Here is a 136,210-nt window from a genome sequence, read left to right as displayed (position 1 = left end):
CCTGGGGAAGCTAGACAGTAATATTTCTTTAACTTAATTTGGTCTTATTGAGTATATTTTGCTCTTCCCATACTTTTGGGTTAATTTCTGTCTCTAATAAGGGAAGGCAGAGTATAGGTTGCCCCATATTCGTATAAATGGTTGTTCCCACTTTAGTTATTATGTCCCTCCCCAAAAGAGGAACAAGACTTTCAGGCATGAATAGGAAAGAGTGAGAGAATAGCCAGTCACTCCAATTGCAGATTAAAGGATGAGGGTATTTGGTGACCAACTTTTCAGACACTCCCGGTATAGGTACAGATTTGGGGGATAAAAGACCAGAGTTAGAGTGGAGTACAGACAAGGTTGCTCCAGTGTCCAAAAGAAATTCTGCCTCTGGGTGGCGCCTGGGGCTCAAGGAGTAGGGCGCTGGCTCCACATGCCGAGGGTGGTGGGTTCAAACCCAGCCCCGGCCAAACTGCAACAAAAAAATAGCCGGGCATTGTGGCAGGTGCCTGTAGTCCCAGCTGCTCGGGAGGCTGAGGCAAGAGAATCGCCTAAGCCCAAGAGCTGGAGGTTGCTGTGAGCTGTGACACCGTGGCACTCTACCAAGAGTGACAAAGTGAGTCTCTGTCTCTAAAAAAAGAAAAAGAAAAAAAGACATTCTGCCACCTGGCCTTCCACCATGAGGCAGACCTGGGACTCTTGATAGGTGATGACAAGTTAGAGCAATGAGAAACTGCCCTAGGTGCCCTTAGTCCAGTTTGGTGGCTGATGGGGTCACTGCCCCCAGTGTACTGGTTTTACTGGTCCCCAAAGTAAAGGTTTTCTTTCTTTCCTTTTTTACCAGAAGGCCAGGCTGCCCTTTAGTGGTCACCCTGACATTCTGGACAGGGGGCCCAGCAGCTTGTCCAGCCAGTGGTGCTGCTGGGGGCAATCTTTCTTGAAGTGGCCAGTCTGACCACATTGGAAGCACTTGTTCTTAGCTCCTGTGGCTTCCCTCTGCCCCTGAATGGTGCCCGTTTGTTGGAGTGCCATTAGGTGTCATTGTTTTTTTATCCCTTCTTTCTTTTTTCTCCTCTTGATCTATTATAAAAGACCACTGTGGGTATTTTAAGAAGGTTTTCTAGGTTATGATCGGGGCCTAGAGCTAATTTCTGGAATTTTCTTCTAATACCTGGGGTAGCTTGAATGGCAAATCTATCTTTTAAAATAATTTGGCCCTTTAAAGGCTCAGATGTCAACTGAGTGTGTTTTCTCATTGCCTCCTTAAGCCACTCAAGAAAGGCTGAAGGGCTTTCATTTTGCTTCTGGTAAATAGCAGACAACTTAGAATAATTCATAGGCTTTTTCTTGGATTGAAGTAAACCTTCCAGGATACATGTTAGAAAATGTTTATGCCACTAGTCATCTTGTTTCTCAGGGTCCCATTCAGGATCTTCAAAGGGAACTGCCTATCTTCCCGTGGGGTATCTGTCCTTTTCCTCAGAGGCCATTCTGCTATCAGTATTGAACATGAACCACAAATCACCCCACTTTCTAGCCTCATTTAAGACTTCATTTTTCTCATTCAAAGTTAAAGTTTGATCTAGTAGTAGCGTTACATCTCTCTAAGAGAGGTCAAAGCTTTGTCCTAACCCTTGGAAAACATCTGCATACCTACCTGGGTCATTAGAAATTTTCTTAAAACAACCCTAATTTGTTTGAAATCTGTCAGAGAAAATGGAGTGAATGCTCACTCATTTTCCCTTTCACCACCCAGTCTCTACTAAGGGACACAAAGAAGGGTACAGTTGCTGTCTGGGGGTCCCAGCAGGACCAGAGGAAACTTTTAGCATAGACTCCTTCTTGGGAGTTTCTAAAGACAGGAAGAAAGGTGTGGGAGAAACAGATGGAGGGTTTGAACTAGGTGGTGATGGTGTCTCTCTCAGGAATCCCTGGCCATTCGGGGAAGATACTATGGCCAGGAGAGCTAGATCTATATAACTGGTTTTACACAGTTGGGGTTTGTCACAGAGAAAAAAGAAAGCATACATGCAGGTAATTCAGACCATTTCCCCTCGTTTAACCATAATTTAGAGTACCCTCTGGTGGTTATTGTTCACCATTGGAGAGTCGATACTAAGGCCAGACCTGGGTGCAGGAGAAAACCATACATTCTTTTTTCAGCGTCTGGGGATCAAACATGTCCCAGTGGTTCAGAACACACAGCCCAGGGGGTTTTCCCGCAGCACAGGCTGAAAAATCAGATATCCAGGAGCCATAGTGGTCCCAGCTGATGAAAGTTCTCTTGGCCGGAGAATGTGTTACCTATCTGTGGGAAAGAATAAATGTCCAGTGTTTTAATCAATCCCACCCTCAGTGTTCCTGGGTTTTCAAAGCATCCTCTGACCAACCCAGGAAGCCTTCCAGCTAAACAAAAGGAAGTGTCCTTCCAATGCTTGGGGAAGAATTCCTGAGGAGAGGGCCCTCCCCAGCCCCTGCACTTGTCTGGACATGGCCACAATTACCAGTGTAGTACTTTGTACCCTAGAGGTTCTCGTGTGCTTATTACTTTCAGGCTGCACAGCCTGAGAAATCAGGTATCCGGGATCCTGGGCTCACCAGATGCAAATACAAATTCTGCCCCTTTTTGTGCCTGCCACTGAGAATATATATATATACCTGTCAATCGAAGTAGGGATGAGCCCCACTTTGGAGAAAACGGCTGGAGAAAATTACCTTTTGTAATTTTTACAAGCTTTTTCTAAATTTTCAGTAACAAAGGAAAATAGGCTTTTCATCATGAGCAGGTCTTAAATGCTATGATTTTTAAGAAGTAACTGCCCTTTCCTTCCCCCAAAGTTAGCAAGACAACATTGAACTCATTAACACATCAGGGTCCAGAGACACTTTGAAACTTTTGCATTAGAATTTGTTACAACTAGCTGAAGTCTTAGAGAAACCTGGAATTCTTTTGAACTTTTCCATTTACACCAATAGAGTAGAAAAAATCAAGTACCTAAGATCATTTTCTTTGCCTTCGTTTTTAAAGGTTTTCTTTTTTCCCTTTTTTACCTTGAAAAGATTGAACTATAGCCTAAGGTTTAGACCCATTTTTGCTTTGGGGTTGTCCTGGGCTTCCCTTTGTAGGCTCCCTGTTGCCGTGTAGGGGAGTCATTTTGGCCTTTATTGGGAGCTGACTTCTAGGCCTCTGTTAATATGCTTTTTCTGTCAAATACACAAAAGCCAATTGAATTTAATTTTGCATTGAAAGACAATAAAAAGGACTTTACAACACACCTACAACATCTGAAGCACACTTAGAACATCTGAAAAATACCAGAATGAGCCAATACAAACCTAACTAAATACATAAAGCAATCCTTTACCAACATTCAAACAAAGGGCGCAAACTACCAGGAGAGAGAACAAGAAAGTGGCAGGGGTCTGTGGAGATCAGTAGAAGTTTGGGACCAAAGAAGACAAGACCAGATAGTAAAAGAGTTGGGAGAGCACGTTTTTCAGAAGGCCTTCCAGTGCCGTGGGGTCAGAACCATTGCTGGGGATCCCAGGACCTCTGGGTGCTACTTCTTTGCTTGGCTGTCAACCAGAGAAAAGGAGTGAATAAGGAACAGTTTCAAAAGGCTTCTAACATTCCCTTTAGCTCCTTTTTGGAGCCAAGGAGAATTAGAAAGTTGATTCCCCAGCTGCCTCTCACCCGTGACCTAGAGGTTGGCAGCCAAGGTATTTGCTTTTAGGGGCTGACAGGCATCCAAATTATTAGTCTCCATTTTATGATTACAGAGAAAAGCAGGATAGAGGTAAATGGTCCCATGGCTTACCACAGATCTTCAATCTCAAATGAGCCTCCAAAATATATTGAAGATCTTCAGTAGGTCTTTAGCCTTGGGAATTCGAAGAATGAATCCATGGACCACAGATCAGTGGCAAGACAGGATTTATTTTACAGAAAAGAATGCAGAAAAAGTACCAGAGCTTCTGGCAGAGGGAAAAACCCAAGTCTGAAAAAATTTTCCCTCTGTCCTTTGTCTAGGGATATATATGTAGATATATATATATATGTATCTACCAAATAAATGGATCCTTGGGGCAAGGTTAATGAATGTATTGAGAAATGAATTGATAAAGTACCAGTTCCTAGGAAACTTACATGAAATTGACTCCGCCTGGGAAATGGAGTATTCCTGCTCAGTTGCAGGTACTGAGGGGAGGGAGACAGAGGTCAAGGCAGAAACACTAGGGTGCTCCCAAAGCTGGCAATCTGGAGGTGTTTCCCCAGCACTTGTCTGGCCCTTCCAGCTACTGGAGCCTCCTGCGGCCCCTCTGCCTACCCTCCAACCTGCTGGCTTCTTTGCCTGCCACTGCACCAACACCACTGGGGGTGGAGACACAAAAGGTGAGGCAGGTCCTCACATCAGCTCCTCCGCCCTGCCAAGGTGGCCACCACCTTATATCACTAGCCAGAAGCTGAGGTGGGAGGATCTCTTGAGCTCAAAAGTTTGAGACCAGCTGAATAAAGTGAGACCCCCATCTCTACTAAAAATAGAAAAATCAACCTGGCATTATGGTGACCGCTTGTAGTCTTAGTTACTCAGAAGGCTTAGGCAGGAGAGCCTTCTGAGTAGCTAAGAGGATAAGCTGAGCCCAGGAGCTTGAGTTTACTAGCCCAGGAGCTAGGCTGAGGCCATAGCACTCTAGCCTGGAGCAACAGAGTAAGACTCTGTCTCAAAAACAAAACAAGGCTCTGTGCCTGTAGCTTAAGCGGCTAAGGAGGCAGCCACATACACCAGAGCTGGCAGGTTTGAACCCAGCCCTGGCCCGCCAAACAACAATGACAACCACAACCAAAAAATAGCCGGGCGTTGTGGCAGACGTCTGTAGTCCCAGCTACTTGGGAGGCTGAGGCAAGAGAATCGCTTAAGCCCAGGAGTTGGAGGTTGCTGTGAGCTGTGATGCCAAAGCACTCTACTCAGGGCGACAGCTTGAGGCTCTGTCTCAAAAAAGAAAAAAAAGGGCGGCGCTTGTGGTTCAGTGAGCAGGGCCCCGGCCCCATATGCCAAGGGTGGCGGGTTCAAACCCAGCCCGGCCAAACTGCAACCAAAAAATAGCTGGGCGTTGTGGCGGGTGCCTGTAGTCCCAGCTGCTTGGGAGGCTGAGGCAAGAGAATCGCGTAAGCCCAAGAGTTAGAGGTTGTTGTGAGCCGTGTGACGCCACGACACTCTACCCGAGGGCAGTATAGTGAGACTCTGTCTCTACAAAAAAAAAAAAAAAAAAAAAAGATTCCCTTTCTGCACAAAACATAAGCTGAAAATTTGGTTGTGGTTAATTGCAAAAGTGCTACACCCATGGCTCTTTGCAATTTGACTTTGCAGCTTCTCCATCAAGAAGGGAAGTTACTTCTCCACCGAATGGGTGTGCGCTTGGCACCCACTGTACAGTTGGACTTGTCCTCTCTTGTGGCACTTGGAGCCCTCTCTTCATGTGATTAAGCTGAGGCTAGCCTGCTGAAGCCCGCTGAAGGATGAGAGACAAGTGACCCAATTGTCTAGCCATCATTCTTGCCACCTGTCGATTGCATGAGTGAGACCATCCTGGGTCACTCAGCACTAGGAGATTCCCCAGCCATCTGCAGATGAGCCAAAACCAGAAGAATCACTCAGCTGACCTACAGAATCATGATGTAAATAAATGATTGCTGTTGGCCACTACTTTTGGGGGTGGTTTGTTACATAGCACCAGCTAAGGAGTTCATTAACCAAAAAAGTTCAAAACAGATAACCCCTTTTTTTCTCCTCATTTTGCTCCTCAAGAGGGGCCATATGTCCTTGAAGTCCTTGAAGTCAGTTTGAGTAAACACGGTGAGGTTGCCTGGGGTAGACCGTGATATGCACCCTGCCTCTGCTGAAATGTCATCTGGTCCTGCCTCATCACCATTGAGGAGCTATCTCTCACTCCCCTTAGCCAAGCCCCTCATGGTCTGTCTGTGCTGTGCCATTTCTAGGCCACTTAACTTTGACAGTGAGGTTGGAGAAACCCCTGAGAATTGCTTAGATCCCAGGCTATCCCTCCTCTTTCCACAAGCCAGTGCTCCAGCCCCCAAGTAGGTGGCTCTGCAGGAAGACATGAAGAGTATGAGAGGCTGAGAGAAGGGATGGCAAAAGTAGAGCACAGGGGGCGGCGCCTGTGGCTCAGTGAGTAGGGCGCCGGCCCCATATACCAAGGGTGGCGGGTTCAAACCCGGCTCCGGCCAAACTGCAACAAAAAAATAGCCGGGCGTTGTGGCGGGCGCCTGTAGTCCCAGCTATTTGGGAGGCTGAGGCAAGAGAATCGCTTGAGCCCAGGAGTTGGAGGTTGCTGTGAGCTGTGTGAGGCCACGGCACTCTACCGAGGGCCATAAAGTGAGACTCTGTCTCTACAGAAAAAAAAAAAAAGTCGAGCGTAATTGTCTCTGAGGAATAGGTTGTCCACAGATGGGTGGAAGCGGAGGGAACAGTTGCTTTCCACTATAGTTCAAAAGAATTTGAAAAAAGAAGTGAAACCAGACAACGTCTTGGGGGTGGGGGGCTGATCCTACTTGTGGGACTGTTCAGCCTCAGAAAGCAGTTATCTGAGGATGTCTCCTCACTAGAGAAAGCAGTGTTCCCTCAGTGACTTTAGCGACAAATTCTCTTTTACATCATGAATTTATTTATTCTTTCAATACACTGGTGTTGGAATGTGAAGATAAATCAGACATACATCCATGTGACTATAGCACCTTCCAGTTGAGCAGAGGAGATAAGGCATCTACTTTTTTATTTGTTACAAAAACCTACAGTGAACTCCTAATCTGTACTAGGTTCTATATTAGAGAAATGATATCACCTCTTGCCTCGGGGAACTCAAAATTAGGAGAAGACAAATAAGTAAACCTTTAATTATCGAATCACTGGAATTGGTATAGAGATGTGGAAAGAGTAAAGTGCGGGCCCCCAATAAGGCAGGATAACCAGACTGAGGGTGAGCCTGGTATGGCTACTTGCAAGAGGCCTTGCTTGGTATGAGCCAGGCGTGGTAATACACACCTGTAATCCCAGCTACTGAGGAGGCTTAGGGGGGAGGATTACTTGAGGCCAGGCTTTCAAAACCAACCTGGGTGATATAGTGAGACCCAAAAGATCTCTGGGAGAGGACACAACGTGTGCAAAGGCTTGATTGGGGAAGAAGAGTCTGGGGCTGGAGGCCAGAGAACAGTATGGGAGAGAGACCCCTGAAGGGATCTCCATAAGAAATATGAGGGCTGGGGCGGCGCCTGTGGCTCAAGGAGTAGGGCGCCGGTCCCATATGCTGGAGGTGGCGGGTTCAAACCCAGCCCCGACCAAAAACCACAAAAAAAAAAGAAAGAAAGAAATATGAGGGCTGAATGAAAGCACTTAAGGTAAAGAGCCTACAGATAAGACAGAGATAAATGTCAAAAGTTAGCTGTAGATAAAGCACTACAGGAATTTCTGGAAGGAAAAAACTCCTTCAGTGGCTAGGCATGGTGGCTCAGGCCTGTAATCCCAGCACTTGAGAGGCCACAGCAGGTGGATTGCCTGAGCTCACCAGTTCAAGACCAGCTGGAGCCAGAGTGAGACCTCTCTAAAAATAGCCGGATGTTGTGGCAGACACCTGTAGTCCCAGCTACTTGGGAGGCTGAGGCAAGAGAATCACTTAAGGCCAGGAATTTGAGGTTGCTGTGGGCTACAACGCCACGGCATTCTACAAAGGGTGACGAAGTGAGGCTCTGTCTTAAAAAAAAAAAAACTCCTTCAGCTAGTGCGATTAGTGATTGCTTCATTAAGAAAAAGATATTACAGGCTGGCACAGTGCCTAGCACTCTGGGAGGCTGAGGCAGATGGATTGCCTAAGCTCAGGAGTTTAAGACCAGCCTGAGTTACAGCAAGATCTACTTTCTAAAAATAGCTGAGCGTTCTGGTGGGCGCCTGTATTGCTGGCTACTTGGGAAGCTGAGGCAAGAGGATCACTTGAGCCCAAGAGTTTGAGGTTGCGGTGGGCTGTGATGCCAGGGCACTCTACTGAGAGCTACAAAGTGAGACTCTGGCTCAAAAAAAAAGAGAGAAAAAGAAAAAGGTATTACACCTAGGGTTTGAACTGGGGATGGGTTTGAGCCTATTGTTCCGAAAACAAATTCAGAGAGGACATCCCCAAAACTCTGGATCAGGGAAAGCTGAAGAAACACATAGAGGGAATTTCATCATGTTGAGCAGATAATTAGGGTTAGGTTCCCTAGAGGACAGAACCTGTGGCAAGAATTAAATGCTAATCCTTTCTTGAGGAGGTGCATGACAATGAGAGTGAGAAGAAAGGGAAATGAGGGGGAGAACAATGGGAAGTAATGTGGTTCTGTGCGGGCTACTGCCTTGGGACACCCATGAAGGCACAGAGCAGACTTCTTGCCAGGTGCACTCACTAGACCATGTGGAATGTCTCTGGAGAGGCTACAGAGAAATCTCAACTTCAAACAGTTCAGCAGAGAGAGGAAAGGAGAGGAAATTGCTTTACTGGCTCTCTTCCCTCCTCTTTTCTTCCATTGCACTGTGTTTCTCCACAGGGGAGTTCAGTTCCCTGCCCTTCTGCATTGCACCACCTAGCCTCTTTGGCAGGCACTTGGGAAACATAGTGCTTCATTCCAGTGAGTCCCCAGGTATCTGGAGGAGCCAGAGACCCCAGATAGTTGGCTGGGGTGGCAGATGTGCTGCACACTGAGGCAGCCGGAGGGCTCAGGAGACAGATGACTAGCAAATCAAGTCAGATGTCTGAGACGGCAGAGAGGCTGTGATCAAATTACCACTGAGACTCTCTAACCCAGAAGTTGCAAATTTGAATCTATCTTGGGGCCTGCTGTAGGACTTGTCAAAACCGAAGTGAACCAGAGGGAGAGTTTCACTGACTGGAGGGATCTAAAGAATGCCTAAAGAACTGGCAGCGCCTGTAGCTCAAAGGAGTAGGGGCCGGGCCCCATATACTGGTGGTGGGTTCAAACCCGGTCCTGGCCAAAAGAAAAAAAGAAGAACGTCTAAAGAACGTCCCAACACATATCTCGGGTCTACAGTTACCCCAGCGGGCCTGCTGTGGTCAGTCCTTCTGATGTTTGAAGACAGACTGAAAATCCAGATGATGTAACTTCCTCTGATTAATTTTCTTTTCTTTCTTCTTTTTTTTTTTTTTGCAGTTTTTGGCCAGGGCGGGTTTGAACCTACCACCTCCGGTATATGGGGCCAGTGCCCTACTCCTTGAGCCACAGGCACCACCCATTCTTTCTTTCTTTCTTTTTTTTTTTTTTGAGATGGAGTCTCACTCTGTCACCCTGGGTAGAGTGCCACGGCGTCATAACTCACAGCAACCTCAAACTCTCAGGCTCAAGTGATCCTCTTGTCTCAGCCTCCCAAGTAGCTGGGATGACAGGTGACCACCACACCCCCCAGGTAGTTTTTCTATTTTTAATAGAGACTGGGGTCTGGCTCTTGCTCAGGCTGGTCTCAAACTCCTGAGCTCAGGCAATCCACCTGTCTCAGCCTCCCAAAGTGCCAGAACAGGTGTCCTCAAACTTTTTAAACAGGGGGCCAATTCACTGTCCCTCAGACCGTTGGAGGGCTGGACTATAGTTAAAAAAAAAACAACAAAAAACTGTTTTTAGGTGGGCAAGATGGCAGCCGAGTAACAGCTTCCTTGCATCTGGGCACCGTGAGTCTGGGGAGATAGGACTCCAGGTATCTCCGGCTGGTGGGAACTGCCTAGCATCACTCCTATGAGGATACAGGGAGTCAGCGAGAGACTTCTGGACCCCAAGAGGAGGACTAAAACAGTGGAAAACCGGCAAGTGGTCGCGTGTGTTCAATCCGTCTAAACCCGCCCACAACTGTAAGTTCAGTAGCAGCGAGACTGCAAACCAGAAAGGCCTTACCTGTGAACTGTTTTGATGTCCTTGGACTTGGCACTGAGTTGAACTGCCCTGGGGAAGGCCTGAGCGGGAGTGCGGAGAACTTTGGCTGTTGTCTAGGGCCCCAGTCTGAGCCGCTGAGCCAGACGGAGCTAATAGTGTTTGGCGGTGGGTCACACGGAACCATTGCCAGTGATCTGCCCCGGCAAGCTCCGCCCTCAGGGTCGCAGAGCTAGAAACGGGTGGGAGCTGGAAACCCAGCAACCAAGTAGCCTAAGGGTGGGGTCTGAGCCGCCTTGCAGCCCTAACCCTCAGGGGCAGAGTGAGACCGGTTTTGGCACACTGGGTAAGTGGATAGCCACTTCAGCAGTGATTCCAGCGAGAAAGCTGGGAAAGCTTCTGCTCAACAAGTTTACAAGTTCAAAGTGCCTTTTAAGTGGGCTGAAGAGAGATTTAGGGTGTCTACCTGCTGGGGTTTGAGAAATCAGCAGCCTCCAGTCGTATCAGAACTGTGACTAACATCTCATACCCCAGAAGACCACGTGTTGCCCAGACAATATTCAATAACATATATAAACTGCTTGGTTTTTGGTTGTGTATTTTTTTCTTTTTTTTTGTTTGTTTGGGTTTTTTTTGTTTGTTTATTTTGACGTTGTTGATGTTCTTTTGTTTTTTAATTTCAATCTTTTCCATACAGATCCCTTTTTCTTTCTCAATTTTTCTAGTTTAGTTATAATTTCCCATTGCTGCCTTTTTTAATAACTACAGCTTCATTTTTGCTAGTGTTTCTACCCCTATCATTTGGTTTTTCACCCAATTGTATCCCCGTAAAGTTTTCTGTTTGCTTGTTTTGGTTTGATTTATAGCATTTTTGTCTTTCCTCTCTACTTGGTGGAGGTGGGGTACTGTGTCTGATCAGGTTAGCAAAGAGCTGCTGACCTCAAGAGAACCACCCCACTGGGCACCCCCAGAAGGTGGGTTTTTCTAAGGTTGTGTCAAAGTACCCTACTGTACACCTATATTGCCCTGTTTCCCTCTTTCTGTACCTCTCTTCTTTTTGTCAATATTCCTTATCCCCACCCCCTCTCCTTTCTCTATCTTTCTTTTTTTTCTAATCACTCAGTCCTCCTTTCTTTCATCCCTCTTTTGCTCCTCAACCTTCTCACCCTTCTGGTCCTGTAACCCTTAGTCCACAGGCACAAGAACTTAAAGAGCAAGAGGAAGTGAAAGGAAAATTAGGGCAAGGAAACACATAAAAGAAATCACTCATGAGGAAGAATCAGCAGAAAACTCCAGGCAACATGAAGAACCAGTCCAGAACAACCCCGCCAAGGGACCATGAGGTAGCTACTGCAGAGGATTCCACCTATACGGAAATGTTAGGAATGACAGAAAGGGAATTTAGAATACACATGTTGAAAACACATGAAAAAAATGATGGAAACAATGAAGGAAACTGCTAATAAAGTGGAAAATAACCAAAAGGAAATCCAAAAACAGAATCAAATCAGAGATGAACGATATGAAGAATATAAAAAGGATATAGCAGAGCTGAAGGAAATGAAACAGTCAATCAGGGAACTTAAAGATGCAATGGAAAGTATCAGCAACAGGTTAGACCATGCAGAAGAAAGAATTTCAGAGGTAGAAGACAAAGTTCTTGAGATAACTCAGATAGTAAAAGAGGCAGAAAAGAAGAGAGAGAAAGCAGAACGTTCACTGTCAGAATTATGGGACTTTATGAAGCGTTCCAACATACGAGTTATAGGAATTCCAGAAGGGGAAGAAGAATGCCCCAGAGGAATGGAAGCCATACTAGAGAATATTATAAAAGAAAATTTCCCAAAATCACCAAAGATTCTGACACACTGCTTTCAGAGGGATATCGGACCCCAGGTCACCTCAAATCTAACCGAGCTTCTCCAAGACACATTGTGATGAACCTGTCCAAAGTCAAGACAAAAGAAAAGATTCTGCAAGCTGCCAGGAGTAAGCACCAGTTGACCTACAGGGGCAAATCCATCAGAGTGACTGCAGACTTCTCTAATGAAACTTTCCAAGCAAGAAGACAATGGTCATCTACCTTTAATCTACTTAAACAGAACAATTTCCAGCCCAGAATTCTGTACCCTGCTAAGCTAAGCTTCAAAATTGACGGAGAAATCAAATCATTTACAGATATACAAACATTGAGGAAATTCGCCACAACAAGACCGGCTCTACAGGAAATACTTCAACCTGTTCTGCACACTGACCACCACAATGGATCAGCAGCAAAGTAAGAACTCAGAAATCAAAGGACAAAACCTAACCTCCACACTGATGCAAAAGATAAAACTAAGCAATGGACTCTCACCAAATAAGACGAATAGAATACTACCACACTTATCAATTATCTCCATAAATGTTAATGGCTTGAATTCCCCACTGAAGAGACATAGATTGGCTGACTGGATTAAAAAACACAAGCCATCCATTTGCTGTCTGCAAGAAACACACCTGGCTTCAAAAGACAAATTAAAGCTCCGAGTCAAGGGTTGGAAGACAATTTTTCAGGCAAATGGAATTCAGAAGAAAAGAGGAGTTGCAATCTTATTTTCAGATACATGTGGATTTAAAGCAACTAAAGTCAAAAAAGACAAAGATGGTCACTTTATATTGGTCAAGGGAAAACTACAACAAGAAGACATTTCAATTCTAAATATTTATGCACCCAATTTAAATGCTCCCAGATTCTTGAAGCAGACCTTACTCAGTCTGAGCAATATGATATCTGATAATACCATCATAACAGGGGACTTTAACACACCTCTTACAGAGCTGGACAGATCCTCTAAACAGAAATTAAACAAAGATATAAGAGATTTAAATGAGACCCTAGAACAACTATGCTTGATAGACGCATATAGAACACTCCACCCCAAAGACAAAGAATATACATTCTTCTCATCACCCCATGGAACATTCTCCAAAATTGATCATATCCTGGGACACAAAACAAATATCAACAGAATCAAAAGAATTGAAATTTTACCTTGTATCTTTTCAGACCATAAGGCACTAAAGGTGGAACTCAACTCTAACAAAAATGCTCAACCCCACCCAAAGGCATGGAAATTAAACAATCTTCTGTTGAATAACAGATGGGTGCAGGAAGAAATAAAACAGGAAATCATTAACTTCCTTGAGCATAACAACAATGAAGACACAAGCTACCAAAACCTGTGGGATACTGCAAAAGCAGTTTTGAGAGGAAAATTCATCGCTTTAGATGCCTACATTCGAAAAACAGAAAGAGAGCACATCAACAATCTCACAAGAGATCTTATGGAATTGGAAAAAGAAGAACAATCTAAGCCTAAACTCAGTAGAAGAAAAGAAATATCCAAAATCAAATCAGAGATCAATGAAATTGAAAACAAAAGAATCATTCAGAAAATTAGTGAAACAAGGAGTTGGTTTTTTGAAAAAATAAATAAAATAGATAAACCATTGGCCAGACTAACTAGAAATAGAAAAGTAAAATCTCTAGTAACCTCAATCAGAAACGATAAAGGGGAAATAACAACTGATCCCACAGAGATACAAGAGATCATCTCTGAATACTACCAGAAACTCTATGCCCAGAAATTTGACAATGTGAAGGAAATGGATCAATATTTGGAATCACACCCTCTCCCTAGACTTAGCCAGGAAGAAATAGAGCTCCTGAACAGACCAATTTCAAGCACTGAGATCAAAGAAACAATAAAAAAGCTTCCAACTAAAAAATGCCCTGGTCCAGATGGCTTCACTCCAGAATTCTATCAAACCTTCAAGGAAGAGCTTATTCCTGTACTGCAGAAATTATTCCAAAAGACTGAGGAAGAAGGAATCTTCCCCAACACATTCTATGAAGCAAACATCACCCTGATACCAAAACCAGGAAAAGACCCAAACAAAAAGGAGAATTTCAGACCAATCTCACTCATGAACATAGACGCAAAAATTCTCAACAAAATCCTAGCCAATAGATTACAGCTTATCATTAAAAAAGTCATTCATCATGATCAACTAGGCTTCATCCCAGGGATGCAAGGCTGGTTTAACATACGCAAGTCCATAAACGTTATCCACCATATTAACAGAGGCAAAAATAAAGATCACATGATCCTCTCAATAGATGCAGAAAAAGCTTTTGATAAAATCCAGCATCCTTTTCTAATTAGAACACTGAAGAGTATAGGCATAGGTGGCACATTTCTAAAACTGATTGAAGCTATCTATGACAAACCCACAGCCAATATTTTACTGAATGGAGTAAAACCGAAAGCTTTTCCTCTTAGAACTGGAACCAGACAAGGTTGTCCTCTGTCACCTTTACTATTCAACGTAGTGCTGGAAGTTCTAGCCAATACAATTAGGCAAGACAAGGAAATAAAGGGAATCCAAATGGGAGCAGAGGAGGTCAAACTCTCCCTCTTTGCTGACGACATGATCTTATACTTAGAGAACCCCAAAGACTCAACCACAAGACTCCTAGAAGTCATCAAAAAATACAGTAATATTTCAGGATATAAAATCAATGTCCACAAGTCAGTAGCCTTTGTGTACACCAATAACAGTCAAGATGAGAAGCTAATTAAGGACACAACTCCCTTCACCATAGTCTCAAAGAAAATGAAATACCTAGGAATATACCTAACGAAGGAGGTGAAGGACCTCTATAAAGAAAACTATGAAATCCTCAGAAAGGAAATAGCAGAGGATATTAACAAATGGAAGAACATACCATGCTCATGGATGGGAAGAATCAACATTGTTAAAATGTCTATACTTCCCAAAGCAATCTACCTATTCAATGCCATTCCTATCAAAGTACCTACATCGTACTTTCAAGATTTGGAAAAAATGATTCTGTGTTTTGTATGGAACTGGAAAAAACCCCATATAGCTAAGGCAGTTCTTAGTAACAAAAATAAAGCTGGGGGCATCAGCATACCAGATTTTAGTCTGTACTACAAAGCCATAGTGCTCAAGACAGCATGGTACTGGCACAAAAACAGAGACATAGACACTTGGAATAGAATTGAACACCAAGAAATGAAACTAACATCTTACAACCACCTAATCTTCGATAAACCAAACAAGAACTTACCTTGGGGGAAAGACTCCCTATTCAATAAATGGTGTTGGGAGAACTGGATGTCTACATGTAAAAGACTGAAACTGGACCCACACCTTTCCCCACTCACAAAAATTGACTCAAGATGGATAAAGGACTTAAATTTAAGGCATGAAACAATAAAAATCCTCAAAGAAAGCATAGGAAAAACACTGGAAGATATTGGCCTGGGGGAAGACTTCATGAAGAAGACTGCCATGGCAATTGCAACAACAACAAAAATAAACAAATGGGACTTCATTAAACTGAAAAGCTTCTGTACAGCTAAGGCAACAATAACCAAAGCAAAGAGACAACCTACACAATGGGAAAGGATATTTGCATATCTTGAATCAGACAAAAGCTTGATAACTAGGATCTATAGAGAACTCAAATTAATCCACATGAAAAAAGCCAACAATCCCTTATATCAATGGGCAAGAGACATGAATAGAACTTTCTCTAAAGACGACAGACGAATGGCTAACAAACACATGAAAAAATGTTCATCATCTCTATATATTAGAGAAATGCAAATCAAAACATCCCTGAGATATCATCTAACCCCAGTGAGAATGGCCCACATCACAAAATCTCAAAACTGCAGATGCTGGCGTGGATGTGGAGAGAAGGGATCACTTTTACACTGCTGGTGGGACTGCAAACTAGTACAACCCTTCTGGAAGGAAGTATGGAGAAACCTCAAAGCACTCAAGCTAGACCTCCCATTCGATCCTGCAATCCCATTACTGGGCATCTACCCAGAAGGAAAAAAATCCTTTTATCATAAGGACACTTGTACTAGACTGTTTATTGCAGCTCAATTTACAATCACCAAAATGTGGAAAGAGCCTAAATGCCCACCAACCCAGGAATGGATTAACAAGCTGTGGTATATGTATACCATGGAATACTATTCAGCCATTAAAAAAAATGGAGACTTTACATCCTTCGTATTAACCTGGATGGAAGTGGAAGACATTATTCTTAGTAAAGCATCACAAGAATGGAGAAGCATGAATCCTATGTACTCAATCTTGATATGGGGACAATTAATGACAATTAAGGTTATGGGGGGGAAGCAGAAAGAGGGATGGAGGGAGGGGGGTGGGGCCTTAGTGTGTGTCACACTTTATGGGGGCAAGACATGATTGCAAGAGGGACTTTACCTAACAATTGTAATCAGTGTAACTGGTTTATTGTACCCTCAATGAATCCCCAACAATAAAAAAAAAAAAGAAGGAAAAAAAAAAAACTATGAACAAATTCCTATGCACACTGCACATATCTTATTTTGAAGTAAAAAACAATATGGGAAGAAATATAATTCACACCGCCTCATGTGGTCCGCGGGCGGTAGTTTGAGGACCCCTGTGCTAGAATTATAGGCATGAGGCACTGTGCCTGGCTTTCCCGATTAAAAGTTGACAACTACAATAATTAAGTAAAATCTAAGACACCAGTAGTCCAAAATAGTGCTTTCACCTGCATCTAGGTGAAATAGTTCTTTCACCTGTATCTGTTTTAACCTTTGCTCTAGCTAGAAAACTATTGTGAACATTTAGAGAAAAAGTGAGCCACAGCTACAGCTGCGGCTAAAAAAGAGCATTACCTGGGGAGAGAGGAGGCAAGTAAAGAAGAAACAATAGGCCTTGGTGATAGATCAGACATGAATGAGAGAAAGAAAAACCCTGCAAAGATGTGGCTGAGAGGCTCTGGGAAGCAGATGCCCAGGCTGGATAAGAAGGTGGTAGGAAAAAACAGGAGAGAAGACGACTCCTCCATTGGTGTGCAGCTGTTAATATGAAGCACATGAAAGAAAGTATAATGGTGGCCAAGTGCTTGAGCTTTAGAGTCAAACAGATCCAGACTGAAATCCTGTGTGACCTTCATCAAGTCTCAGTTTTTCATCTATAAAGTGGGGGAAAACATGGTTACTATCTGGCTAAAACGAAATATTTATACCTGAACCAATTTATATAAGGTCTGACCACCCAATAGTGATTATTAAGCATACACTCCATACTTTGAATATTTTAATCATGGTAAATACAAAATTAAATTGATCTTTTAGTTACATGACTTGAGCATAAAGTAAGTAAACACGTTGATTTCCCTAAACCTAAGGGAACCAACTTAGAGAGTATCCTGGGTGGGTGGTTGAATATATTTGGAGAACATGCAGGTCTAATATAATTTATCTCTATGGCTCTGGAACTGAGCCAAACTAAACACAGGAAATAAATTTCATTGTACTTGGAACCTCAACTTAATAAATAAATTGAGAATAAACTTAGGCCCTAGAACAATTTACAGGAACATTTCTTCTCCAACTCACCAAATTGTTTTGCTTTATACTCTCAAGTTGACAAGTAACTTGAGCTATCAATGTGTACATTTGAAAGCTAAAAGAATTTATTCTGAAAAATGTGATGTAAAGTATAGGAGTTCCTATATATGAGTATAGATAAATTGTGTGTTTGCATCCTTGTGTGCAATTTCTTTTTAAATGCTCCAATAAAAAGTTAAAAAAAAAAAGGAAAAGTATACTTTACAAGAATTACTTTCTTTTTTTCTTTTTTTTTTTGTAGAGACAGAGTCTCACTTTATGGCCCTCGGTACAGTGCTGTGGCCTCACACAGCTCACAGCAACCTCCAACTCCTGGGCCCAAGCGATTCTCTTGCCTCAGCCTCCCGAGTAGCTGGGACTACAGGCACCTGCCACAACGCCCAGCTATTTTTTTTTTTTTTGGTTGCAGTTTGGCCGGGGCCAGGTTTGAACCCGCCACCCTCGGTATATGGGGCCGGCACCTTACGGACTGAGCCACAGGTGCCGCCCAAGAATTACTTTCAACAGGTGCCAATGGCGGGGAGGGTGTTGGAGACCATACGGAGTACTTTTTTCCCCCTAAAGGCAGGCCTCGCTTGGGGCATTTCTTGTTTTCAGATATCTCAAACTCCCAAAGGGCAAACACAGTGACAAAGACATCTCAAAACCCATGACTGCCATGTGGCTTGGTCCAGTTCCTAGTATAGAGCTATCACCTTTTATTGGGACTTGTGGGGAAACTGTTGGCTGATTACTTCATAATTTTATCTTTTTATTGTTCATAACCAAATCTGTCAATTGATCGCACAATTTAACCTTGGAATGCAGGTTTTAGGACTTTCTGTGTCAGAAAGCTTAAAGATATGTGAGAAGACTAAGGAATTGCTTCATGGCAGAACTGTTAACAAACCCACAAGGTGGGGGTCTCTGTTGCCCCCTGCACAGAAAGTCAATTACTGAGACAAACAGGATTGTCAAGGAAGAAAGATTTATTGCACAGGACCCACTCAGCTGGGAGGTAGGAGGAATGGACTGCCTCAAATTCATCTCCCTGACCAACAGGGACAGGTGTTTTCCTGGAGGTGAAATGAATAATCCATGGGGGGAGTGAGCGTCATTATGTTTGGGGTGGAGAGCAGGACACACAAGCATAGTGAGAAATCATGCTATTATATATATCCTATGATCAAAAAATGGTGGATAAGGCCCTCCCAAGTAGGGGGTTTTAGTAGTATAATGAGCTGGGGTTAATGTGGGTCATTCTTTCAGCCTTGTGTACAGGAAGGATGGAGGGTGTAGGCTGCTCAGTAGGTCTGTGGGCACAATCTGTGGTGGGTGTCACTTGTTTTCTCCAAACAAAGAAGAGGTGTAAGGCTTTGTAATTATCTTGTGACTGCAAGGAAGCTCTGCAGTCTCTGAGAAAGAAATTCAAAAGGGAATGCTTCAGTGAACCGAAAGATACAAAGTTCTGGTCAGCAAATCCTACTAGCCTGGGAACTTGAAACATAAAAGATAAATATTTTTATATGTATATATATATGTTATTAAAAATGTTTTCTTGCTTATGGAGTTGGTTATATAAATGCCCACATTTGTAGGTCAGAGCCCTTGTTATTTTAAATTTTTAGTTTATTAAATAACTTGTTTTTAAATATTTATTTATTTATTTATTTTGAGACAAAGTCTCAATTTGTGGCCCTTGGTAACGTACCATGGCGTCATAGCTCACAGTAATTTCAAACTCCTCTTGCCAAGAATTGCGGAGCCCAGTGGCTCATGCCTGCAATCTCAGCATTCTATGAGGCCAAGGCCAATCTGAGCAACAGCCAGACACCATCTCTGCTAAAAATAAAAAAATTAGCCGGGTGTTGTCATGGGAGCCTGTAGTAACAGCTACTCAGGAGGCTGAGGCAGAAGGATCACTTGAACCCAGAAGTTTGAGGTTGCTATGAGCTAGGCTGACACTATGACATCCTAGCCGGCCAGAGTCTAACAGAGTGAGACTATGTCTAAAAAAAAAAAAAAAAAGGCCAGTACCTCACCAAGAAACCCAAGCATCCAGTGTGAAGGCTGTGAAGTTGCTGATGAGATCCTCCTCCAGCTGAGTGCCTGGTGCCCATGGACCTGATACTGGGCAAATTTGACTCCACTAACTATACACTCCCCCAGGAGCCCCTCCATTTCTCTGTTCCCACTGGCTACTGCCTACTCTACTGGTCCAGTTGGTCGCCAGCCCTTACCAGGCCACCACTGATGGCCTGGGGACATCAGATTCCTGGGGACATGAGGATAGAATGTGAGTGACATTTCTTTTTTTTTTTTGAGACAGAGTCTTACTATGTCACCCTGGATAGAGTGCCTTGGCATCACAGCTCACAGCAACCTCAAACTCTTGGGCTTAAGTGATTCTCTCACCTCAGCCTCCCAGGTAGCTGGGACTACAGGCGCCCACCACAATGCCCAGCTATTTTTTTGTTGTAATTGTCATTCTTGTTTTGCAGGCCCAGGCCAGATTCAAACCCACCAACTCTGGTGTATGTGGCTGGCACCCTAGCCACTGAGCTACAGGCTCCGAGCCTGGGAGTGACATTTTTCAATATGGCAGCATGGAGGATCATTTGGAGATTCTGGAGTGGACCCTGCATCCTTATTTATTTATTTTGAGACCGAGTCTCATTTGTCACCATCAGTAAAGTACCATGGTGTCATAGCTCATAGCAACCACTAATTCTTAGGCTCAAGTGATTCTTTTGCCTCAGCCCCCCAAGTAGCTGAGACTATAGACACCTACCACAGCACCTGGCTATTTTTAGAGACGGGGTCTCGCTGTTGCTCAGGCTGGTCTTGAACCTGTGAACTCAGGCAATCCACCTGCCTCAGCCTCCCTGAGTGCTAGGATTACAGGCGTGGGCCAAAACACCCGGCCCCTGCATCCTTATTTTGTGAAAATTTTTTTGCTTAACTGTGGTGTCAGATACAATGGAAAGTATGCAGAGTACTTTTTTGTTTTTTTGCTAATTAGTTTTCATTAGTATTTGTATATTTACTGTATGGCCCAAGACAACTCTTATTCTTCTAAGCAAAGTGTGGCAGAGTAAAAAAATTTTGGACACCCCTGAATTCTATACTCTTTTGGCAACTTCTACCACAAAGGGTCAGATAATAAATATTTTAGGCTTTGTGGGCCCTGAGGTCTATGCTGTAGTTACTCAACTCTGCTACTGTAGCAGGAAAGCAGCCATTTGCAATATGTAGAGGATTGGAGGATTGTAATAAAATTTTATTTACAAACATTGATATTGGAATCACATATTATTTTTAAATGTTATAAAATATTCTTTTGATTTTTTTATATCTATTTAAAAATGTAAAAACCAGGGAGGTGCCTGTGGCTCAGTGAGTAGGGCACCGGCCCCATATACCGAGGGTGGTGGGTTCAATCCTGACCCCTGCCAAACTGCAACAAAAAATAGCCGGGCATTGTGGCAGGCACCTATAGTCCCAGCTACCTGGAAGGCTGAGGCAAGAGAATCGCCTAAGCCCAAGAGCTGGAGGTTGTTGTGAGCTGTGACGCCACAGCACTTCACCCAGGGCGACAAAGTGAGACTCTGTCTCTAAAAAAAAAAAAAGTAAAAACCACTTTTCTTTTTTGAGACAGAGCCTCAAGCTGTCGCCCTCACACAACTCACACAATCTCCAACTCCTGGGCTTAAGCGTCACAACTCACACAATCTCCAACTCCCGGGCTTAAGCGAGTCTCCTGCCTCCACCGGCTATTTTTTGGTTGCAGCCATCATTGTTGTTTGGCGGGCCCTGGGCTGTATTCGACCCCGCCAGCTCAGGTGCATGTGGCTGGCGCCTTAGCTGCTTGAGCCACAGGTGCTGAGCTGTAAAAACCACTCTTAGCTGGCAGGCCACACAAAAACAGGCAGCAGGCCACATTTGGTTCTCTGAACTTAGTGTGTGAACTCCTGCTATAAACTCCTTCTGCCTCAATTCAGTCAAAAATGCCTATTGTATATTATAACCTTGAATCTACAGCCTGGGAAAGAAGATGGGGAAAGTTAACTCTGCTCTGTGCTAAGAATTGTTGTTTTTTTTAAACATCATTCTTTAATAATTTTGGACTTAGAAACAAAGTTGAAAAAACAGTACAAAGAATTCCTTCAATGATTTCCCAAATGTTAACATTTTGCTACATTTGCTCTCCTTTCTTGGGTTCTTTTCATGCCTGGAATACCAGCTCTGGGATTTTTCCTCTCTCTCACCTCTCCACATTTTTTTCTGAGTTATTTAAGAGTCAGTTGCAAAGATGATGCTCTTTTATTTCCTAGAAACCAAGGATAATCTCTTACATAGTCACATTACAGTTACCAAAATCGATAAATTAATACAGAAGTATTATTTTATCTTTAGACCTTGTGCCATTATCAAAATCAGGAAATTCACATTGATGCATGGTACTATCTACAGGTCTAATTCTTATTTCATCAGCTGTCCTGCTAACATCCTGGCAAACATCTTATAGTCATCATCTTTGGCAACTCCCAAAATCCCAATGAGTTTGATATTATTATAGTTTCTTTACCAATAAAGGAACTAAGGCTCAGGGAGGTTAGGTATCCTGCCCACAGTTACATAGATAGTGAAGTAGCAGAGGTGGAATTTCACCTGTGCCTGCCTCCAGAGCGCTTTGCTCTTTAGTACTGGATTAGCATGGCAGAGCTTAAGGACTCGGTGCAAGGAGAGGGAGTTGGTATTCTAAGCATAGGAAAAGCCTGAGGAAGGAAAGGCAGTGACTGACTGCTACTTCCTCTCAAGAGAAGGTCCAATGGGGGAGAAGAAAGGAATGAGCAAATGAAAATTTAGCTATTTTGTTATGCAATATGAAAGGTTTTTAGAACACCAATGTACAAACTAAGGTGGTTTTTTTTTTTTTTTTACGTTTTTAAAAGTTATTTTTTAATGAAAAACAGATACAGGAAACAATACACTCACACACACAAAGTGACTTAAGGGGTTATATTATGGCCAACTGTTGTTTGGGCTCTTGTAAGGACCCTCCAGGCCAAGGAACAAAACTTGGTTCCCTCTCTCTCAGCAATGTCCCAATCTCAGCACCCCCTCCCCCATTAACCACTATTTTTGACTTTTATAGTCATTACTCACAGTATTTAACAACAAATGTTGTTATTGTTGTTTGTTTTTGCTTTTTTGAGACAGAGTCTCACTCTTCTGCTCAGACTTTAGTGCTGTGGTGTCATAGCTCACAGCAACCTCAAACTCCTGGGGCTCAAGGGATCCTCCTGGCTCCGCCTCCTGAGTAGCTGGGATTGTAGGTGTCTGCCTGGCTAGTTTTTCTATTTTTAGTAGAGACTGGGTTTGGATCCTGCTTAGGCTGGTCTAGAACTCCTGAGCTCAAAGGATCCTCCCATCTTGGCCTCCCACAGTGCTAGGATTACAAGCATGAGCTGCTAAGCTTAGCCAAGAAAAAATGATTCTGACTTTTGTTAAAATGGTAAGAAAGACTTTATTCAAGGTTGCTGCAATAGGGGTCAGCTCCATTGTAATAGGGGACGGTTATACCAATCAACTCCTATAGCAGACACAGTTGGGGATTTATAGCCAATTAGCAAACTGAGGGGATCAGTGGGAGGAAAATTACCCCAGAGGACACAGTAAGGGTAAGGACATGTACCCTAAACTGACTTTAGTAGGAATTTGCTAAGACTTAGTGATGCAGGCCTGGTAAGAACAAGACCAAAGTTGAAGCCTCGTTGAGAAGAGGGCTCAGGATAGCCTAACCAAAGTCTGGTCAATAGATAGCATAATTTAATCACAGATTTTTACTTTTTGAAATAAGAAGTTAAAATAAAAGTTCAAGAATATTTGAAATGGGTAAAATTTATGGCATGTAAATCAGAATTTTAAAAAGCTGTGGTGGTTCGGTGCCTGTGGCTCAAGTGGCTAGGGTGCCAGCCACATACACCTGAGATGGTGGGTTCGAATCCAGCCTGGGCCCACCAAAAAACAACAATGATGGCTGCAACCAAAAAATAGCCGGGTGTTGTGGCAGGCACCTGTAGTCCTAGCTACTTGGGAGGCGGATGCAGGAGAATCACTTGAGCCTAGGAGTTGGAGGTTGCTGTGAGCTGTGGTGCCAGAGCACTCTACCCAGGACAACAGCTTGAGGCTCTGTCTCAGAAAAAAAAAAAGCTGTGGAAAAAATTTCAATATACTATACACAGTAGAACCTCTGTAAGTTGACTGCTCAAGGGACTGTAACAAACTGGTCAACAGACAGAGAAGTCAACATAAGGAACTAGGCCTACTGTACTGATATGTACACGTGTTACATGTCCAGTCTGTGAAAATTAGGTCAACTTAAGGAGGTGGTCAATGAGGGAGTTGGTCAACTATAAAGGTTCTATTATATATAGAGGTTTCCTGGTGATGTTGATATGGTTGGTCCAGGGACCACACTTTGCAAACCCCTGGTCTGGTTTTCCAAAGAGCCAGTATAGGACGATGCAAGATTAGATCCAGTACATTCAAGTTTAGTTACAAATTTCCCCTTTCAGCTCTCTCAGGGCAGCAGAGGACCCTTATCAATATCTAACCCACAGGTGAATGAGGGCAATTGCCCACGAACTTTATGACTACCCTGTGTGTTTATCCATATATATACATAAATAATCAATTGCCTTAAAAGTTTCTTTCTCTGAAACTAAGTTTTGGGTTATTTTTTGAGTCTCACTATGCTGCCCTTCGTAGAGTGACGTGGCATCAAGGCTCATAGCAACCTCCAACTCTTAGGCTTTTTGTTTTCTTTAAATTTTTTTTTCTCTTTAGTTAAATTTTATGAAAGAGAAAGCAAATACAGAAATTCAAAGTTGCATTTCAGCAGCCACCACGAATTACGCTTATGTAAAAGTTGCTTTATACATAGCCTTGAGAAACATATCCATTGTGTAGTTACATCCATTTTTCAATTCTTAAGAACAAGGACATAGCTCATACAAATTTATTTAAATAAGCCTTAAAATCAGAATTACATTGATAAATGAAGTCATGTATTGAAAAGTGTTATTTTATATCCATTTGGGATATATTTATCACAAACTAAAAAAGTAGAAGCATATCATTTGCCGGTATTTTTAAAAACCATATCCATATACAAATTAGTTTTCCAACTCTTAGGCTTAAGTGATTCTCTTGCCTCAGCCTCCCAGTAGCTGGGACTACAGGTGCTCACCGCAAAGCTCGGCTATTTTTTTGTTGCAGTTGTCATTGTTGTTTAGCAGGCCGGGGCTGGACTCGAACCTGCCACCTGCCAGCCTCAGTGTATGTGGCTGGTGCTCTACTCACTGAGCTACAGGCGCTGAGCCTAAAACTCAGTTTTGACTGAAGCTAAAACTTACACAGTAAGTAGAAGGCAGTATTTTCAGAGAATGCAGGAAAGCAGCCAGGAAGAAAATTTTAACTTTAAACTCAGCTCTGTAGTAACCCCAGGCCCTGAATAAGGTAACTAACAAGTAGAGTCTTTATTTCCCCAAATGTAAAAATATTATTATTTCATGCCTGCATCACAGGGATTCTATGCAAAACTGAAAGGGGGGCCAGACACAGTGGCATGCACCTGCAATCCCAGCACTCTGGAAGGCTGAGGAGGTGGATTGCTTGAGTGCAGGAGTTCCAGACCAGCCTGAGCAAGAATGAAATCCCCTCTAAACTACACGTAGACAAACTAGCCAGGCGTCTTAGTGGGCAGGGGTAGTTCCAGCTACCGGGGAGGCTGAAGCAACAGGATTTTGAAGTTGCTGTGAGCTAGGATGGTGCCATGGCACTCTACCCTGGGCAACAGAATGAGACTGTCTCAAAAAAACAAAACAAAACAAAATAAAATAAACAAAACCCTGAAAGGTGTGTGTGTGTGTGGGGGGGGGGGGAATGTTGTTCTTGTCACTCAAAACCCAAAGACGAAATTAAAATTCTGCACACTCTGGAGCTTTGGAGCAGGTATTAAGAATTATTTTGCCACAGTTGAGCCATACCTATTAATTCATCAGAATCTAGAGCAGTGGTTCTCAAACTTCAGTGTTCATGGGAATAATTTGCACAGTTTGTAAAATTACAAAAATCTGGGCCTTAACCCTAGAGTTTCTGATTCAGAGCTTTGGGCATGCGACCCCAGAATTTACTTTTTTTTTTTTTTTTTTTGCAGTTTCGGGCCGCCGGGGCTGGGTTTGAACCCGCCACCTCCGGCATATGAGGCCGGCGCCCTACTCCTTTGAGCCGCAGGCGCCGCCTCAGAATTTACATTTTTAACAAGTTCCTGGGCGGCGCCTCTGGCTCAGTGAGTAGGGCGCCAGCCCCATATATCAAGGGTGGCGAGTTCGAACCCAGTCCCGGCCAAACTGCAACGACAAAACAGCCGGGCGTTGCGGCGGGCGCCTGTAGTCCCAGCTACCTAGGAGGCTGAGGCAAGAGAATTGCTTAAGCCCAAGAGCTGGAGGTTACTGTGAGCTGTGACGCTACAGCACTCTACCGAGGACGACAAAGTGAGACTGTCTCAAAAAAAAACAAACAAACAAACAAACAAAAAAAACCAATTTCCTGGTGATGTTGATATGGTTGGTCCAGGGACCACACTTTGCAAACCCCTGGTCTGGTTTTCCAAAGAGCCAGTATAGGATGCCGCAAGATTGGATCTAGTACATTCTAGGTTAGTTATCAATTTCCCCCTTCAGCTCTCACAGGGTGGCAGAGGACCCTTGTCAATATCTAACCCACAGGCGCTTTATCAAGCTGCTGACAGCTGGGCCTCCAGTTTGCCATTCCACAGAGTCTCCTCCTCCGGCAGAGGCTAGCAAAACCCAGAGAACACTGTCCCGGCATCACGAGGCGGCGCGTGACCCTCAGGCCCCGCCCACCCGCCGGACTTTGCCGCCGCGGGGCGGAGCCGACGCCGGGGCTGGAGGCTGGGCCGGCGAGGGGCGGTGCCAGGCCTTGGGTCCTCAGTCAAATGACCCCGAGCGGCTGGCCTGGGTGCAGACTGCGGAGCCGGGAGGCTGGCGAGCGATCATGCCCGGACTCCTGCTTCGCGTCTTCTCTCTGCTGCTGGCGCCGCTGCTTCTGGCCTCTGCGCCGGGCTTGTTCGTAAGTCTGCGGGACTCCGGCACGGGGAATCACTGCTAGAGGACAGGCTGGAGGGGACCCGGGCGGGGCCGCGGCCGCTCGGGGTCCTGCGGGGCGGGGATCCTAGACCCTGGCACCCCCCGCAGGCGGGCAGCTGGCAGAGCTCAGGCAGCGGACCGGCCCTCCCGTCGGGGGCGGGACGGGCAGGGCCGGGCGCGCGCCGGGCTCCGCGGCTGGGGAGCTAGTGTGTTCCGCTCCGGTCGGCCTTTTCGCTGGGACCCACTTCCTTCTCTCTGTAAGGAGGGGGTGAGCTGAGGTGCGCTTAACCCTTTCTAACTTTGGCTTTCCGAGAGGGGGATTCCAAGTTGTTGGGGTTAGTAGAGGGCGCTTGGACTTGGGGCGCCCGCCCTTACTCGGGGCTCTGAGGAGCGCTCCGGAAGGAGAAAAATGGGGTCAGGAGAGGTCCCTGCAGTGGGAACATTAGATTATTTTTCTTGGGGTGATTTCCCTTTTCAAACACCTCGTTACGTTCTCACCACTCTCCGCCGCCTGCTTGTTAGCTCGAGTTTTTCATTGCTTTCATGGGACCATTTTCCTTCAGGGTTTGACGCCCCAGGTCGAGGCGGGGAAAAGAGGCGGGCGGCAAGGGGGCGGCAGCGCGGATGGAGGGAGGTCTGGAGAGGCGAGTGGGTGAGGTGCAGGGCCCTGCCGGTCTGCGGGGAGAGGGAGGACAGCCTGGGGGTCCTCTCGCAGATCCCATTCGCCAGAGCCGAGGCGGCGCCTGGGGGGCTGGGAAGCGCTACCTGGAGAGGTTGGCATCGAAGGAGAAAGGGTCTTCAAAACCCGCAGCATCAAAGGAGAAGGGGTTTGCAAAACAGGCAGGTTCTCTGAACGTCCAGCGAACCACTTGAGCTCTGGAGTTTGGGTGGGCTGAGTCTGGGACAGGTTTTAAGTAACAAAGGAATTTGAGCCAGTGGGCTTGTCAAGTTACACTCTTTGACAAAGGTTTGCGTAAGGCGGAGAAAAGTCAGACATTTATTTAAAAGAAAGGTTGAAATTTTTAAATATTTGGAAAACGGCTGCTGCAAGTGTTTTCATTTTGGGAAAAGACCTCAAATTGAGTATTTGCTTCTCCCTCTTCACCAGACCTGTGGTTCCCCTGTACCCCCCTCCTTTTTTATTTTTTTTTGTAGACAGTTTTCTTGTCCAGGAGGCCTGGCGGAGCCTTGGGAGTCAGATCTAGCCAGCTATGACAACCACTGGTAAAGATGAAATTGGGGAATAGTTCAGAACAGTGGCAAGTCAAGGGAGTAGGGGGAAGGCAGATCTTAACTATTATCTGGGCGTGGGGAGGGAGAGGTTAAGGACATATGGATGAGGAACAGGTGGACAGGGCAGCCCTTCAGTGTGATGTTAGCACATCAGTCTTGTGCAGCGCCATTGGGTGGATGTCCCTTGGCTGCCATGCCTGTGGCTACACAAAAAGGCTGGCATCACTCCAGGAATTCTCATGGCAGGTGTCTTTGCTGGGCTTCTGTACAGAGTGAGAGCTGAAGAAAGATATGCGTAGGCTAGTTTTGGGTTATTTCCTTATTTGCATTTCTTTTTCTTTTTTTGAGACGGAGCCTCAAGCTGTCGCCCTGGGTAGAGTGCTGTGGCATCACAGCTCACAGCAACCTCCAACTCCTGGGCTTAAAGCGATTCTCTTGCCTCAGCCTCCCCAGTAGCTAGGACTACGGGCGCCCACCACAATACCCAGCTATTTTTTGGTTGTAGTTGTCGTTGTTTGGCAGGCCCTGGCTGGATTCTAACCTGCCAGCTCTCATGTATGTGGCTGGCGCCTTAGCTGCTTGAGCCACAGGCGCTGAGCCCTTATTTGCATTTCTTTAGAACAGTGGTTCTCAAACTTGAATTGTCCCAGAAATTAAGAGCAATTTTTACAGTATTTATTTATAGGCCTGACATGGTAGCTCATGACTGTAATCCTACTCTGGGAAGCTGAGGTGGGTGGATTGCTTCAGCTCACAGGTTCTAGACCAGCCTGAGCAAGCTTGAGACCCTGTCTCTAAAAATAGCCGGGTGCCTTTAGTCCCAGCTACTTGGGAGGCTGAGACAAGAGGATCGATTGAGCCCAAGAGTTGGAGGTTGCTGTGAGATATGACACCAGGCACTCTACCGAGGGTGACAAAGTGAGACTCTGTCTCTAAAAAAAAAAAAATTATTTATTTGAGAAGTAATATCACATGTTATTTGAGAAATAATATCACATGTTAATGAACTATACTTTTATGTAAAAATAACAATGTTTCTCCCCAAAAATTTAGGGCAAAAGTTGCATTGTTTTACCTATCAGCAAATCTCTTTCCTCTCTGTCTGAACAGAAGACAGATTTTCACATCTACTTCTGCATTCAGTCTGTTGCCATATCACATGTCAAATGGCCCCTGGAAAACTCCACTGCATACTCATGAGTGAGAATGAAAAAGGGAGTAGCGGGCTTAGTATTGTTAGGAAAATACTTTTGACTATATGTACCCCTAAAAGAGTGTTCCCAGACTCTACTTTGAGAATCACTGATGAAGAATAATGTTTTTCTTACAGAAGTGCATGCTCTTTGTGGAGAAACTTTAAACATATAAAAAATGTTGTAAAAGAAAAGAAAACTGCCTATCACATCACAATCCTGTGTGTATCTATTTGAATAATAAATCTTAGTTAGCAACTGACTGATACTTGAGTGGTTTGGATTCAAGGTGGGTTGGGGAGGTGTAAATGGCCTTTGGGTTTTGAATGGGGACAAGGACAATCTAATAACCCACAAAGCTGATGCCGGTTCCTGGTTGCAGGCGGAGTTGACCTGGAAACCTCTCCTTGGCCACTGTCCTTTCTAAGGAATTCATTTCCAGAGCCCACCTGCACAGAACTGGTGGGGGCCCTGCTAGGAGCAGAGAAAATGGCCATCTTCAGGCAGCTGTCCCTAGGTGTGAAGGCCGCCCTGGCTGCTGTCACTGTCTTCGTGTCCATGATCATCTCCCGCTCCTATCTAGCAGAGAGCCTTGAGCTCAGGGCCTGGCGTTGGCTGTTTCGCCTGCAGCTCGCCCTGTTTGCCAATTCACTCATGCTCATCGGCTCTGTGTACATCTGGCGCAGCACAGTGAGCAACCTCTGCCATTCCCCAGCTGCGGAGTCGACCTGTTTTCAGCTCTGGAAGGTGGCTGTTCTGGGATTTCTGGCCCTGGCCCATTCTAGTTTCTTCACCATGCTCTTTTTAGTGGCTGAGGAGCCCTATCTCTTTTCCTTGGCAGCCTACTCCTGCCTGGGCGCGTATGTCATCATGGTCTTCTTCCTCTGCATCCTCAGCGGCATGGAGCAAGCCTGTCAGCTCTTGGCCTGGCGCAGTGGTAGGGTCGTGAGCAGTCTTGACAAGACAAGGAAGCTGGTGCTCAGGCCCGCCCTGGCTGTTGTAGTGACTGCTGTGCTCAGCGTGGCAGGGCTTCTGAATGCTGCCCAGCCCCCAACTGTGAGAACCGTGGAGGTACCCATCAATCAGCTGCCCCCCTCTATGAACAACCTCAAGATCGCGCTCCTCTCAGACATCCACTTGGGCCCCACAGTGGGCAGGACAAAGATGGAGATGTTTGTGAGGATGGTGAACGTGCTGGAGCCAGATGTCACAGTGATCGTGGGTGACCTCTCTGATTCAGAAGCGTCGGTCCTGCGGACAGCTGTTGCTCCTTTGGGCCAGCTCCGTTCACGCCTCGGCACCTACTTTGTCACAGGCAATCATGAGTACTACACCTCGGATGTCAGCAACTGGTTTGCACTGCTGGAATCCCTGCACGTCCAGCCTCTTCACAATGAGAATGTGAAGATTTCTGCTACAGGAGCCCAAAGTGGTGGTTCTGGTGGTAGTGAAGATAACAACTGGATCTGCTTGGCTGGGGTGGACGATATTGAAGCAGACATCCTGCACTACTCTGGGCATGGCATGGATCTTGTCAAAGCTCTGAAGGGCTGCAGCCCAGACCACACCATCATCCTCCTAGCTCACCAGCCTCTGGCTGCCAAGAGAGCCCTCCAGAGTCGGCCAGACATTAACTTGATCCTTTCTGGTCACACACATGCTGGGCAAATCTTCCCCTTGAACGTGGCAGCCTACCTCCTGAACCCCTTCTTTGCTGGTCTCTACCGAGTGGCCCAGGAAACATTTGTGTATGTCAGCCCAGGCACAGCCTATTACGGGATACCCATGAGGTTGGGTAGCAGGGCGGAGATTACGCAGCTCATCCTGCAGCGGGCTCCCTGACCAGTCCCTCCCTGTGTCCCTCTGTCCTTCCCTTGTTCTCCATTGTGTCCTGCTTCAGAGTAGCTTGCCTGCTTTACCCCTCCGGCCTTTCCTGCCCTGCCCTGCCATTGTACTCTTGTGGTGGGGCTGCCTGGCAAGTTCAGGCTGGTTTAACTGTGTAAATGGCTAATTGCTTTTTTATATGCACTTGTGAGGTCACTAAGACCACATATACTAGAGCTCACATCTGTTTTCCAGGTGATGGCACCTTCTGCAGAGCTCATAGGGATGAACTGCAGCATGGGGTTGCTAGAAAGGGACATCTCTAGAAAGCAGAGCCAGGAAACAGCAGGAGCATTTTCATCGTGGTGTTTTTAAACCCTGTATAGGACATAGATGGTCCAGAATCATTGATCCATATCCTTTATTAGTAAGGAACAGTGTTGCCAGGTAATTTGGGAAAACAAGTAAGAGAGAAGGCCCCTTTGATTCTATCGAGTCACCTTTATTGAGGGCATGGGTATAACCTGATAGAATGCAAGTTCTCCTGTTCCAGGCCTTGAGCGATGCTGTTTAACTGTGCTCCTAGGACTTTGGGGGTGGAGGTGGGATGAGGAAAAGAAATCACCCCACTGCTGCTGCTGCTTAGGAGTGCCCAGGGTTTTGCCTCCCTTGTCTCATTTTATACAACCCTCAGGTGAGGTGATTAGGTTCTGGGTGCTTTTCCCTGTTTAGAGATGTGGAAACTAAGACAAAGAGGCAATATGACTGGGTATGTAGGAGATGTGAGGCTAGATGCCAGGTCTTCCACCTCCCAATAAAAATGTTCTTTCCACTGTCTGATAATTAAATAGCTGTATCTGTTACAGGCGAGTGCAGGATTCAAACAAAGTTAACCATGCAGAGAGAATGAAGAGGACTAGGACCTGATGTTCCTTCTGTCAAAGTTATTTGCTTGAGGCTGATTTCAGTTTAATCCATAACTGCATGGACAGTGGCCTGGAAGGAAGTTGGCTAGTTTCATTGCAGGAGGTCTGTTGAATTTGAAGAAGAGGTGGGAAACTGGAACTCTCTTGGGCCCAAGCCAGTTTGGGCTTGATTTTTTTGTTAGGTGCTAGGTCTGCTTTCTACCAGTGGAGGAGTTGAGGCTTACAGGGGTAGAAGCAGGGCTCCAGCCTCAGGAAGGGCCTCTTGGCTCCCCTGGCCTCTCAGGCTCCCCTTCCTGGTTCCTGACTTTGGAATGTGGGGACTACCCTTTCTGCTGGGCCACCTGTCTAGCCTCATAAGAAGAGCTGCTCTTACATTCTGGCCATGGAATGATGGGGCCATCCCTTCTGGCCTCTAGAGCCATAGAAAACCTGGCGGGGGTTACCATGTCTGGAGTGACCCCAACTCTGTTGGCCCAGTGTTTGTGACAGAGGCAAGAGACCCTTGATCCTGGATAGATCCCAGGCAGCATTTAATCACTACTGTTAGGAAAGGCCTAACTGGAATACCGAGGGCCTTGATTCAGCACTGGTCTCTTACTAGGTGGTTTAGACTTGTGATGGAAAAGGAATGAAGACATTCTCTCTGAGGGGAGAGGCTCCCCTGCTCACTAGTAGGACAGTATCATAGGGCAAGTGGCTTGCTCTCATTGACCTCTCGTTTCCATCAACCCTAAAGTGGGGATAGTTATATCTACCTCAAGATTGTTTTGCTGAGTGGATATTAAGCCTTAGTATAGGAATTTCATGTGGCACAGTGTGCACAGTAAACGCTCGATGTTATATTAATTTTTCAACATCACATTGGGGTTTGCTAAAGAACAGTGTTAGGTGCAGGTGCCCAGAGACTTGGAGTAGCCAGACCTGGGGAATGTGGGTGGGCAGCATGCCACCTGCTGCAGGGGCTAGAGATTTGTCAAAGCAGCCACTGCTGGGGTTTGCTTTCTTCTGCCTGTGTAGAGGTCTCTTTGTGCACGGTCTGCCTAATGGAGGGAGTTTATTCATTTCCTTCTTGTCTTCTTGGTGTGCAGCATGGTTCTGGGGGATCCTGGAGACCCCTCTTCTTCTTCCCAGGCAGCTAAGATATTGACAGCAGGCCATTCAGTCAAGTTTAAAAAGTATCTTTGAGTTGAAATTTTGGTGATTTCCTTATCCCCCACCCCCCACCCAAATCATATTCAGTCATCCTTATAGCCAGGAATAACTTTGGAGAGAAACAGAATTTCATAGTGGAGGAAGGGACCCTGGAGAACCCTTCTTCTAACGTATTTTGCAGACAGGGGATCCCAGGGGAGAAGTAACTTGCCCCCGCCAGTTGGCCAGTACCCAATCCCCTGACTCCCTTCTCCATGGTCCATCTTCAGACTTGCCATCCTTCCTGGGCTCATAAGGCTATTCTTCCAAACTTTTCTTGCTTTCTTATGACCTGACCCCATTTTAGGATTATTCTTACTGCCTTTCACTTGTCTTTTGTTTTGTATTTTACAAAACTAGGCTAGATGGTACCATTTCACTTTCTACTCTTGGGTGCTGCTGGTAGCGTTTGACTCACCTATTGTATGTTATTTTTTCACTGGTTTCTTGATTGTGTATCTTTCTTATCAGCACCCTGGGCTTGATGAAATTAGCTTTCATCAAGTCCTGTTTTTTGTGTTTTTTTTTTTTTGTAGAGACAGAGTCTCACTTTATGGCCCTCGGTAGAGTGCCGTGGCCTCACACAGCTCACAGCAACCTCCAACTCCTGGGCTTAAGCAATTCTCTTGCCTCAGCCTCCCGAGCAGCTGGGACTACAGGCGCCCGCCACAACGCCCGGCTATTTTTTTTGGTTGCAGTTTGGCCGGGGCCGGGTTTGAACCCGCCACGCTCGGTATATGGGGCTGGCGCCTACCGACTGAGCCACAGGCGCCGCCCTTTTTTTTTTTTTTTTAATCTTGCATCTTTGTCTCTTTCTCTTGAACTCCATCATTTTGTGGTCTTCTCTTTTCTTTTAATTATTTTTAATTAAATCATAACTTTGTACATTGATGTGTTTATGGGGTTACGGTGTTCAGGGTACTGCTTCGATATACAATGTGAAATTCTTACATTGAACTAAGTAACAAATCAGTCACAATTATACTCGTTTCTGCATTTTGTGGTCTTATGGACCCTTTATCTACTCTGAAGTCCTTGCTTGGCTGGTTGCCTTCTATCAGCAGAAAGGAGGCAGGTCCCTCCTATCTATCTGTGAAATGGTATCAACGCCCTGTCATTCCTGGTTTATGGTACCAACGCCCTCTCATTCCTGGTTAATGGTATCAACACCCTTTCATTACTGGTTTATGGTATCATCACTCTCTTAGACCTGGTTTATGTTCTCTGACTTGATGAATGTTTTCCCAGCAGAAATTTCTCCATTAGTGTCAAAATTTGGCCCCGGTGAGCAGCTTTTCTTAACGCTCTTGAGTTCCTGTGTTCAGTGTTCTTAATCCATTTACCTTGTTTGTGTTTTGTGAGAAACATTTGCTTGAAGCTTGAATTCCTTCGATATCATTTCTTTCTTTTTTTTTCTTCCTGAGACAGAGTCTCACTTTGCTGCCCTAGGTAATTGCATCACAGCTCACAGCAACCTCAAACTCTAAGGGTTAAGCAATTCTCTTGCTCCCAAGTAGCTGGGACTACAAGAACCCACCACAACGTCTGGCTATTTTTTTGCTGCAATTATCATTGTTGTTTAGCTGGCCCAGGCTGGGTTCGAACCCGCCAGCCTTGGTATATGTGGCACCGGTGCTGTAATCGCTGTGCTATGAGCGCCGAGCCTCATTTGTTTCTTTTTAGAAAAGAATGCAATTTAAAATGCAATGCTTTTCAAAGATTAGTGATAGCGTGTGTAGGATGATGCTCTTGTTACAAAATCTCGATAAATTAACCCTACTGCTATTCATCGCAGACATCCATCCATCCTTTTTTCCTCTTCTTATTTTGTTTGGTTTGTTTTAAACGTTTTCTGCTGACATACACTCATTACCCAGCTTCAGCAACTGGAATCATTCTGCCACCTTTTCTTAGCTATGCTGCCCCACACTCTTTTTTTTTTTTTTCCTTTTTGGCTGGCATATATTAAGAGAAATCTTAGAAAACATAGTTTTACTCCCAGCATTCCTCTAGTATGAATCCTTTTTTAAAGAATATAACCAGAACATTTTTATCGTATTCCATGAAATTAACAGTGATTCTTGACTATCTCTAACACCTTGTTAGGAGATTGGAGGCTAGAAGGCAGATCTTCTACCTCTCCATAAGTGTTCTTGTGTAAAGAATTAGTGTTCACTTTTTCCTGATTGTCTCAATTATGCTTATTATTATTATTTTTTTTTTTTGTAGAGACAGAGTCTCACTTTATGGCCCTCGGTAGAGTGCCGTGGCCTCACACAGCTCACAGCAACCTCCAACTCCTGGGCTTAAGCAATTCTCTTGCCTCAGCCTCCCGAGCAGCTGGGACTACAGGCGCCCGCCACAACGCCCGGCTATTTTTTGGTTGCAGTTTGGCCGGGGCCGGGTTTGAACCCGCCACCCTCGGCATATGGGGCCGGCGCCTTACCGACTGAGCCACAGGCGCCACCCAATTATGCTTATTTTTATTGAGGAAAAAATGCCTACCATTAAATTTACTGTATTTTGAGTGTACAGTTCAATAGTGTTAAGTATATTCACATTGTTGTGAAATATATCTCCAGGAACTTTTCCATCTTGCAAACATGAAACTGTACCCATTAAACAACTCCCCTTTTCCTGCTCCCCCCAGCTCCCGATCACCAGCATTCTTTCTGTTTCTATGAATTTGACTACTTTAAATGTATCTTGTATGTAGAACCATACAATATTTGTCTTTTTGTGACCAGATGATATCACTTGACATCATGCTCTTTGGGTTCATTCATGTTATAGCACACGGCTGGACTGCCATCCTTTGTAAAGCTGCCATATGACATTCCTTTGTATGTACACACCACGTTTTATTTATCCATTCATCCATTGATGAACATTTGGGTTGCTTCCACCTTCTTGACTAGTATGAAAAGTATTGTTGTGAACATGGGTGTATGAGATTCTGTTTTCAATTTTTTTTGTATATATACCCCAAAGTGGGATTACTGGATCATGTGGGAGTTCCATTTTTAATTTTTTGTGGTTTTCTCATACTGTTTTCGTTAGGAGTTGTACCATTTTATGATCTCACCCAGTGCACAAGGGTTGCAGTTTCTCCAAGTCCTTGCCAATGCTAATTTATGTTTTTTTCTCTTTTTTTTTAGAGACAATTTTAGTCTGTCACCCTAAATGAAGTGCCATGGCATCATCATAGCTCATGGCATCCTCGAACTCCAGGGCTCAAGCCCTGGTCCCCTTGCCTCAGTTTTTCTATTTTTAGTAGAGATGGGGTTTTGCTCTTGCTCAGGCTGGTCTCAAACTCTTGAGCTCAAGCAATCCAACTGCTCCAGCCTCCCTGAGTACTGGGATTACAGACATGAGCTTCTGTTCCTGGCCAGCCTTTCTTCTTTTTTGATAGTGGCCATTCTAATGAATGTGAGGTGATACCTCACTGTGGTTTTGATTTGCAGTTTTCTTATGATTAGGAATGTTGAACATTTTTTCATGTGTTTATTGGCCATTTGTATACTATCTTTGGAGAGATGTCTATTCAAACCCTTTGCCCATTTTTAAATCAGGTTATTTTATTTTATTCTATTTTATTTTTATTTTTATTTTTGCAGTTTTTGGCCGGGCCTGGGTTTGAACCCGTCACCTCCGGCATATGGGAGCGTCACCCTACTCCTTTGAGCCACAGGTGCCGCCCGGTTATTTTATTTTTTGTTGTTTAAGTGCAGGCATTCTTTGTGTATTCTGGATAGTAATCCCTTAACTGATGCATGACTTAAAATTTTTTCTTCAACCACCTTTTCCCCACTCCATTGATCTTGTCCTTTGATGCACAAAGGTTTTGAGTTTGATCTAATGCCATTTGTCTTTCTGCCTTGCTGTGTGTGCTTTTGGCATCATATCCAGGAAATCATTGCCAAGTTCAATCACATAACATTTCTCCTAGTTTGCTTCTAGGAGTTTTATAGTCTCAACATTTAACTCATTTTGAATTAAATTTTTGTACATGGTATAAGATAAAGGCCCAACTTCATGTTTTTTGCTGGTGGACATCCAGTTTTCCTAAAACCATTTGCTGAAGAGTGTCTTTTCCGCATGAAATGGTCTTGGTGTCTTCATCAGAAATCATTTTATACAGGGTTTATTTCTGGGTTTTCAGTTTTTTTTCCATTGATCTGTTTGTCCTTTCTTATGCCATTACCATGGTGTTTTGATTACTCTAGCTTTGCAATGTGTTTTGAAATCAGGAAGTGGGTCTTCCAGTTCTGTTCGTTTTCAAGATTGTTTTGGCCATTCAGGGTCCTTTGAAATTCCATATGAATTTTAGGATGAATTTTTCCATTTCTTAAAAAAAATACCATTGGAATTTTAATAGGGATTATGTTGGATCTGTAGATCACTTTCAGTAATATGAACATCTTAACTATATTAAGTCTTCTCCATGAACATAGGATGTCTTTGTATTTATTTATGTCCTTGATTACTTTGAGCAGTTTACAAGTCTTTTACCTCCTTGGTTAGGTTTATTACTAAGTATTTTAATTCTTTATTTTATTTTTTTGAGACAGAGTCTTAACTATGTCACCTTCGGTAGAGTGCGGTGGTGTCACAGCTTACAGTAACCTCAAACTCTTAGGCTTAAGCGATTCTCTTGCCTCAGCCTCCCAAGTAGCTGGGACTACAGATGCCTGCCACGACGCCTGGCTATTTTTTTTGGTTGTAGTTGTCTTGTTTGGCAGGCCCAAGCTGGGTTTGAACACACCAGCCCTGGCATATGTGGCTGGTGCCCTAGACGCTGAGCTACAGGCATCAAGCCTAATTTTTTTAGTTCTTTTATAAATGGAATTGTTTTCTTAATTTTTCTTAGTATTGCTCATAGTTAGCATATGAAAACACCACCAATTTTTTTGTTAATTTTGTAACCTACAAGTTTATTAGATTCATTTTTCTAGCAGGTTTTTTTGTGGAATCTTCTTGGGTTTTCTAGAGATAACTGATAATTTTACTGCAAACTGATAATTTTACTTCTTTTCAATTTGAATGCCTTTATATCTTTCTTGATTAGTTGCTCTGACTAGGACTTCTAATTATATTGACTGGTAGTGGCAAGAGCAGACATCCTTGCCTTGTTCCTGACCACAGAGGAAAATCGTGCCGTCTTTCATCATTGAGTGTGATGTTTATAGAGGGTCTTTATTACGTTGAGATAATTTTCTTCTATTCTGAGTTTGTTGAGGTTTTTGGTTGTTGTTTGCTAATTTGTTTTATCAGGAAAGGGTGTTCAATCTTGTCAAATGCTTTTTCTGCCTCAAAATTGAGACTGTCAGGTGTTTTGCCTTTTATTCTATTGTTATGTTATTACACTGATTGATTTTCATATGTTAAATCATTCTTGCATTCCAGGAATAAGTCATAATGTATCATTCTTTTAATGTGTTGTTGAATTCAGTTTGCTAGTAGTTTGTTGATGATTTTGTATATACACTTATCAAGGATGTTGAACTGTAATCTTTTCTTGTAGTATCTTTTTCTGGCTTTAATATTAGGATAACATTGGCCTCATAGAATGAACTTTGGAAATATTCCCTTCTTTTCAATTTTGGGAAGAGTTTCAGGAGAATTGGTATTAATCATTAAAAGTTTGGTATCTCGGGTGGTGCCTGTGGCTCAAAGGAGTAGGGCACCGGCTCCATATACTGAAGGTGGCAGGTTCAAACCCGGCCCCAGCCAAAAAAAAAAAAAAAAAAGTTTGGTATCTCCTTACTAGTTATTCAGTCTGGTTAGATTTTCTATTTCTTCATGCTTCAATCTTGGTAGGTTACGTGCCTTTAGAAATTTACCTGTATCTTGTAAGTTATCCAATTTCTAGGCATACAGTTGTTGAGTTTCCTATAATCTTTTTTTATTCCTGTGTTATCACTTATAATGTCCCTTCTTCATTTCTGATTTTAGTTACTGGCATCATTTCTCTGTTTTTCTTAACATAGCTAAAGGTTTATTAGTTTTGATTTTTTTTCCCAAACATAATTTATTGGGGGTTTTTTCCTATTGTTTCCCTCTTCTTTATATTGTTTTTCTCTGCTCAGATCTTTTTATTTCCTTCCCTTTTCTAGTTTTTGGTTTCATTGTTCTTTTTATGGAATTGTGTCTTTTTATAATCTTTTGTCTGAATCGGGATCTAAAAATGGGTCCATATATTATATGTGGTATGTTTCTTTTTCTTTTCTGAGATAGGGTCTCACTCTGTTGCCCAGGCTAGAGTGCAGTGGTGTCATCATACATAGCTCACAGCAACCTCAAATCCTGGGCTCAAGGGATCTTCCTGACTTAGCCTCTCAAGTAGCAGGAACTATAGGTGCCTATCACCACACCCAGCTAAGTTTTATATTTTAAGTAGAGATGAAGTATCACTGTTGCTCAAGTTGGTCTCAAACTCCTGGCCTCAAACAATCCTCCTGCCTCAGCCTCCCAGAGTGCTAGGATTCTAGGTGTGAGCCACCAACTTGGCCAATTTCTTAAACACTTTTTTTTTTTTAAGAGACAGAGTCTCACTTTGTTGCCCTTGGTAGAGTGCAGTAGTGTCACAGCTCACAGCAATTTCCAGCTTTTGGGCTGAGACGATTCTCTTGCCTCAGCCTCCTGAGTAGCTGGGACTACAGGTGCCCACCACAATGCCCAGCTATTTTTTTGTTGCAGTTTGACCAGGTCTGGGTTCGAACCCCACCACCCTCAGTATATGGGGTCAGCGCCCTACTCACTGAGCCACAGGCGCTGCCCTTCTTAAGACTCTTTAAGTCTGTAAATATCCCTCTCTTCCTTAATTTGTTACTTATTTTCGCAAGTCATCTGGGTCATATAAGAATTTCCTATAGTTTGGTTTTGTGTATTGCTTAACGTGTTCTACTATCCCACGTTTTTTTCTGTGAACTGGTAGAGCTGAAGCTCTATAAAGGTTAGAGGTAGAGGCTAGATAAATTCAAGTTCAACCTTTGCCCTTTCTGGTAGGAAGACTTCATTGGTACAGTAATGCTAACATTGACCCATGGGCCTAGGTGTTCTCAGCTTGACCCCTGCACTAGAAAGTTTCTCCTTAACTTTTCATCTAGTGTTTAGCATTCATTGGTAATTATTTTCTAATGTATTTATGTTACTAAGGATTGTAAAATGGTGATTTTTTTTTCTTTTTCTTTCTTTCTTTTTTCTTTTCTGAGACAGAGTCTCACTCTGTTGCCCAGGCTAAAGTAGCGCTATGGTTACATAGTTCACAGCAACCTCAAGCTCCTGGGATGAAGCAATCCTTTTGCCTCAGCCTCCTGAGTGGCTGGAACTACAGGCATTGGCCACCGCACCTGGCTAATTTTTTTTAAAATTATTTTATTGGCGGTGCCTGTGGCTCAGTCGGTGGGGCGCCGGCCCCATGTGCCGGGGGTGACGGGTTCAGGCCCGGCCCCGGCCAAACTGCAACCAAAAAATAGCCGGGCGTTGTGGCGGGCGTCTGTAGTCCTGGCTGCTTGGGAGGCTGAGGCAAGAGAATCACTTGGGCCCATGAGTTGGAGGTTGCTGTGAGCTGTGTGAGGCCGCGGCACTCTACCGAGGGCCATGGGGTGAGACTCTGTCTCTACAAAAAAAAAAAAAAATTATTTTTATTGTTTATTTTTTAATAGAGATGGGAGTCTCACTCTTCCTCAGGCTGATCTCTAACTCCTGAGCTCAAGCAATCCTCCTGCCTTGGTCTCCCAGACTGCTAGGCTGAAAATGGTGATTTTTTAAAAATTCCATGATTTCTTCTGCATGAGTTCTTCTACAAAGAACTCTCCTCATCAATTCTTTTGTTACTCTGAAAAAATTTTCAGTAAAAGTTAGATGCTAGGTTCTTTCATTTTATTCATTAATTTTTAGAATAATGAGCCGATACCCCAGCAACCTCCAGAATGATCAAAAAGCTTTTTTGGGGGGTAAGCAGTATTGTTCATTTTTTCTTTTCTTTTCTTTCTTTCTTTTTTTTGAGACAGTGTCTCACTATGTTGCCCCCGGTAGAGTGCTGTGGTGTCACAGCTCACAGCAACCTCCAACTCTTGGGAGTAAATGATTCTCTTGCCTCAGCCTCCCAAGTAGCTGGGAGTACAGACAGAAGCCCACCTATTTTTTTGTTGTAATTTCATTGTTGTTTGGCAGGCCAGGTCTGGGTTTGAATCCGCCAGCGCCGGTGTATGTGGCCAGTGCCCTAGCTGCCGAGCCAGTAAGTAGTATTGTTAGGACTTTGGATATTTTTGTGTAGGTGATGTTTTAAAATTCATCAAAGTGATCAATCTTTTGGTGCTTTAAATATTCCATCCCATCTTCGGCCAGTTGGAACCCCTTCTGATGTTTTGACGAGACCCTAATAATTTTTGTTTTTTTAAAGTTTTAGGCTTATTTTGTGCATATTCTGCCACAGATTTGGATTAACTGATTTTTTTTTTTTTTTGAGACTCACTCTGTTATCTTGGGTAGAGTACTGTGGCATCATAGTTCACAGCAACTTTGAATTCGTGGACTTCAGCAATCCTCTTGCCTCAGCCTCCTGAGTGGCTGGGACCATAGGCATGTATCAGAATGCTCAGCTAGTTTTTCTGTTTTTAGTAGAGACAGGGTCTCACTCTTGTTCAGGCTGGTCTTGAACTTTGAGCTCAAGCAATCCATCTGCCTCCGCCTCCCAGAGTTCTAGGATTACAGGCATGAGCCACCCCCACCCCACCCCCGGCCAGATTAATTAATTTCTTGAAGAAGCAGCTCTGATTCTTTTTAGTGGGAAATGTATCCAGACCACAATTTAAGTGATATATAGGCAGCTCAGTTAGTGTGTTACTGGTGAGTATTGTTGCAAGCTGTTTCAGTGGGTATTGCTACGAATTAAAATGCTGTTTTAGAAAGAGAAAAAAATCATAAGTATATATTAACATTTTCATTCAAATGGAAGCTTACTTTTTTTAAAGACTTTTTTTTTAAGAGAAGTTTTAGGTTGACCACAAAATTGAGTGGAAGATATAGAGCTTTCCCATTACCTCTTGATTATGGGTGTTTTTTTCTTTCTTCAATTTTATATTTGTTTCTCTTTTTACGCTGAGATTTTTGGTTCCTAATAATCTGGTGTAATTATTTACTTTAACCTACTACACATATTATAGAATCAAAATAGCAATACTAGTATTATGACTAAGATGAAATCCACTGGATGCAGTTTGCTTTTGTTTTTTACCTAAGTGCAGTTTAACCTGTCTTTTTGTCCTTAGGCTAAAGGCAGTCAAAACAGTATTTCAGATTAACTTGAAATAATTCTTTCTGTGTGAAAAGTTAAGTCTGTTTGTTTTTAATATTTAAGAATTGTTTCATATGTTTTAATTTAATTTTTTAAACTATGCACTTATCTTTCCTCTGAGAAGAGGGGGCAGAGTTAAATCTGTGCATGCCCCTGAGTTGGTGGGGATTGGGAACCCGTCCCAAAGTTTGCTCGTTTCTCCGTTCTGCCGTTTCCCTTCCTCTTCCATTGTCAGATACCTTGTTCATCCACAGTCTTCTGCAATGTTGAACAAAAATCTTTTTGGCACAAAGCAAGTGTAAGTAAAAATTAATAAAAATGGAACATGTAAACTAGAGCAGAGCAGCCGCCAATTCCTTCCTGTCTGTATTGAGATTCTCTCCACTGCCCACTTTTCTTTTGCTTCTCCAGCCAGTGTGATGTCATGGTGTTTCCATGGACATGATGTTTTAAAGGCTCTTACCCCTGACATGATCAGAATGTTTTTACAGTCCCCTGAAATACTTCTTCTCTTTCTCTTTTGTGCAAATACACATTCAATCCCACGCCTTTTCCCTCTGACCTTGCCTTTGTTCCTCTTCCCTCAACTCTTGGGTGCTTGTAGGCTAAGAGGGATTGGTCTCTGCCACTCCAAAGCTGAACAGCTCACATCCGGTCCCCAGGCTCTGGGGTCTCTGGAGTGAGTTTAAAGGGTACGTCAGGTGCTGGGGGTTGAGATCCACTGAATAGCTGCCTACAAGAGTTATAATATACTGAGGGATCTGAAGACAGATAGACTCCATGGAATCAGCATGACCCACAGCCAGTGATAATCACTGAACTGCTTTTATCTACTTATTTTAGTCAAGAAATGTGTACAAATAATGTAAATGTAATTATTTTTAGTCCTGAGGATTAGGAAATTTGGGAGATGTTCATATTATGTGATGATGTAAATATTCTGTTGAATTTCACTTTTTAAAAAAAGAGATGCCTATTTAACACTGCAATAATCTGAACTGAGTAAATAACTTTCAAAAATTATATTAACACCCAAGGGTGTTTTGTTTGCACTGGTGTTTTATTTCGTCAGTTACTACATGCATTGTGTAAGTACACTGGGGACCTTGAGAAGTATGCATTTTGCTTTGCTTTTTATTTTATAGGTTTTCTGTGACCTCATTCATTGTAAATCCTGATGCTGTCATGCCCTTGCAAGTGAGAATTAAAAGTACATCTCCTCAGTATTCCATTCCGGTGCCAATTCATTTAGAAGGGGTGGAATTTGCACACGGGGATAATGTTGTGTTATTTGCATTTTGGGGAAATAAACTCTGAAGGCAGCCTCCTCTCTCTCTTTCCTCGCCTTTCCTTTTATCTTTACACATTTCTTTTTTCTTTTTTTATTGAGGCAGAGTCTTCCTCTGTTGCCCAAGCTAGAGTAAGTGCCATGGCGTAACCTAGCTTACAGCAACCTCAAACTCCTGGGCTCAAGGGATCCTCCTGCTTCAGCTTCCCGAGTAGCTGGGACTGTGGGTACCCACAACACCTGACTAATTTTTTCTATTTTCAGTATATAAGGGGTCTCACTCTTGCTTAAGCTGGTTTCAAACTCCTGAGCCCCAGTGATCTTGCACCGTGGCCCCCCAGAGTGCCAGCATTACAGGTGAGAGCCACCATGCCTGGCCACTTTCCACATTTCTTGATGGCCTTACTTCATCAGTTGGGCCACAGCTCGGAGGAAGCTCAAAAGATGTCGGCTGTTTAGGCTGCGTCTTCTCAGGTTCTTAAATGTTGAGAGGGCCTCTTTGGGCCCATGAAGTGGATCGTCCTTGTTTGCCTTGGCCGTGACGGTCCACAGTCAGGAGCTGTCTCTGAAGGTGGTGCTGCTTCTGCCGCTGTCCATGCTCTTCCCCCAGTGCTGCTTCCTGTGTGTCAGGTTCAGAGACTTTTTTTGTCCCTGCTCCTATGGTCCAAATAACTTGGTGTTGATCAAGTATCCGAGAAGCATGACAGTCCATCAGTGTCCTGGCAGTCAAGGTCTCAGGGTAGAGCAGAGCAGTGGACGTAGCCCAGGGCCAGAGTCAGCGGTGCTGTCCTGCCTGCTCAAACAAACTGCTTTTGATCTTTTTTACTGATAGTTTGGACAAATTAGGACATTAGCTACCAGCCAAGTGCTAGAGGCTGTGTCCTTCTGTCCCAGCCATAATCCCACACCCTCATTATAGCTGCCATCAGAGCTACTGCTTGGTTAATTAAGCGGCCTGCCATTGTCTGGTTTTTTTTGCAAGGGCTCACAGATGACTTGAGTGAGAGTGTGATAGAAATGACCTTTAGATATTTGTGGAGGGGACACTGATATCTGTACTTCTGGGAGGATTGTGGTCTTGCTTCAGATTTATCTTGAAGTAGAGCGGGGCCATTCCAGAGCTTCCACTGGAGCCATAATGGCTTTTCCTCTTGGTGAATGTTCTGCTGGCTATCACGTAAATCATCCCAGCTCACACTACAGACCAGGGGTGAAGTGCCTCCCTAAGAGTGATGGCACTTCAGGTACCCCAGTATCACTGTTGGTTCAGACTATAGTCAACAGTCCTCAGAAGGTCTGGGGGTCCCTTTCCTTAGGACGCTAGGGCAGGATGGGGGAACATTTATCTTGTGCACTTGAGGTGGCATTGCAGCATCCTCGAGGAGCTCTATCCCACGTGCCTTCAATTGGCTGTGTATCAGAGAACTGGCTCAAAGCTGCGAGCTGGATGAGGGAATCTCAGTTTGTCACTGCAGTGGTTTACGGCAGCCTTTTGCTCGTGAGTTCCTGGTTATTTTCTTTCTTCTTCTTCTGTTTTTTTTTTAACAGACAGAGTCTCACTTTGTTGCCCTTGGTAGAGTGCTGTAGCATTACAGCTCACAGCAACCTCCAGCTCTTGGGCTTAGGTGATTCTCTTGCCTCAGCCTCTTTCCTGATTATTTTCTTGTGAAATACATTGAGCAGCACCCTTGCTGATCGCCCAGCCATATCACCCTGTAGGAATGCTGTGGTTTGTGAGCCATTGCCTAAGATCACTACTGGTTAATACACCCTAGTTGCCACCCTGTCCTTGCTGGTCATTGTGGTAATCATGTCTACTTGCTTCTGACAGTTATGTGGTCCTGCCTTGGTATGCCTGAATTGCATTGGTCCAGTGAACACTAGGGAGCCCAGTGCCACGGCAGCATCTTCTGTGGTTATTTATCCCTTGCCTTCAGAGGACAAGGATGCTAGGGCCTCCTCACTAGTGCGTTTCTTACTGAAGGGAGAGCTCTCTGGGTACTCCTGGGGAGTACAGTCAGACGGTAAGGTCTCCAGTCACCATTTTCACATTCCTGCTGCTTTGAGCCATCCCACACCTTCCTCAGGAGGTCAAGGTACTCCTGGCCTTTCATCTCATTACTTTCTTCTTCTTCTTCTTTTTTTTTTTTTTTTTTTGAGACAGAGCCTCAAGCTGTCGCCCTGGGTAGAGTGCTGTGGCATCACACCTCACAGCAACCTCCAATTCCTGGGCTCCAGCGATTCTCCTGCCTCTGCCTCCCAAGTAGCTGGGACTACAGGCACCTGCCACACGCTTATCTATTTTTTTATTGCAGTTGTCATTATTGTTTAGCTGCCCTGGGCCAGGTTCGAACCCACCACCCTCGGTGTATGTGGTTGATGCAGTAACGATTGTGCTATGGGTGCTGAGCCCCCTCATCCAGCCTTATAGTCTGCACCCTTAAGTCAACTCCCAGTGACCCCAGGGTTAAGTCCTGGGCTTTACTTTTCTGGCAAGATACAGGATTCTCTTAAAACATTGCCTCAGAAGCCTCTGGCACTCACTGAATGCCCTGAGTGCGCTCTTTCTTCAAAGCTTCCAAACCCCTTAATAAAAGCCAGCCAACCTCCAGTTCTTTACGTTACTAATAACCCCTTCCCTGACCTCTGCCCCATTCCAGGGGTAGGGCTGGTACAGACAACAACTTGAGTCTCTTCTACCTGACCCCTTCCCCATCCATCATATCCAAGGGCCTTAGTATTTGTATTTGAGGTAGCACATGTTTGACATGTATGACAAATCTAGGTACAGATGCCCATCCTGAGGATCTGCTGTTGAGGCCACTCCTGGCACCAGTTGTCTTAATCTGCATTCCTCTGGAAGCAGGACATTGGGGGCAGGTGGTTTGAGAAGTGATCTAAGAGCACAGGACTGAAGGACAGGTGGGAAGAGGGAACAACCTAGGTTAGACTGTGTATCATGGTTATCACTGTGAGCAACAGAGACACGATTCTGCCGAGACCTAAAAAAGTGTACAGAATTATTGCCTGAAAGACAACAGAATGCAGTTATCCACTCTTTCTTCCCCCCATTGAATGAGGGTTGCTTCTAGGAGCATGAACTTCCCAACTCTCCTGGGCTCCTGGGCCAAACAGGTTCCCCTGGTGCGTAGCAAGACGTTAGAAAGACATGAGCCGTGAGTGTGAGTTGAGGCACCCAGTTTGTACAAGACCATCCACAGAGCTGCAGCTAATGTAGGTATGTTTTAAAATCAAGTTTGTGTCTGTAATCCTGGCACCTTGAGTGTCTGGGGCAGGAGTTAAGGATCAGCATGGCCAATATAGCACAGACTCCATCTTTATGAAAAATTAAAGAATTAACTAGGTGGGGTACATAACATTGGTACCAGGTGTGACACATACATTTGTAGTCCTGTACTTGGGACGAGGCAGGAGGATTGCTTGAGCCCAGAACTTTGAGGTTGCAGTAAGCTATGCTTATGCAGCTGCACTCGATCCTGGGTGACAGAGCTATTATCAAAAGTTTGGCATTTGGGCGGCGCCTGTGGCTCAACGTGTAGGGCGCCGGTCCCATATGCCGGAGGTGGCGGGTTCAAGCCCAGCCCCGGCCAAAAAAAAAAAAAAAAAAAGTTTGGCATTTGTTCCCAAGGTCACATCAGAAGAACAAGGACAAGTTGTTTGAGGAGAAAGAAAGGGAAGTTGAGCAGGGGAGCCTGTAGCTCAGTGGTTTGGGTGCTGGCTACATGCTCCAGGGATGGTAGGTTCGCACTAGGCCCAGACTGCTTAAAAAAAAGGCTCAGTGCCTGTAGCTCAGTGGCTAGGGCACCAGCCATATACACCAGAGCTGGAAGGTTCAAACCCAGCCCGGGCCTGCCAAACAACAATGACAACTATAACCAAAAAACAGCCAGGCATTGTGGCAGTTGCCTGTAGTCCCAGCTACTAGGGAGGCTGAGGCAAGAGAATCGCTTAAGCCCAAGAGTTGGAGGTTGTTGTGAGCTATAATGCCACAGCACTCTACCTAGGGCCACAAAATGGAACTCAATAAAAAAAAAAAAAAAAAAAAGAAAGAAAGGAAAGTTTATTAATTGGCCGGCAAACGAGAATGGCAGACTCTTACCTTAAAGTATCATTGTCCTTCCCATAAACAGAAAAACAGAACTTTAAAGGGGGAAGGGCGTATCAGCTTCAGGCTGTTGCTGTTTAACTAAAGCTGATGGTCCTGATGGACAATCTTGTGACCTGTCCCTGGACAGTGCCCTTGAGCCATCTTCTATGACATAAGAAAATTCCCCTACTGGTCTTGGACAGGGATGCAGATTTTAATTCCCCAAAAGAGTGGGAGAGGGTGAAAGAGACAACTCCTACAACATTTTGCCCTTTTTCAGACTGTTTCCAATGTTACAGAGCAAGACCCTGTCTCTAAAGCAGTAAATAAAAAATTCTCTGTTATGAAGTGAGTGTATGATGCCCCATAATCATATCATTGTATACACTTATGATTTAATAAAAAAAAAAAAAAAAAATTCTCTGCTTTCTCTTCTCACCCTCTGTGTATCACAGATCTTCCCATAATGGCAAAAGCAGGGCTGCATAATATTGTATTTCATCATGGCCGTGTGTTTATGTGTCTGTATATACCTGCATATACAATACACATACCATATAAACCACAATTTATTTCATCGGTACACTTTTTTATTTGTGTTAACATTATACTAGGAAAAATTTCAAAAGAGTTGAAAAGCCAAGTGTGGTGGAGTGTTCCTGCAGTCCCAGCTACTCAAGGGGCTTGAGACCCTGTCTCAAAACCAAAACCAAAACATACTACTCTCAGTCCATTTCTCAGGCCATCTTGGTTTTTGGATGCATGTCAAAGTAAGTTACAGGTATCAGTACCCTCTCTACCCCCCACCAAATAAACACTTCACCCTGCACATCATTAACTAGAGGTCAGTATTTGTTTATGGACTTCCCCCCCTAAAGTAAAATGTTCATACCATGAAATGGACATATCTTAGGTATACCATTTGGTGCGTAATACCTGCATAATCCAAAGTTCATATCCAGCTATACAATATTACCATTACCTGTTGGGGGTCATTGAGCATGAACCCCGACCTGGGTTGAAAGCTGACTGGGAAAAGGAGGCAGAGGATATGCAAGTTTAAAACATGAAGTCTGAGAATGGCTGGGGAAGGCTTACATTGTCTCAGGCCAGGCAATAAGATTGAGAAAATGCAGCCCCTCTCTGGCCTTCCCAGAAAGCTTTTTATTGATTTTTAACAAAGGTGCATACACAAAATGGAAAAATGCCAAAAGGTAGGGTTGAAACCACTTCTGTACCTGCAGGAGAAGTAAGCCAGGTTTCCTAATCTAACTACATATCAGAAATTCAAAGAACTTAACCTCTTCTAGCTGTTGACTCTCCAAAGGGACAGGCCTAGTTTGGCTTGTCCAGAGGGTGCCTTGGGGCTCTTTTCATCTTCCTTGGTTTTGATGAATCCCCAGGATCAAACTGGGCACTTTTCCCTGGATATGCCAAGATTGCCCGGCTGAAAGGTCAACCTGTCTACCTCCACAGTTACCCCAGGAGGTTCCCTTGCGTCCCTCCCCAGGCAGTGCCTACCCCCAGTTTCCCGTAAGTAACAATTATTCTACTTTCACCCTACTGCCACCACCATAGATTAGGTTTGCCTTTTCTAGAACTTCATATAAATAGGCTCATGCAGTGTGAACCTTTTTGTATTAGGCTGTATTTGAGCTCTATCCATGTTATTGTTAGCAATTTGTTCTTTTTGATTGCTGAATAGTAGTCTATCTCATGAACACGGACAGTTCCTGAGTTACAAATATCTGACTCATGTACAACTCGCACTTATATACAGAGGCTGTAACAGTGAGTCCCTGAGTTAGAAACATCTGACTGATGTACACCTTGCACTTATGAAGGCTATTATAGGTAATAGGTAAATGTACCAGTTCTAATTTACATACAAATTCAACTTAAGAACAATCCTACAAAACCTATTTCATTTATAACCCGGGATTGCCTATATACCATAGTTTATTAATCCATTTTCTTATTTATAGATACTTGGGTTGTTTGCAGTTTTGTTAAATTTAGAAATAAAGCTATGAACATGTTTTTGTTGTTGTTGCAGTTTTGGCCAAGGCTGGGCTTGAACCCACCACCCCCGGTATTTGGGGCCGGTGTCCTACTCCTTGAGCCACAGGCACTGCCTGCTATGAACACTTTTTATAAATCTTTGTGAGCATATGCTTTTTTTTTTGAGACAGAGTCTCACTTTATCATCCTCGGTAGAGTGCTGTGGTGTCATAGCTCACAGCAACCTCCAACTCTTGGGTTTAGGCAATTCTCTTGCCTCCCAAGGGAGGCCCTTGGGTTTAGGCAATTCTCTTGCCTCCCAAGTAGCTGGGACTACAGACGCCTGCCACAATGCCTGTTGCAGTTTGGCCGTGGCTGCGTTTGAACCCACCACCCTTGGTATATGTGGCCAGCGCCCTACTCACTGAGCCACAGGCACTGCCCTGTGAACATAAGTTTTTTTCCCTCATAATTAGACTTATTTTGAAGCGCAATTTGGTTTAAACAGTGTTGCAGTTTTTAAAAATGTACTTTTGGCTCGGCGCCTGTAGCCCAGTGGGTAGGGCACCAGCCACATACACCAGAGCTAGCAGGTTCGAATCCAGCCCAGGCCTGCCAAACAACAATGACAACTACAACCAAAAAATAGCCGGGTGTTGTGGTGAGCACCTGTAGTCCCAGCTACTTGGGAGGCTAAAGCAAGAGAATCGCTTAAGCCCAAGAGTTGGAGGTTGCTGTGAGCTGTGACGTCAACAGCACTCTACCCAGAGCTACAGCTTGAGACTCTGTCTCAAAAAAAAAAAGTACTTTTGTAAATACATCATGGAGAAAATTCTGGGAGGAAGGTAAATGCATTTCTTTTTTTTTTTTTTATTTGTTCGTTTTTTTGAGAAAAGTCTCCCTTCTCACTTGTGCCCCTGGGTAGAGTTCCAGCATCATAGCTCACAGCAATCTCAAACTCTTGGGCTCAATCAACTGATCCTCTTGCCTCATCCTCCTGAGTACCTGGGACTATAGGCACCTGCCTAACACTAGGCAATTTTTTTAGAGACAGGGTGTTGTTCTTGCTCAGGCTGGTCTTGAACTTGTGAAAGCTCAAGCAGTCCACCTGCCTCAGCCTCCCAGAGTGCTAGAATTACAGGTGTGAGCCACTGCATCAGGCGGTAAATGCATTTCTAAAAACTTTTTGTTGCGGAAGTTTCCAAAAGTACAGGCAGAGAATACACATGTCCTGACCTAACTTCAACAGAGATCCATTTTGCCATACATGCCATTTACTTTTTTTTGTTTTTGTTTTTTTCTTTTTGGTCTCTAGTATTTTAAGGCAAATCTCAGACATTGTGTTGTTCTTCCTATAAATACTTGTGTATTCAACACTAACTGAGGAGAACTTTTTTTTTCTTTTGTATAATCATGCAGTTCTTGTATCTGACAGAATTAATGGTAATTCTTCTAATACTATCTAATGGCTGGTCTTTGTTCACAGTGTTCCTATCTCAGTGTGTTTTTACAGTTCATTAGAATCAAGATCCAAACCAGGTTTATTATTTTTTATTTTTATTTTTTTGTAGAGACAGAGTCTCACTTTATGGCCCTCGGTAGAGTGCCATGGCATCACACAGCTCACAGCAACCTCCAAATCTTGGGCTTAAGCGATTCTCCTGCCTCAGCCTCCCGAGTAGCTGGGACTACAGGCGCCTGCCACAATGCCCAGCTATTTTTTGGTTGCAGTTCAGCCGGGGCTGGGTTTGAACCCACCACCCTCTGTACATGGGGCCGGCGCCTTACCGACTGAGCCACAGGCGCTGCCCCCAAACCAGGTTTATACATCGCATTAGTTTGTTATTTAAACTTGAGTTCTCTTTCATTTTCAAATAATACTCCCCCCTTTTTTCAAATGCCATTAATTTATTGGAGCAACTGGATCGTTGGACTGTTAGAATGTCCCACATTTGGGATCTGGCTTATTGCTGCTTCAGATATCGTTAGAGTCAGGTTTAATTGTGATTTAGGTTCAGTTAGGAGGACCACATCCTTCACGGGGCTATTTGGTGAATCATAGCATGAGAGATTATGTTGGATTGTCCGTCATTTACTGAGACTAAAATTGAGCAGAGGGATCACATGCACCCAATTTTTCTTTTTCTTTTTTTTTAACGTTATAAAATTTCCATCAATCTTTATAATTGTTTTAGCATCTATTGATGATTACATCTTAACTATTAGGGTGTTTCACCTAACATATTAGAAAGGGCATTTTTGAGATCCTGTTATTCCTTCTGCATTTATTAGCTGGGTTCCTGTGAAGAATTTTCTATGGTCAACTTTTTGATTACCCTGAAATACAGTTTTTGTGTGGAAGAGAAGTCAACTGCTTGGCTGTTCCTCTGTATTTGTCACTTTTTAGAGTAATGAGTTGGTATTCTAGCAATCTCCGAAGGTAACTAATGAATTATTTTTCCTCTATGTATTATTATAAACTCATGGTTGTTAATATCTATGATTTTTTTTTTCAGTTCATTTGTCTCTGAAGTCTCTCTCTCTTTCTTTCTGATGCTCAAATTCCCCACCCTCCACCCCCAGGTTAATGGGAGCCCCAGCACCCCACATCTAACCAACCACCAGTCCCCTGGGTTCTTCCTCCTGCTAACCTATACCATCACCACTGTAGTCCGTGTTTCTGCTGCCCTTTTTGCCCCCTCAGGGAAAGGCCAGAAAGCTGAACATTTGGAAACATATTTGATTCTATCATTCCTTCTTCTTGGTTGTTCTCCATGGCTCTTTGTAGAAAGTCTAACCCCTTGAACCTGGACTTGACGGCTCATTCAATCTGGCTTCTGCCTGCCTCCACTGGTTTAGCAGCTGCCGCAATTTTTCTGACTTGAGGGGCTGTGGTTCTTGCATACTGCCCTCCTGCCCTTTCTCTCCTGGCCCTCACACATAGTTCTCCATCAGTTGCCTTCCCCCTTGGTTAACTCTCCCTCTTCCTAGGCCTTACCTGAGCCCAGCAACCCTGGCTGCACATTATAGCATCTGGGCAGGTTTAGGAAATAACAATGCTGGGGCGGCACCTGTGGCTCCGTGGGTAGGGCACCAGCCCCATATACCGAGGGTGGCAGGTTTGAACCCAGCCCCAGCCAACCTCAACAAAAAATAGCCGGCCGTTGTGACAGGCTCCTATAGTCCCCGCTACTCGGGAGGCTGAGGCAAGAGAATCGCCTAAGCCCAGGAGTTGGAGGTTGCTGTGAGCTATGACACCACAGCACTCTATCGAGGGCAATAAAGTGAGACTGTCTCTTAAAAAAAAAAGAAAGAAAGAAAGAAATAACAATGCGGTCCTCCAATGACCAATTAAAATTTGAATGTCTGTGGGTGAAGCCAAACTTTATTGTTTTTAAAACTTGCACCGGTGATTCTGATGAACAGCTAAGATCAAGAACCACAATTTGGGGTGCTTCATCCTTTGGGAAACTTGCCCTTGACCCCAGACCTGGGTTCCATGCCATTTATTTCTGCTACAATATCCTGCGCTCACACTTACTTCCCCTCCTAGACCCATCACTGTGCTGACCCTTGGGTTTTTTCCAGGCTAGATGAAGCCTCATCTGGGTTGCAGCCACATCTGTGTCGGTTCCCTCTGGGAGTACCCAGCACATAGTAGGTAGTTGGTAATGTTTGTAGATGGATGGAAAGGAGATATTTAGGCTCGACTTTGAGGTTGTTTGGGGACAGGGATGGTGCCCCATTATGTTCAGGACAAAGCTCAGATTCCATTGCCTGCCACTGTCATTTCTCACCAGCTTCATCTCCTGCTCCTCTGTACTACCTCCCCGTAGACAAGCGGAGTCCAAACAGCTCTTCCCTTCTCTTAGTCCTGCCTGAAGTTGTTCTGTTCCCTTTCCACTTGTCCAAAGAATTTCCCCATCTTATGGGCCACCTTTGAACGCAAGAGAATATGAGAGTATTTTTTAAATCATCTATTAGGGAACCAGGTGTAAAAAATAATTTTTATATTTGTATGAGCTTCTTCCCTTTGAATGGAAATTAAAGCCTTGCTTACTAGAATAAAGTGATACTAAATTAACCCTAGCCTTTTAGAAAAATGATTCTTAAATTATTTATTTGTTTGTTTTGGTTAGTTTCATTGAGATGTAACCCACATATAATAAAGCTTTCCATTTTCCCCTATGCTTTCTGCTCTGAGTTGCTTCACTTGGTTTCCCCAGTTGGATTTCAGGTCTTGTGGGATCTGGGACTCATGTTCTCACAATTGCTTCCAGATATGGCTTCACCTGCAACCTCCAAAGCTACCATGAACTGTGATGCTACTGTGACTAAGCTAGTATTGATCTTCAAAAGCCTAAAGATGCCTAAAGGAATCTTACCAATAAAGGAGGACACTAATTAGATGGTTTCTTGTAACCCTGGTCCTGTTGGCACCTGTGGCCTGTTGCTACCTTTTCTCCACCAGAGGGCAGTGTTCCACTCTAACAGTCTGCTCCCCTGGGGATTCTTCCCTTTGAAATTCTAGCATTTTAGCTTTGAAGTAACCTCAAAACAGTGTTTCTCAAAAATTTATTTGACTGATAAGAAATATATCTTACATCACAATCCGGCAGAGACATCCATACATATGCAACTCTACATGTGTATATAAAAGTTTCATGAAGTAATGCTTTACTTTATACAATATACTCTGGTACAGTCTAGTCTTTTTTTCTTTTTTTTGAGACAGAGTCTCACTATGTCACCCTAGGTAGAATGCCATGGTGTCACAGCTTACAGCAACCTTAAACTCTTGGGCTTAAGTGAGTCTCTTGCCTCAGCCTCCCCAGTAGCTGGGACTACAGGCGCCCGCCACTAACGCCTAGGTATTTTTTGTTGCAGTTGTTATTGTTGTTTAGCCGGCCTGGGCTGGATTTGAACCAGCCAGCCTTGGTGTATGTGGCTGGCACCGTAACCACTGTGCTATGGGTGCCGAGCCCACTCTAGTCTTTTATTTAAAAAAGATTCCTGGCTCTGCGCCCGTAGTACAGTGGTTATGGTGCCAGCCACATACACCAAAGTTGGTGGGTTCGAACCCGGCCTGGCCGGCTAAACAACAATGACAACTCCAACAAAAAATAGCTGGGTGTTGTAGCAGGCGCCTGTAGACCCAGCTACTTGAGAGGCTGAGGCAAGAGAATCACTTAAGCCCAAGAGTTTGAGGTTGCTGGGAGCTGTGATGCCACAGCACTCTACCGAGGGCAACATAGTGAGACTGTCTAAAAAAAAAAAAGTCCTGTTACCACCCAAATTGAGTTTATTGCTCATAAATCTAGTCTCAGCCCACAATTTGGAAAATATTGTCTTAAGTTTCCTTTAGTCCAATACCCTAGATCCTTGGCTGAGGAGGTGTGAGGTTAGAGATGGGACTTGCCCACATCACTCTGGGACTCAAAGCAACACCTAGGGTGGTGCCTCATGGCTTCAGATTTTTAATCTGTTGATTTTTGCCCTGTATTTTACACCTAGAATTTTCAGTTTTGTTTTGTTTTTTGAGATAGGGTCTTGCTCTGTGGCCCAAGCTAGATTGAAGTGGCTTCATTATAGCTCACTGCAACTTCAAACTCTTGGGCTCAAGCAATCCTCCTGCGTTGGCCTCCTCAGAAGCTGGGACTATTGGAGCATAGCACCATACCCTGCTAATTTTTAATTTTTTTGTAAAGACAGCATCTTGCTCTTGCTTAGCCTGGTCTTAAACTCCAGGCCTCATATGATCTTGGCCTCCCAGAATGCTAGGATTATAGGAATGAGTCACCACACCTGGTCACTAGAATGTTCTTAATGGGTCTTGGTGATCTCAGTGATATTGAGGCACATCTACAGCTGTGCTCAGGTCACAGCCACCAGGTTGTGTGTGGGGTGTGAGCACGTGCATGTTCTCTTCCCAGATCCTGGGAACAGCACAGAAGGATTATCAGATTGGTGCTGGCCTTTGGAAACCAATTCCTATGGAATCCCATGCATGGGTCCTCCTTGCTGATTCCTGTTATCTGAGAGCCCGTGGTAGACCGGGCTTGCGGTGGCGGGTTCGATAGTCCAGGAACCAAGCACAAACATTATATAGATAAAACAGCCAGGGAGTCACTTGCTACTGTCAGAGGGTCTGCTTGTAAAATACAGAAGTTCTCACATGGTGCCATGCTTGTTCCGTAGAACGCCTCCCTTAAGACATTCAAGATTGACTATAGCCGGGACCGTTTCCTCAAGGATGGCCAGCCGTTTCGGTACATCTCAGGAAGTATTCACTACTCCCGCTTGCCCCGATTCTACTGGAAGGATCGGCTGCTGAAGATGAAGATGGCTGGGCTGAATGCCATTCAGACGTGAGTAGGCGGGCATGTGGCTCTCACCCAGGCCTGGACACCTAGGCGGGAGGGGGTACAGCTGGATTCTCAGTGCAGCGACTGAATTGCTCAGAAACGCGAACTAGTCCAGCGTGGTGTTCTGGAAGTGGCATGTCACGGATTGGACTGGCCCTTCTTCAGATAACTGCTGCTTCCAATCTTGAATTTTGTCACCAAAAGTTATAAAATAAAAACAGCAGAACCTCTGTAGGTTGACCACCCAGGGGACTACAACAAACTGTTCAACATACGGAGGTGGTCAACATGAGGAACTAAGCTTACTCTACTGATATGTACGTGTGGTACATGTCTGGTCTGTGAAAATTCAGTTAAAGAGGTGGTCAGTGTAGGAAGGTGGCTGTTTTATCTACGTAATATTTGTGCTTGGTTCCTGGACTATCAAACCAGCCACTGTAAACCCAGTCTACAGCAGAACCTCAACTGTGGAGGTTCTACTGTATGTATAAGCTTAAAAAAGCAGAAAGATTGTGACCGGTGCCTGTAGTCCCAGCTACTCTGGAGGCTGAGGCAAGAGGATTGCTTGAGCCCAAGAGTTTGAAGTTGCTATGAGCTATGATGCCACAGCACTCTACCAAGGGCAAGGACAACAAAGTGAGACTCTGTCTCAAAAAAAAAAAAAAAGGAGAAAATGCAAAAGGAAAGTGACAATGATAGGGCACTTCCCAGGTGTAGGGCCCTGTTTGTTGTTGTTCTGTTTTTTTTTGAAACAGAATCTCATTATGTTGCCCTCAGTAGAGTGCGTCACAGCTCACAGCAACCTCAAACTCTTAGACTTAAGCAATTCTCTTGTCTCAGCCTCCCAAGTAGCTGGGACTACAGGTGCCCCACAATGCCTGGCTATTTTTTGTTTGCAGTTGTCACTGTTGCTTAGCAGGCCTTGGCCTGGGATTAAACCTGCCAGCCTCAGTGTACATAGCCGGCACCCTACTCACTGAGCTACAGGCACCCAGCCAAGTATAGGGCCCTTTATACAGATGACTCAATTTTCTGAGGTAGGTATTACCATTCCCATTTATAGCTGATGAAACTGAAATGTGCCTAAGGTCATATACTTGATCAGGTCCAGCTAGGATTAGAACATAAGACATGTAGGCTGCTGTAGTATAAGTGTGGCTCTAGACAGCCAGAGCTTCTCTCAGCTTCTGGGGTGTAGAGGTAGAAAGATGTAATACTTTCTGTCACCCATCATAAGGGTCACAGCTGATACTCCTGTAACAAAAGACCAGTTAACAAGAGAAAAGCGTAACAAATATATTTAATCAAAGATTTACATGACACAAGAGCCTTTAGAAATTAAGACCTAGTCCAGGCAAGGTGGTTCGTTCATGCTTGTAATCCTAGCACTCTGGGAGGCTGAGGTGAGTGGATTGCCCAAGCTCAAGAGTTTGAGACCAGCCTGAGCAAGAGTGAGACCCCATCTCTACTAAAAGTAGAAATACTAGCAGGGTATTGTAGCTGGCGCCTGTAGTTCCAGCTACTGGGGAGGCTGAGGCAAGAGGATTGGTTGAGTCCATGAGTTTTGAGGTTGCTGTGAGCTGTGGTGCCACAGCACTTTGCCCAGGATGACAGAGGGAGACTGTCTCAAAAAAGAAAAGAAATGAAAAGGATATGAAAGGAAAGAAAAGGAAAAGGAAAGGAAGACCTAAAGACCCAGGGAAAACTGTGTTTTACGCTTAGGTTTGATGAAGAATGTATAGCCATGTAAAAGTGTGACCGGGCAGAAGACGATGAGCTGGTGGTAATAGACTGTTTGGGGTAACTCTGCAAGACCTTTTTGTTCAGATTATTCTTGGCATGTCTAGATTGAAGTCCTTCCTTCTGGCTATAGAGCAAGATCCCTCCCGAGTAACAGTCTCCAAGGGAAAAGGGAGATAGTGATCTTTCTAGGTTTTATGGCTTGCTTTGGGGAACAGGGGTTCTACATTTTATGACCTGTCTTTTGGGGAAGGGGAATTCTGGTTTCTATTTAGGGGAGAAAAAGGAGTGGGGGGCAAGAGGGCAGGAGAAGTTCAGAGAGAGAAACTCTGCTTCTGATATACTTTGGGGTATTGTTTCTGAGCCCCAGCAGGGAAATAAGTCTTGTCCTTAAGTAGATTTCTCCCATCAAAGTACTAACCAGGCCCAATCTTGCTTAGTTTTCAAGATTATATAAAATCAGGCAGGTTCAGGGTGATATGACCTTAGACTTTAGTTGTACGGGGTATAGAATCACCTCAATAACTGTCTCTCCTCATGCTTCTGTTGCAAAGTAACTAATTGGGAAGAAAGTTGGAATGGCTTGGCCTGTCTGCTTTTTACCTTGCTGATGTGGATTGCTGATAGCTATTTAAAGATAAAGGGTGAAGGGAGCCATGTGGCTCACACCTGTAATCCTAGTACTCTGAGGAGCCTAAGGCAGGTTGATTGCTTGAGTTTAGGACAGTAGTTCTCAACCTTCCTAATGCCTCGGTCCTTTAACACAGTTCCTGTGGGTCACAACCCTTTAATAAATACAGTTCCTGTGGGTGAGAACCGCTGGTTTAGAAGATCCAGACAAGCCTGAGGGAGAGTAAGACCCATCCCTAGGAAATCTCTTCTTTGAGTTGTGGCAGGCTCAGGTAGTCCCAGTTACTTGGAAGGCTAAGGCAAGAAGATCACTGGAGCCCAAGAGTTTGAGGTTGCTGTGAGCTATGATGCCAGGGCACTTTACCCACTCTACTTGGGGTGACAAGAAAAAAAAAAAAGATAAAAGTTGAGAAAATTCAGAGACAGATTCCCAAGATAACTAGTTAGGGATAATCCTACCCAGATTCTGGGTCTAGGGCCACTGACAGAGTAAATCTGAGTTTGTCTGTTAATAGTTTTTTTTTTTTTTTTTGTAGAGACAGAGTCTCACTTTATGGCCCTTGGTAGAGTGCTGTGGCCTCACACAGCTCACAGCAACCTCCAACTCCTGGGCTTCAGCAATTCTCTTGCCTCAGCCTCCCGAGTAGCTGGGACTACAGGTGCCCGCCACAACGCCCAGCTATTTTTTGGTTGCAGTTCAGCCAGGGCCGGGTTTGAACCCGCCACCCTTGGTATATGGGGCCGGCACCTTACCGACTGAGCCGCAGGCGCCGCCCTGTCTGTTAATATTTTTAACACTAAGTTCTGGGGGCTGAAAATCGTAGGATCGTGGAAAAGGACACAAGCTGGGTTCTTCAAAAAGACATTGGTGATGGGAATGGGTGGCCTCACATATCAAGTTGTGTCCATGTTTTAGGTGGCCAGGGAGCTGGAAGGTGCTTTTGTCATTTTCCCTCCTGCTGTGCTGTTCCTTACAAAATAATTTGTCAGAAGGACATAGGGGTTGGAGGTTTTCCTACTTCTATTTAAAAATTTTTTCAAAAAATAAATATACCTTTTACTACTTTAGCAAGATCTTTTCGTTTTGTTCTGAGCCTTGCACAGGCATATATAAATGTTATATAATAGGAATTAGTGTTTGTGTAATTTGGGGGGCTTTTTGCTTTCTTAAAGTTTATAGTGTGTTGAAAGAATTGGCTTTTTTTCTTTCATGATGCTCAGTTTTTGTAAAGAGTGTTTGTTTGTTTTTTGAGACAGTTATACTATGTTGCCCTCACAGTAGAGAGCTAAGGTGTCACAGCTCACAGCAACCTCAAACTCTCGGGCTTAAGTGATTCTCTTGCCTCAGTCTCCCACATAGCTGGGACTACAGGTGCCCGCCACAACACCTGACTATTTTTTTTGTTGTTGCAGTTGTCATTGTTGTTTAACAGGCCAAGGCCAGGTTCTAACCCGCCACCTTCAGTGCATTTGGCCGGCACCGTAACCACTGTGTTACGGGCGCTGAGCTGTAAAGATTGTTTTGATAAATTTCCAAGTTAATTGTGCCACCATTGATACAGATTTTCTTTCTTTTTTTTTTTTTTGTAGAGACAGAGTCTCACTTTATGGCCCTCGGTAGAGTGCCATGGCATCACACAGCTCATAGCAACCTCCAACTCCTGGGCTTAGGCGATTCTCTTGCCTCAGCCTCCCGAGTAGCTGGGACTACAGGCTACCGTCACAATGCCCGGCTATTTTTTTGTTGCAGTTTGGCTGGGGCTGGGTTTGAACCCACCATCCTCGGTATATGGGGCCGGTGCCTTACTGACTGAGCCACAGGTGCTGCCCAATACAGATTTTCTTTTTAAAGGGTCCCCACGAAGTTTGATTAGCTTGCACAGCTGCTGTAAAAATTTATACCAAACCCTCTTCCCAAGTGGGTCTGCAGTTCACAGATAGTTCAGAAATTCATGTAAAAGAATAGAATTTTGAGCTGTTTATCCTTATCTTTCACAGAGGCCCTCAGTCCAGTCATTTACACACAACATCATGATAAAAAGCCAAAAACATATCTTACAAACAAATACATAATGAACATGTTCAAAGGAGAATTTGAGAAAGGAAGGTTTATAGCCAGCCAAGAAAGTCATGCTGAAATAACTTTGTATTCAGAGATAAAACTGGGTGAGCAGTGGCTCATTCTTATCATTTCAAACTGGGAAGATTACTTGAGGCCAGGAGTTGGAGGTTGCAGTGAGCTGTGATCTGCCATTGCACTCTGAATGACAGAGGAAGACCTAATCCCTTAAACAAACAAAAAAGAAAGAAAGAAAGATACCAAAACAACTGATCGATATCATAAAAGGTAATGAATGGAAGAGTTAACTTTTAGAGTTGTCCTCTTTGTGTAAAAAATAGAAATAATATAGGGCGGTGCCTGTGGCTCAGTTGGTAAGGCGCCAGCCCCATATACCGAGGGTGGCGGGTTCAAACCCGGCCCCGGCTGAACTGCAACCAAAAAATAGCCTGTAGTCCCAGCTACTCGGGAGGCTGAGGCAAGAGAATCGCTTTTAAGCCCAGGAGTTGGAGGTTGCTGTGAGCTGTGTGATGCCATGGCACTCTACCGAGGGCCATAAAGTAAGACTCTGTCTCTACCAAAAAAAAAAACAAATAGAAATAATATAAAAAAACAAATAATTTGTACCACTATCAGACTAAAATCTACAAATCTGTAATTTTAGAGTCCCCTAATTAATAGTAAATGGTAAGTCAATCAAAGTATTTCCCCTAGAGAATGAAAGGCCCATTAGGCAATCCTCCAGCATACCACGGGAAGAAGATGCAGTCATCCTTTTGCCTTATTTCCAAGTTCTGCATAATTTTTCTTAACAAGGCCTACTGTCCTCCCCCCTGGGTGTGTCAGCAACAGTACTGAGAAGGCCCCTCGTCCTACGCCTCCTTCTTGACTCTGCTAAGGTCCAGGAAGGGGCTATGTGTGTCTTGGCAGGTATGTGCCCTGGAACTTCCACGAGCCTCAGCCAGGGAAGTACCAGTTTTCTGAGGACCAAGACGTGGAATATTTTATTCAGCTGGCACATGAACTGGGACTGCTAGTTATCCTAAGGCCTGGGCCCTACATCTGTGCGGAGTGGGACATGGTGAGTGAGGAGGCTAGACAGGGCTCTGCCTACCCCATGTGCATGAACGGGATGGGCTGGTGGGTAAGAGCTCTGGGGCAAAGTGAATTAAAGGCTCTAGTTCCAGATAACATCGAGCCTGTGACTGTTCCTGGCCCAGGCGTCTGTTACGTGAGGAAGGTGCCCAGGTAGAGAGGAACAGGTGCTCTCCTCCTGGTGGTCACTCACATGATTGTTTCCTCATCTGTGAAAACAGCTGATGCTGTCCGTTCTTCTACCTCACAGGGTAGTTGTGAAATTGAGCGGAATAATATGTATCAAAAGCTTCTCAAACTTGGCATTCATGCAGAATAATCTTAATTTTGTCACATTCCAATTTCTAATTTCTCTGAAAGTTACAAACGAGAAAGCCCAGCTCAAACACCCCTTATTTTCCATCACTGCTAATATGTGTCTCCCCCAGATTCCGTCACTGCTAATTTCTATCTCCCTGAACTCCTTTCATGAAATGGACGTTGTAACAGCTTTCCCTGCCCTCCCTCTCCCCCCATCCTAGGGAGGATTACCTGCTTGGCTGTTAGAGGAAGAATCTATGATTCTCCGCTCTTCTGACTCAAGTAAGTTTTTACAGATGTCTTAAGAGAATTTATAAAAGCTTAGACAGTTTATACCAAAAGGGTCAGATGTTTGAAGGCTGGGGTACAATACTTCTGAAAGTTTAGTGAAAGTGCAAGTGTTAATCACTGTCCACTGAGTAACAGCAGACATTAAGCTAGTAGGAAATAAGGCTTTCTTGAACTCTTTGACCAGATCTTGTTGATAAACTGGTAACTCTTTAAATTGGCATTGAGCCCTGGTTGCGGTTGACCAGCTGACTACAATATGTTCTCTTCCTGCATTTTTTTTTTTTGTCGCCCTGGGTAGAGTGCTATAGCATCACAGCTCACAGCAACCTCCAACTCCTGGGCTCAAGCGAGTCTCCTGTCTCCACCTCCCAAGTAGCTGGGACCACAGGCGCCCGCCACAACGCCTAGCTATTTTTTGGTTGCAGCCGTCATTGTTGTTTGGCGGGCCCGGGCTGGATTCGAACCTGCCAGCTCAGGTGTATGTGGCTGGCACCTTAGCCGTTTGAGCCACAGGCGCCGAGCCTCTTCCTGCATATTTAGTATGTCACACAGTCCCATGAGAGCTCCTCACTCATCAGAGTGGCAGACACCATGTCACGGAGAGTGTCACCAGATTACTTAATACCTGTTATGACTTCTGTTTCTTTATCTACTTTTATAGAGTGACAAGTGAATGATAGTTTCTTTCCCCGTCTTTTTAAATCAATAGAGATTATTTTAGCAAGTAAACCCTGATCAGTCAGAAGGCCTCATTTAGCTGCATTTCTGTCTTCTGAAGGCTTCATTTTCTCCTGGGGATGGTGGCAATGGTAGTGGAGGTTATTATGGCAGCCGTCAGCATTGATTAAGATTCCTGCATAAAAGGCCAGTATGTTACACACTAGATGTGTTCCCTCTTAGTCTGTTACCCTCATCTTTCATACTTTTAGTATATTATTAGTGTTTTCACATGTATTATCTCATTTAATCTTTATGGCAATTTTATGTAACATGTAATTTTATTATTCACATTCGACAATGTAAATACATAATTTATTAGAATTTAATTTCGAAAAGAAAGAAAAGGCCTTCCTAGACCTGATGGAAGGACACAGTATTCAGTCACTCTTTTCTTTGTTCAGCAAACATTGCTCAGATGCCTCCTGTGCTCTAAGCTTTGTGTCCTGTGGCAAGGACAATGGCTTACAGTCAAACACCTAAAATTGGGTAAATTATAAGGAAAAGAAACTTATTTCTTTTTTTTTTTTTTTTATTTTTGGCCGGGGCTGGGCTTGAACCCACCACCTCTGGCATATGGGACCAGCGCCCTACCCGTTGAGCCACAGGCGCCGCCCCAAGAAACTTATTTCTTATAGTTATGGAGGCTGAGATGTCCAAGGTCAAAGGTCCATATCTGATGTGAGACTCCTTGCTGCTAGGGACTCTGTAGAGTCCTAAGAGGACTCAGGGCATCGTGTGATGAGGAGGCTGAGTGTGCTAGTTCAGGTCTCTCCTCCTCTTCTTATAAAGCCACCGGCCCCACTCCAGTGATGTGGATTAATCCACTCAGCCCTCGTGACCCCATCAGCTCTTAAAGGTCCCACCTCTCAACATGGCCGCATTGGGCATTAAGCTTGAGCATGAGTTTTGGAGGGGACATATATTTAAACAATAACAGACGGATACTGGGCATACTGGTCCTTGTCCACAGAGGAGCTCAGCAGAGGAGACAACTATTTTACAGCACAACTTTTATCAGACATCTAGTGTGTGTAGCTGCCCCCTTCAGAAGGTAGTTGAGTCCAGTAATAGCCTGATCTCTGCATCCAGCCCCAGCATAGTAAGTTTATGTTGATGTCTGTTTGTACTAAGAGGTTTGTGATTGTGTTATACCTTTCTTGTTTTCCAGATTACCTTGCAGCTGTGGACAAGTGGTTGGGGGTTCTTCTGCCCAAAATGAAGCCTCTCCTTTATCAGAACGGAGGGCCGATAATATCAGTGCAGGTAAGCCAGGAGTTGAGCAAGTGGGAGGGTGGGGGTGTGTGGTTTCTATCCATCTACATTATGTAAGTGGTAGGTAGTGGAAGATGCAGATGTGAGACTCACAGGTCTGTTTCTTTAAGAGGTAACACCACAGATGTGCTTCTAAGTACATTTTGGGAAGGTATTACCATTTCTGAAGGCCTGCCATGTGTCAGGCTCTGGGCCTGCTGGCTTACAAATGCTATTCAGTTCTTAAAAAATAATAATGTTTTTATTATTTTTTGAGACAGAGTCTCACTCTGTTGCCCAGGCTAGAGTGCCATGGCATCAGCCTAGCTCACAGCAACCTCAAGCTCCTGGGCTCAAGGGATCCTCCTGGTTCGGCCTCCCAAGTGGCTAGAACTATAGGCGCCCACCACAATGCCCAGTTAATTTTTCTATTTTTAGTAGGTATGGGGTCTCACTCTGTTCAGGCTAGTCTCAAACAACTAAACTAAAGAGCTCCTTCCACCTCACCTCCTAGAGTCCTGGGATTATGGGGTTCCATTTAAGTGAAGAAATTTGGAAAGGTTAAGTGACTTGACCAGGGTCACCTAGCTGGCAGGTGGCAGAATGAAGACTGCACCCTCCTTCTGCTGAGACAGGTCTGTCTCTGTGTCCTGCGATACGCCTTCTGGCTGCAGGGATGCAGCGTGATGGAAATGATTGGGTCTCTGTGCTGCTGGGCAGTCAGTTAAACCTGGGATGGAAAAGGATGTGGTGAGTTGGGACCATTAAGTTTTCACTCCTGCTTTTGCCCCACTCTCCTTCCTCCATGTGTTCTTGGCTCTACAAACACTGATCTGTGGAGTACGTAATGCTTGTCACATGTATTTCATGTGAAAAATCAGGATACTTGACCTTCAACAGTTTTTTGGTGTTTATATAATTACTGAAGTAAAACATAAAAACCATGTTCATTGGATATTTACCAAGGATGCTTTTATTGAAAAGAATAAATTCAGGCTAGAATTTATTAGAAATTTAGAAATAAATGCCTGTTATCCTCGCCCTCGGGAGGCTGAGGCAGGTGGATTGCTTGAGTCCAGGAAATGGAGACCAGCCTGAGGAAGAGCAAGACCCCATCTCTAAAAATAGCTGGGCACTGTGACGGGCGCCTGTAGTCCCAGCTACTAGGGAGGCTGAGGCAAGAGAATCGCTTGTACCCAAGAGTTTGAGGTTGCTGTGAGCTATGACACCCTGGCCCTCTACTGAGGGCAACCAAGTGAAACTCTGTCTCAAAAAAAAAAAGGAAAGAAAGGAATAAATTTATACAAGACTGGAACATCACAGGGAAGGCACGGCACTCCCCTGCGTTTCCTTCTTATAAACGGCACTATGGACAGGTTGTAGGGGTGGGTCACAGTGGGGTGAGAGCACAGCCCCTCCCTTGTCCCTCGGCAGTGGGGAGACCGAGGTGGTGAGAGTGACAGGTGTTCATTCTGAGGCTGCGTGGTGGCAAGAGATGTCTTCTTGAGAGAGCCTGGGTTGCTGCTCATAGAGGGATGTCCAAGTAGCCCTTCCCAGCCCCTCTTTCTCTTATTTGTCTCAGTCTGTACAGGTGGAGATGATAGGAGCCATGTTTTCCTATATGAAGACCCACGTCTGAAACTTGGGTGTATCTTTACCCTGTGTGCTCAGTCTTCTTTCTTTCTCCTGATCTCTGCTTAGCTGGCCTCTTTTTTCAGTCTCTGCGTCTCCTTGAATCACTTTCAATTTCTGCTCACAACTTCTCTGTACCTTTTGGCTATGGAAATGGCACCAAAGATGTAATCAAGGGTAAGTCTGCAGAGGACAGTGAAGTCAGTCTTGGAGACCTTTCGTCCTGTGTCCATCCTTGGCAACCCCAGATGACTTTAACCTACCTGGATGCTGCCAGATGGCTCTGCCCTCCCCGTCTTCCTCCTCCTTCTCTTCTTCTTCTGGACCACCTGCCTGAATCCCATTTTGCCCCTTTTTTCCAAAATAAAATAGAAAAACAGAAAGTAAGATAAGATGTAATCATCAACTAAGCCTCCAGAGCCAGAAGCAGAGCTCTGCACATGTTGGGAGCTTCCTTGAATATTTTTCTATACTTTTTTTTCTTCCTTTTCACAGAGTCAGTTTGTTATGCATGACCTATTTTCTGTGTGGCTTTTTGCACTTCATTCTTATGTCATAAGCATTTTTCACACCAATTAAAATTCTTTGTGCGTCATCTTTCATGGCTGCCCTGCTTGTCTCTGGAGGCGCAGCTCGCGTACGAGCTTCCTCTGTCCAGAAGCCGTCCCCGTTGGGTTCTGCTGGTTGGTGCCTGCTTGTGAAGCACACATGGCAGCTTGCCTTGTTACGTCTCTGACCTATGCTACCTCTAATTTCCTTGGCTCTCCACGCGTCTGCACATCACACGCCAACCAAATGGGGCTGGAATTGAAAGAGGCTGGTGGGCTTGATAAAGAAAGAACTGAGGGACTTATAGACAGTGTTTCTGTACCTAAAGATTTCTATAAAAGCTGGTTTGTCTTTGTCTTAATTCATGTTGAGAGATAGAAAATAACCATTCAATTCATGATATCGGTGTTTTCTCTGGGTACCTCAGGAGTCTAAGGAGGCCACGGAAAGGCTCTGATTTATAATCAGGGTAAAAATGAGTCAGACCAGAAGGCTTAAATCCCTGCCTGAGGACAGTCAGGGCCCTCAACACTTTGGACTTACAGATACATCCTGGACCTCTATTCATTCTGATGATTCAGCCAGATATGCAAGTGTTTGTTCCTGGAGGGATTAGCTGAGCTGGTGTCACCTATGGGGGTTTACAGATGGGGAGGTTCACCTCAGCTTGCACCTAAATGAGTTTCAAGCACCCACTGATAATATCCACGGGTAAACTCTTTAGGAGCTGTGACCTTCCACCTACAACTTTCCTTCATCCAATTAGTCCAGTATTTACCAGGAGGTAATCAGCCTATTTAGACCTGTCCTTTGGAAGATCAACAACTTTAAAAGTCTGTGGTACTTAAGGATGGGATGGAGATAGATACTCTAGAACAAAGACCTAAAAATTGTGGCCACTCCCTACCTGTTCTTGTAAAAAAAGGCCCAGTTGGAATAGCCACACCATTTGTTTATATGGCGATCGTGGCTGCTTTTATACCGCAGTGGTGGAGTGGAGTAGTCGAGACAGAGACCCTTATGGCTGCAAAACCTAAATATTTATTCTCTAGCCCTTTTTTGAAAAAGTTTGCTGACTCTTACTCTGGAAAACTCAGTATTCCTCTGAACGTCACTGCGACTTTTTCTATTGGTGTGCAAGCCCTTTTCCGTTTGTGTATCTCCCCCACCTCCATGCCTAGCTCTCACACACCTCTTTTTTTATTTCTTTTTTTTTTTTTTTTTTTTTTTTTTTTGATCAACATAATTTTTTTTTTTTTATTGTTGGGGATTCATTGAGGGTACAATAAGCCAGGTTACACTGATTGCAATTGTTAGGTAAAGTCCCTCTTGCAATCATGTCTTGCCCCCATAAATCTTTTTTTATTTCTTATTGGCAACAACATAGGACTTGAGTAGAGACTTAGCTGCAGCTTTTGAACACTTACCAGCTGCTGAATACTGTGCAAAGCTCTAGTCACGTATTGACTCAGTGACTCCTCATAATACATTTTGCAGGTGGAGTCCCATGGGTAGGAAGTGGCAGAGCTCAGATTTGCATGTGGACAGTTGGGCCTCTGTCTCCTGTGCCCATGGCTACCACACCAATGTGCTTTTCTCTCTCTCAAAACCAAACCAAATTATGTGTGTGCACTTTTTTTTGTTGTTGTTAAAAGTATTTTATTACTTCTATTTCTAATATGCTCAATAACTCACAGCTCTTGGGTATTCTCAATTTTTAAGAGTGTAAGGGGGCTCAGCACCCGTAGTTCTGTGATTAGGGCACTGGGCACGTACCCTGGGGCTGGCAGGTTCAAACCTGCCCGGGCCTGCTAAACAATGACAACTACAACAAAAAAAACAGCCAGGCAGTGTGGAGGGCACCTGTAGTCCCAGCTAACTGGGAGGCTGAGGTGAGAGAATTGCTTAAGCCCAAGAGTTTGAGGTTGCTGTGAGCTATGACACCCTAGTACTCTACCGAGGGTGACATAGCGAGACTGTCTCAAAAAAAGAGACCCCCTTTTCTCTTGCCTCAGTCTCCCAAGTAGCTGGGACTACAGGCACCTGCCACAACATCCAGCTATTGTTTTTTATTGCAGTTGTCATTGTTGTTTAGCAGACCAGGACCAGGCTTGAAATCCACCAGCCTCCATCCATGTGGCCAGCGCTCATTGTGGCCGGCGCCCTGAGCTCAAAGGGAGCCTGTAGGTCTTGAAAACAAAATATTTGAGAATTGCTGCTTTGAAGTTTCTTCTCACAGCTGCAATTTAAAATTCAGGTATTGGGCAGTGGGTAGGGTGCCAGCCCCATATACTGAGGGTGACAGGTTCGAACCTGGCCCTGACCAAATAGCAACAAAAAATAGCCGGGCATTGTGGCAGGTGCCTGTGGTTCCAGCTACTCAGGAGACTGAGGCAAGAGAAACTGACTAGGCCCAGCAGTTGGAAGTTGCTGTAAGCTATGATGCCACAGCACTCTATTGAGGGTGACAGGATAAGACTGTCTCAAAAATAATAATAATAAATAAAACAAAATAAAAGAGCTCCTTTATAAAAAAAAAAATTCAGGTGTTATCCCTTGATGTGTGTGCATTTTTGTGAGCCTGTTCATGTTAAGGTATATAATACAATGAAAATAATGGATATGGTTCAAGGAGTAGGGCGCCGGTCCCATATGCCAGAGGTGGTGGGTTCAAACCCAGCCCCGGCCCAAAACCACAAAAAAAAAAAAAAGAAAAGAATGGATAAACAAGATTTGAAAAGGTGAGATTATAGGGAAGAAACTGAGGTTGGATTGGGGATTAGGCGTGGGCAGAAAAGAGCATGGGCCACAGAGGCTCTGGGCCCACCTGGTGGCTAGAGCTGACCCATAGATTTAGCTTTATTGGCAGCTAAATGATAGAGAGCTGACCCATAGATTTAGCTTTATTGGCAGCTAAATGATAGAGACATAGCCATTTAAATAGAACTTGGTAAAAGAGAGGCATCTGGGTATGGTGGCTCATATCTGTAATCCCAGTGCTTGGGAGGCTGAGGCAGGAGAATCCTTTGAAGCCAGGAGTTCAAGAGACCAGCCTGGGTGACATAGCAAAACCCCTGTCTCTACAAAAAAATAGAAACTTTAGTTAGGCATGGTGGTCCATGCCTATAGTCCTTTGGGAGGTTGAGGCAAGAGACTCACTTGAGCCCAGAAGTTCGAGGCTGCAGTGAGCTAGGATTGTGTATAATCTGTATATTTAGTGTATGTGTATGTCTCTGTAAATGTGGGATGCTGTGTATTAAAATGCTTTCAGTGGTTATCTGTGGGCAATAGAATTAACACACTTTTTACATTTTCTTTTTTCTCCATTTTCTAAAATTTTTGTCATTGGAAGTTGTTATTTATGTAATGTTTATAATATCTATTATAGAGGAGAATATCACTACAAACCAAAAAATAATTTGATGTATTTATTTTCTTTCTCTTATTTCTGGGTACTGGGGAAGGGTTAGTAGAAGGTGACTTTTGTGCTGAATTGCTTTTTAGAAAAATGAGTTTTGTGGTCTTTTCTAATAATAATGAAGCTCAAATATTTTCCCCTCCCCTCTCCTTCCCTCCCTCCCTCCCTCTCTCCTTCCTCCCTCTCTCCTTCCTTCCTCTTTCTTTCTTTTTTTTTTTGAGACAGGGTCTCACTCATTTGCCCAGGCTGGAGTGCAGTGGTGTCATCAGAGCTCGCTGCAACCTCAAACTCCTGTGGTTAAGTGATCCTAGCCTCCTGGGGCTGGGACTATAGGCACGTGCCACCATGCCCACATAATTTTTCTGTTTTTTTCTTGGCTCTTGATCAAGCTGGTCTTGAATTCTTGGGCTCAACTGATCCTTTCACCTCAGCTTCCGGAGTGGCTGGGACTACAGCGCCCCTCTTCTTTTCTAATTTGCAGGTTGAAAATGAATATGGCAGCTACTTTAGCTGTGATCACGACTACCTGCGTTTCCTGCTGAAGCGCTTCCGCTACTACCTGGGCGATGATGTAGTGCTGTTCACTACAGATGGGATATTTGAAAAATACCTGAACTGCGGGGCCCTGCAGGGCCTCTACGCCACAGTGGACTTTGGAACAGGTTGGTATCTGTAGTAACAGAAAATACAGCTTAAAATCAGCTTTTAACTCAGTCAGTTATCTGGACAGCTGTTATTTTAGGTATTAGGGGCAGGTAGAATGAGATTTCTCAAATTTTCCTTTATCTGTAGTAGATAAAACGGAATAACTGCTTTTCTCAGTCGCAGAGGATTATCTGCAGGTCAAGAGCTTCCAGGGTCACTCCACTCCCAGCACTGGTGGAACTGGCCTGGGACCTGGAGTACTGCTCTCTGGAGACTGGGCTGACCCACCCAGGAGGAGGAAACACTAGGCAGTTCCAGCTGTGAGACCTTCTTCCCTGACACAGTTGCCGTTCAGGCCCTGTGTCTGAGTCAAGCTTCTGTGCTCTCCCTGTTCTCCCAAGTTGTCAGGACACTCAGGGCTGTGTCCTGGCCATAGCCAACGTCAAAGTCAATCACTAGCTGGGAAGTTACCTTACTCTTCTGTTATCTTTCTGCATAACTCTTAATAGGGCTGAAGGTGGTTTGGCAGGTGCTATGAAAACTGTCTTGCCAGACTCATTAGTGCTGTGTAAGCCATGAAGGTTCTGCCAATAAAAGTTCCAGATGGGCAGGTAGTGTGGCTAGAGTGCTTCTGGCCAAAAGAAATGTTCAGAGTCTTCATTTAGATTGAGAGCAGCCTTCATAGGGGATATGACAGTGAGATATGGGATATGTCTGAAGTGACGGTGAGACCATCACTGCTGGGAGGTTGGAGACCAGACCACTGTAAGGCCAGTGTTGCTGGACTGGACGGGCCTCCAGCCTGGGGCCTTTGCCAACTTCATTCATTTGTGTGGGAGCAGGCGTTTGCCTGTGGTGGGGGTGGGCATCTCATGACAACAATGTTTAGAGATCTCAATACAGCCGGGCAGTAATGTGGTTCTGCTCCCAAATGATCAGCACATTCTCTCCTGAAAGTTGGACTTACAAAGAAGCCAAGAGCCAATTTCAGAACAGGGCTTATCAGAAGGTCTCAGCTGATAACCTGTGGGATTCCTGCTGTGGGAACTGGGTCATGAAACCGTGGGGCAGAGTGTCCTCTGCCCTGGAGGGTGGGGACACTTGATGCTTACTCTTTCACTGAAGTGAGGCAGCCTATTAGTTCTCTTGGGAAACATTCTTTTTTTTGGACAACAGAAGACATAGGAGGCAAGACGAGACACAGGCTTCCTAATAAAATATTTCAGGAGGAAACGTTGAGAACCAGAAACTGGTTTAGAGTGCCCCTGTCCCTTTGATTTGTGAATTAACTGGCAAATATTTGTAGCATTATTGTGTATATCGCACAATTAACTGGCAAATTTTTGTAGCATTATTGTGTGTACCACACAGTGGAGGATACAAGTAACAATCCTTAAAGCAGAATCATCCTGTAGGGAGCATTGAGGTTGACCAGATGTTCCTGGGAAGAGAGAGACAAGACAAGCATCCAGGCCCCGGGAAAACACAGATGGAGAAGGCAGTTCTGTGAAGGGAATTCCTAAGCCAGTACAGTCAGGAAAGGCCATAGGGACCTATGCAGAGAGGAAGCAATGTTCTCTGGTCTCCACACTTCCCTCAGAGGGGTGGCCTGGGTCTAGTCTGAAGCTAGCTTGGAGGTATTCTAGGTCTATGGGGGTGTGGAGAGGGATAGGGGACCTGTCTTAATTCAGGCTGTTTTAAAAAAAATACCTGGGCGGTGCCTGTGGCTCAGTCGGTAAGGCGCCGGCCCCATATACCGAGGGTGGCGGGTTCAAACCCGGCCCCGGCCAAACTGCAACCAAAAAATAGCCGGGCGTTGTGGCGGGCGCCTGTAGTCCCAGCTACTCGGGAGGCTGAGGCAAGAGAATCGCTTAAGCCCAGGAGTTGGATTTTGCTGTGAGCTGTGTGAGGCCACAGCACTCTACCGAGGGCCATAAAGTAAGACTCTGTATCTACAAAAAAAAAAAAAATACCTTAGACTGAATAATTTATAAACAGGAGAAATTCATTGTGCACAGTTATAGAGGCCAACAAGTCCAAAATCAGGGAGCCAGCAAGGTTAGCGTCTGGCGAGCGCTTGCTGTCTGCTTCACAAGATGGTGCCTTCTTGCTGTGTCCTCATGTGGCAGAAGGGGTCAGGGAGCTTTCCTGAGATTTTTTTTTTTTTTCTTTTTTTTGAGACAGAGTATCACTATATTGCCCTTGGTAGAGTGCTGTGGCATCACAGCTCACAGCAACCTCCAACTCTTGGGCTTAAGAGATTCTCTTGCCTCAGCCTCCCAAGTAGCTGGGACTACAGGCGCCTGCCACAACACCTCGCTATTTTTTGGTTGTAGATGTTATTGTTGTCTGGCAGGCCTGGGCTAGATTCGAACCTGCCAGCTCTGGTTTATGTGGCTGGTGCCCTAGCCACTGAGCTGCAGGTGCCAAGCCTTGTGAGATTCTTTTATAAGGGCCCCCAAGGCTCTGCTTCTTAATACTATCATATTAGGTATTAGGTTCCAACCTATGAATTTTAGAGGGACACCAACCTTCAGACCATAGCAGAGCCTTAGGCTTAAGTCCCAGAGAAGGCTCTTGTTACTTCTTGTCATTCCTTGATTGACCTTTCTTCTCCCTCTTGTGATTTTTAGGCATCAATGTCACCGCTGCTTTCCAACTCCAGAGGAAGAGTGAGCCCAAAGGACCCTTGGTAAGAATTGAGGGTGCTGGTGGCCAGTATTGCAGCTGTTGGTGGAGAGAGGTTATATGCTGTAGAAAGGGTGTGAGTAGATTTTTTATTTTTCTGACTCTGGGGTCAGCAGCTGATGGCATTGTGTGGACATAGCTGTTCTGGACACATGGGGTAACAGCAGAAATAATGCTCCCATTGTAACCAAGACCCTGCACTAGAGCAGAAGGGACAGAGGACCAACATTAATGGCTGGCCACACACCAGGCTCTGGTTTCCTACATCCTGATGCCATCTGGTTTCCAGAGCAAATCTCAGAAGTGGTCTTATTATCTCCATTTTTAGTGAGGTTCATACATCATTTGCCAAAGTCACCTAGCTCATGGGTGGCTGGGCCAGGTTCTGAGTTCAGGTCTGAATTTTATGACAACTCTTTGTGACAGAGCTACTCCACCTTAAAAGTGTTAATGAAGGCTTGGTGCCGTAGCACAGTGGTTACGGCTCCAGCCATATACACTGGGGCTGGCAGGTTTGAACCCAGCCTGGGCCAGCTAAACAACAATGACAACTGCAACAAAAAATAGCCGGGCATTGTGGCAGCGCCTATAGTCCCAGCTACTTGGGAGGCTGAGGCAAGAGAATCGCATAAGCCCAAGAGTTTGAGGCTGCTGTGAGCTGTGATGCCACGACACTCTACTGAGGGCAACATAGTTAGACTCTGTCTCAAAAAAACCAAAAAATGAAAATAAACAATGTTTATGAAACACTTGGTGATATTGTTAATCCTTAAGTGATTTGTAAACGCAGTAAAATTTGATCTGCTGGAGCTTCAGTGGGGCCTGAAACTTTGCATTTCTAATAAGCAGCCAGGTAGCATTCAGGATGTTGATTTCCTGACCATACTTTGAGTTGTAGGGCCTGATGCCTTGCTGTGTAGATGGTGGCAAAGTCCAGGCAGGTATAAAAAAATCTATCAGTCTGTCACACTCTGCTCTTCCCTTCCTCAGCTGAAGTTGTTACTCAGCCCAGTGTAAGGTGTTGTATCTTGTACCTTTGTAGCAAGTCACTTATGTACAAGCCTTATTTACAAAACAACCTTTTCAGAGTCTGGTCTCTGCTTACTGACGGTGTAGCGCCTGCATTCACAGTCTTTGGGTGGAGCTATTTCCTGGAACCTGAAACGGGAAGGCCCCACACAAGGTCCAGATTTCTTTTTCTAGACCAGAAGCTTGGCAGGTTTAGTGCCCAAGAGAAACAGGAAGTGTTTGGGACCTGCTTTGAAGAATACTTGGATAGTCTCCCTCCTATGTCAACCTGAAAATCTAGGTTTACAAAAGGGTGAATTTGGAGCTTAACATTTTTTTTCTTTCTTTCTTTTTTTTTGAGATAGAGTCTCACTATGTTGCCCTTGGTAGAGTGCTGTACTGTCATAGCTCACAGCAACCTCAAACTCTTGGCTCAAGCAATTCTCTTGCCTCAGCCTCCCAAGTAGCTGGGACTACAGGCACACACCACAAGCCCAGCTATTTTTAGAGATGGGTTCTCACTCTGGCTCAGGCTGGTCTTGAACCTGTGAACTCAGGGAATCCACCTGCCTCGGCCTCCTAGAGAGCTAGGATTATAGATGTGAGCCACCCACCGTGTGTCCAGCCTGGAGCTCATCATTTTATAACCATTGTTTGCTTTCCAATTCCTTTGCCCAATAAGACTTTCCTATGTATTTAAACAGGAGATTGGTTAACAAAATTTTGGTAGCGGTACAGCTTTTCAGGACTACTTGTATTGTGTAAGATGAGATCTTACTCTGGGTTGGAGCCCAAGGACTGAGCATAGGCATGGCTGTTAGTGGAAGTGTTCGTTGGTTTCCAGGCCCTTGGTTAGGCAGTGCTCGTCAAGCCCCCTGACACCTTCCTTGGTGGAGGGTATTACAGGGAAGCTCTAGCATTGGAGGGTTGTAATGTATTCTGAGCGCCAAGTCCTTTCCTTTTCTTTTTTTTTTTTTTTAGATCAATTCTGAATTCTATACTGGCTGGTTAGACCATTGGGGTCAACCTCACTCGACAGTGAAGTCTGAAGACGTGGCTTCCTCCCTCTATGATATACTTGCCCGTGGGGCGAGTGTGAACTTGTAAGTGTTCACTGCCTGAGGAGAAGGAGCCCTCAATAACTGTGGGCTCACAGTAAAGTACTGTGTGTTCTCTTGTTTCCTTGTAGGTACATGTTTACAGGTGGGACCAATTTCGCCTATTGGAATGGTGAGAGCAATTTAACATCTGTTTGTAGAAAGTTTATGCTAGAATGTTTCTGTTGATTGGTTTTGGAGTGTTTGCCCATGGACGATTTGTATTTTCTATTTTTGTTTGTCTTCTAAATTTTCTAATATATAAGAATTACCTATATAATTATTTTATTTTATTTTTTTGAGACAGAGTCTCAAGCTGTTGCCCTGGATAGAGTGCCGTGGTGTCACAGCTCACAGCAACCTCCAACTCTTGGGCTTAAGCAATTTTCTTGCCTCAGCCTCCCAAGTAGCTGGGACTACAGGCATCCGCCACATCGCCTGGCTATTTTTTGGTTGTAGTTGTCAGTTGTTTGGCAGGCCGGGCTGGATTTGAACCCACCAGCTCTGGTGTATGTGGCTGGTGCCTCAGCCGCTTGAGCTACAGGTGCCAAGCCACCTATATAATTTTTAAAGATAATTTTAAAAAATTAAGGGTCATAACTTGAGCATTTAGACCCTTATTGTTTTAAACTAGGCTATTTAGGCAGGCTTCAGCCATACTATGTGACTGCAGCCTTTTTGTTCAGATATTCTGTTGTGGTCTTTTTGTTTTTTACTTTTTAAATTAATTTTATATAAAAGTAATAAATGACAATTGAGCCAATTATATTTTTAATTTTTGTTTTTGAGACAATCTCACCTGGTCACCCTCGGTAGAGTGCTGTGCTGTCACAGCTCACAGCAACCTCAAACTCTTAGGCTCAAGCGATCCTCTTGCCTCAGCCTCTCAAGTAGCTGAGAGTACAGGTGCCAGTCACAATGCCTGGCTATTTTTTTAGAGATGGTGCCTCACTCTTGCTCAGGCTGCTCTTGAACTGCTGAGCTCAAGCAATCAGTCCACCTCAGTCTCCCAGAGTGCCAGGAGTACAGGCATGAGCCACCACGCCTTTTTTCTTTTTTTTTTTATTAACTCCTTGTTAAGATAAGAATTGTGTGCCATAAAATTCAGAATTTTAAGGTGTATGATTTAGTGGTATTCAATATATTCACAAAGTTGTGCAACCATTGCCACCATCAAATTCCAGAAACTCCCTGCCCATGAGCAGTCTCTCCACACTTTTCCTTTCACCCATCCCCTGGAAATCACAGTTCAACTCTTTATCCTTGTGGATTTCTGTATTCTAGACATTTTGTAGAAATGGAACCATACACCATGTGGTCTTCTGTGTCTGACTTCTCTTATCTAGCCCAGCTTTTTCAAGGTTTGTTCATGTTGTGGCATGTATCAGTATTTCATTCCTTTCATTTCTATTGTTGCTAAATAACATGCCGTTTTGTAGATGTACAATATTTTGTTTATCCCTTCATCAATTGACAGATTTTGTGTTATCTCTACTTTTCAGCTGTAATGTTGCTGTGAGTACATGCAAGTATTTGTTTGAATTCCTATTTCAGTTCTTTGGGATGTATACCAAGGAATGGAATTGCCAGGTCATGTGGTAACTCTTTATTTAGAGTTTGAGGAGCTGCCATCATGTTTTCTAAAGCAGCCGCACCATTTTACATTCCTGTCTATACAATTTTCTGGTAGGAAAAATTACGATAAAATTTTCTGCATTGTTGTTGCGTTTGTGACAAATAATGCTATGTTGGCTTTTCTCTAAGCTTCATTCCTCACCTCCCTCCACATCAACATTTTTATTGCCAAATCATTGATATTGCCCTACTATTGAGTTTTGGAGGCTTAATTTGGGCCTAAATCTTCAGGATCTGAAATTGGATTCTATCAACTCTTAATGAAGATTCTACTTTGAACTACTGCGTTCTTTGCATGCTGGGATGGGCCATTGCTTATAAGCTTTTGTTTTTTTTTTTGAGACAGAGTCTTACTTTGTAACCCTGGGTAGAGTGTGGTGGCATCATAGCTCACAGCAACTTCAAACTCCTGGGCTCAAATGATCCTCTTGCCTCAGCCTTCCAAGTAGTGGGGAACTATAGGTGCCTATCACAATGCCTGGATGTTTTCTTAAAAACAGGGTCTCGCTCTTGCTCAGGCTGGTCTGGAACTCCTGAGCTCAAGAGACCCACCTATCTCGGCCTTCCAGAGTGCTGAGATTGCAGGTGTGAGCCACTGTGCCCGGCCCATAATTGATATTTTAGTTCCTCTGTGTGTTCCTGTCTTCTCACTAGAAGCAGTTAAGATGTGGTAGTGCTTTTCATGCAGTAGCGGAAATTCCACCCAGCTGCCACTGATGGAATTGAGACTGATCAATTTTATAGAAATTTATAGTTCATGATGCACTTTTTAAAAAATCTTGCTGTTTTACTTAGAACAATAAATTCTTATGAAAAAAATCTAGGTAATATAAAAACTATCACTCAGAAAATAGAAGTTGTACTCTCCCCTGCCTCTGCCATAATCAATAGAAGTCTCTTTTCTGCCTCTATTTTCCTCTTTAGTCCTCACATCAGTCTCATCTACGGTAGGGATAATTGACACCACTTTATAGATAAGAATATCTTTGTGCAAAGAAAAAAAAAAAAGTCTACACGTTTCCTGGTTAGCTGGCAAGGAGCGGGGCCAAGACTGTCACTCAGGGCTTGGTGATCTAGACTCACTGCCTGTGGCCAGCCCCTTGCGTCCTGAAGCCCCAGAGCCACCCCCACACCAGCCCTGCTTGTGTTCTGCCCGCCCCCCGCCCAAACCTGCCTTTTTGCTCAGTTTCTAGGGAAATGAGAGGGGCCAGTCTCTGTTCCCTTCTCAGCAGCTGTTCCTCAGGCCAACTTCCCAGCGGGGAGCAGTGGCAGGAGAACACGTGTGAGGGCCTCCCTGCCCCGTCTACATGGGGGACACACACGCGCCCCTGCGAGGTGTGCATCCTTACTGTGTGCCCACGTGTCCATCGTATCTGGGCCTCCCTGCCCCGTCTACGTGGGGGACACACACGCGCCCCTGCGGGGTGTGCATCCTTCCTGTGTGCCCGCGTGTCCATCGTATCTGGGCCTCCCTGCCCCGTCTACATGGGGGACACACACGTGCCCCTGCGGGGTGTGCATCCTTCCTGTGTGCCCGCGTGTCCATCGTATCTGGGCCTCCCTGCCCCGTCTACGTGGGGGACACACACGCGCCCCTGCGGGGTGTGCATCCTTCCTGTGTGCCCGCGTGTCCATCGTATCTGGGCCTCCCTGCCCCGTCTACGTGGGGGACACACACGCGCCCCTGCGGGGTGTGCATCCTTACTGTGTGCCTGCTTGTCCCTCATATCTGGGCCTCCCTGCCCTGTCTACGTGGGGGACACACACGCTCTCCTGCGGGGTGTGCATCCTTCCTGCATGCCCGCGGGTCCCTCATATGTGTGGCAGCTGCCTACAGGACCCAGGCTCTCCTGTGCTTGTCACCCACGCAGAGAGTTGAGGAGTGGCAAGTCTCATCATTTCTTCAGCCTCTCTACCACACACCTTCTCACGTGGCCGGGGACTGCTTGAGTCTACACCGGTTCTCTGTGATGCTGCCCTGTGGTGACCTGCAAACATCCAGAGCCAGGCTCTGCTGGCAGAACTACAACAGAGGCTTAGTTTCCCCGTCCATCCTTGAATCCACTGCCAGCTTTGCAGCCCACATTTCCTCAGCCTGTGGAGTTTTTTTCTGAGAGTCACACTCGTTCTCAACCTGGCCACTGCTCACTGAGCTCCTCCTCCAGGTCTGGCTCTGGCTGGGGGCTCGGGAGCAAGTGAGGCACAGCCGCCCTCCCGAGGTGCACCCAGTTCAGTGTGGAGCGAGAAAGGTGGGCCAGCACAGTCACTACCACATTAGAGGCAGAGGAGGGACCACAAACAAGATGGTGTGCCTTGCAGCAAGGGATGTGGCTTTATTTTTTCATGTCTCTCAGGGGAAGGGATGTATTTTAACCTCTGCATCCCTGAGGGCAGGTGTTGCCTCTCAGCTGTCTCTGATTAATAAGAAGTGGATTCAGTTGGATTCAGTTGTTTGAGTGGCCAGGTCTTTTGAAATTTAGATTCTGTACAGAGAAGCAGTGAATCAGTCTCTGAGGGCCGACCCGACCCTCACCCTCTCTCATTTGTGGACTCTCTCACCAGCATTTATTTGTGCACTGCGTCTAGGGAACTTATTACTAGTCTCAGGAGGTAAACTATCATATTTGTGCCTCGTTCACTTAAAAATTAATTTGGACAAAAGATGATTCTAAAATAACTTCATTCTCACACACTTGCACAGTGCTCTCTGAAGTAGAAGGGAAAGGCACAGAGCCTTACTGGTCCCCAGATGACAGTGTCAGCACTACCTAGGGGCTCATTAAAGGTAGAGTCTCAGGCCCCATCCCAGAACTGCTGAATTAGAATCTCCAGGGTGGGGCTGAGGATTGTTTTAGTAAGTTCTCCACATGACTCTTAGGCAGAGTTAGGTTTTCAAAGAATTGCCCAATATTGCAGATAACCTCATGGCCTGTGAACATCTTCTGCAGCAAGGTTGGGAGCCTCTGGTCCAGACTCTGCCCCTTAGATGATAATTCCTGTTCTAGTCCTTTTGTAGTCTCACTATTGGTACTATTCTTTGGTCTTTGTTGTAGGTCTGGTTCCCAGGGAAACAGACTCCGGTTTACCAGGCAGGATGTTTATTGGGTCTGTAACACCTATCACATGTGTGGGAGGCAGAGAGAGAAGTTGGGCTGTCACCTAGTTTCATAAGTGGCCTCAGCCTATCCCAGAGGGAGCTGTGCAGCTGGGATGGCCCGTGAGGCACACTGCTCAGTTGCTGGATATAGGCTGTTTCTGTAACTTTGGGGGAGGCAGATCAGCAGAGAGACCTATCTAAGAGGTGTAGGTAGCCAGCAGCCCTAGCAGCTGGGGAAATGGGTGAGTGCCTTTGTTCTGAAGTGGGTTCCAAGAGGCACTCTGCATCCCCTCTAGTTCTTTGTAGGTATTACAAAGCCCTGAAGGCTGCATTTGCATCTTGGCGCGCTGTCATCTTTCACTTTGTTTGGTCTTGTAACCCCTCAGCATCCTGCTGTCCTGGGCCCACTTACCTGTGTCTTCGCCACTGACCTTGTCTCAGCTGCACAGTTAGGGGACATAGAAAGGATGAGGGATTGCAGAGTTAACAGTCAGAGCTGTGGATCGTGTCATAGCCCTGGCTATAAGAGATTAGCAGATTTCGGTGGGGAGCTTCAGATTCCCTGCTTGTCCAGTGGGGGTGATATCTTAGAATCACAGCTGTGAGTGTCCATACAGAGCATGAATGGGAAAGTGCTTTGAAAACTTCGAGGTGCTGGGCAACTGCTACCTGTGGGAAGAAACTTATTCTTCTTGCATCCTGGGGGCCACAACTATCTCTCAACAATTGGTTTTACTGTGTCCTTTATTTTTCTCTCTCCACAATGCTGAGCCCATGAATCCCAAAGAACTTGTCCCAGGGAAGGGCCATCAGTAGTAACTGGTAGAGCATGTTTTGTCTTCTAGGGGCCAACATACCCTATTCAGCACAGCCCACCAGCTATGACTATGATGCTCCACTGAGCGAGGCTGGGGACCTCACTGAGAAGTATTTTGCTCTGCGATCAGTTATCCAGAAGGTAGGTGCTTCCTACAGAACCTGGTAGGCTGGTCTTAGATGAACCTACCTTGGACTCATTGTGGACAGCTTCTTCCCTGGAGCCTTCATGTTTAAAAGGATGGATGAAGGTCAGCTAGACTTGGCTTTGCATTTTGGCCCTACCCAATTAAGAGCAAACCTATCAGCAAGTTACTCTATTGATCTAACTGGGATGACAGCACTTGGTTATGCTGTAAGGCTTAAAAAGAACATATAGGAGCCATCCAACATAGTCTCTGACACGTGTGTGTCCAGTAAGTGGTAGGAATTACTATTATTTGTCCTAAACGTAAGAAAATATATGTCCTCTTGAATAGCTGAAGTAAATAAAAAAAAAAAAAAATCAGGAAGCGGCGCCTGTGGCTCAGTGAGTAGGGCGCCGGCCCCATATGCCGAGGGTGGTGGGTTCAAACCCAGCCCCGGCCAAACTGCAACAAAAAAATAGCTGGGCGTTGTGGCGGGCGCCTGTAGTCCCAGCTGCTCGGGAGGCTGAGGCAAGAGAATCGTGTAAGGCCAAGAGTTAGAGGTTGCTGTGAGCTGAGTGACACCACGGCATTCTACCCCAGGGCGGTACAGTGAGACTCTGTCTCTACAAAAAAATAAATAAATAAAATAAGTGGACAACATGAAGCACAGTGCAAATGTGAGCTGTCAGTGATGCTTCATTTTTCTCTTTGGGGCAAGTGACTGCTGTTTCCTTCTAGCCTGCACCTGAAATGCTTAATCCTGCTTGCACTGTAACCTTTCAGGGTACCTAATGCAACCAGGTGTGGCTTCCTGTCCCTGCCGTGGGTTCAAAGAAAAAACCCACAGTTTTTCTGCTCAGTCACCTAAGTTTTGAAGTTAAAAAACAAAGATTTTCTGCCTATAAGTGGGTGATATTTTAAAGTACAATGTAGTCTCATTTTTAAGCAGTAAGTGTTAAAATTTATATTCTAAATCTATAGAAAATTACTCTCTCGACTCAACTACTCTTAAAATTTGTCCATTTCATCTAAATTTTCCAATGTATGGTGTAAATTTTACTCGTATTTTTTTTTACTTTGATTAATCTCTGTAGAATGTATAGTAATGTCTCCTGAGCCCTCTCTTACACATTTGTTCTCCGTTTCAAAGCTTTCTGTTTGTTTGTTTTTTAAGATTTTTTTTTTTTTGAGACAGAGTCTCACTTATTAACCCTCAATAGAGTACTGTGGTGTGACAGCTCACAGCAACCTCCAAATCCTTGAGCTTAGGCGATTCTCTTCCCTCAGCCTTCCGAGTAGCTGGGATTAAAAGCTTTCTGTTTTGATCTTCATTTTTTTCATACATCTGAAGTTTAGCTTCTTAATTTAGCCTTTCTTCTTTTCTTTTGTGTAGTATGTAACATATATATATTTAAGGTGTATATTTCCTTCAAGTTCTGCTATACTCCATCTCATAATTGTGATGTGCAATGTATTTATTATTCTTTCCTTCTAAACATGCCTATTTTGATTTCTCTTTGACCCTTGATATGTTCAAAAATGTGTTTTGCCATTATTAAAAATAAGTACTTTTCTAGATTGTTGATTTCTAACATATTTGCATTCTGGTTACAGAAATAGTCTGTATGATACCAATCCCCTGAAATTTGTTAAGCTTGGTCTTAGAGCCTGACAGAAACCAATATTAATAAGTATTCAATGTGTGGTTGGAATGAATGTATGTTTTAAAGTTGTCAGGAATAATATCCTATATATGTGTTCATTAGATTAAGCTTATTAATGGTGCCATTGATGTCTTTGATATGCTTCCTAATTTTTTACAGTTTATTTTATTATTTATTGAGAGTTGTTCTTATATATTTCTATAGTTCTGTCAGTTTTTGAGGTTATGTTATTAGGTATGCTAATTGAGATTTAAACCCTTCTTCTTCTTCTTCTTCTTCTTTTTTTTCTTTTGAGACAGTCTCACTCTGTTGACCCAATTAGAGTCCCATGGTGTCAGCCTAGCTTACAAAGCAACCTCAAACTCCTGGGTTCATGTTATCTTCTTGCCTCAGCCCCTAAGTAGCTGGGACTATAGGCAACCCTCCACAATGCCCAGCTAATTATTCTATTTTTAGTAGAGGTGGGGTCTTGTTTTTGCTCAGAATGGTCTGGAACTGCTGAGCTCAAACAATTCACCCACCTCAGCCTCCCAGAGTGCTAGGATTACAGATGTGAGCCATCACACCTGGCCTTTTAGCATTTGATAGTAGAGGGATTACGTACCTACCCCTCCATCTCTAATAATGCTTTTTGCTTTGACGTCTTTGTTGTCTGATACTCATTAATGCAGTTTACCTGCATTATTTGGTTAGTATTTACTTGGTCTGTTTCTCAGGGCTTTAATTTCAACCTTTTTACATCTTTTGTTTTCTTTGTATGTGTCTATTATACGTAGGAGCCACATTCTACATTTTCAACTGGAGTTAAATACTCTTAAATACACCGAGGGGCTCGGTGCCTATAGCTCAGTGGCTAGGGCGCCAGCCACATACATCAGAGCTGGCAGGTTCGAACCCAGCCCGGGCCTGCCAAACAACAATGACAACTACAACCAAAAAAAAAAAAAGCCAGGCGTTGTGGTGGGTGCCTGTAGTCCCAGCTCCTGGGAGCCTGAGGCAAGAGAATCTCTCTTAAGCCCAAGAGTTTGAGGTTACTGTGAGCTGTGATATAACAGTACTCTACTGAGGCCAACGTAGTGAGACTCTGTCTCAAAAAAAAAAAAAACCAAAAAACCCAAAATACTCTTCTGGAAAGTTGTGCCCACTCATCCTCAAATCCTCTGTGGATAGTTACCCTCGGGAGTTGTAGCAGTCACCATTGCTCAGTTGCTCCCAAGAAAATCAAAGCAGAAGTGTTAATCTGCCATCCTATTAATTTTAACCTGGTGTCCAGACCCAAAGGGCACCTTATTACAGAGTGGCGTGAACACTCAGTTTTTTCTGGGCAAGAGTCAATGATCCATGCTTACTTTTGATGTCTCGTCTTCAGTTAGCTAGAACTACTGATTTACCTGATTTGATAAAATGCCTGTGAATGTATTTCTTTTTTTTTTTTTTTCTTTTTTGGCCAGGGCTGGGTTTGAACCCGCCACCTCCGGCATATGGGACCGGCGCCCTACTCCTTGAGCCACAGGCGCCGCCCGTGAATGTATTTCTTTTGTAGGCTTTTGCTTCATTTCACAAACCCCACGTCTGGTTCTGTTTATTTTCGAAGCAGATTTGTTGAGATACAATTCATACACCATATATTTCATCCATTTAAAATGCATAATTCAGTGCTTTTTGGTTTAATTATTAGTTTTTATAAATAGCGGTAAAATATCGATAACATAGGATTTTCCATGTTAACCATATTTTAACAAATCCGTGGCACTAGTTATATTCACAATCTTGTACAGCCATCACCACTATCTATTTTCAAAGCTTTTTCTTCACCTCAGACAGAAACCATGTAATCAATAACTTCTCATCCACGCTGTCCCTCAGCCTCTCGTAACTTGCGGTCTATTTCTGTCTCTGTGAATTTGCCTATTTTAGATATTTCGTATTAAGTAGAATCATACAATATTTATCCTTTTGTGCCTGGCTTATTTTACTTAGCACAATGTTTTCAAAGTTCATGTTGTAGCTTGCGTCAGAATTTCATCCTTTTTAATGGCTTAATTGAATTCCATTGTATTGGAATTCAAAGCAAAAACCACATTTTGATTATCTATTCCTCTCGTTCACCTGGTGATAAACACTTCAGTTGTTTCCAACTTTTGGCTATTTGATCAAAGCTACATTGAACATCAGGGCACAAGTGTCTGTTTCAGTCTCTGCTTTCCCCTCTGTGCATACATAGGAGTGGAGTTGGGGGTAGGTTTATCTTTATAATAATTTTCCTGGCTGTCCATGGTGGCTCAGACCTATAATCCCAACACTTCAGAAGCCGGAGGCAGGATTGCTTGAGACTGGGAATTTGAGACCAGCCTCTATCCTGTCTCTACAAAAAAATTAAAGAATTAGCCAGACATTGTGGTACATGGCCTGTAGTCCCAGCTGCTCAGGAAGCTGAGGCGCGAGGGTCCCAGATGGTGGAGGTTTCAGTGAGCTAAGATGACGCCACTGCATTGTATCTAGGGCAACAGAGTGAGACTCGGTCTCTAAAAACAAATGAAAGAACGATTTTCTTGTTGTAATAGTGAGGTATTCTGCACCTAATATGGAAAAAACTGAATCAATTTTAAAAACAGATAGTTGCATGTGATTTTTTCCCACAAAATATCGCTTCATATTTTTCCTGATCATAAGCCCACATTTTTATTCTTCTGTACTTCTAGCTACTTTGTTCTGCCCTCCCCTACCCTGGAAACCGCTCACACTTTCTTGGCCTTTCTTGGTTCTTTTTTTTTGTTATTATTATTAAATCATAGCTGTGTACATTAATGCGATCATGGGGCACCATACACTGGTTTTATAGACTGTTTGACGTATTTTCATCACACTGGTTAACATAGCCTTCCTGGCATTTTCTTTTTTTTTTTTTTTTGCAGTTTTTGGCCAGGGCTGGGTTTGAACCCGCCACCTCTGGCATATGGGGCTGGCGCCTTACTCCGTTGAGCCACAGGCGCTGCCACCGCCACTGCCACCTTCCTGGCATTTTCTTAGTTATTGTGTTAAGACATTTACATTCTACATTTACTAAGTTTCACGTATACGCTTGTAATCTTGGTTCTTCTGATTGATGGTTGTTGATATTTTTATGCCCTTGCCCTCCATCCCTCCATATACAACTGTTACAGAGGCCCTGCTCTACAAACCACTGCTGGGACCATTCTGTCAGATCCCAGCACCAGAGCCAAGCAGGAGGATTTTAAACCTCAGTATGAATGGGCTGGAATAGGGATTTGTACTTCCAATCTCATGTGTATCTTTAGCACATTAACTACCGTGTGAGTTTTCTTTAACTCACGCCAGTTTTGAACCCAAGGCCTTGTGAAGCATAGATAACTCATACATCTCTTGACCTTGGGAACTATGTGGCATGTAAGTAACTCACACTGCCACGCTGTAGCATACATGTTACATGATGAGAGGCCCCCTAAGCAAAACTCTGCAGTTGGATCATGGAAATCTTACTTGACGATGTTCTTATTGTTACCATTAATATTGATAATTTAATTTTTAAAACATGAATTAAATGAACAGTAGTCAATAAATTCATTTTTCTGTGTATGTTTAAATTCCACTTAAGCCTGACAAGTCGAGAAAAACATTTTACCCTTATGAGCTATTTTTCAAAATTTTACGTGACTTTTTTATTGTTGTACGTTTTAGGATCATTTTGTTTTTGAAGTTTTTATTCTATTTTTCACAATAAAACACCATGACCCCAAGGAAAACAGTTTTTTTCCTAGTGTAGCAGTCAGTATGTTAACCACCTCCACTTCTCCCTTTGTCAATGACCGTTTCTTCTTCTGGCTCTCTGTTGTAAACCATCACCCTTCTTCTTTCTTCTAATGTATAGGTGACATGAGTACTTTACCCAGAAAATAAATGCTATCAAATATGCCATGTTAGGGAGCTCGAATTAGATGTTGTAATAGGTGTCTTTGAAATATTTTAAGAAAGAAAATGATACATTAGAGATGCATTTCAGAGTAGTTATTAGGTGAGGGAACAAAAATGAACACATACTTAGAAGTAAAGAAATCATTATGAATTACAAGTGTCTTAGTTTGAGCTGGAATAATGAAGTACCCATAGACTGGGTGGTTTATAAACAACAGAAACTGAGATAAGGGTATTATTAGGCTGGGTGCCGCGGCTCACGCCTGTAATCCTAGCACTCTGGAAAGCCAAGATGGGGGCAGGGGGTGCAACCCCTGAGCTCAGGCTGGTCTCCAACTCCTGGCCTTAAGTGATCCTTGCACTTCATCCTCCTAGTGCTAGGATTATAGGCATGAGCCACTGCATCCAGCCTCAGTGAAGTGAGACTCCCATCTCTACTAAAAATAGAAAAACTAGCCATCATTGTGGCAGGTCCTACAGTCCCACCTATGAGAGAGGCTTAGGCAAGGAGATTGATTGCTTGAGTGCAAGAGTTTGAGGTTACTGGGAGCTATGACGCCATAGCACTCTACCCAGGACAACAGAGTGAGGCTCTGTCTCTAAATAAATAAATAAATAAATAACAGTAAGATTAGAGTATCAGCATGGTCGGGTTCTGGGAAGGACACTTGTCCAAGTTATAGACTGCCAACTTCTATTCCTATTCTCACATGGGAAAAGGAAAGCTAAAGATCTCTCTGGGCTCTCTTTTGTAAAGTGCTAATCCCATCCCAAAGGCTCCACATTGTTAGACCATCACATTGGGGATTAGGATTTTGACATATGAATTTTGAAGGGACACAGACATTCAGTCTATAACAAAAAAGTTTAGAAAGATTAAAATCTTAATTGTAATATCATGAACCTCACACATTTAAAAAAGGATACATTTTGGATTTATTTACTGTTTGAAATACTTCTGCCATTCTTTCCTTCCTTTCTTTTAGCTGGTTTATTGCCTCTTCACATGGCAGCAATGTTTATAATTTTTCTAGAGAGAATAGAAATTTTTCGCTTTATTATGGTTCATTGAAATTTATTTAGTATTGACAGTTGAAAACAGAAAAGCTCTCCATTTTATTATTGATAATATATAAATGTTTAGGATTGTTATCAAAATTAGAAAAGTACTTCTCAAGTTCTTTCACATACATAATATGAGCTGTAACATTTGGAAGAAATTCCCCAACAGGTCTGGCCTCATACACTGCCAGTCTTGTTTCTCCTCCACAACCCACATGCTTCTGGGTCTGGGGGTCTTAGGGCACCATTATGTTGCAGTGTGATGCTAAGTGAGGTAGGAATAATCCATTAGCAATAACTTACCTACTTATGGGGGTGACAGTGAGCCATATAAATATATCCTACTACGTGCAAATTAAATGAATCCCCTCAACTGCTCCTTAGTTAGATCTCAAAGGTAGTATAAAGGTTTCTGACATGCAAGGACTCATGACAGAGGGAAGCTGGAACAGAAGGAGAGAAGGATTACGGACGAGGGGCATAGGCAGGGAAAGGGAAGCAAGTTTACTTTGGGCTTGTTCAGCTCAGGGTGCCTCTGGGGGCATCCAGGTAGAGGTATCTTACCAGCAAGTAGCAGCACTAAAGAGTGGGATGCTCAGAGACAAGTCTGCAAGACAGGCACAGATTCTGGGGCCATCAGTAGAGGTGGAGGTGAAAGGCCGGGGAGAGATTAAGATTGCAGTGATGAGGGCGGTGGGCCAAGTAAAGGACTAATCCTAGGGATCCCAACCATTAACCAGTGGGCAGAGTAAGATGAACCCAGGAAGAAGACAGTCTTTAGAAATGAATGAATGGGGCGGCACCTGTGGCTCAGTGAGTAGGGCGCCAGCCCCATATATCAGAGGTGGCAGGTTCAAACCTGGCCCTGGCCAAAATAAAAAAAAAAAAAAGAAATGAATGAATGATAGACTGCAAGTCAGCATGTAGGGATCTCTCCCTTTCCTTTCCTTCTTTTTCCTTCCCCCCTTCCCTTCCTTACTTTTCTTTTTTCTCTTCTTCCTTACCTTTGACAGAGTCTCACTCTGTCACCCAGGCTAGAAAAGTGCAGTGGCCTAATTATAGCTGACTACAACCTCCAACTCCTGTCCTCAAGCAATCCTCCTGGCTCAGCCTCCCAAATAGCTGTGACTACAGGCATGCAAGTAACACACCCTGCTATTTTTTTTGAAACAGTCTTACTTCGTCACCTTTGGTAGAGTGCCATGGCTTCATAGCTCACAGCAACCTCAAACTCTTGGGCTTAAGTGAACCTCTTGCCTCAGCCTCCTAAGTAGCTGGGATTATAGGCACCCACCACAAGGCCTGGCTATTTTTCTAGAGACTGGCTCTCGCTCTAGCTCAAGCTGGTCTCGTTAGTTCAAGCAATACCTGCCTCAGTCTCCCAGAGTGCTAGGATTACAGGCATGAGCCACCACGCCTGGCCCTGCTAATTTTTAAAAAAAATCTTGTAGTAGCAGTGGGGTCTCACTATGTTCCCCCAGCTAGTCTCAAACTCTGGCTCAAATGATGCTTCCACCTCAGCCTCCCAAATTGCTGGGATTACAAGTGTAAGCCTCTGTGCCTAACTTCCTTTTCTTTTTTTGATATTTCAGATTTGGAAGAGAGAAATGAAGTACTTTAAAAGACCTAGTGGGTTTTTTCTTATAAAACTTTGTAAATTACTGTATTTTATAATTTACCTGATTTGCTAAATCATATTTGAAATAATTTGCTTGCATCAAGGAAAGGAAATTAGATGATAAACATCCCAATATGTATCTATACTTGTCTCCTTCCTTCACCAAAGACTTGAAAAGTGGTTATCTGTCTCTTTATTAATCAATTTCAGGAGTCCATTAGGTGGTGATGGACGCTGTCCTTCACTTACATAGACTTCTGGGGCTAACTTCCCAGCAGAGTGCGCAAGGCAGTGCTCAGTGGTGAAGGGCCCAGGCAGTGATTTTTGTATGAATTGTCAAGGCATAACAAAGCTCATGACATTTGCATTTTCTAAGGTAGTCTCTTTGGTGTGGGTAAAACTCAACCAGATATGGTTAACACTTTGACCTTGAGAATATCTATAAACCAATAGGGCAGTGCCTTCCTCCTCCCTACAGATTTCTGAGACTGCAGTGGTGAGTTTATTTTTAATGGTTTCAAATAAATTTTAGACCCATTTTAGAAGTCTTATTCCTATTCTTCATAGGGATTCTATCAAAGGTGGAGATGGGTCACTCTGTAGAAATTAATCACGTGGTAGTTGAGCACCTTGAAAATTGTAGTGGATTCGGGATTTACCAAAAGTAGTAATGGGCCAGATGGGAGAGAAGGGATGGGAGAATACAGTATGTATGTATGTATGTATGTATTTTTTTAGCTATAGGGTTTTTGTAGATGTTCTTTATTAAGTTGAGAAAATTCCCTTCTATTTCTATTGTGCTGAGAATTTTTACATGAACGGATGTTAGATTTTGTCAAATGCTTTTTCTGCAGATTTTCAGCATTTAAAATGCTTTATGAAGTTTGGAACTTGAGGTCAGGTCCGTCTACACTGGCTGACTGGCTGGCCTTTGTTTATGACTAAGGCAGTGACACTGACTCAGCGGGCAGACACTGGCTTTCTCATGGTACTGGTGGAAACAGTGTTGTATGTCTAATAATGAAAGATGAGAAGATGACTATTACTTGACCAATGTGGGATACTCTTTAAAGCACCACCTGTGCACTTGTGGCCTGGTCTATTCATCCTACAGAGTTGGCTTTGCTAATCCAACCTACAAAGTGATTCCTCTAAAACACTAATCTGGGTGAGATGCCTTTCATGACTTGACCCCCTGTATCTTTCCATCCTCATCTTTCAATTCCCCCTTTCTTATACCTGACTCTCTGGCTTTAAAAGGGAGCTACATGAAGTTCTGTGGACAGACAGTGCTGTTTCTACCACTTGGTCTCTGCATAGCCTGTTCCCTCTGCCATTATCCACCTGGAAAATGAAGACACACCTGACTTTCTCGGGGGCGAGGGGGGTGTCTCAGTAGAGTTGTCAGATTTTGTTTTCTGTCACTACATTGTAGTGTGGAAATCTTGAATACACTACTTTTCATAATGTGTTAGTATAACTTGTTTACACACAGTTCTCATTCTCCAGACAAGGAACTGTTTATATCTCCAGTACCAAGTGTAGGACCTGGCACAAAGAAATATTTCCTTAATAAGAGTTTTTTGGATGAATGGAAGAAAACATTAGAGGTCTTTTTTTTTTTTTTTTTTGAGACAGTCTCAAGCTGTTGCCCTGGGTAGCGTACTGTGGCATAACAGCTCACAGCAACCTACTCTTGGGCTTAAGCAATTCTCTTGCCTCAGCCTCCCAAGTAGCTGGGATTACAGGCGCCCATCACAATGCCCAGCTATTTTTTTTTTTTTTTTGGTTGTAGTTATCTTCATTGTTGTTCGGTGGGGCTGGGCTGGATTCAAACCCGCCAGCTCCAGTGTATGTGGCTGGCATCCTAGCAGCTTGAGCTACAGGCACCGAGCCGACATTTGAGCTCTTTGTGAGGGAAAAGCTGGTTGTCATTGAATCTAATGGATCCTGGTGAATTTGTCTAGTTAAATAAGTATAATGAGAAGCAACGTTTATGATTGGTCTGAAAACTATGATCAAAGCACAAATTATTATGGAGAAGTAAAGGTTCAGAAATATAACATTTTGGTATATTTGCTCATTTCTTTCCTGAAACATTAATTAGCTAGATAAAGATTAGAATCTTGTCATATGATAAACTAGAATCAATGAAAAATCACTTAAATTAAAATGAAAAGACATAAAATATAGCAAATGGAAGAGACAGAGGGAGGCTTTATATCTATATTACAATGAGCTAATGCCAGTGATTAAATTATCAAGATCCAAATAGAAAATTTGGTGCAAGACATAAATGGGTGCAGATATTTAGTGAAAACTTGGGTACACAATATTTTAAGAGTCATATAAAATACTCACATCCTTTGACATAGTCACCCCCACTTGGGACTTTATTTTATACAATAAAAATTAAGAAGGATGATGGGCTGGTGCAGTGGCTCACACCTGTAATCCTAGCACTTTAAGAGGCTGAGACAGGTGGATTGCCAGAACTCATAGGTTCAAGACCAGCTTGAGCCAGAGCAAGACCCCCTCTCTAAAAATAGCTGGGCATTGTGGCGGGTACCTGTAGTCCAAACTACTTGGGAGACTGAGGTAAGAGAATCGCTTGACCCCAAGAGTTTGTGATTGCTGTGAGCTATGATGACACAGCACTCTACTGAGGGTGACAAAGTAAGACTGTCTCAGAAAAAAAAAAGAACGATGATGTTATAGACATGAAGATATTATATATAACAATATTTGTTATATCAAAACTGTAAATAATTCAATCACTTACATAGAAAGGATGGTTATATAAATTCTACATTCATATGAATCACTATAACATGCAATAACAAAATTATTGATCAATATCTGGTCATGCCAAAAGAACCTTTGGTAATGGCAGTAGCAAATTGCAAAATTATCTCTGAAATTTATATATGTGCATAAGGGAAGGGTCTGGGATAGAAGCTGGAAAAGAAAAGTTCTGTGGAGTTTTTATGTTTGTTTTGGAATTAGGGGTGAAGATGCTTTCCATTTTGTTATTGTTGCAACAGTAGTCGGGAAGGAACAGTGGAGACAACACTAGACTTGAGGGGCCACAATAACCAGCTTCTTCTCCTGTCGTCTTAATCTTGAGCAAGTTCCTCAATCTTATCTCTAAAGGGGAAATACATTATAATAATTAGGTCTGAGAGGACAGGCGTGGTAGCTTATGCCTGTAATCCTAGCACTCTGGGAGGCTGAGGAGGGTGGATTGCTTGAGCTCGGGAGTTTAAAACCAGCCTGAGCAAGAGTAAGACCCCATCTCTAAAAATAGAAAACTAACTGGACATGGTGGTACAAGCCTGTAGTCTCAGCTACTTGGGAGGCTGAGGTAAGAGAATCACTGGACCCAAGAGTTTGAGGTTGCTGTGAGCTGTGACGTCACAGCACTCTACCAGGGGCGATGTAGTGAGACTCTGTCTCAAAAAAAAATGTTAGGTCTGAGGGCCTTTGTAAGTGATAAGTAAGAGGGCAAAACTGGTACTTACGCACTGCATCAAAGTGAGCCTAATGTAGGTTTAATGTCCATGCAATGACTTTTTCTTCCCGTGTGGTAGAAAAGGTTGCAGTCCTAATTAATTGGAATCCATTTTGACTTTAGGAGTTAGATAGGACATGGTGACTGGGTTGTAAACAGAAACGGAAGACCTCAGAAAACAAATCATACTGCTCGCAGGTTCCCTCTGAGAGTTTGTGTTTTCTTGCTTTTATTGGCCAGAATGTGGAGTGAAAGAGGCAGGGGTAGGTAAGTGTCCAAAAGGAGAAGGGGTATAGTCTGGACTTCAGAGGACGCTGAGAGGAGAGATCTTACAGCATCTCGCTCTAAGATGAACAGTGACTCTTTGGCCTCACATTCATTTCTCTTCATGTTATCTTTTAAAACTTTCACAGAAGTGTTGATTCATAGACTATTAGGAGCACAAAGGATTTTCTAGTTCAAGATGGCTGACTGACCATGTATTTATCTTCTCTCCCTTCTGAAACTTCACTAAACGATAATAAAGGAATCTCTTTTTAAATGAAGCCAGGAAGAAGGGAGCTGTCTATATGTGAGAGATTTCAAAAGATTTCTGAAAATCGAAGGTAGATGGAAGAGTGGTGACTGAGGATATAGGATGTAGAAATCTTGATCCTCTGTGAGTGTGGGAGGGGGTTACAGGAACAGGGAGCAGAGAGCAGAGAGTGTAGTCTCAAAGCCCCCTGAAAATCCCAGAGTGGTAAAGGGTGGTCAGGCCCTCTACTCTCACCCCTCCCCCACTGTCTGTCAGGGAGGCATTTTTCTACCAGTCAGAAAAGAAGCAGATTTTTTTCCCACTAGTTTCTCCTAACCAAGGAGGATTTTTTTCTTTAAAACAATTAAAAAAAAAATTTTTTTATGTAAATAGCCCTGTTTGGCTCCTATAGCTCAGTGGTTAGGGTGCCGGCCACATCCACTGGAGCTGGCGTGTTCAAACCCAGCCTGGGCCTGCCAAACAATGACAACTGCAACAACAACAACAAAAAAAAATACCCGGGCATTGTGGCAGGTGCCTGCAGTTCCAGCTACTTGGAAGGCTAAAGCAAGAGAATTGAGAATTGTTTAAGCCCAAAAGCTGGAGGTTGCTGTGAGCTGTGATGCTACCCAGGGCCACATAGTGAGACTCTGTCTCAAAAAAAAAAAAAAAAATGTAAATAGCCCTGGAGCAAATTACATCTGACTCTGTCAAATCACCCTAAAACAAAGCTCCTCAGTGAACTGGCCTTGATCTGGTACACTGGAGCAAGGACTGTTATATAGAGATGGTCACACAGATGCTGGTGCATTCATTTGCATCACCACTGAATATGAATGAACAACCAAGGATGGCCAGTTGAGGACAACTATTAAACGTTCAATAGGGGGCAGCACCTGTTGTTCAAAGGAGTAGGGTGCCAGCCCCATATACCAGAGGTGGTGGGTTCAAACCCAGCCCCGGCCAAAAACTACAAAAAAAAAATAGGAAAGAGACCAGAATGAAACATTGTTTGCAATGACCCAAGAGGTAATAGAGACTTCAGGGGACTAAAGAGATCTTAAGCAAAACAAAAGTATCTAAAAATTTATATCCTTCAGAGAGATTTGACAAGATATTCTATTTATAAAATAACAACAGGGATGCCTTGAAAAAAGAAACTACTGGAGAACAAGAAAAAGTTCTTAGAAATTAAGAATAATCTAGAAGTTAGAACCAGAGTACAGAGATAGAAAGAGGAGAAAGAAAATAAAGTGAGAGATACAGAGGAACAGTCTAGGATGTCCAACTCGTTACTATTGTAAGAAAGGAAAAATGGAAGAAAAGATAGTAAAGAAAAATACAGAATTTTTTTTTTAATTGAAAAGGATCTCTGTACTGCCCAGCATAGTGAATACAAAAAAAGATGTATACCTGGACACACTGTTGGAAAATTTGGGGACTTTGAGAATACAGAGGCTACATGGTTCTAGAGAGAAAAGGCCAGTCCCCTTTAAAGAATCCAGAGTGAAGTCGGCCTGAGCCACACTGGATGAAAGAGGACATTAGAATAATACCTTTGACATTGTGAGAGAAGGTGATTTTCAACATAGAATTCTTTTTTTTAGAGGTGGTCTCATTCTGTCCCCCAGGCAGAATGTCTTTGTTTTGCTTAAGATCTCTTCAGTCCCCTGAATTCTCTGTTACCTCTCTGGTCATTGCTTATTTCGTTCTGGTTTCTTTCCTATTGTAGGTTTTATAGTTGTCCTCAACTGGCCATCCTTGGTTGTTCATTCATATTCAGTGGTGATGCAAAAGAATGCACCAGCATCTGTGTGACCATCTTTATATAACAGTCCTTGCTCCAGTGTACTGGACTGGTTCACCGAGGAGCTTTGTTTTAGGGTGATTTGACGGAGTCAGATGTAATTTGCTCTAGGGTTATTTACATTCTGTCCCCTCAGTGCAGTACCGTGATCATAGCTCACTGCAGCCTTGAAGTCCTGGGCTCAAGTGATCCTCCCATCTCAGTCTCCTGAAAAGCTGGGCCTACAGGTACAAGCCTCCATGCCCAGCTAAATTTTTTTTTTGGTGGGGTCTTGCTATGTTGCTCAGGTTTGTCTCTTGAACTTCTGGACTCAACAGTCCTCCTACTTCACTTCCCAAAGCACTGGAGTTACAAGCATGAGCCCCACCACTCCTGGTCTCACCATAGAATTCTATACCTATCCAAACTAGATCAACTAAGTGTGACAGTTAGAGATCCGGGAAGTTTATCACTTCTTAGGAAGTAATTTGAGATTGTGGTCCCGTGTAATTAGGAAGTCATGATGACCTAGAAATGTGAACTGAAAGCCAGGAGAATAATGAAGGAAGGTCTTAGAATATCAAATACAAAGGAAAGTCTCTTGGAACAGTTAAGAATGAGTTTTCTATGGGGGAAGGAGGTATTTGGAGAAACTTGATACCATTCTTGGAAAGTAGGACTAACCTACAAATTAGTCTAATTTTTTAGACAAAAAAAAAAAAAAAAAAAGGCAATTAGAAACCCCAGGAGTGGGTGAAAAACATAAAAAGCTGAAAAGAGACCAGGTCATCCTAGTATAAACCATTTAGCTATATGGAAAGCAATATTTATGTAATTATAATATGAGCACTGTAGGTTGATTTTGAATTCAGAGTCAATACACAGATGAAGGAAGGACTTATGGCTGCTGGACAGATGATTTTAACTATGACAACGTGAAAGTATAATTGATATAATAAAAGTATACCTGGACGAAGGTGGGAGTAGGGAGGAGAGGTCAGGGAGGGATGTACATAGCCATGTCTTAAAAGGTGTGGACACAAAGGATAATGTCCTAATTGATGAAACTAAGAAATAGAAGTATGAAGATATGATTATTTAAAGCTGCAAAGGTAACCAGTGGAGAAAGTGAAAATATTCATAAATCTGTGTTAGCAAGAAAAGACGATAATCTGGGTGATACAATTGCGTTCTCGTGTATTAAATAAATCAATGACAGTGTTTTAAATTAATCAAACAAGAAGCAGCAGTGCAAGTGTATTATTCAGAGACCAGAAGAAGTCAAACTAGGAATTTTTAAAAAGAGTTGGTCTGGGGCAGCGCCTGTGGCTCAAAGGGGTAGGGCGCCAGCCCCATATGCCGGAGGTGGCCGGTTCAAACCCAGCCCTGGCCAAAAGCTGCAAAAAAAAGACTTCATCTGAGGATTAGAACTTAGAAAAGCAAAGTAGGGAACTATTATGGTACTTTTCATTGTAACAGTTTTTTGTAGTCTTTTTTTAATCATTAGTTTTTATTATTTCTTTTATAAAGAGAGGCCAAAAGAAAGAAAGAAATGAAAAAAAGAAGAAAGGAAGGAAGGAAGAAAGGGAGGGAAGGAGGAAGGAAGGAAAGAATTGGATATTGAGAGATTATAATATAACCTATTTGAAACGACAGATGACCATAGACTTTTCTGATACCTGGGACTTAAACCCACATCTTCTGTCTCTATGAATATGTGTGTGCATGTATTTATATGTTATTCTCGGTACTTGTTTTCTCTTTTATTTTGAAGTCTTTTCTATAATTTTTGGATGGTTCCTTGAGCTTAAAACTCAGATACATAGAAATAAAAGCTTTAGCAGATCCTGTTTTGGAAAAAGTCCCTTTTTCCTTTGCCTTCTCAAAAATCACTAGCACTGTTGTTTGAGTCTTTGACCTTGCTTTTGAAAAATGAATTTTATGTATATATTTCTGAAGATTTAACAGCTTTTTTCTCTTCTCTCATTTTCTACTCTGCTTTATAGTTTGAAAAAATACCAGAAGGTCCTATCCCTCCATCCACACCAAAGTTTGCGTATGGAAAAGTCGCTTTGAAAAAGGTAAGAAAAAAATAGCAAATGTCGAAAGATAGGAGTGAGGAAGTGGAACTTAGCAGCAGTAAGTGAAAGTGCTATGCTGGGGGTTTGTTATTTTTCTGTGAATTTGTTTCTGCGAGCCTGATGGGGTAGGTGATATTTCGGGTAAACAGGGAGATGGAGGAGGGGAGACGGTGCCCATGCTTGAGTGAGAAGATGAGTGATGGCCCCTGAGCGGGAGCTATTGCTTTCTTAGGTCATTCAGGCCATTTTGATTCAGTTATCAGTTGTCAAAAGCAGTGCCAGGAGCCTTGGTGGAAAGGCTCATTGTTGTGGCTTTTCCACAGTTCACCTTTTTAAAAGGGGTTCCCCAAAGTCACAGGCACTTTGATAGGTCTCTGCCCTAAATTGTACATTCCCCTTGATCTTATTTTTATGGTCTGGGGTTTATATGAGACATATAGGGGAAAAAGCTAGAAATTAATCATGAATAGGAGTTAAGAGCAGTATATTCTAGGGAAAGAGGAAAAGAAGAAAGGTTTTGTTTAATAGTCAGAAGGACTGACATAGCCAAATTCAATTTGTTTTGACCTTCTGTATCTTCAGGCTTTCCCCTTTTATAATCCCTAACTCCTACATGTACACATTAACTCACAGGGGGGAAAAACATGAACAGTTACTTATTTCTTAAGAATCTTGATATCCTAAAATAGCATTGTAAGTTTTTTATCTTTAAGCAAAATGCCAAACACGATGATTATATAATTTTTCCACTGGAGAAGCTCTTTGACATTATTGTTGGCTGGTTGAGCTCTTGTAACATTTTCCACCTAGTGTCAGATACATGTGCTACATTCTACAAAGAGTGTAGTCTCTCTGCTTGATAGGAATCTTTCTTTAGATTAACCAGACTTCAGTCACACTTGTGAAGGGAGTACCTTCTACTTGTTCATTGCTGCAGCTACTTAAGGAAAGTGTTGGTTGGTTTGTTGTAGAACTGTGAGAAATTTATTTTTATGCAACAGAAAATAAGCCCAAAGGATCAAAACAACATTGCTAAAACAAAGCTACCTTAGTACCAGAAACACATTCTGTTTACCGTGAAGGAAAACTGGGTGAGCAGAAATGGCTTTTCATTGTCAACTAAATGTGTACAATGTAAGATAACAACTCTGCATGTAACTGGATTGACTTTATGTAGAACATACAGGTGGATATATAGAATACAAGCTTTTACTGTGATTTGAATTCCTTTAGTTGTTTAGGTAAGAAAATACCCATGTGAGTAGCTGGCCTGATGGAATTATAATTAAGATTTTTTTTTCCCCTCTATGCTGCACAAGGTAACCATGGGAATTGCTTATAAGATTCCTAACCAGTAACATGTCATGGAAAGCCCTGGATTTGGGAGCTAAACCTAACTGCAGATCCTGGCTGTGCCTTCACTCAAGTTAGCTTCTCTGAGTCTCCATTTCCTCCTCTATAACATGAGGGCATAATGCCTGCCCTGCTTGGTAGTTGTGAGTGTTCAGTGAGGCTGTGCATGTGGAAGGCTTGGTCTCATCTGGAGTATGTGAACACTCAGTGACTGGTAGCTGCTGTTATTATTGCATCAGAGTAGGTATCCTTGGTGGCTGGAATACACAATCTCTCAGATAGAATATAACAAATATTTATCAAGTGTCTGTTACGTTCTGGAGTGAGCATGGTACCTATCTAACTCTCACACGGCTGACATTCTGGTGAGGAAGACAAAGGTAAACGACTGATAAATGATACAGGCGTGGAAAATATGCTATGATCAAGTTCAGAGACGGGTGAAGTAGCTATGAAGTATTAATGTGACCTAATAGCATATCTAGACTCCGCTTAATGTAATTTGCCTCTAGTTATGATTTTTACTTCCTAGTTAGTTCCCTTGGGGATGATGGAAGAGGCGTTAGAGAGAAGGTAGCCTCTGATCTGTGGCTCTCATTCATGTTAAGGGCCTTTAGAAATCTGAGTAGGTTGTATTTGTATTGCTGAGTAGGTGTATTTGAAATGTTTTTAAGCTACCATCATTTGTATCTTTCATCAGGAGTTAGGGAGGAAAGATGGAGACTTTACATCTTTTATATTTACTGGGATAGATTTGGAGAGCATCTTCCTAAGTATCAGAAGAATGGAAAAGCAAGCATCCTATGTACTCAATACTAATGTGAAACTAGTAGATGAACAACTGCATGCCCACGCAAGAAAAAAAAAACACACAGTTAAATATAAGAGGGGAGGCTTGGTGCCCATAGCTCAGTGGTTATGGCACCAGCCACATACACCAGGGCTAGCGGGTTCGAACCCAGCCCAGGCCAGCTAAGCAACAATGACAACTATATCAGAAAAGTAGTCAGGTGTTGTGGCAGGTGCCTGTAGTCCGAGCTACTTGGGAGAGTCCCAGCTACTGAGGCAAGAGAATCACTTAAGCCCAAGAGTTTGAGGTTGCTGTGAGCTGTGACACCACAGCACTCTACCCAGGGCAACATAGTGAAACTTTGTCTCAAAAAAATAAATTTAAGAGGGGAGGGAGAAGGGGCTGGTAAGTTCACACCTAACTGTTAAGCATAGGGGTATATGGCACACCTCCTGGGTGAAGGGCTGAACTTGGACTTTACCTAACAAGTGCAAAATAATGTAAACTAATTGTTTGTACCCATATATTAATCTGAAAACAAAGAAGAGTTAGGGAGTGCATAGAGAGGACTGAAGGTGACTGGGAAGCAGCATTAAGTGAAATTTGAACAATTTAGTTCTATGTAGGGGTTTGATCAAAGCCACGGATCATCTTTGATAACTTGGAAGCGATGCTCCCCTTTCTGGTCACCAGTGCAGGGAGGCGGAAAGTAAATGCTTCTTTTGTTTCTTTTCAGTTAAAGACAGTGGAGGCAGCTCTGGACATTCTGTGTCCCTCTGGGCCCATAAAAAGCCTTTACCCCTTGAAATTTGTCCAGATGAAACAGGTAGGCCCTCAAAGGTAATGCTTCATCTTTTTATTTTATTTTATTTTTTTATTTTTACATATACATGTTTTTATTAGGTTTCCATTTTTTTGCCTTCACAAAATTAAAAAGGCTTAAAATTTAATAACAATAACAATGTTTAAGATAAGGACCGAAACTAAAACCTCGTAAAGAACAAACGAACGTAAATACATTCAGAAAAGGAATCAGACAATTGCTATATCAAAATATTAAGCAATAATAATAATAATGTAAGGAAAGTAACATTCACATTGTCAAATAAGAGTATGTCTATTATAGAATGCTTTGACTCTGAGACTGTGCTTTCTGCACTGCTTTGGGGTCTCTGTTCTGAGTGAAATAGTAATAATGAGACCCAGCCAGTGAACCCCAGGTCTCCAGGCTCTCTTTAGCTTGAAGTGCTGCTCAGTGGGCTGATCTTTCCTATATTTCCCCTCCACTTCTTATCACTTACGCAGGAAGTGGCTAAACCCGCTTCGACATAATTCTTATACGAGTTACCTGCTGAGTGCACCAACTGATCTAATTAATCTTTATTATTAGCCATCAGTGGAAAATCACTATTTTAATACTCAAAAAAGACAGTTTAATTCCTTGTCTATTCTTACTTGGCTCAATGATATAGGGCTATGTTCTTAGTAGACTGGGTTATTCGAGATTCTTTTTCCTGCTTTTCAAGAGAACAGAGCACATCTTTGTTTTGAGTGTTTTGGATCGGTAGGCACTGCCCCATCTTTATTTTAAAAGTTCTTCCCAACTTTTTATTTCAGAAAATTACAAATACTAAAAAAGTTGCAAGAATAGTACAACAGACATCCATGTCCTTTTCTCCTAAGTTCACTAACTGTTAACAGGTGCTTCACTTGCTTTATTTTTCTCTCCATGTGTGTTATGTAGTCAACTGCTTTGCTTTCTGTGACCAGCTGAGTTAGAGCAGGGGTCCTCAAACTTTTTAAACAGGGGGCCAGTTCACTGTCCCTCAGACCATCGGAAGGCCAGACTATAGTTTAAAAAAAAACAACTATGAACAAATTCCTATGCACACTGCACATATCTTATTTTGAAGTAAAAAAAAAAAAAAAAAAGCAAAAAAAAAGGGAATACAATCACACCGCCACATGTGGCCTGCAGGCCGTAGTTTGAGGACCCCTGAAGAGGATACTATGGCATTCCACCCTAATTACTGCAGCATGTATCTTTCAAGAAAAAGGACATTAAAAAAAAAAAAAAAAGGAAAAGGACATTATCCTACATAACCCACAATAATGATCAATTTACAAAATTTAATGTGGTCGCAATGCAATCCATTGTCTAGTATACATTCTGTGTTATAGTGTCGTGGGTCATTCCACAACTGTCCTTTGGAGCTTTATTTTTTTTTTAACCCAGTTTCCAGTTTGTACTCAAACATTGTGTTTAGTAATGTTATCTCTTTAGTCTTCTTTGATCCAAAACTGTTCCTAAGTCTCATGAACTGTCCCATGACATGGACCTTCACAGAGTTCAGGGTGCTTATAGAGTGTCCCTCACTGATTAGATTCCAACATTGTAGGCATGAGCACAACAAAGGTGATGTGTCCTTCTCAGGGCACAATGTCAGGTGGTCCATGAGGTCACGTGGTCCCTTTGTCGCTATGTTAAACTCGATAACTTCCTTAAGAGCTTAGCTCCAGTTTTTGAAATGGAAGCTTCTTCTGAGTTCTCCTTTTGGATTTTCTGTGTGATTGCATTTTGGAAATAGTGTTAATAATAAAGCAACACAAATAACAGCATATCTAAGCATAGTTTTTTGAACTTTGCCTCTATTTACTATTTTTACACTTGTGATTTTATTTCAATAACTCTATTTTGGGATAAAATGGATAATTAAGCCCCAAACATAAACATTCCATTAACATTATGTAGGATTCTCTCCAGTCTTAGCATACACTTACTGTGCGTGTTTGCCCTTTGCAAGGCCATTGAGCCCTTTCAAATAAGACTGATTGAGAGCCCTTGGAGCCTGGAGAGTGAATTCCAGGTTAATATGTAAACAAGTGTAGCCATTCTTCTTTCTCTGATCTTTGGCCAAGACACTGCTTTTGGGTTGGGCGGGGCTCCCTGGACCTTGGCTATTGCCAGGTCTGGGGCAAGCTTGGAATATTTACATCCAGCCTAACCTGGGAGGGTCAAGCTGCAGGGAGTGGGACGCCGCCTCAGCCACATCTGTGCAAGGAGCACCACTGGCTTCTGCTCCCCTCCTGCAAGCCCTCTGCAAAGTTTGTCCCAGCCTCTGAGTTAGTACTTAGCACTTTGGTTAATTTTCATCAGTAAACCAACAAACAAGAAGCGGAGGAGATCACATATATAGGGCCTAGGAGGGAGGTGTTCTCCGTACTTGAAAGTTTGGCTGATGCTAGTAGCATTTCTTGTGTTTGACTCATTCCTGCAACACAGGAAAGTGCATAAATGTTTTCCTTAATTCTCCAAATGACCTTTCTACTTGCTTAATGTCTATTTCCTTTCTTTCTGGGCCATAAAAGTGGGGGAACTTCTTCTCGGTTCCATGTTGAATTTCTATCTGGATTCATCTAAGAGGAGGACTCTTAGGAGAGAATCCAGATAGAAATCCAGCATAGAACAGAGAAAAAAATCCAAGATTTTGTCACAGCTCACCCTTATTAATGTCTACAACAGGAAGTAAATAGGTGAAGTCAGGCCAGGCATGGGGGCTTCACAATTAAAATCAACAAAGGACTATTCTGTGTAATTAAAAATGTCATGATGCAGCCAGGTGTCATGATGGGGCCGGGCACAGTGGCTCACACCTATAATCCTAGCACTCTTGGAGGCTGAGGCAGGTGGATTGCCTGAGCTCACCAGTTTGAGACCAGCCTGACCAGAGCGAGACCCATCTCTAAAAATAGCCGGGCATTGTGGTGGGCGCCTGTATTCCCAGCTACTTGGGAGGCTGAGACAAGAGAATCACTTGAGCCCCAGAGTTTGAGGTTGCTGTGAGCTATGATACCATAGCACTCTACTGGGGCAACAAAGTGAGACTCTGTCTCTAAATAATAAATAAATAGGCAAGGTCAATAACTAGAATTCTGTGAATGGTGTGCATATTACTGCTGGAGTGGATTGTTCGAGGCTTTCTTTTTAGATGAGGGATGTCAGTGTCTAAAAACATTTTCTAACTTAGGCACAGGTTACACTCTAGTCTTTCAACTGCCTTTTTCTCCCTCTGTTCCTCTACTTTAAACAGTTCTGATTGACTCTTTTCATTAAACTTTTTTATAGAGATAGGGTCTTGCTATGTTGCTCAGGCAGGACTCAAACTCCTGGGCTTAAGCAAACCTTGCACCTCAGCCTCCCTGGTGGGTGGGGCTACAGGTGTGCACCACCACACCCAGCTTGTTGACTCTTGTTTTGTATGTTAGAGCAGATTTAGCCTAAGAACCTGGAGAATGCTGAGCAGACAATTTTATTTCTTGGCTCTGTTGATGTTTGTCTTGTGGTTTTTGTTGTTGGTTTTTCTTGGTTTTGTTTTTTTTCAGTTAACATCCATAACTTTTGAATATAATTGCCTGGGTAATTGACTTAGCCCCCCACCCAGGGTCTAGTTTCTTCTTGTGGGAAAGGGATGCTTGATAAGATACTCTTCAAGATTTCTTACACTTTATTATCATAGTTATTTATGATCTAAAACTTTAAGATTGAATTTTTCTTTTCCTTTTTCAGATTGAATTTTCCTAGAGATGGGGCAAGCGTTTCATTCCTTATGGTTTTTAAAATGTCACTTTCATACAGATCAAGAGTAACCAAGTTCTCGTTGAATGAACAGAATGAACAGCAGGAGTAATATACTTTTCTTTAATCTCTTACTAACCAGTATTTTGGGTTTGTGCTATACCGAACAACACTTCCTCGAGATTGCAACAGCCCAACACCTCTCTCTTCACCCTTCAGTGGAGTCCATGATCGGGCCTACGTCTCTGTAGATGGGGTAAGACTCCTCTGAACTGTGCATTTTTGCCCCACGGGGGATGATTAGTCTGCACATGTTAACTTGGCATTTAGACCTTTGTTCACCACATCAACCTCAGGCTCTGCCCCTCTTCTTGATGTCCCTTAGCTGTGCCCTTCACTTGCTGTGGGGCCTCACTAATTCACCATTTTCCTGGAATACACGCACCTTCCATCTTAACCCTCAGGGTCCCACCCTCTCAGAAGCTTTCTGTGTGTCCCTGCTCCAAAACCGTTCTCCTATGACTGACCCTAGCATGTTACCCTTGCATGCTTTGCTCCTTAGGCAAAGAACATTTCCAGCTCAGTTTTATGCATGCCACTAATCAAAGTGGATTAAACTTTGTGCCTCTATCCTACATGAGAAATTATATTTTGAAAGATTGCTTATGACAATTATCACTAAAATGCACAAAGAACTTTGCTTCATAACAAAGTGAAGATACATTTTAGGATTTCCTCTCCTCCCACTGAAACGATCATACGAAAAAAACACATTAAAAGATTTTCCTGGGCGGCGCCTATAGCTCAGTGAGTAGGACGCCAGCCCCATATACTGAGGGTGGCAGGTTCGAACCCGGCCCTGGCCAAACTGCAACAAAAAAAACAGCCGGGCATTGTAGTGGGCGCCTGTAGTCCGAGCTACTCGGGAGGCTGAGACAAGAGAATCGCCTAAGCCCAGGAGTTGGAGGTTGCTATGAGCTGTGATGCTACAGCACTCTACTGAAGGTGGCAAAGTAAGAGTCTATCTCTCTAAAAAAAAAAAAAAAATTTTTTTTCCTGACCAAGAAAATTTGTTTAGAAAACATGAGGTTCAGATATTTCTATGCTCTTGTAATCAACAGCTTTCACTGTAATGGGAGCAAGTTAAAGATCTAACCTTTTAACTTAGGAATATGTTGCTGATAAGACATCTGCTCCTGTGCTTCATTCTTTTATATAATTTTCGTGGCTAATGCATAATAGCAGATATTTTTGGGGTGAGATTACACAACCTAACTCTCTGATTTTATCTCGTTTATCTGATTAGGTCTCAGCTCTCTATGTTGTTTGGGAGCTGTTTTTTTTTTAATGACTGATTTTTGTGCCGTGAGAACACAAAGCAGTTCCTTTAGTAGGAATCCTTCGCTGGAAATTTGCCTCCATTCTTTTCCATTAAAAATAAATGCACAATTCCTTCTGAACCACAGTTTTATATGAAAAGAAAAAAAAATAAATGCACAGTAAAATATTCAAGGGCAAAGGAAACCAGCCTGGATATTCCCATGCGCTGAGCCGTGTCTGGCAGTTTTCCTAGTTAGGAAGCAGGGATGGGGGACCCTGCCTGTGTCTTGGGCTAAGGAGCTGTCAAAGCATTCCTCGCCAAGTCGGACACTTCAGGCAGGAAGATGAGTGCTCAATTAACAGCATCCTGCTTTTCCCCACTGATCTTCTTGCTGTCAATTCCATTCTCATTTGACCTTGAACCCACAGGTCCCCCAGGGAATCCTTGCGCGAAGCAGTGTGCTCACTCTGAACATAACAGGAAAGGCTGGAGCCACTCTGGACCTTCTGGTGGAGAACATGGGACGTGTGAACTATGGCAAATATATCAAAGATTTTAAGGTAGGTGAGGCCACACTGTTAGGACTGAGAGTTCAAGGGTTAGCAAGATTGTGAGGTTTTGACAGTCTGAGAAATTTTTGTATATCCATTTAAAAACTTTCATATATGTAGTCTTTCCCTCTATCCTATTAACGTAAAGCAGTCTTTACATTATTTTTTATATTCCTAAACTCAATGTTTTTGTTTTTGTTTTTGAGACAGAGTCTCAAGCTGTCACCCTGAGTAGAGTGCCGTGGCGTCACAGCGCGCAGCAACCCCAAACTCCTGGGCATAAGTGATTCTCTTGCCCAGCTTCCCAAGTAGCTGAGACTATAGGTGCCTGCCATAATGCCAGGCTATATTTTTTGGTTGCATTTGTCATTGTTGTTTTAGCTGGCCCAGGCTGAGTTCGAACCCACCAGCCCAGGTGTATGTGGCTGGCACCCTACGCACTGAGCTACAGGCACTGTCTGTTGTTTTGTTTTGTTTTGTTTTGAGACAGAGTCTCAAGCTGTCACCCATGGTAGAGTGCCAGGGCATCACAGCTCACAGCAACCTCAAACTCCTGGGCTTAAGTGATTCTCTTGCCTCAGCCTCCCAGGTAGCTGGGACTACAGGCACCTGCCACAATGCCCAGCTATTTTTTGTGTGTTAAACAACTGTCATTGCTGCTTTAGCTGGCCCAGGCTAAATTCAAACCTGCCAGCCTCAATGTATGTGGCCGGCGCCCTAACCACTGAGCCACGGGCACTGCCAACTCAATGTTTTGATATATGTATACATCGTGAGATGAACATCACAGACAAGCTAGTTAACATCATAGAGGCAATTTGTAAAAGCGCACAAAACGTTTGAAAAGTGAACATTTCCTGATTTGATTTGCAGCCTAGAAGTTGGGTTGTTTTGAAGAGCTGTTTTCCTCCCTAGGGTAATGAGAAAGTTGAGCTTTGCAAACAGAACCTTTCCCTTGTGTTTGAGTTGTTCATCCTGTAGGAAGAAACAGAAGGAGTGTGCCATCCCACGGTTATCTTCCTCTGCTTAAAAATCCCACCCAGCTCACTGAAGGCACTGTTTTGCCAACAGAGCCAGTTGAGTATTCGGTCTGTTCTGTGCTGTGGGTTTGGATGTTGGGGGTTCATCAGTCCATGATGAACTCTGCAATTGTAGAAAGCCCTTTCCCTTAGCACACTGCCCCTCCCCTCTTACTTTTGCCCAGATGTCTAGACCAAATGTATTTTTCTAACAAATATTTTTGAAGCATTATTCAATAAACACGTGTTACCCTCACACTCGCACGAGATGCTCCACAATGTGCTTTGGGGAAAGCGAAGATTTTGTGACGCAGGCTCCCCCCAGGGTAGCTCACCATCTTCCTGAGGACAGAAGAATTCATTGAGGAAACTGTGACACCAGCTAGTCTAAGGCAGGACAGGTGTCTGGGACTACTTCCTGACCCGCTTGGTGGCAGTTGAGAGACAAGGCACAGTTAGGGTACAGCTGTGAGCCAGCCACCTCCAGTGTAAATGTCTCTCTTCTAGTCCTTGTGTTCAGGCCGTCATGAGTGGCCTTCCTGCCTGGCTCTCACTGGCCACACAGACCGTGGAGTAACTAGGAATTGGTTGTGTAGTCTCTGGGTCCCCCGTGCCTGGCAAAGAGCCTGACGCACAGCTGCCTGGTTAATGCTTATCGAATTACTGAATGGCCATTTGAGTGAGACTCGGTATTCAGCGTCCTGCTGGGAGTGGAGAAGATCCATATATATAAGGAAGGAGGAGTTAGATGAGCCGTGCCAGGCTGCCAGACTGTGGGTGCTGCCCAGTTCCCAGCTCCAGTGGAACAACTAGAGCAGCTTCCCAATATACATGTAAGGTTTGCTATCACCATCATTACCCTTCACGTCCTTTCACGGTATCAAAGTTGCCCACTTATGCTACCTGATTTGGTCCTCATGGCAGGTGAGTGGATTCAGGTTGACCATGCCCGTGAGGACCTACTGAGGTGCCCCAGGTCAACACTCACCCCCAGCTATATCCATCACCTGCTTCTGCCCTCGGTAGTTCTCCCGTTCTTCAGATTCCATGTTTCCTCCCATTCTAGCGATAGCTCAGAACCAAATGCTGAAGGCTGGGGAATTCAAAGTCAGACCCTGTGGCAGGCAGTCCCTTTTCTGTTTCTGTAGAAGCAGAAACTCTGGACCTTTTGTGGAGACATCTTGACCTCCAACGGAGAGAGAAAGCTGTGCTTTGGGAAATACATCTCTTTCCAAGGACTTGTGATATTCCCTCAAGCTAAACCTATGTTGCTTTGAGGTCCTATAGTTTGAGTCTCATTTCCTGTCTGTGTTTTGTATACTAGTTTGCTTTTCCCTGGAGTTGAGGGCTGGGATGCAGAGATACATGAAGCCTTTCTCTTTCCCTCCCCAGCTCATTGAACTGTTTCTCTTTTTTCAGGGCTTGGTTTCTAATCTGACCCTTGGCTCCAGTATCCTCACAGGCTGGACAATGTTCCCGCTGAACACTGAGGATGCAGTGCGCAGCCATCTGGGGCTCTGGAGTGGCAAGGATGTCAGGCACCAGGGTAAAGCCCACAGCTCATCTAACTACACGCTCCCAGCCTTTTATGTGGGGAACTTCTCCATTTACAGTGGGATCCCAGACTTGCCCCAGGACACCTTTATCCAGTTTCCTGGATGGACCAAGGTATGTGACCTTATGGGAAGGGTTTGAATTCAAGCTTCAAACATCTGGGTTTTAGTGACCGAGAAAGAATCAAAAACAGCCATTAAGGCCAGATGTGGCACACCTATAGTCCCAGTTACTCGGGAGGCTGAGGCAGGATTGCCTGAGCCCAGGAGTTAAGAGGTCGATGTGAGCTATGAAGATGCTACTACACTCTAGCTCAGATAACAAAAAATAAGACCCTGTCTCAAAAAAAAAACTTCTTAAAATTTGTTCGAGGTCACATGGATATCAAGTGGTATATCTAGAATGAACCTACATGATCTCATTTAAAACTTCATACTCCTAATTCTTCATCATGTCTCACCTGGCTTAGTTAAAACATAAACCAGGGCTGGACTTTAGTGGCCCACATCTGTAATCCTACCACTTTGGAAGGCTGAGGTGAGCAGATCCCTTGAGACCAGGAATTCAAGACCAGGCTGAGCAAGAATAAGACCCCATCTATATAAAAGATAGAAAAATTAGCTGGTCATGGTGGCTCATACCTATAGTCCCAGCTACTCAGGGGACTGAGGTAGGAGGATCGCTTCTTGAGCCCAAGGAGCTCAAATCTGCAGTGAACTGTGATGATGTCACTATAGTGTAACTCAGATGGCGGAATGAGACCCTGCCGCTAAATTAATTAATTAAAATAAAAATATTTGATCTTCAAAAGACATTAAGAAAGTGGAAATCTAAGCCACAGACCTGGAGAAAATAATTTTTAAATCCTGTATCTAACAAAAGATATGTATCTAGAATATGTAAAGAATTCTTATGACTCAATAATAGGCACACAGCCCAATCCAAAAGCAGGCAAAGAACTTGAATAGACATTTGACCACAGAAAGTATACAACTGGTTAATATGTACATGAGAAGATGCTTAATGCCCAACATAATTAATGGAAATGCAAGAAAAAAACAGAATGAAATACAACTTCACACCCAAGGAAGGAAGTGGGTGGGGCCTTGGTGTGTGCCACACCTTCTGGGGGCAAGACATGATTGCAAGAGGGATTTCACCTAACAAATGCAATCAGTGTAACCTGGCTTATTGTACCTTCAATGAATCCCCAACAATAAAAAAAAAAAAAAGAATGAGGGACAGTCAAATGTTGGCAAGGATATGGAGCAAATGGAAGGAATCTTCCATTTGCCTTCTTGGTAGGAATGTAAGATGGTACAAACATTTTGGAGCATAATTTGGCAGGTTCTTCCAGGGTTAAATACAGGGTGGCCATAAAGTTCATGTGTAATTTAAAATAGTTATAGCCACCCTGTATAGGACCCAGCAATTACACTCTTAGGTCTATACCCAAGAGAAAGGAGAACACATATAAATACTTATATGCAAATATACAGTATTATTCACAGAAGTATTATATATACCCTGTTTCCTCAAAAATAAGACATCCTCTGAAAATAAGACCTACTTACAGGAAAGATAAGACGTCCCCTGAAAATAAGACCTAGCGCATCTTTGGGAGCACACCTTAAAATAAGACACTGTCTTATTTTCGGGGAAACAGGGTAGTAATGTCGTTCATAATAACTACAACTGGAAATACAGTAGAGCCTCTGTGAGTTAATCAGCCAAGGGACTGTAACAAACTGGTCAGCATACAGAGGTGGTTAACAAAAAGAACTAGGCCTACTGTACTGTGGTGCATGTCTGATCTATGAAAATTAGGTCAACTTAAGGAGGTGGTTAACATAGGGAGGCGGTCAGCTATGGAGGTCCTCCTGTAATTCAAATGTCCACCAAATGATGACAAAATGTGGTATATCCATGAATGGAATGCTAGTTTCAGTAAAAAGGAACAGAGTACTAATATGTGCCACAACATAGATGAATCCAGAAAACATTATGCAGAGTAAAAGAATCCAGACACAAAGGGCCACGTATTATATGACTCCGTGTATATGAAATATTCAGAAAAGGCAAATCTATAAAAACAGAAAAATGAATGCTTGCCTAGGGCTGAGAGAGGAATGGAGAGGGGCTGTAAGTGGGTATGGGGTTTCTTTGGGAGTGTTGGAAATGTTATAAAATTGTAATGGTTGCACAGTCTTCTAAAATTCATGTACTTGTTTTGTCCCCCTCACATGGTAATCTTGGTGAATATACATCTGGAGTTTGTAGCTTTGATATCCTCTCTCTGGGCACGTGTTTCCATCCCCCAGCTTTCATGCCTACCAAGCTGCTCTTCGATCTTACTAATGACCTGAAACTCTCCACCATTGAGGCCACAGTTCCTCCTCTCCTGCCTAGTGGTCACCATTGTCCTTTTTTAATAACCTCCAGTCCACTTGTCCCCTTGTTTTTCCATTCCCTCCCTTGCTCATCTTCTAGTTTAAAGGGGTCCAGCATTGGCCCTCTCTTCACCACTCCTGAGCTCTACTGGAGGACCTGTCCAGTGCACTCATCATGGCCATGATGCCCTCCCAGCCTCCCACCTCCAGAAGCCCTTGGTCTCTCTCTGCTGCCTTCCCAGCCTTGACACCCTTCTGAAGCCACCTTCTCTCTCTCCCCACCCCCTCCACTGAAGACTCCTCCTGACTGCTATCAGGTATAACTCCTTTGTTTCTTCAGCTTCCTGTCAGACTTATCTCTCTGCCTCGCCCTCACTTCCTGCCCAGTGGCCTCCAGCAGGACCTCTGAGCTCTGAATCCCCTCCCCACCTTCTTCCTCTAGGCCAAGATCCTGTTCTCATATTTCCTCTACCTGCATCCTCTCAGCTTTTTTATCTGTCTGCCAACTCCCATTTTGTAGCCAAAAAGTGATTAACTAGAGGCTCTAGGGGCTAAAAACAAAGTAAAGCCCTCCCTGCGTCTTCCCCCTTTTGCTAGTAAGCACCCTCTTGTTCCCTCCCCCCCCCCCCTTCTTCTGTAGTAGAAGCAAAGGTGCAGAAATGGCAAAGTGTGTGACATTTTGGAGGTCGGAGGTGGTTCACCCTGGCTAGGTCATGAAGGTGCCACGTCCAAGAGTGGCCACAACACAAGCATTCTGCTCAGCACTTCATAGGCACTTTCTCCTTGTTCATCAAAAGAGACACATGTGGTAGGTTGTCCTGTTACTGTCTGCAGTTCACAAATGAGCAGCTGAGACTTAGAAAGCTAAATGACTCGACGAATTATAGAAGCACCCACTGGAACAGGTATCTGAGCCCCAAGTGTGTCTTGAAGGCCCACGTGAAAAGGCAGGCAGCATTGTACGGGGCCTAAAGGCTGATGAGGAGCTTGTGCTGATTATCTAGGCAGGAGCTCCTTACCTATTTGGTCAGGCTGATGAATACTCTGCATCTTTATGCTTGAAAAGTTTATATACATACAGTATCTGTCAATTTGTCAGAGAGTTGAAGCCTCCCCAAAGCCCATCTAAAATGTATGTTCACTCAAAAGTGTGTACCCAAATGTGCACAGCAGCATTGTTAGTAATTGTCAGAAGAGGGAAACAGCCCAATGTCCATTAGCTGATGAATTTGGATAAGCACAATATGCTACTTCCATACAATGGAATGTTATTTGGCAATAAAAGGAAATGAAGTACTTATACACGGTACAACATGAAAGAACCTTGAAAATGTTATGCTCAGTGAAAGAAGCCAGTCCCCAAAGACCATGTGTTGTGTGACTCCACTTATATGAAATATAAGATTTCAGTGGTTGCCTGAAGATTTGTGGTTGCCTAGAGCACAGGAAGAGGAGTGTTGGGGGAGATAGACTGAAAGTGTCTCTTTTAGGGATGATGAAAATACTCTAAAATTTACTTTCGTACTGTTAGCTCTGTCGTAGACTAAAACCTGCTGAATCGTGTAGTATGTGAGTTATATCACTTTTTTTTTTTTTTTTTTTGAGACAGAGTCTCACTCTGTCACCCTGGGTAGAGTGCTGTGGAGTCATCCCTCACAGCAACCTCAAACTCTGGTGTCAAGAAATCCTCCTGCCTCAACTTCCTGAGTAGCTGGGACTACAGATGCCCATCACAACCCCTAGCTGGTTTTTCTACTGTTAGTAGAGATGGCATTTCTCTCTTGCTCAGGCTGGTTTTGAACTGCTAAGCTCAGGCAGTCTACCCACCTTCGCCTGCCAAAGTGCTAGGATATAATAAAAAAACAAACAAACAAACAAAAAAAACATAGTAAAGGGCTGAAAAATTCCCTTATTTTACCTATTCTTGCATCTTGCTTTTGAATATTTCTTTGTAAGCCTGCACGTGGCTCACACCTGTAATCCTAGTACTCTGGGAGGCCAAGGTAAGAGGATTGCTTGAGTCAGGACTTCGAGAGGAGCCTGAGCATGAGTGAAACCTCATCTCTATTAAAAAAAAAAAAAAAATAGAAAAAATAGCCTGGCATTGTCATGGGCATGAGGTTGCTGTGAGCTATGATAATTCCATGGCATTCTAGCCTGGGCAACAGAGCAAGACTCTTTTTCTCAAAAAAAAAAAAAAAAAAATAGAATATTTCTTTACCTTCTTAAATAGAATATATGGGACTTTTAAAATGCTGTCAGTGTTAATCATTTGTTCTCAAGGGGAGATGGAGATATGGACAGACTATAGGAGGACCGGATTTGGGCCATGGAGAGTGGAAAATTGCTGGGAAAGGTTTGATCTTCCTCAATGGAGTAGGACATGTGTCCAGAGGGATTGACCTTTTCAAATGTGTGATATAATAAGAAACATATTTGGCCTTTATTTCAGTTCTAGACTAATAGAACCCTTGGAATTTTCTGAATGGTAGGAATGTCTTTTGTTATTCATAACATGCCCCTTTCAGTCCTCACACCTGTAATCCTAGTACTTTGGGAAGCTGAGGGGGAAGGATCATTTGAGGACAGGAATTGAGGAGACCAGACTGGGCAACATGGTAAGTCCTTCATCTCTGCAAAAAGTTTTAAAATTTAGCCAGATATTACAGTAGCTGCCTGTAGTCCCAGCTAATCAGGAGGCTGAGGCAGGAAGAGTGCTTGAGGAGTTGGAGATTGCATTAAACTATGATCATGCCACTGCGTTCCAACCTGGGTGATGGAGTAAGACCCCCATCTCAGAGAAAGAAAAAAAAAAAAAAAGCCTTTTACAATAACACATGAGTTGATATCCATGAGGTGATTTAGGATGAAGCCCCTAGATAGCTTTAGGGTAGGGACTAGTCACCAGAAAGACCAAGTGATTAGTGGGTTAGAACTTTTAGTTTCACCCCCTGACCTAGGGGAAGAGAAGAACTGGAGAAGGAGCTCTATAAAAACTCTTAAATGAGTTTCAGAGAGCTTCTGCATGGGTGAATACATAGAGGTACTGGAAGGATGGTTTGCCTAGAGAGGGCACAGACGCTCCATGCCAGCCCGTCCCCAAATCACTTGCCCTAGGCTTGTCTTCCATTTGGTTCTTCCCAGTTTGTGTCTTTTATAGTAAATCAGTAAATATAAGTAAAGCATTTTCCTAAGTTCTGTGAGGCATACCAAATTATCAAACATGAGGAAGCGGTTGTAAGAATCTCCAATTTATAGCCGGTTGGTCAGAAGTATAGGTGGTCTAAGACGTGCACTGGCATGTGAAGTGGGGGAGTCTTGTGGGACTGAGCCCTTCATTTCATGGAATCTGTCTCTGAATCTAGGTAGATAGTGTCCGAATTGAATTGTTGGATACTCAGCTGGTGTTCAGAGAATTGTCTGGTGTCAGAAAAACACCCCAGAAAGGGTAAGTAAAGGGGGGGATAGAAAATCCAGTTGAAGAGATGATTTTGTGGCCTCATCAACCAAGGAGTTTGGATGTTATTTTGAGAATGTTGTAGGTTAGAATGAGAGGGAAGTTTTATGCATTGAAATGGTACACTCAGACAGGGCAACAGTGTGTGGGGTGTACCAGGGAGGGGAAGTACTTGATGACTGGCTGTTGAGTATGTGAACACTGTGGAGAAGGACCCTGCTAGTGGGGAAGACACCATAATTTCAGATAGTTAATTAGGAAGAAAATAAAGGGGATAATGTGAGACAAAGTAAGCTGTGGGAGATGAAGATGTTGCTAGTTTATGTGGTGTATTAGCTAGTTATTGCTGTGTAACAAATTCTCTTAAGCCTCATAGCTTTAGACAGCAATAAACATTTATTATCTTCACAGTTTCTGTGGATCAGGAATTTGGGACTGGTTTGGCTGGGTGATTCTGAATCAGGATTTTTCATGAGTTTACAGTATGGAGGCTTGCCTGGGGCTGCAGGATCTACTTCCAAGGTGGCTCCTTGTGTGATCGGCCATTTGGTGCTGGCTGTTGGTAAAAGGCCCCAGTTCTTTCCCACATGAGCCTCTCCACAGGCTGCTTGAGTGTCCTCATGACATGACAGCTAGCTTTTTCCAGAGGGAGTAATCCAGCAAAGAGAGAGGCAGCCACAAACTATCTTTTATTTATAACAGTCTCAGAAGTCACACAATGTCACTTCTGTCACATGTCCCTTGGTTAAAAGAGAATTGTTAAGGTCTAGTCTCTATTCATGGTATGGGAATTAGTTTCTGCCTTTTTGAAGGAGAAATGTTGAAGAATTTACGGGCATATTTCAAAACTACCACACATAGGGTGGTCAAGGGATGCTTCAAGAAGAGGTGATGGTTGAATGAGACCTGAAGGGTAAGACCGAGTCATCCACGTGAAGAGCTGGAGGAAGAACTTTCCAGGACCAGGGAGCAATGGGTGAAAGGTCCAGAGAAAGAAAGATCTGGGGAGCAAGAGGGAGAGTGTGGGAGATGAGAAGATGGGGGTGGGGGGACACAGCATCAGGTGATGTGAATGAGGAGTTGTGCTTCTGTTTGATATTAAACAGGGAGTGAAAGAACTGATTGACATTTAAAAGATCACTTCTGCAGTGGAGATTAGATTATAGTAGGGCAAGCTGGGATCCCTGATGAGAAGCTATTGTAGTCATCCTGAAAGAAATTGTGGATTTGGATGTTGACTGAGAAGTGCAAGATTTGTAAAGAAGAGAAAAGGGAAGATCTGCTGAAGGATCAGGTGTAGGGTTTGAGAAAAAGAAGCGTTTAGGAGGACTCCAAAGTTTTTGGCCTAAGGAACTAGAGAGATGGAGTTAGGGTTAGGATTTCTGAGGTGAGGAAGACTAGAGGAAAGCAGGTGGTGGTCAGAAGCTCTGTTTGGGGCATGTTCATCTCAAGTACTTACTGATCATCAAGGAGGAGCTGCTTTCTCTTGGTCATCAAAGAAGTGGCCATAAAGTCTGGAAACAGCAAAAACATAAAATAAATAAAATTGCATTCAATTCAATGAGATATTATGTCATCTGTTTCCAGACTCAATGACCATCCTCTAGAAGTCCTGTTACTCTTGAGTCCAAACATTAGTCTGTACAAGTCAGGAGGTGAGTTAAAATGTAAGTTAAAGGTACGTGTGCAGTGCTTGTTATGGGAATGCAGAACTGGCTCTGGAGCTGTTAGGAAAAGGATCCAACTAGTGAGACTAACTCCTCTGAATGGAGGGAAGAGGTAGAAATGACTCTCCTGCTCCCCTACTCTTCTGGAGCTGCTCTTGCCAAGGCCATTAGCAGCAACATGGTGATACGTTCCCCAGGCGTTCTTCAGGCCTCGTGTTACTTGACCTCTTGGCAATTTCTGACATGAATAACCAAACTCTTCTCCTGACTTATGTGACCAAACTCTTCTCCTGACTTATGTGACCAAACTTCTTCTGGTCTTTGTTTCTTCTGAGATTTCTCTTTCAGCTTCTGTTTTGCAGTCCTTAGGAATTTGTTCTGCTTTTTGTGTGCATGTGTGTGGTGTCATAGCTCGCAGCAACCTCAAACTCTTGGGCCAACCAATCCTCCGGCCTCAGCCTCCTAAAGACGCAGTCTTACTTTTGCTCAGGCTGGTCTCTAACTCAGTTCAAGCAATCAACCCACCTCGGCCTCGCACAGTGCTAGGATTATATAGGCATGAGCCACTACACCCAGGTTCTTCTTGCACTTGTGAGGAAAGTCATTCTCTCAGATGTGCTGGGCATGCCCAAATATCCATTTCCAGCTCAGCTCTTACAAGCTCTGGAGCACCACCTCCTACAGCCAGTGCGGGCCTATCATTGGGGGTCTCATAAGCACCACTAACCTGATAGGCATAAAACAGAACTCTTCCTCCTGACCCCTGAAAGGTGTTCTGTTGCCGGAGAAGTTGATCCAGGGAGGAAGAATGGAACTGGGACTTGAGTGTAGCAGTAGGAATGAAGGAGAAGGCCCAGCTGTGGGAAACACTCGCTGGCGCATTCGAGAGCTTCCTGTAGGCCAGTGACGGTGCTGAGCGCTCTCAGTGCCTTTTCACTTAGTCGTTCACAGCAGTTCTGAGAGAGGCACAGACATGGCTCTGTGGGGCAGGAGCCCTAACAGGATTTGGTGATTGGTTAGGGAAAGAAGAAATGACTAGTAGAACATGACACTACAGTTTTTAACCTGAGTTCATAAACATTATTTACTTTCCTGAAAAGTGTTAATAGCATGCCTAAGCACCTGTTGCCACAAAGATGTGTATCATTTAGCTTTTGATGTATAACAAGCCACCCCAAACTTAGTGGTTTAAAACTAGCACATGATTTTTGAGTATTGGCAGACAAGGTGGTTCTTCTGCTGGTCTCGGCTGGGCATGACTACCTGGGTACAAAGAAGATGAGCGCCTGGCTCTCTCATCACACAGCAAGCTCATGATTGGGTGGGGTTCCAAGAAAGAAGGAAATGTGCAGACTTGTTAAGGCCCAAGTCAATTTACATGTCCCCTCTTCTGCAATTTTGGGCCAAAACAAGTCTCTACACAAGCCAGATCCAAGGAATGGAGAAACTAGATTCTCCTTCTTGCTAGAAGGAGCTGCAAATAATTATGACCACTTTTTCAATGTGCCACAGGATCTACCTGTAATGACCCTACTTTTGTTTTCAATTTTAAGCTTTTTTTTTTTGCAATTATGCTTACCTCCTACAAGAGCTGCTATTTCCATCTAATTCACTGTTTCTAGTCACAAGTCATACGAACTTGGAAACTAGATAAGCAGAATTCTGTCAACAATTATATATTAATTTCACAACAACCCTTGTTAGACATGTGTATAAATGGGTAAAGAGGCTCTGAATGAAAGAGAGGCTCTTATAAATTTTAATTCACTCGCTTTGTAACAAATATTACACAGCTGCCCTGCGGTAAGCTTTGCTTACCAGTTCTCAGCTTGGTTCCGGGTATGTGAGGGGGCTTGGTGGCTGTTGTCAGATAAGGTCTTACACTAAAACAATAAACCGATGATGGATGATGTTGGGAGTTGAGAAGGAAAAGGGATTTTTATTTGTGTTGTGATGAGATGCGATTCATCTTTTATGATATTACTTTATGCATTTGATAGCTTCAATTCTGTTTGGGTCTGTCCCCAAATACAAAGAAGACACAGAGTTATTTAACTGTATTACTCTAAGACGAAGGAGGAAGCAAAGGAGTATGGTTTGCATGAGCTGCAGAGCCCTTGGGGTCCTGAAGGAAGGGGAGAAAGAGTTTTCTCCTGTGTACTTCACTGAGATCTATTTAACATCTTTTCTCTAAGCAAGCCCCCCCACTATTTTATGGGGGCTTTGTTGTTGTTGTTGTTTTACTTTGTTGCCCTTGGTAGAGTGCTGTGGCGTCACAGATTACAGCAACCTCCAACTCCTGGACTTAGCCGATTTTCTTGTCTCAGCCTCCCGAGTAGCTGGGACTACAGGCGCCCACCACAACGCCCGGCTGTTTTTTGTTGCAGTTTGGCCGGGGCCAGGTTCGAACCCGCCACCCTCAGTATATGGGCCGGTGCCCTATCCACTGAGCCACAGGCGCCGCCCGTTTTGCTGTTGTTTTGATTCTCCTTTTTCTTTTTTGGTTCTCCCACGTTAGCATCCAGTAATATATAATACATGAGCGAAGTATGAAAAGGCCTTTTAACCTTGGGAACTGGATTTTATCTTTTATGTTGTGAGTCCTGTAAGTGTCTAAAGGTCTTTAGAGTCAACATTCAACCTCAGCTTTTTGTTGTTTTGAAAAGAACTCCTGAAAATTTTTGAAAAATTTTAAACTATGACTTAAAAACAGTATTGAAACTTTTAAATTCTTATGAGAAGATTGTATTTATCCAGATAATTTTAAACAGACAGACACGCACACACACAATCTAATCTGTCTGATCAATGAAGAAGTAGGTCAGGCGTTTCCGGGAATCTCACATTTATTAAAACTACTACTATCTCCTGGGTGATAATAGCAAAGGCTTGGGAGTCTGCCAGAAGTCAAGCCATGGTCAGAGAAAGTCAGACTTTATCATGGAACTATTTTAGCAGGGGCTGCCCCGGGAAGCCCCAGAAACCACTCTGTAAATGCTTGGTCCCAGTGGGGCTCATTTCATTTGGAGTATGTTTTTCGGGCGGCACCCATAGCTTAATAGGTAGGGCACCAGCCACATACACCAGGGCTGGCGGGTTCAAACCCATCCCGGTCCAGCTAAAATAGCAATGACAACTGCAACAACAACAACAACAAAAAAAATAGCCAGGCGTTGTGGCAGGCGCCTGTAGTCCCAGCTACTTGGGAAGCTGAGGCAAGAGAATCGCTTAAGCCCAGGAGTCTGAGGTTACTGTGAGCTGTGACACCATGGCACTCTACCCAGGGCTACAGCTTGAGTCTCTGTCTCAAAAAAAAAAGCATATATCTTTCTGGGTATGGCAGCTCATGCCTGTAATGCTAGCATGGGAAGAGGCTGAGGTGGGAAGATCACTTGAGGCCAGGAGTTTAAGACTAGTCTGGGCAAGAGCAAGACCCTGTCTTTACAGAAAATAGAAAAATTAGCCAGGCATGGTGGTGCCTGCCTGTAGTCCCAGCAAGTTGAGAGGCTGAGGCAGGATTGCCCAGGAGCTTGAGGTTGTAGTGAGCTGTGATGATGCCACTGCACTCTAGCCCAGTATATAGAACAAGACTCTGTCTCAAAAAAAAAAAAAAAAAAAAAATATTAAATTTTAAGCCTTTTTAATTCTGTGAAGGCAAAAGTGGAAACCTAATAGAAACATGTATATGAAAAAAAAAGGTATCCCTTTTGGGCGGCGCCTGTGGCTCAGTGAGTAGGGCGCCAGCCCCATATACAGGGTGGCAGGTTTGAGCCCGGCCCCAGCCAAACTGCAACAAAAAAATAGCCAGGCATTGTGGCGGGTGCCTGTAGTTCCAGCTACTCAAGAGACTGAAACAAGAGAATCGGCTAAGCCCAATTCTCCAGAGCTGGAGGTTGCTGTGAGCTGTGACGCCACGCACTCTACCAAAGGCAAGAAAGTGAGACTGTTTCTACCAAAAAAAAAAAAAAGGTATCACTTTTAGATCATATTCACCACATGTGCATATCCCTTACCCCCAGTAATTTCAGCATAACTTTTTAAAGAGAAACAAAAATCAAAGTATATATGTTTTTTAAAAAGATTTTTTTTTTAAGTTATATTCTTTCAAAGTATTTTTCTAGCTTACTTTTTTTTTTTGTGTGTGGTTTTTGGCCGGGGCCGGGTTTGAACCCACCACCTCCGGCATATGGGGCTGGCGCCCTACTCCTTGAGCCACAGGTGCCACCCTCAAAGTATTTTTCTAATTGAGTCTAATCAAGGAAGGAATACACATATTTCACTTTTCTTTCAGTGAATAGTATTCTATAAAACTCTTAAACAGAAAGCAGAGGTGTATGAAGGATTGTTGCAGAAGCATTTTGTCTCCTCTTCAGTGAATCTTTTCTCAAGCTGAGGTATCAACAAGAGTTATCAGACTACAAGTATTAGCAGTAGTAAGTCCTGCAAAGGATCTATCAAGTATACTCTGCCAAGTGATGAGAATCTCACCTCAAACAAGAGTGTTCCCCTCTTAGAGCCTGGGTTACAGCAGGAAGTAGCTGATAAACCAGTCATCAAATGATATGAATTTCTGACATTGATAACTAGAAGAAACGAGAGGTTAGAGGGATAGTGAGTGACTTGAAATGGAAAGCCCAGCATTACGGAGCAGGAGACCATGATCCTGCCTGAGTGACCAGAGGCTTCAGGTCTGGGGAACCGCGTCCGGGCCCAGGGACTAGCTGCTGCCAGCGGGTGTTGAAGTAATGAGGGGGTGGGTGTGGTGGCCTGCACCTCTGCTCCCAACTGGTCTGGATGCTGAGGCCAGGAGTTCAAGACATGTCTATAGACTTAAGAGGATATTGTGAATCTCATGCCAAAAATTTAAAAATTCAAATGAAATGGAAAAGTTCTCATAACTAACAAAATCAAGACAAGAAGATGGAAAAATTGAAATAGCCTTGTATTTCCTAAAGAATTGAATCTCTGAATCAAAAAATAAGACAGAAAACTTTCTCGTTCTCATAAAGGAAACTTGAGGCTCAGAGTAGTTTCAAATTTTAATTCTACCATATGTACAAGGGAAAAATTAAACATATGCCTTGTTTATGTGAAATTTCTTGCCATTTCTGGGTTGAGGTTGTATAGCTCTAAGAACTCTCGCCTGATCTGTAAATGTACTGAAGGAGGCAGTAATTCGTTCACCATCCTTACTCACCGAGCAGTCATTGAACCTGCTGTGTACCGGGCACTGTGCATGCTGGTGGTGTAACAGGAGGACAGACACCATCCCTGCCTGTTCAGAGAGTATAGTTCATGGGAGAGACAGGCACGTCACTGTCCACTCAATAGCTGAAGTGGAAGGGGACATAGATAACAAAGTTTGGATAAAAAGGAAGAGTGGTCAGGGCATGATAGCTCACACCTGTAATCCTAGCACTCTGGGAGGCCAAGGCAGCTGGATTACTTGAGCTCAGAAGTTTAAGCCCAGCCTGAGCAAGAGTGAGACCCCCATTTCTACTAAAAATGGAAAAACTAGCAAGGCGTTGTAGCAGGCACCTGTAGTCCCAGACACTTGGGAGTCTGAGGCAAGAGCATTGCTTGAGCCTAAGTGTTTGAGGTTGCTGTGAGCTATGACACCATGACACTCTACCCAGGGCAACAGAGTAAGACTCTGTCAAAAGCAAGAAGAATGGATGAATAAGAAAGACCTGGGCAAGGCTCCATAGTTTGGAGTTCTGTCAGTCTTGTTTCAGTCTGGGAAGTGGAGCCACTCTGAGTATTCACCATTAGGAATAGGACCTCATACATGGAGGGAGGAGCTGGGAAAGCCAAAACCAGAAGTGGGGAGAGACATGCAGCAGAGTTAGAAGTGGAGACATCACAGAGCAATCACAGGGAATCTGAGAAGCAGGTCCAGGTACTCAAGTTGTACCTTGGGGGTCTTTGGGAACTGTTGACTCTACACAGCTGCTGCACTGTCGGTCAGCCTGGCCAGCATTCGGGAGGCCGAACTGGGCATGGAGCTGAGAGACCAAGGCTGAGCTGGAACCTGCCAGGGACCCTCGGTTCTGCCTGTCCCCGTGTCTAAGCAGGATGCCCTCCCACAGCAGCGGCTGATTTGTCCCGTTCACTTTCCCAATCTCAAGCAAAGTGCTCTTTTGACAGCCCTAACCCAGAGCCACACAATGAAGGGGTTTGATGAGTCAGTTCCCAGCTTACTTAACCAGGTTGACGTGCACAATCTAGCCCAAGGGATGTGAGGGACAGTCTCTTGGAACTTTAGTGTGAGAAAGGACAAAACCTCAACTTTGTTCACCTGCTGTGTGATCAGGAGTTGGCTCTGCCTGTCAGGAACGCGACCCTGAAGCCTGTGTGGTGTGAGCGCCCCTCAGGTGCTGCTCTCTCTGATCTACCTTTGAGGCCCTTGACCACAAAACTAAAGTGCTACTGTTCTCTATACTGCAAAACAAGACACCGGCAGATTTTAAACTGATAAAAACCTGGTAAAGCTGTCATTGTATATACCTTTTAGGATCAATCAAGATAACATATCCCATGGTAAAAACAAGAGTAAAATAGTTCTGAGAACTGCGAAACCGTCATCCTTTTTCTAAATGACTTATTCCAACAGGCAGGTGGTTTTTAATCACTGACCCTCTTGTTTGCAGGCAACTGAACACCAAGGTCTTTTCGTTGCATAGTGGAAGGAGTGCTGCCGCTTATGGAGCACCTGCTGGGTGCCGGGCACTGTGCTGACCACTTGACACACAACTGCCTCTTTCTCTTGTCATTTTTCCCAATAACTGGTATGAAAAATTGAGTTGAGACCAATTGTTCTGAGGTCAGACTATTTACCTAGGTAGGAAATTCAGAAGAAGCTAGAGTAAAGAGGTACTTGGAGGCTGAAAAATACCCAAAGGCAAGTGGCTCTGGGGTGGGCAACCGCAGCTGTGTCGTGGAGCGTGGGGAGTGTCAGGCTCAGCCGGTGGCAGCGTGGCCGGGCCTCCTGCAGGAGTTCTCCCCTATATCTGAGCCCCTGCAGGTGGCGATTCCTTTCCTGCTTCCCTCCCTTCTTCCATTCTTTACCCCCTTTCTTCCCCACTCTTTCTTCCTTCCTCTCTCAGATTTTTCTATCTCACATGTAGGTGTGATCGCTCCTCCCGTTTTCTTTTTCTTTATAACAGAATGTTCTATCTATTTAGTAGCTGTGGTGTCATATCCTTTGAGCAAATCTAGCACATGCACAGAGGCTGTGCAGAGGCACCTAAGCATGGGCTCTGCTCTTTAGGAGTTTCTCCCCCACTTTCTTCCGTGTTAGAGAAAAAACACAAAAAGCACTTCCCCCACTCACAGAAAGTGTCTTTGCAGCTGGTGGGGTCACTTGTGCCCCTTAAGCATGCAGTCCACACCCTCCTGAGGGGTCTTGAGAGGATCCTTAGAGCACAGCAGTGAGGGACACAGGCACCCAACTGGGCAGCCCTTCCCCTCCCCCAACCCCCATATCCATCCTGAGGAGCTGTTTGGGGGCCACTCCTGGTGGCTGTCTGGCCTCAGGCTACAGGCCCTGGTGTTCTTGGTGCTCTGCAGTCACTGGGGTACAGAGTGGTCAAGATCTTCATCTAGGGGGGAAACCAAAGAAACAAGACCCTCTCCTGAAGTTAGCTGTCAGCACCTCTCTCCCGTGCACAGAGAAGCTGGGGAGATGAGATGCTGGTTATGGAGACAGGCAGCACCTGGACCCAGGACAAGGGTCAGAAACTTGGCAAAAAGGCCACATTGTTCTCCAGTACTGACATCTGTGGCCACTGAAGCCAGCCAGAGGGACCCAACCTGTATTTTCCCAGGAGTGAGTGAGTGGGACAAGCTTTTGTTACTCCTCGCACGCCCCTCTCTGCCTGACTTGCCCAGTTATCTCTATGGATGTGGGAACCAACATGGGAGCGGGGCCTGCTGCTCAGCCCCTCCTGCACAGAGGCATTGCTTGCCTGCACCACTGCCAGCCCCCATGTCAGGGCCGCCAGGCTCCTCTGGGCTGTGAGTGTATCTGAAGTTGACGGTTTTCTGTCTCTCTCTCTCTCCAGGGTCAGGTGTGGATTAATGGTTTTAACCTTGGCCGTTATTGGCCAACACAGGGCCCCCAGATGACCTTGTTTGTGCCACGGCACATCCTGACAACCTCGGCCCCAAACAGCGTCATAGTGCTGGAGCTGGAGCGTGCACCCTGTCGAGACAATGACCCAGAACTGTGTGCTGTGGCTTTCGTGGACAGGCCAGTGATCAGTGGAAGGGTGGCTCACAGTCATCCCTCCAAGCCTGTTTAATCAAGACTCATGGTTGGACCACAAAAGCCTATAATTTTGAGGTTTCTAGCCTTGAATGTGTCCCACAGACCTTCCCTGTCATGCCAGCATTCACTGGAAAATTAGATTGAAAATGAATTTATAGTCTACTTTCACCTGCAGTTTCCCTATAGCCCTGAAATGCCTACTTCTGCCCTCAGGGGCCATCCTGGATGTGTCAGGGAGCTGAGAGCCCAGTCATGCCCAATCGTATCTGCAGAGTTGGGACGGAACCTTTAAAGGTGTTCTTGATTTTTTATTTTGGAAGAATCATGTTGTCTTCTAGTTAAATAAAATTTGTACTCAAATGATGATGTCACTGTTTTTAATGTTGAGCTGGTATTAAATTATATGGTCTGACTTAAATCGTAACTAGACTTGAGTGGGCCGAATAAGCCACTTCACTAACTTGAAGTTCAAAGGGGTGGAAAATAGTCTTGGTTTGATCTGGTGGACTGCTGTTTTTCTTATCCTCATTTGACTTGCTTTTGAATTTCTGTGATAGTACAGCTATCACAAAGACAGCTAAAAACAATTACGAAAACAATCTAAATCATCCACACCTGCTCGGTGTACTAAGCATGGTGCACCAGTACTATAGAATAGTATTTCAGCCATTAAAATGGTGATACAGATCTATCAATATTTATATGAAGATACTTGCATGAGACATTGCGTGGAAAAAAGATTACCTTAAACTTGATCCCATTTTGTGTGTTTGGACGTAAGAGCCGCCATGTTCACATGGTCACTACAGGCCTGTACACATGTCTTGACGTTGAGCACTGACTCTCGTTTGTTGAGTGCTTGTTCTATACCATACACGGTTCTGAGCATATCACATTTTTTTTCTTTTTTTTTATTGTTAAATCATAGCTGTGTACGTAAATGCAATCATGGGGCACCATACACTGGTTTTATAGACCGTTTGACACATTTTCATCACACTGGTTAACATAGCCTTCCTGGCATTTTCTAAGTTACTGTGTTAAGCATTTATAGTCTACATTTACTAGTTTCACATGTATCCTTGTAAGATGCACCACAGGTGTAATCCCACCAATCACCCTCCCTCCGCCCATCCTCCCTCCTCCCTCCCCTCCCTCCCCCTCTTCCCCCTATTCTTGGGTTATAACTGGGTTATAGCTTTCATGTGAAAGGCATAAGTTAGTTTCATAGTAGGGCTGAGTACATTGGATACTTTTTCTTCCATTTTTGAGATACTTTACTAAGAAGAATATGTTCCAGCTCCATCCATGTAAACATGAAAGAGGTAAAGTCTCCATCTTTCTTTAAGGCTGCATAATATTCCATGGTGTACATATAGCACAATTTATTAATCCATTCATGGATTGATGGGCACTTGGGCTTTTTCCATGACTTAGCAATTATGAATTGGGCTGCAATAAACATTCTGGTACAAATATCTTTGTTATGATGTGATTTTTGGTCTTCTGGGTATATACTTAGTAGAGGAATTATAGGATTGAATGGCAGATCTATTTTTAGATCTCTAAGTGTTCTCCAAACATCTTTCCAAAAGGAGAGTATTAATTTGCATTCCCACCAGCAGTGTAGAAGTGTTCCCTTTTCTCCACATCCACACCAACATCTCTGGTCTTGGGATTTTGTGATATGGGCTAATCTGACTGGAGTTAGATGATATCTCAAAGTAGTTTTGAGCATATCACATTTTTAATTCACTTGCCCTTCACAAGAACTCTGAGAAATCTATTGTCACCATCCTAATTTACCAGATCACACAGCTCTGAGTGGCAGAGACAGGGTGAACCCAGGTAGTCTAACTCCAGTGTCCGGGCACATGCTGCATTCATGGACTATCAATCCATGCTCATCTTGCATAGAGGAGGTTCAGAGTAACAAACAAATGTTAATATGATTATCTCTGGGTGGTATTTAAGAGATTATTTTTTCTTGTCTATATCTTAAATTCTTTACAGAGAATATATAATTTTTTTTTCAGTTTTTTTTTTTGGCTGGGGCTGGGTTTGAACCCACTACCTCCAGTATATGGGGCCAACGTCCTACTCCTTGAGCGACAGGCACCGCCCTATAATTTTTTTTTTAAATAAATACATGCCCCTCTCCACTCTCTTACCTCCTCCAGTGGAGGATCAGCCTTCCACTTAAACCCGGGAGCTTTCTGCTCCCTCTCTGCAGTTGGAGCTTTAGCAGAGCTTGGGTTTTCAGTTCAACAGTTTCCCCTGTGACCTCTGGTTGTATATTGGGGCCCCACTGAGTCCAGCACTGTTGAGGATAGACAGTCTCTCAGAAACACTCTTGAGGGAAGAGGAGAAAGTTACAGAGGAGTCTGCCCAGGCAGTCTCCAATGATTGGGCCCACCCATTGTTCCCAGTGGTTGGTGAAGTTCTGGGTGCGAATGGCAGGAGTAAAGGAGCGGGCGGGATTTGTGCCTCCCCAGTATAATACATCCCGAAGGGGTGCCCCAGGGCAAGGGAGAAGCCAGCAGCCAGCACCACAGAGCTCAGGTGGCCATTCTGAGTCTCGTACATGGCAGAAATGCAGAGCATGAGCCGGAGTGTCAGAAAGATCTCCACCGTGGTGGCCTGGCCCATGCTCATGCCAGGGTGGAATTATAGTCCCAGCTGCTGGGAGGCTTAGGCAGGAGGATCACTTGAGCCCAGATGTTTGAAGTGGCAGTGAGCGGTATGATAATATGCAATTTTTTAAGGGAAGGAGAAAGGAAAGATTTATCAATCTATAACATTTTCTTGGCAGCGTGTTTTCCCCCTCTCGCATGGGCACAGATACTATCTGGGGTGAAATAGGGAGTTCTTAAACTCTGGTTGAGCCAGCTGCAGGAGGCACACGTGGGTCCAGACAGACAGCCTGGAGCATAACTGAGGACAGTTTTCAGAGTGTCTTTTTCTAGATGTTCTGCACCTCTGATGTTTAGTCAGACCACAGGGTAAGGAGGTGCTTCATGGACCCACAACCTCATTTTATGACTCCTCCACTGTGAAGTTACTGAAAATGTAAAATGGTACTTACAAACTGTGGCCCAACAGTGGTAAGCTGTGGGCAGAAACGTGAGAGGATTCTTTCAGAGCGTATGTGTTAAAACACGGGTAAATTGTACTTCCACTGCTCAGAGACAAGTGGAGAGTGTCCAGAAGGCCTGGGCAGTGGGGTGTGGGGCCCTTGAGGGAGCCTGCCCTTCTCTCCTCTTCATTCGTCTGATCTTCAGAGCCACACTCAAAGGTACCCAACAGTAAGCCTATTTTGCAGTTGAATATATTTAATTGCAGAGACAAGAGGCAGAATTGGTTTCAAATCTCATCTCTCTCTCTCTCCAAAGCCGGAGCATTTTGTCCTGTCACTCTGAGGGAATTTGGAGAGTATTTCCCCACTTCTACAGCACCATGCCATTCCTTGCCCAGGAAGTTTCTGGAAAACAATTTTTTTTTTTTTTGAGACAGAGTCCCCCTCAGTAGAGTGCTGTGGCATCACAGCTCACAGCAACCTCAAACTCTTGGGCTTAAGCAATTCTCTTGCCTCAGCCTCCCAAGTAGCTGGGACTATAGGCACCTGCCACAACTCCTGGCTATTTTTTTGATTGCAGCTGTCATTGTTTAGCTGGCCCAGGCTGGGTTTGAAACTGCCTGTGGCTGGCACCCTAACCGCTGAACACAGGCGCCAAGCCTGGAAAACAGAGTCCTAATACATAAACAGTACCTCCTGGATTCCACTCCCATCCAGCTCTCACGCCACCTCTCACGGAGGCATGTGTTTTGGCCTACTGTGATGTCTGTCGTTTAGGGGGGCTGCTGAGGGGTGGCCTTGGGATCTTCTAATACAATGTCATTCTTTTTTTTTTTTTGAGACAGAGTCTCACTTTGCCACCCTTGGTAGAGTGCTGTGGTGTCATAGCTCACAACAACCTCAAACTCTTGGGCTCAAGCTATTCTTTTGCTTCAGCCTCCAAAGTAGCTGGGACTATAGGTGCCCACCTCAACACCCAGCTATTTTTAGAGACGAGGTCTTAAGGTCTTGCTCTGGCTCAGACTGGTCTCGAACCTATGAGCTCAGGAAATCCACCCATCCCGTCCTCCCAGAGTGCTAGGACTATAGTCGTGAGCCACTGTGCCCGGACTTTCTTTCATTCTTTTTTTTTTTTTTTTTTTGAGACAGAGTCTTACTCTGTTGCCCTGGGGAGAGTGCCGTGGTGTCACAGCTCACAACAACCTCAAACTCTTGGGCTCAAAAGATTCTCTTGCCTCAGCCTCCCAAGTAGCTGGGACTATAGGTGCCCACCTAGGTTTTCTATTTTGTGTAGAAACTGGGGCTCGCTCTTGCTCAGGCTGGTCTCCAACTCCTGAGCTCAGGCAATCCACCTCCCTCAGCTTCCCAGAGTGCTGGGATCACAGGTATGAGCCAGAGTGCCTGGTTCTTTCAATGTCATTTTAAAATAAGATGTGCTGTCAGTCATTCCTGATTTCTGCCTCTGAAAATAGTAAGAGAAGTACCTTTATCACCTGCTGTGTAAACCTTTTATATTAAATTATTGTTAAGCATATTTTAATATTCCAAGATTTGCAGGCTTATGCTAACCCAGCCATAACACTGATAGACTTAGAACTTTACCATATTTTCGTTCATCCTTCTGGTGAACATTGTGGCCTTTTCCTTTGTACCCTTGGTTTCTACGTACCCTAGATTTATATGACCTGCAGAACATCTTGTTTTAAATATCTTTTTTGAGGTATAGCTTACATTTACCATAAAATTAACCTGTATTCAGCCACAGTTCCATGAGTTTTACTTAGCATAATGCAGTTGTGCAGCTATTGCCATGACCCAGTTTTAGAATGCTTCCTTCATTCCAGAAAGTTCTGTTGAGCCTATTTGCAATCAGTCTTCTCTCTCATCCCCATGCCAGGCAATGACTAATGTAGCTATAGTTCTGGCATCTTTTTTAGAAATTTCATGATGGAGCTGGAACATATTCTTCTTAGCAAAGTATCTCTGGAATGGAAGAAAAAGTATACAATGTACTCAGCCCTACTATGAAACCAGTTTATAGCTTTCATATGAAAACTATAAACCAATTATAGCCCAAGAACAGGGCAAAGGGGAGAGGGTGAGGCGGGGAGAAGGTGGGTGAAGGGAGGGTAATCAGTGGGACCATACCTACGGTGCATTTTGCAAGGGTACACGTGAAACTTACTAAATGCAGAATATAAATGTCTTAACACAATAACTAACAAAATGCCGTGAAGGCTATGTTAACCAGTTTGATGAAAATATTTTAATTTGTATATAAAACCAGCACATTGTACCTCATGATTGCATTAATGTACACAGCTATGATTAAATAAAAAACAAAAAGAAATTTCATATAACTGGGATCACAATATAATGTCTGTCTGACTTCTTCCATTCAGCATAATGTGTCTGAGGTTCATGCATGTTGTAGCGTGTTCAGGAATTTGTTCCTTTTTACTGATGAGTGTACCTCAGTTTGTTTATCCATGTGCCAGTTGATGGGCATTTGAATTGGTTCCAGTTTTTTACTGTTATGAATAATGCTGTTATGAACAGTCATGTATAATTCTTTCTGTGGTCACATTTTCATTTCCCTTGGATAGATATCTAGGCATGGGATTGTTTAGTCATATGGTAATGTATATTTTAACTTTTTAAGAAATTGTCAAATAATTTCAGAATATCCTTTGTGAGGCTATTAATTAATGAAGAAGAGGCAGAATTAGAATTCCCCAAGTTTTCCCTTCTCTTTCTTGTCCCTTCTTTACCTGGGGCTGTTTGCTGTCTTTCTTTATTTGTCATTGTCAATCTGTCCATCTTCGTTTCTCAGCAAATCCAGTTTATTCAGAATGAAATTGTTTACACTAATCTAGGGTTGGGTTTTTTTCATTGTTTCCCCAACAAGCAGCGTGTCTTCTGTCAAATTACACAAATAGGAAATGATCTTGTGTGGTCTTTGTTTCTCCCATTTCTGAAAAAAAAAAAAAAAAAAAAAGTCATTTTGTGAAGTCACTTTATTAGTCAGTGGGAGGGATTCTGTCTGGTCTGTGATACAATACACAGCTAGTGTGGACTGGGGCTGCAGGAAAGACAGGCTGATGTCCAGATAATGGGGGCAAGGAGGTTCTGGGTTTCAGCCCAGTCCCTGCTCTTGGTCTGACTGAGCAATACTTCCCCAGTTATTCCTTGCCCTCTGACCCTCAGCTTTGTTATAACTGGATGTCTGGAAGCTTTCTGGTTGTCTGTAAATGCCTAGTGAAGATTCTGAACTGACTACCCCATCCCCCTGGGGCTTTCCCTCGTGTGAGGAAGCCTCCCACGGGCTTAAGTCCTCCAAACTCCCAAACCAACAGCATTGTCTCCTAAGGTCAAATGGGACAGGCTTTGGGGACAGAAACTCAGGTTCATGTTCCCACTCCACCAGGAATTCTTCGCTTAAGCACGGTCCCCACCTTGTGGAATTAAGTGAGGTAATCACAAGCATACCTTGCACAGTGCTTGCCATGAAGTAGGTGCTTACTAAACACTACTTTGATTCTTTCTCACCACAATCCTCCACAGAAGCAGGTAAGAAAGAGATCTCAGAAACCTGGGGGCAGCGAAGTAAAGAATGATGCCTAGGACACAGCATCCTTTCCCCGGGGCCCTTTTGTTCATTTCAACTCGGTTCTTCTCCTGACCAGCCCTTGTTCTTGGCTGAGGGTCCAAAGGTGGAGGAGACAGTCTAGTATAAAGCATGAGATGCAAGTAGAAAGTTTTATATTCCTTTCAAGGAAATTCAAAACACAGAAAAAAGATATTTCACCCAAGTCTTGCCTGGTGTGCCAGTCAGGTCAGGTCTGAGCAATGGCCCAAGGTTTCGGCAATGACCCATGAGTCTTGTGTGTGTGTGTCTGGTGACCAGAAGGGCCTGTATAAGTGGGACTCCAGTAGACTCAGGTCAGGAAATGAGGAATTCTCCACATTGGACGGTGACTTGCTTATAAGGCTGGGCATGCCTTTCAGACAAAACCTACTGTCACAGAGCCCAACCTTTCTTATGTTTTAATTTGCTCTTTAACAACCAGCAAATTCCCCAGAAACTTAGCAGAAAAGTTCCATGAGCAGCAAATTTCTCTGAAAGATATGAGAGAGAGGGTTTATAGTTGAGCAGTCAAATGGTGACTTTTGGTTTTTCCCTGGAGGGAGCTCTTTCTTGAGGTGAGACGGGGCTGAGGAGACACGAGAGTGGGCAGAGAAGCACTGTAGACTCACATCAATAGGAGGCCTTCAGATGTTAAGAACATCATGACTTACCTCTGTGGGTGGGTTTGTCTGTCCACTGTCTGCCATGATCAGTAGACATCAACATAACATTTGCGAAGTCCAAAGAACAAATGTGGTAAAGTCCTCATGAAACCACATCGGAGAGTTCATTTTTTTGTAGAGGACTGGTTGTTGACCACTCCTAGATGCCCCAAGGGATCTGGATGAGTTTTTTGTGGTTTTATACCCTAAAATTGTGATTACTTGGAACCAAAACACTAAATCTTCCCACTAGACAGGTTTTTGCTATATTAAATATACTATGAGGAATAAGAGCTAAACAGCTGTTGGATAGAGGACTAGTTTTGCCTAGTTTTCTGTTAAAAGCATCTGTGATTATCTGATAATCTGACAACAGAAAGATATTGTTGGGATACATCTTCCAACTCTGTCCTGCAGATTGATCTTATTACAGATTCATCTCAGTCTCATTGCAAACCCAACCTGGCTGAGGATGGAATTCTGATTCTTCAGAAGACCGAAGTGGAGAATGAAGAAAAAAAGAGTGAGATAACAATCTGATTATTTTTCTACTCTGGTCACCAGAATGTTAGCTCTTAAGAGCCAGGGGTATGCCACCCATCTCAGGTATTCAAGTAGAACAATGCTTTTGAGAGCAGCCAACTCTTCCCCCTGGTATCAAACCCCAGTTGTTCATGTTACATGTGTAATAACATATGGAGGATGTGAATACCATACAGCTGGTGCAAACTGAACTTTCAGCCCTCCTCACTGAGCAGGAACCTCCAGCACCTTCTTGGTCCCAATGCTCTTAGTGACAAAATTTTGCCATTTTGGCTTTATACACTTGCAATTGCCTCTACTTCATTTCAGCGGTCCTATCACTTAAATTCTTTTGTTTGTTTGTTTGTTTTTTGAGACAGAGTCTCATTTTGTTACTGGTAACGTGCTGTGGCGTCATAGCTCACAGCAACCTCAAACTCCTGGGCTTATGTGATTCTCTTGCCTCAGCCTCCCAAGTAGCTGGGACTACAGGCACCTGCCACAACACCCAGGTATTTTTAGAGACGAGGTCTCACTCTGGCTCAGGCTGGTCTTGAACCTGTTAGCTCAAGCAATCCACCTGCCTCGGCCTCCCAAGTGTTGGGATTACAGAATGTGAGCCACCACACCCAACTATCTATCACTTAAATTCTTGAACTTTGCACCTAAAAAATCTTCAAGATTCATTTTATGGTAATGTTTTTAACTTCCAATATGCTTTGCAAAAAGGCTTGTAGCCTGAATCTCTTTGTTAAATCTAGGACAATTGTCACTCACTCATTCAACTATTAGTGAATTCCTAATACATGTTAGGCATTGAGGATAAAATGACAACCACTTTATCACCCCATCTTTCAATCTCTTTTTTAAGAGTGTTATTGCCATCGATAGCAATAATAATAAAAACATAACCCATGTCTTCAAAAGATTTAGAGTTAGTAGGAGAGAGAAGTAAATAGTTTCAATGATGTCTTGTGGACAGTGAGGGGTAGTACAGAGTGGTAGAGCAGCACAGGAGGGGTTCACAATCCAGGCCCAAGCAGTCCGGAACTCTGTCTCACAGCAGAGCCTAAAACGGTGTGTGTGGTTTATGGAGGAGATGTTCTAAGAAGAAAGGGAGCAAGAAAAGAATACAGGCAGGAGAATTAAGGTAAGTAAGAAGGCCAGGTACAGTAGTTCACATCTATAATCCAAGCATTCTGAAAAAAGTGGTCTTGGCAGGAGGATCACTTGAGGTCAGGAGTTTGAGACCAGACTGAGCAAGAGCATGACCCTCTCTACCAAAAATAGGAAATTTAGCTAGATATGGTGAGAGTTAGGCAAAGAGTGGAGGAAAAACATTCCAGGTAAAGCAAACAGTATGTGCAGTTGCTAGAGCTAAGAGAGAGTAAGACCATCCACAGAAACTCAGGTGATGGGGATGGGCAATGTTAAGAACACATGGGGCTTCAGTGATATCAAGAAGTTAGATGTGAAGGGTCTTGTTTGATTGTGTAAGGAGGATAATATTTTTGAAGTATAGCCCAATATTTCTGTGTTAGTTAGCATAGGCTAAATTATGTTACATAACAAACAATACCCAAACATTAGTAGCTTAAAACAAAAATATTCATTCCCTATTCTGGCTACATGTCCTTTGATAATCAGTGAGGGTCTCATTTGTCCATTGTTTTCACTCTGGGACTCAGGCTGACAGAGCAGCTACCATTTGGAACATTGTTTTCACAACTGCCAAAGGAAGCAAAAGGCAAGATGGAAAATCACACTCTTTTTTTTTTTTTAGAGAGATAGAGTCTCACTTTGTTGCCCTCGGTAGAGTGCTGTGGCGTCACAGCTCACAGCAACCTCCAGCTCTTGGGCTTGGGTGATGCTCTTGCCTCAGTCTCCCAAGTAGCTGGGACTACAGGCGTTTGCCACAACGTCCAGCTATTTTTTGTTGCAATTTGACCAGGGCTGGTTTGAACCCGCCACCCTCAGTATATGGAGCCAGCGCCCTACTCACGGAGCCACAGGCGCACCACCACCACCACTCCCCCTCCGGCCCCCAGAAAATCAACTCTTAAAGCTCCACCTGTAAGTGATTCCAGAAAAAAAGATACCATAATTTAATGTTTAAAGCATCATTAGGAATAAAGAATTATCACAAAAATGATAAAATTATAATCCATCAAGAAGATAAATCAATTTTCGGGCGGCGCCTGTGGCTCAGTTGGTAAAGCGCCAGCCCCATATACCGAGGGTGGTGGGTTCAAACCCGGCCCCGGCTGAACTGCAACCAAAAAATAGCTGAGCGTTGTGGCGGGCACCTGTAGTCCCAGCTACTTGGGAGGCTGAGGCAAGAGAATCACTTAAGTCCAGGAGTTGGAGGTTGCTGTGAGCTGTGTGATGCCATGGCACTCTACTGAGGGCCATAAAGTGAGACTCTGTCTCTACAAAAAAAAAAAAAAAAAAAAAAGGGCGGCGCCTGTGGCTCAAGGAGTAGGATGCTGGTCCCATATGCCGGAGGTGGCGGGTTCAAACCTGGCCCCGGCCAAAAACCACAAAAAAAAAAAAAAAAAGATAAATCAATTTTCAATTTCATGTATACAGAAATAAAATATATAAATAAAAAATGATAGACTTATAAAAATAAATGGATAAATCCTCCATCATTGAGCATTGAAAAGCTAATAGGATAGTAAGAAAGATAAATAAATCATTCAGAGACACTTTTGCATTTGATTATCCAAAGTAAACTAGTTCTAAAACTATAAACTCTATTTGGATGAGTTACTAAAGTTGGGAAGTCTATTAGGATACTGATCCACATTAAGTCAGATGGCTACACTGGAGTGAATTGGGGAATACACTCTTCTGGGTATAAGTGTAACAAATGGGAAGGATCACCCTTCTCAGAATACCCAAGGGACATAGATATAAGTGCCTTGATACTAAGCAAGGAAGGAATAAGTAACAACCCCCTGAGAGGTTGTGAGCACAGGCTAGCTCTAGTGTGCAAAATTTGCATCACTGGGTTAGTACAATAAACTTAAGGCAATCAATTAATGTGTTATTCAGAACCGATAGTACTCCTACACGTCTGACATAAGCAATCTCAAAATCATCTTTGAAATAAGGGCATCTTTATCCTAGATATTGGGAAATCCCCTCAAATTATTTTCAAGATCAAAGAGTAGACACAGTCAAATATAATCAAATACACAATGGAACAAAGCAACATAAGCAAGAAGCAGCAGAAACAGACCCTATAAACTTTAGCTATTGAAAATATAAGACATATTTTAATATACATATTCATACAACATTTAAAGACAAAACAACTTTGACAATATCTGCAGAGAACAGGAAACTACAAGAAAACATCATAGATTTGCAAAAGAACCAAAGGACACTTTTGGAACTACAAAATAAAATTATCAAATTTTAAAATTCAGTGTATGGGTTTGGAAGCCATTTAGACATGGTAGAAGAGAGAATTAGTATATTGGAATATAGACAAAAAAATGATGAAGAATATAGCATAGAAAACAAAAAGGAAGACATGAAAGAAAAGGTTAGAGACATGGGGGATAAAGTGAAATGATTAAATATATATATATTTAATTTGAATTCCAGAAGGAAAAGATAGAATGTAGTAGAGGTAGTATTTGAAGAAATGGTGGATGAAAATTTCCTAGAATCAATGTAAGACACCAGTTCATAGATTCAGGAGGCCCAAAGAATACCACATATTTAAGTTAACCAAAAGTTCACACCTAGACATGACATAGTAAAATTGAAGAACACCAAAAACAAATAGAAGCATCAAAAAAACAGCCAGAGAATACAGATTACCTTCAAGAGAATGACAGTAGATGTAAAGAGAATTTGCAAAGGTAAAAATAAAAGACCAAAGATAGTAGAACAAGCTTCTGCTCCTTCCTCTTGCCCACTTTCTTCCACTTTCTCCCTTCTCCTCTCCTTAAAAAAAAAAAAAACATTATAATACATTTGATTAAACATTAAAAACATTGAATGATATCTTCAATGTACTGAAAGAAGCCAACTGCCAACCTAAAATCCTATACCCAGTGAAATTATTCTTCAGCAAGGTTGTCAAAATGAAAATATTCTGTGATAAACATAAACAGAGGCTCTCATTGAAGGGTTATACTAAAGCATGTACCTCAATTAGAAGGAAAGTGATTCTAGAAGGAGGGTTTAGGATGTAAAAAAGATTAAAAAGCAAAGAGAATGGTAAATCTTTGAACAAAGATAAACAAGTACTAAATTTATGACACAGTAATAATGTCTAGTGGACCTCACAAGATTAAATTATAATACCATAGGTATCCAGAAGGTTCTGCCGGTTCTTCCAGCTCTCGGTACCCGGCTCTTCGTCGCATCACCATGATGGGCCATCGTCCCGTGCTCGTGCTTAGCCAG

At 43.6% G+C, this 136,210-nt stretch overlaps 3 protein-coding genes across 3 annotated transcripts in view; all 3 read left to right on the top strand.

The window, feature by feature from the left end:
* Positions 1 to 26,356: 26,356 nt before the first annotated feature.
* Positions 26,357 to 124,277, top strand: GLB1 (galactosidase beta 1). Its single transcript, XM_053599926.1, has 16 exons — positions 26,357 to 26,535; positions 55,816 to 55,985; positions 61,342 to 61,492; positions 62,028 to 62,088; positions 63,986 to 64,080; positions 70,149 to 70,329; positions 72,946 to 73,004; positions 74,990 to 75,111; positions 75,198 to 75,238; positions 80,683 to 80,795; positions 96,876 to 96,950; positions 99,830 to 99,919; positions 103,812 to 103,925; positions 105,419 to 105,550; positions 107,980 to 108,228; positions 123,692 to 124,277. The coding sequence occupies exons 1-16, from the start codon at positions 26,461 to 26,463 to the stop codon at positions 123,929 to 123,931; spliced, it is 1,968 nt and encodes a 655-aa protein (XP_053455901.1). The 5' UTR covers positions 26,357 to 26,460; the 3' UTR covers positions 123,932 to 124,277.
* TMPPE (transmembrane protein with metallophosphoesterase domain) lies at positions 26,737 to 33,603 on the top strand. Its single transcript, XM_053599933.1, has 2 exons — positions 26,737 to 26,830; positions 29,361 to 33,603. The coding sequence occupies exon 2, from the start codon at positions 29,468 to 29,470 to the stop codon at positions 30,818 to 30,820; it is 1,353 nt and encodes a 450-aa protein (XP_053455908.1). The 5' UTR covers positions 26,737 to 26,830; positions 29,361 to 29,467; the 3' UTR covers positions 30,821 to 33,603.
* Positions 124,278 to 136,119: 11,842 nt separating the features above from the next.
* Positions 136,120 to 136,210, top strand: part of LOC128592467 (T-complex protein 1 subunit gamma-like) — a 1,676-nt gene continuing 1,585 nt past the window's right edge. The window contains exon 1 of the mRNA XM_053600402.1: positions 136,120 to 136,210. This exon is cut by the window's right edge and continues 1,585 nt beyond it. Coding sequence (XP_053456377.1) covers positions 136,175 to 136,210 — 36 coding nt within the window. The 5' untranslated portion in view covers positions 136,120 to 136,174.

This window comes from Nycticebus coucang, chromosome 8, assembly GCF_027406575.1.
Source record: "Nycticebus coucang isolate mNycCou1 chromosome 8, mNycCou1.pri, whole genome shotgun sequence".
In the NCBI taxonomy this organism is placed as follows: domain Eukaryota; kingdom Metazoa; phylum Chordata; class Mammalia; order Primates; family Lorisidae; genus Nycticebus; species Nycticebus coucang.
Note: the sequence above shows the minus strand (reverse complement) of the source record. Positions and strands in the feature narration are given on the sequence as shown.

What these genes read in the sequence shown, in the direction of transcription:
- GLB1 (XM_053599926.1), top strand. Translation starts at nt 26,461, where the DNA reads ATGCCCGGACTCCTGCTTCGCGTCTTCTCTCTGCTGCTGGCGCCGCTG. An exon ending in CACAGTGGACTTTGGAACAG is followed by an intron (nt 70,330 to 72,945) that starts GTTGGTATCTGT and finishes TGTGATTTTTAG; the next exon opens with GCATCAATGTCACCGCTGCT. An exon ending in GAAAAGTCGCTTTGAAAAAG is followed by an intron (nt 96,951 to 99,829) that starts GTAAGAAAAAAA and finishes GTTTCTTTTCAG; the next exon opens with TTAAAGACAGTGGAGGCAGC.
- TMPPE (XM_053599933.1), top strand. Translation starts at nt 29,468, where the DNA reads ATGGCCATCTTCAGGCAGCTGTCCCTAGGTGTGAAGGCCGCCCTGGCT.